General features: G+C 46.7%; 2 protein-coding genes and 1 pseudogene across 2 annotated transcripts in view; all 3 read left to right on the top strand.

Moving 5' to 3' along the window:
- The first annotated feature begins 16,623 nt into the window (after positions 1-16,623).
- On the top strand, positions 16,624-78,790 carry MYH16 (myosin heavy chain 16). Its single transcript, XM_077758575.1, has 43 exons — positions 16,624-16,833; positions 19,257-19,400; positions 20,897-21,053; positions 21,682-21,709; positions 22,020-22,116; positions 23,199-23,291; positions 24,305-24,368; positions 25,166-25,264; positions 26,896-26,999; positions 27,798-27,936; positions 28,287-28,555; positions 30,856-31,026; positions 31,548-31,727; positions 33,370-33,496; positions 34,528-34,586; positions 35,737-35,824; positions 36,631-36,748; positions 37,965-38,085; positions 41,787-41,923; positions 43,272-43,353; positions 45,619-45,792; positions 46,689-46,916; positions 47,892-47,996; positions 50,667-50,753; positions 50,996-51,141; positions 52,512-52,602; positions 53,077-53,133; positions 53,814-53,900; positions 55,690-55,935; positions 56,588-56,705; positions 57,911-58,038; positions 59,039-59,235; positions 60,719-60,851; positions 62,188-62,404; positions 64,580-64,716; positions 64,810-64,913; positions 69,520-69,712; positions 70,630-70,833; positions 72,078-72,203; positions 73,202-73,372; positions 73,994-74,194; positions 75,169-75,400; positions 78,663-78,790. Exons 1-42 carry the CDS (start codon positions 16,624-16,626, stop codon positions 75,367-75,369), a joined length of 5,838 nt encoding a protein of 1,945 aa, XP_077614701.1. The 3' UTR covers positions 75,370-75,400; positions 78,663-78,790.
- Positions 25,940-26,083, top strand: LOC144227257 (small nucleolar RNA SNORA62/SNORA6 family; annotated as a pseudogene).
- A 13,842-nt stretch (positions 78,791-92,632) lies between the features above and the next one.
- Positions 92,633-112,110, top strand: part of ARPC1A (actin related protein 2/3 complex subunit 1A) — a 30,312-nt gene continuing 10,834 nt past the window's right edge. The window contains exons 1-5 of the mRNA XM_077758713.1: positions 92,633-92,764; positions 98,283-98,375; positions 103,198-103,302; positions 109,277-109,499; positions 111,966-112,073. Coding sequence (XP_077614839.1) covers positions 98,312-98,375; positions 103,198-103,302; positions 109,277-109,499; positions 111,966-112,073 — 500 coding nt within the window. The 5' untranslated portion in view covers positions 92,633-92,764; positions 98,283-98,311. The remainder of the gene's footprint in view (positions 92,765-98,282; positions 98,376-103,197; positions 103,303-109,276; positions 109,500-111,965; positions 112,074-112,110) is intronic.

The raw sequence follows: 112,110 nt of genomic DNA, 5'->3' as shown, positions 1-112,110 counted from the left end.
TGGCTGGTGTGGGTGGAGGTGGGAGCGTCTGACTCCAAGACTTTCTGGTTCCTGGAGGGGAGGTACCAGGAGAAGCCAGGCTCTGAGTGAGTGAAGCCTGGAGCTTCAGGGTTGGACCCTCACACCCAGGTGCCTGGAGGACATCAAGGTAGGGGGATGCAGCAAAGGCCAATTAATCCAGGGCTGGGGCAGGACTTGGTGACCCACTGGAAGTGGTGGTGGGTGACAATGACAGAGACACATAAATTGATGTAGTTTCAAACCCAGGTGGCTGGTGAGTAGTGGTGTCAGGAAAGAGGGCATTCAGGATGATTTATGGGAGGCCCAAACTTGTGGGATCCAAGGCGATCAGAGGGACTGTCCCAGGCCCCCTGGCTTTGCTCAAGACATTTGAGATAACCCACCACTTCCCTGCTCCTGAGTCCCCCTCACATCATCATCCCTGCTTTGGCCATGCCCCTTCCCTTTGGGCTTTTCCACACACGCAGTTGGAGGGATCCCTTGAACATTTAGCTCACATTATACCAGAGCTCCCCAACATGCCTATAATGCCTATGAGGCTCTTCGTGTGCTGCCTTTCTCCCCATCCGATTCCTACTGGCCTCACTCCCACTATTGTCCCCCTTCGGCCACCCCAGCCTCCTCACTGCTCCCACAAATGCATCAGGCCCACACTGACCTCAGGGCCTTTGCACCTGCTATTCCCTGTGCCTCGCTCACTTTCTTCAGGTCTTAGTTTTTAGAGACCATTCCTGGTCACCCTGTCTAAAATCAATCTTCACCCCAACACTGCATTCCCTTCAGACTCCCTAGCAGCACTTGTTAACATTTCAGTGCAGAACATTTACTTGCTTATTTTCCATCTCCTGCTCGGCCACCAGTCCCCAGAGCACAGTGTAAGCTCTATGAGGGTGGAGGTGTCATCTGTTTTACTCGCTGCTTTATCCCCACTGCCAGGAAGAGTCACTGTTCATTGTATTTGTGGAATGCATACGTGGGCACATGGGTCCTGGAGCCAGGCTCTCCTCCAGCCCCCACTGTGTCACAGGCTCCCTCCTCCACCACTCAGAATGTACCCAGGACTTACAGTGGGCATGCTCAGTAACCTTCCCAAGCCAGGCATCGAGCTGGTGTCCTTTGAATAAATCGAATCAGCGTGCACAGCGGTGCCCACAGTTGCTATGCAAAGGACTCAGAGAAGCAGAAGTTTGGATGGAAAATGGGTCCTCAAATGGAAATCCCTTCATCCTCCCCTGCGCCTAAGCCCCAGTCGTGAGTAACGGCCACACCATCCACCAGGCTGGGAGCCTGACATCAGCTGTCCATTCCTCATCTCCTTTCTCCATCAGCCCTGCCCTCCACTGAGCTCAGCCCCTCAGCCCTCCTGACCTCTGCCTCTGCTCGCCACCATGGGCCACTTGTCCACTGGTCTGATGACACTTTCCTATAACACCTGTCCGACAAACTCTTACATTAAGTATTTAAGAACGAATTACCCAGTTTGGTTTAATTTGCTTGTTTTTTTAAAAGAAATTTAGTGTTTATTTATTTTTTCAGAGAAAGAGACAGAGTGCAAGTGGCAGAAGGGCAGAAAGAGAGTGAGACACAGAATCCGAAGCAGGCTCCAAGCTGTCAGCACAGCGCCTGACATGGGGCAGGAACTCACAAAACGTGAGATCATGACCTGAGCCAAAGTCAGATGCTTAACCAACTGAGCCACCCAGGCAACCCCACCTGGTTTGTTTAACCTGCCTTGACTCCTCTGATAGAGTAGGAATTACCAATCCTGTTTCACAGAGCGGGAAACTGAGGCTGCTGACATTGACATGACTTGCCCGAGGTTACATGATGGGAGAAGGCCAGGTCCGTGTGGCACCATCTTTGCCTTGGTGCTCCGGCCTGTGTTGGGATGATGCCTGACTTCCTTCCTTCCTTCCTTCCTCCCTTCCTTCCTTCCTTCATCCTTCTTCTTTTTTTTTTTTTAATATTTTATTTACTTTGGAGAGAGAGAGACAGCATGAGCAGGGGAGGGTCAGAGAGAGAGAGGGAGACACAGAATCTGGAACAGCCTCCAGGCTCTGAGCTGTCAGCACAGAGCCTGATGTGGGGCTCGAACCCACGAACCGTGAGGTCATGACCTGAGCTGAAGTCGGACGCTTAACCAACTGAGCCACCCAGGAGCCCCCCCTTCCTTCATCCTTCTATCCCTTTCTTCCTTCTGTCTTTTGTGATGGTAAGATACACATAACACAATATCAACCATTTTGGGGGGCCTGGGTGGCTCAGTCAGTTAAGCATCTGACTTCAACTCAGGTCATCATCATGCAGTTCATGAGATCAAGCCCTGTGTCAGGCTCTCTGCCGACAGCTCAGAGACTGGAGTCTGCTTCGGTTTCTAGGTCTCCTTCTCTCTCTGCCCCTCCCCCATTTGCTCTCTGTCTCTCTCTCAAAAATAAATTTAAAACATTAAAGTTTTTTTAAAATCGACCATTTGGGGGCGCCTGGGTGGCTCAGTCAGTTGAGTGTCCAGCTCTTGATTTCAGCTCAAGTCATGACCTCACAGTTCGCAGGGTCAAGCCCTGTATCAGGCTCTGCACTAAGCATGGAGCCTGCTTGGGATTCTCTCTCTCTGCCTCTCTCTCTCTCTTCCTTTCAGTCTAATAAATAAATAAATAAACATAAAAAAAAGAAATACCTGGCATATCTTTCCTAATTTCTTAAAAAAATATCAACCACTTTAACCACTTTTGAGTATGCAGTACAGTGTATGAAGTACATTCACACTGCTGTATAACCATCACTACCCTCCATCTCCAGCACCTTTCCATCATCCCAAACTGAAAGTGTGTCTCCATCAAACATGGATTCCACAGCCCTCTCCCCCAGCGCTGGGCACCCGACCTTCTACTTTCTGTCTCTATGAGTTTGATTCCTCCAGGGACTTCATGTGAGTGGAATCACACGATATTTGTCTTTTGGCTTAATTACACTTAGCATAATGTCCTCGAGGTCTGTCCATGTGGTAGCATGTGTCAGAATTTCCTTCCTTCTGACTTCTTTCTTTGAAACAGGAACATATTTTTGGGGGGTTGTGTTTTTTGTCTTTAGGAACGTGCTTTTTATGTTATTGTAGTATCATTAATGTCACTACAATAGCACCCCAGGGGTGGGTGGTGTAGGACAGACGTCCTCCCAGACAGGAACGAGTATTTATCATTGACGTCACTTAGAATGGCCAGCGCAGGGTGGTAATAAAAGCAGACTGATTTCTGTTAGTGCTCATTATTGTTTTGAATCCTCCACAGTCAATGCATCGCCTTGTTGCCCGTATTCCTGGCCAACTGCTCCCACCGCCCTCCCAGCATGGTCATTCACTGGTTATTTATAAATTCCTATTCATCAGATGATAATATAAAAGGAGTTTCAGAAAAAGAACTCCGGAATTGGAGACTTGTTGTGACAATTCCTCAGGGGGTTTAGGAAAAGTTCTGTGGTGGAAGTCAGTCTTCGGGAATCCGCTGGCTCCTGACAAACGCAGCTGTCAACATCATTGGTCTCTGCATGTGAGAGCATGTGTCTGTGTGTGTGTGTGCGTGTGCGTGCACACACACATGTGTCAGAAAGTCCCCCAGGGTCTAGGGAGACTTTAACTTCCCAGGATGATGACCCTCAAGGAGATAAGTTTAGATTTGCGGTAGATGCTATTTGGCCTAGAAGCAGGTGATGAGAAAAGGAGATATTAAGAAAAGTAAAAGGCAGGATGGGAACACAGGAAAAGAAAACTAAAGGGTTATTCTTCGTCAGGTCTGTGAGCTCTCCAGTAAAATCAGAACCTGAATCCCTCAATATAGTAGCTATTTCCTAAAAGTGTGTTCTGTTTAATGGCCTGGTCCGGCAATCACTGCTCCCAAGTTTCCTCATCCACCTGATTACCCTAAGCATTTTCTTTTCTGGGGGCGTGAGGGCAGTCTACAGGAATTTCTTCTCTCAGCGTGCCAGGATGACTCAGTCAGTTAGGCCTCTGACTCTTGGTTTCAGGTTGATGAGTTTGGGTCCCGGGCTGGGCTCTGTGCTGACGATGTGGAGTCTGCTTGGAATTTTTCACTCCTTCTCTCTCTGCCCCTCCCTGGCTTGCTCTCTCTCTCTCTCCCTCAAAAAATAAATAAATTCATATTAAAAAAAAAAAAGTAGAAGTTTCTTCTCTCTGGGACCTCTGATCAGCAGAGGCACAGATCGCACCCAGAGTCCAGGGTCATGTGTGGCTTTCATCAGACACCATGTGACCCAGGAGCTGGGCTGTGGACAAGGCTCCATTAGAGACCAGCTATCGGACACCCACCGTGTGCTGGCTCTGTAAGGTGCAGGAGTGAATCAGAGTCCCTGCTGCCAAGGAACTTAGAACTCACCTGCCATCACTTGAGCCCCTGGGCTCTAATAATCACACCAGGCTTTTCTCTCTGTCATTAGCACCTCACCTGTGTAACAACTTGGTAAGATCATTATTATTATCATCCCAGATAATGAAGTGGGGTAGGTATTCAATGACAGCACTGTATGTCCAGCATAATGTTCCCACTCCCTGTGATGGCTCTGTGGAGGACATGCTGTCTTCACAGAGTGTGGGAAAATAAGGCCAAGGTTCACTCCAACACAGTCCCTGGCTCCAGAGGGAGGGCCTGCTGAATGGACAGATGGGTGATTGAATGGATAGATGGATGCATGGATGATGGATGGATGGATGGATGATGGAGGGATGGTTGATGGATGAATGAGTGATGGATGGATTGATGATGGATGAAAAAATGATGGATTAATGGATGAAGGATTATGGAGGAATGATGGATAAATAATAGATGAATAGATGGATGAATGGATGATGGAGGAATGATGGATGAAAAGACGATGCATGATGGACAAGCAGCTGATGGATGGATGGATGAGTGGATAATGGATGACAGATGAGTGATAAATGAAAAGATGATGGATGGATGGATGATGCATGAATGGATAATGATGGATTGATGGATGATGGTAAATGGCTGATGGATAGCCAGATGATAAATGATGGAAGGATGGATGGATGGATGAATGCATGATGGAGGAATGATGGATGGATGAATAGATGATGGATGGATGGATGGATGGATGGTTGGATGGATGGGTAATGGATGAGAGATGAATGGATGAGAGATTGCCTAGCTGAAGTGGGGTATGAGTTCATCTGGGCTTTCCAGAAACCCGACCTTAATCAACCTTGGGAGATTCACAGAAAGTAGAGAGACTCTCTCCTTTGGAAAAATAAGAATAAATACTTTTTGACAAAGAGGAATGATTCCCTGGGGGCTGAAAAGTTGGAAAGATTTTTAGATATTTTTGAAATAATGATATGAAAATGGCACTGCAGTGCCAAATAAAATCAAATTGAGATATAAGCCTCAGTGTGGTCTGAGAAAAAAAAAAAAGTGCAGCGGGAGAAATTGATCTTCAGCAGCCTTGACCACCATATTTCTGGGATAGCATAAAATTCACCATAAATCAGGAAATCTCCAGTTGGCTTGGAATCAGAGACTTTTCAGGCTGGGCTGACTTTGGAGAACTTCTTGTCCAGATTCCAGCTTGTCTCTGCCCCAACTGCAGAGAGCTGTGTTCAGAAAAGCCAGTCTTAGGAGGCCCTCTCTTCCGTTTCAGAGCCTGCAAGGAAGATTCCAGCAGTGGCCTGCTGGGGCTCACCCTTCCCTGATGTGACCCTGCAGGATTCCAAGGGTCTCTGGGGTGAGGGGCTATTTCTGGCCCCAGGCTCTGTGTCCATGTTTGGTCTTCAAGGAGTACACCGTGAACTTTCCCCCACCTGCCAAGACTTCTCCCCACAGCCCTCCTGGGAGGACACTGAGCCCCTTTCCTCCAAGGCGGCAAACAACAGCTGAGAATGCAGCTTCTGGACCTTACCAGGAAGAACCCTCCAACCACTGCCCTGGGGCAGAAAAATGGAGGTAGCTTTTTGAGCTACATTTACTGACTTTTGTTTCCCTTTTTTTTTTCCTAAAAAATAATTCAAGAGCCTAAAAATAGTCCTTCTCATTGAAAAATCTTCAGGCAACACTGATACATTTAAAGACGGTTTAACAACAACAACAAAATCACCTGAAATTCCACCGCCCAGAGCTAACCTGCATGATCATCTGGCTGAACATCCTTTCAGATAAGCTCTTGGCACATCTGTTCACACAGGTGCCATTTTGCAAAAATGGCTTCAAGCTCTTCTATATAATCTTTCTTTTTTAAAAAAAGCCCAACAGTATGCAGTGGGCTGTGTTGAATGCCAATGAATATGAATTGACATTGTCAGCTTAAAAAATATTTAACGCAGGGTGCCTGGGTGGCTCAGTCATACTCTGGATCTCAGCTCAGGTCTTGATCTCAGGGTTGTGAGCTCAAGCCCCATATTGGACTCCATGCTGGACATGGAGCCTACTTAAAAAAAAAAAAATCATTGTACCTTTATTTAACTTTACTTATATGTACATAATTTATATGATTACTTATATTCTCTTTGTTAACTAATCCCCTATGGATGGACATTTAAGTTGTTTCCAACGTTTTGTGGAAAGCCAGCTCAGAGCTGCCTGAGGAAGGTGGGAGGGAGAGAAGGAAAGGGGAAGAGGGGAGAGAGGGAAGAAGGAAGAATGACCCTTCAGCTTCTAAAGAGGTCATCCAAGGGGCTGAGGCGGGAGCCTGGGGCTGGGTGGTGCCTGGGGAGAGGCAGCTCTGGGCCTGAGGCTGGAGGTAGATGCTGGAAGCCTCAGGCTTGTATCAATGGCTTTTCCAGATCAGAGGGTTCTGAGCCTGAATTACCCTAGAGCTGTGGGTCCAGCCCCATCAGCCTAACAATAACCACACACTCAAACTATGTGGAATGTGGAGCTGGAATGGAGAAGTGGCAATGAGATATCCCCTCACTCCCACCCCAGAGGCAGGGATCAGGTTGCTAAGGACACAACCCTGCAGATACCTGGATAAGCAGGCTGAGGAACACGGAGGCATTATAAATATATTCCAATTCCGTTCCATCCCCTGCCAACTCCAGCCCCAAGCCAGTAAATCAGAACTCCCAGCTCCAACCCTTGACCTTGCTCAGAGGAGCCCAACACACTCCTCTCATCATCGCAAGAGATAGGCAGAAGTAGAGGCGGGTGGAATTTCTTGGCGTCTCCATTTTGTGTCCTTTGGGGAGACCCTTAACAGGTGGGCAGAGGCATTCCCACTTGAAAGCATTTTTAAGGCAAACCAGAGGCTAAGAGAAAATATTTACAGAATACATATCCAACAATGCTTTTGGATCTAGAATATACAAAGAATTCTTTTTTTAAAATGTTATTTATTTTCAAGAGAGAGAGAGAGATACAGACAGACAAGAGCGCCAGCAGGGGAGGGGCTGAGAGAGAGGGAGATACAGGTTCTGAGCTGTCAGCACAGGGCCCGATGTGGGGCTCAAATCCACGAACCGTGAGATCATGACCTGAGCAGAAGTCGAATGCTCAACTGATTGAGCCACCCAGGCACTTCAATATATAAAGAATTCTTAAAATTCAATATAAAACAAACAAACAAACAAAATATGGGCAAAGATCTGAATGGATACCTCACCAAAGAAGATATATGGGTAGGAAATAAGCATGTGAAAATATGCTCATCAGGGGCTCCTAGGTGGCTCAGGTGGTTAAGTGACCGACTTCAGCTCAGGTCATGATCTCACAGTTCATGAGTGCGAGCCCCACAAGTCTGCTTCAGATTTTCTGTCTCCCTCTCTCTCTCTGCCCCTCTCCCCATTCTCTCTCAAAAATAAACATTAAAAAAATATACATGCTCAACACCATTCATTGGTGATGATTAGTTAAAAGTTTAAGAAAGCATTTTCAAGTCCATAATCCTACTTGATCATTTCATCAGTTCTGTGAGATTAGTAGTCATTATTATTATTATTATTATTCTCATTTCATAGTGAAGACATAATGGCTCATGGGGCTTAAGTGACTTGCCCAAGGACAGAACTGAGACTCAAAGCCATGGGACTCTCTCCATGTGGGAGCTTTCTGCGATCTAAGGATGTTCTAGAAGCAAGCACTTAGAATCTGATTGGACAAGGCCACACTTCTTATTTCAAGCAGGGAGAGAAGACCACACCCCAACCATGTACCCCCCACCTTCATGGGTGGACAGGCTGACATTGTCAGCCTAAGGAGGACTTAGAACAGGGCCTTCCCCTCTGGGTGCCCAGAAACATACGGAGCAAGTGACTGTTGATCGTCCAATAGCAGGGCCTCTCGGAGGCTGGAAAACCCACCCTGTGGACTTGCCACAGCTGGCCCTTTGCTTCATAGAAAGGGGACCTGTTCCAGAAGCAACTGGTTCCTGGCCCCGGGCCTGGCACACACTCCAGGAAATCTGTAGCTTTGACTTCCTGGCCCTGGGTCTGGACAGGGGTCTGATTTTCTTCAACACACCCTGACTGAGAACTTGGTTGTACCTGAGTTTCTGGGTCTTGGTTCAGGCACTGGGAGGCCCTCATAGGGCACTGAGTGTGGGGGTCCTCAGGCAGAAGGAACAGAGGGCACAGGATTGGTCAGGTGCCATTCTTCCACCTTTATCTGCTGTATCTCCTCTGGCCTCCCCAGTCTGTCTCCCAATATAGCACTTAGCATGGTGTTTTCCCACCAGAGGCTAAGGGGCAACAGTGCAAAGCCCTGAAAGGCAGAGAAAGTATCTAGTTAATTGTCTATCATTGCTAGGGTGTAGCAAAGAACTTACCCCAGAGCTCACAGAACTGGCAGAAGGAAGGCAGGCGGGGGAGAGGTTGACGCATAAGGGCCAGCAGCCCTATTTCCTAAGCCGGCCGTTTGGGGGCAGGGCCCAGATCTCTGTGTGTCTAAGTCCAGGGGTTTCTGGATGTAGATGCCAAGAATAATTCCTATCTCAACTACCACCTGAACACAGTAATGTACTCAGAGTCATTGTTCCCACCATATAGTTGCAGCTTTCATTCATACAACAAATATTTGTTGATCATCTCATAGATGCCAGGCATTTTACATACATGAACTCACTTAATTCTTAGAACAAACCTCTTTGGTAAGTACCACTACCACCCCTATTTTACAAATAAGAAAATAGAGGCTTGGAGAGGTCACAGAGCTAGTAAGGGGCAAAATCAGAAAATCTTGGTTTCAGAGTTCTGTTTTTTTAATATTAAAAAATGTATTTAAACATTTTTATTAATTTTTTGAGAGATAGAGAAACAGAGCGCAAGCAGGGGAGGGCCAGAGACAGAGGGAGACACAGAATCCGAAGCAGGCTCCAGGCTCTGAGCTGTCAGCACAGAGCCTGATGTGGGACTCAAACTCACAAACTCATGACCAGAGCCAAAGTCAGCCGCTTAACTAACTGAGCCACCCAGGCACCCCCAGAGTCCAGTGTTTGACCAACATACCCTACTGCCTCCCAGGCTAAGCCCCTGCCCTCGCCACGCTTACATACTATGATGGAAAGAGCCCAGAAATCTAATGGATCCATAACGCCCTGTTGAGAGTGATAAGTGCTAGAAAGAAAACTAGGACCATGTCTCAGACACTGACTCACTGTGTGTCTTTGGGCAAATAGCCTCACCTCTCTGCACCTCTGTCTTCTCATCTGCTGAAAGCAGGTCATTACTCATCTGCCCCACCCACCTGCCCAGGTCTTTGGAAAGATCCGAATGAGCTAATGGACACGGAAGCCCTTTGTTTTAATTGTATCAACAACAACCCATGACTCCAGGGAAATTTTTTTCCTCTAGGGGATTTAAGTCAGCCTGCTTTCTATAGAAAGACATAACGAAGCTTCCCCCAGATATCTTTATGAGCCAGATAATTCCAAGTCCAGTGCTATTCTTACTGTATTTCTAAAGGCAGAGAGCATTGCGTGTCCCCACCTACTCCTGGGAGGAAGTAGTCACCTGACAGTTACTTCGAGGGCCTCCCCCAACCAAGCACTTTTACTGAAACAGAACTTTCTGGAACACTGACCACTAAAAAATCCTGGGTGAGAAGCTCAAACTATGAGAGGCCAAGGGGCAGATGCTAGATATCCTTTGGTTGCTCCAGATCTGTTTGCCAACTTGTCTTGTGTCCCAGGAGGCTGATCCCCCACTGGCTGCCTCCCCAGGTCCCTGCTCTCTGGCTTTGGGTTGGGTGGGTCTGGCTGAGCAGTAGCCGGGCCGTTCCTCTGAGGATCTCACTTTTCCCACAACCATATCCGGGGTGAGGTGGCTTTCTCAATGCCTCTCCAGCCCATCGGTTCCCCTTAACCTTGCCCCACCTTAGCCAACAGTCTATCTATTCAACTCCAGGCTGGGTGTGGAGTGTGCTCTCTCCTGCTGGGGCCTGGACTAAACATCTTCCATCAGGGAACGTTCCTTCTCAGAATCACTGTGAGCGGGGTCCCACTTCTTCTCACTGATCCCCGCTCTCATCAGCCAGAGGAGGAAGGGCCTGTGGGAATAAGCTGGAAGCATCCTGCATCGGTCGGGGCATTCCAAGGATGCACTCCAGGCCTTGGCTCCACCACACCCCCGCTGCCCCCGCAGCCTCTCCTGGATAACTGTCTTCAAAGGCCCCCAAGTGAAGAGTGGGATATGGGGAGCCCTCATCCCCTGCTCTACCCAGAGACAGGCTGCTTATATCTGTTGACAAACCAGACTCTGTGCAGAGATCTGCCTATTCAAAGTTCTGCCACTGGGTGCCTGGGTGGCTCAGTCAGCTGAGTATCAGACTCCTGGTGTGGGCTCAGGTCATGATCTCGCATCTTCGTGGGTTCGAGCCCTACGTCGGGCTCTGCACTGGCAGTGCAGAGCTTGCTTGAGATTCTCTCCCTAGCCCCTCTCTGCCCCTCTCCCACTCATGCTGTCTCAGTCTCTCTCAAATAAATAAACTTAAAAAAAGTTTGCAAAACATGAGTATATATTAAATTAAAAGTTCTTTGGTTACCTCAGTAAAGTAGCTTCTCCCCAGCCCCAAAGCCAGAAAGAGCTCTGTGCTCAAGTGGGTTCCTTTTTCCTTCAAGAGTGAATTAAGGCATCCAGAACCTAAATATAAAGTCTAAAACCATACAGCTCTGAGAAGGAAATGCAGGGGCAAATCTTCATAATCTTGAATTTGGCAGTGGTTTCTTAAATACCAGGCCAAAAGCACAGGCAACAAAAGAAAAAGAAATAAATTGGACTTTGTTAAAATTAATTTTTGTGCATCAAAGGGCATTATCAAGACACTGAAACAGCCTACAGGATGGGAGAAAATATTTGCAAATCATACATTTGATAAAGATCTACTATCTAAAAGTATATAAACAGCTCTTAAGATGCAACAACAGGTAAGACAAACAACCCGGTTAAAAAAACGGCCCGAGGATTTGGATAGACCTTATTCCAAAGACATGCAAATGGCCAAAAAGACGCTCATTAGGGAAATATAGATAAAAATCACACTGAGATACCACTTCACACCCACTAGGATGACCATAATTAAAAACAAAACAAAAACAAAAAGGAAAACAACAAGTGTTGGTGAGGATACAGAGAAGGTAAAATGTTTCAGTCACTGTGGAAACAGGTGGTTCCTCAAAAAACTGAACACAGAATTACCAAATGATCTAGCAATTCTATTCCTAGGTAAATGTGTATTTAAAATGTATGTATTTATTTCTTTATTTTTGAGAGAGAGAGAGGCAGAGAGAGAGGGAGAGAATCCGAAGCAGGCTCCGCACTATCAGCATAGAGTCTGACAAGGGGCTCGATCACGAACCACAAGATCATCACCCGAGCAGAAATCAAGACTCAGATGCTTAACTGACTGAGCCACTGGGGGACCCCCCTATGTAAATATATTTTTTAATCGAAAACAGACACTCAGACAAATATATGTAACTGTAGGTTCATAGCAGCACAACTCACAATAGTCAAAAGGTGGGAACAACCCAAATGTCCGTCAATGGGTGAATGGATAAACTGTGGCAGATCCCTACAATGGAATACTGTTCGGCCATAGAAGGGAATCAAGTACTGAACAGGAAGCTAAATGAAAGAAGCTAAGCCCAAGAGGTCACATGCCCCACGATTCCGTGCATATGAAATACGGAGAATAGATGAAATCACAAAGACAGAAAACAGCCTGGTGGTTCCCAGGGTTCGCAGGAGAGGCTGTTTAAAGGCTCCCAGGATTCCTCTGGGGCTGATGAACATATTTTGAAACTAGTTAGAGGTGGAGGTTGCACAACATGGTGAATCCACTCAATGTCATTGAGTACACTCGCTTAAAATTGTTACTTTTATGTTCTATGAATTTTTCTCAATTCAGAAAATAGTGACTGAGGGTGGAGAGAAGGGTGATGTCAGATGCCAGGAAGAAAGACCCCCAGGCACATACTCCTTCCAGACTCAGAGACCATCTCTGACCTGGAGAAGGGTGCAAAAGACACTTAGAGTCCATCCTTCCCATTTTACAGGTGGGAAAGGCAAGCTCAGCGAGGGCAATGGCCTGTTCAAGGTCACTAAGTGCATGGGAAGCCGTGGAGGAATTGGAGACCGGGCATTAGGACTCAAAGCTGGTACCACATCATGATGCCTCAGCCGGCCATGGTGGGCTGGAGGGGGCCTGTGGCTGTGATCCAATGAGCGAAGTCCAAGCTCACACTGGCCTTCCAGACTAAGTCATCAACCAGTTGGGTTCATCCATGCCAAAGGCTTCAGAGGACTCAACCCAGGTCTTCCTCCTTGAGAGTCGGCTCCCTCCATGAGCAGATTCCCAGCTTGAAGTGGAAAACACATTAGCCAGCTGTTCTATTTCTGCCCACCGCCTGCACCCCTGCGCTGAGGTCATCAGTTTCCCCACAAGGGTAATGGGAGGAAGGAGGATGTCCTAAAATTACAGCATTCACTGATCCCCCCTGAGGGACCCGGGAGCATTCAGTCAAGTTCTGGAAGGTGAAGCCAGCTGAGCCACCAGAGCCCTGAGGGGGTTCTTTTCTTTTTTAAGGTTTTGCTGGCTCAGACCTGTTGGACAGGTATAAAAAGGAATGGCCAGCCTCTGCTGGGCACCCAGTCTCTTCCAGTGCAGTGTCTCAGGTGGGTACCACGGGGGATGCGGGGCGAGATGGGAGATGGGGAGGTGGGGGCTGCAGAGGGGCCACCTGAAGAAAGCGGGTGTAACGATGAGAGATTAGCAAAGGGGGACCAGGAGGTGAGCATTTTTTGAGCACTGGCCTCCCCCAGGGGCTGCAGAGTAAGCACCTCATTCAGTGCTCCAGGGGACACGGGCCTGAGGGTGAGGAGGCATGAGGCATTCCGCAGCATGACAGTAGCAGGTGGGCTATGAACCCGGATCAGCCCCATCCACTGCACCACCTGCCTTCCCTTCTCGAGGGTGGGGGAGGAAGAAGGTGCTGGGTTCACATCAGGCTCAACCCCAGTCCCCACCCTCTATAATGCATCTCTGCTCCCCCTTCCCCTCCAGGACCCTCGCAGCCTCTGCATTCCTTGAGCTAAGGGTTTGTCTTAGGGGCATCTGACTGGCTCAGTCAGAAGAGCACACAACTCTTGATCTCAGGGTTGTGAGTTCGAGCCCCACTTTGGGTATACAAATTACTTAAAAACCAAATAATCTTTTAAAACATGTTTAATTAAAAAAAAAAGAAAGAAAAAATGGGCTAGTTATCAAGGATGCCTGGAAAGAGCTGTTGTCTGGAGGGACAGGAGTAGCTTGAATGTGCAGGGAGTGGCTGGAAGGTGGGCTCAAAACTGAGCAAGAGTCTGGTGGCCACTGACAGGATGAGTGGTGTCAGAGGCCTACACAGGCCTCCGGGCAGTGCCTGGTCCCAGGGGTCTGTGCCCTGGGCCACCAGGCCAGGACAATAGCAATGACATCTTAGCTTGTAGCTCATGGCAAAACCAGGAACTGTAAACATGTGCATGCGCGCGCGCGTGCGCGCGCGCACACACACACACACACACACACACACACACACCAGCCTCATTGGAATAAACAAAGGAGAATTTCTGGCTCTTCCTCCCACATTAGAGCAATTTAAAAAGGCACCCCAGTCCTAGTCCTAAAGTGGTTTTGTTTTAAGGACATGTCTAATGCATTTTAATCTGACTTTGCTGATACTTGCATTTTCTTCTCATGTGGATTTTGGTCTCATTTCCCTAGTGACTTCCATCTATGTTAAACAGAAACAGGAAAATAAGGCAGCAAAAAGACAATGCAATTGAGCCATCAGGGACAACAAATGACAAATGGCAGTCTATGTTGAGCAATCCTCTCTTTCAGAAAGAGGGTTGGGGAGGCCCAAGGCGGCCACTGAACTGCCCAACGGTGACTTGTGGCAGAGACAAGGGGTGTCCTGGGTGCTGGACAGACTACTGGAAGCTCTCGGGGACACAGAGAACTCTCAGCCAGCGCTCCCTGGGGATGGGACTCAGGTCAGGTTAGGCAGGGCTCTCGCGCTAGGCTCGGGGATCCTCAGTGGGAAAATAATTCCATCCTGATTTTCACTTCTTTTGACTGAAATGTATCATTCCCTCCCCTTTATAACACAGGCGACAAATCACAGTCACCCACACCTGTGACTTTGTCAGCAATGGAAATCACCGCTATTTCTATATCGTGGTACAATTGTTGCAGAGAGCTCGAAACTGTCAATTCCCATTGTTGCTTCAGAAACGCAGGGGTTTGACAGAGCCGCGGTTAGATCATGTATTCTGACGCATTATTACTCGGATTGCAGTATCACGCGTGTTTACTATCATACCATTTGTTTCCATGGTGACCCTATGCATTTTACTACCTGAGTTTAAAACAATTTGTCCAATGGGAACACAGACATCACCGACTGGTACAGGACACCCGTCCTACTCGTCTCCTTCTTATTTCCTGTGAAAGTGACCTGCTTTGGGCTGGGAGAACCCAGGCTGCAAGCCGAACTCTCTAAGCTGGACCCCACAGAGAGGTGAGACTAGGAGGAAGTGTCTGGCTTCACCGCCACCTCTTGCCTATCCTGGGTCAGCCTCTTTGGGGAGCACCAGGGCCCAGACACGAAAAGGCAGAGCTGCCTGGAGGCTAGCAGTGCAGCAGGAGGCTCAGTCCTGAGACCCTCCAGCTCCAGCTGCCTTATTTAGAGCTAGAGGCTATACTCAGCCTGGACAACAGCACTGCCTGCCGGCAAAGGGGCTCAGAACCACGCCCTTCCCAAACTTTCAAGAAGGTCCTTCCTCAAGACAAACTGGGACTTCTGTCTTTGCTACCATGAGTCCCCAGTGTTCCTCTGTCCTGATGGTTTGGTGAAATTGCCTGGATTTGGAGACTAAGAGACCCAGACTTAACCCCAGGCTGACCTCGTCTTAGGAGAGGTAATCACTGAATCTGGGCAATTATTGTGAACCGAGTACTTGCTTAGCATCTGGTGAGGCCTGTAGACCTCAGCTCACATTAGTGTTTTTAAATACATTAAAAAAAGAAAGAAAGAAAGAAAGAAAACTACATAGGGTTACAAAGGAAACCCAACTATATTAAAATAGTTTTCAAAATATTTAAGTCAATTTGTGACATAGTAATTAAAAGTATAATCTGCATAAGTAGATATAAATAACATCTAACCGAGGGTCTAACAAAACCATAATTTCAAAGTTGAGATGAGGGTAAATAGTATTTTGAGATGACTGCAACGATGCAAAAATGAAAGGAGGCGACCTGTGATTTCTGTCGGGGACAAACGGAACAGAAACTGTGTGACTGTGGTACTAATGTGGTTTGTGGCCTCTCTGTTCATACCTTAAGGGAAAGCAGAAACCAAGTAGTCATTGTTTTCCTATTCCAATTTCATGGTTGAAATCCTTGCTTTAAGGATTTTAAGGCTCTCATCTTCTCCTCCATAAAATGAGCTTCCTGATCCCTACCCCACAGCCTTAGTGTGAGGGGCAGATACAGAAGTGTTTCATGGTTGGTGGGGGGCACACAGCTCTGCAGGGTTCTTACCTCACTTCTTACTCTCAATTATTAAGACCTAATGGCACCAGGGCCCCTGGATGGCTCAATTGGTTAAGCATCTGACTCTTGATTTTGGCTCATGTCATGATCTCACATTTTGTGAGATCAAGTAAGTGAGATCAAGACCGCACTCACTTTCTCTCAAAAATAAATAAATGCTTTTTAAATTTAAAAGTAATTTTAATGTTTATTTATTTTTGAGACAGAACACACGCAAGGGAGGGTCAGAGAGAACAGGAGACAGAATCCGAAGCAGCACAGAGACTGATGTGGGGCTTGAATTCATGAGCCATGAGATCATGACCTGAGCTGAAGTTGGACACTTAACTGACTGAGCTACCCAAGTGCCCTATCTAAATAAAAATAAAAATAAAACCTAATGACAGCAAGTCACCCAAAGTGACATGAGAGAAGCAACCCCATCTCTCTCAGGGCATTCGTTCCAGCCTACACATGAGTCGTGGCAAAGTGTCCTTGCTTTTCCCTACAGAACCCTGGGAAGTCCTGGTTCCCTCCCTCCATACCTTCCCACTCCTCCCTCAGCCAAGCCGCGATGCCTGGTGGATACAAAGGTGAATGCGGGGACGATGTGGACCCGATGCCCTTCCTGGCACCTCCCGAAAAGGAGAGGATAGAAGCCATGAACAAGCCCTATGACATCAAGAAGTCCTGCTGGGTCAAAGACGAGAAGGAGGGCTTCATTGCTGGGGAGATCCAGTCTGAACAGGGTGACCAGGTCACCGTGAAGACTATCAACAACCAGGTAAGTGAGGAATAATCTCCAGGAGGAAACAGCTTTGAGAGTGGCAGACACCTAGGTGCCGCTGTCCATACTTCTGCTCAAAAGGCAGAACAACAAGAAGAGCAGATGTTTCTGAGTCCTGTGTACTGGGTTCAAGTTCAGACTCAGCTACACTTAAACTGTGGCCCTGTGGACACTTCCCCTCTCTGAGCTTTGACTCTCTCTCATTTGAGATTCCAACATGGTAGGACACATGGAAATACTCTGTATGCTGCAATAGTCCATATGTGCACGAGATCGTCATAGCAGTTACTTACCTTTAACGTCCCAAGCAGCTTTCACATAGAGGAGTGAAGGTGAGCACCCCAGCCATTAGCAGGGGCACTATGTGCCCATGATGGCTCGAGGAGTGTGGGACAGGCCCAGAACACCCTGGCTGACCTGGGAAGGCTCCCCAGCTGCATGAGCACAGATGGTGGCTTCAGATTCCCTTGCTGCATGGCAGCAGTGTGCTGGAATTGGCTTGTCCTGGCTTGGGAGGACCCAACACTAAAACTCCAGGGGCTTTGCAGCTGAGTATTAAACGTTTGGCAGCTTAATGTTAACCGTGGTGGATGTATTTACACCATGGCAATTGGCAAATGGTATAAATCAGGGATTTCTACCCCCCACCCCCTGCATAGCTGGTTTACCAATACACCACTCTCTCTGCTGGTCTACACTGTGTCTGACTGTGTCTGACTTGAGAGAATGGCTAGAAAATTTGGTTAACTAAACCCCTACCCTGCAGCAGACTCCTGGTGAAGCGCCAGACATTTCATTTAACACTTTCAATAATCTTATGTAGTAGGATTTTAGGAGTTCCTATTTTGCAAAGGATCAAGGAAACCCTAGGTAACTTGCCCATAGTCACAGAGACAGCAAATGATGAACTCTGATTCAAACCTAGCGGTATCTGGCTTGAACACCCATATATCCCCACATCGCCACACCTCCTCTTCATGGTGGGCTATGCAGCAGAAGCATGAGGCAGTCCTTGGTCACTGTCGGAAATACAAGAGACCAGAGACCTTCTGTGATCAGAACTTGTGGCATCTGAGCCTGTGCTTTGTTTTGCTTCCAGGGGAGTGCAGGAGGGAGATAAGGCTATCGCTGGGTTCAAGCGAGTTGGAACATGAAGTCCAGCTTACTTCTCCGGAGAACCTACGTTTTAGCAGGGAAAAAACACTGCAGTGCTGTAAGGAGTAACATAGGAGAGTGTGGAGCCCCCAGTGGCCCCAGTCTAGATACATGTTAAGGGCAGCACGTGACTTCTGTGTGAATCCGCAGGTTTGGGACAGAAAGACTGAGTCACCTGGGTTCTGAGATCAAGGCAAATGCCCCTGTCCTTTGCTGGACCTGAGACAGAAATGTTTGCCTGAGGGCAAGGCCCAGAGATCTGGGAACTCCAGGGAAATGGACTCTGAATAGAATCCAGTTTGATTTACTAGGGCGTGTGGTGACCATTAGTGGGTAGATTTTCCAGAACTGTCAAGGTTTCAAATTATCTGCCTATTGGACTCATAAATTATTAAAAGTCCCAGAAAGCCCAGTATGTGTTCAAGCCTCCCATGTCAGGCTACCGCTCAAAGATGTTTGTTTCCTGGATCACATATCTTGAGCTTCAGTCCCAGATGCTGGAACTTAAGAGCTGCTCCTAGTTTTCATTTACAGATGAAGAAATTGGGGCACGGAGGGGGAATGGGATTTCCCTGCTGTACACAGGCGCTCCAGACTCTGAACTCTGTGCTATTCTCACCCTGACACATTTACTGCTCAACACTCATTGTTCTCTTTCTTTCTTTCATTTATTTGTTTGTTTGTTTTTGTCTTGTCCTGTTCTCTTGCTTGCTTTCAATTTCATCTCTCAAGGTGGCTTGGTGGGTTGGTGGGAGCAGGGAGATGTCTTTTTTTATTTATTTTTTTTAATGAGAAAGTCCACTGCTACTTAGAAACCACCACCGATTCTCAAGGCAGAGATCCAAGAGTCCCATCTCTGCAAAGTGTCCCTGGATTCAAAGAGCAAGTTCTGATCAACTACCAGAATGGATTTGGTGGGAAGAGAAGCAGGGCCCAGAGGTGCTCTCAATTTAGGGATGGAACTTTATAGCTAATAAGGTATTTGAGATGCTCCCACTTAAGTTAATATAATTCTCCCAGCAACCAGCCGAGAAAGCTACTGTCATCGCTATTTCAGAGCGGAGGCAGTTAGGGCTCATAAGGCCTTGGAGGTCCCTCCTCAGCCCGAGGTGCACAGTGGTGGCTGGACCAGGAGTTGGGCACACTGGTCACCTGACTCTAGCTTCTTCCAGGATACCAGAGAGTATGGGGCACCTTGTGCCAGAGGTACTGTTGACAGTACGATTTCCTAATTCCTGCTGTGTCTTGACACTCTCCTCACCCAGACTGTCACTGTGAAGAAGGATGATATCCAGCAGATGAACCCACCCAAATTCTACCAAGCCAACGACATGGCGGACATGACTTTCTTGAATGAGGCCAGCGTCCTGAACAATCTGCGCCAACGCTACACCAACATGAGGATCTATGTGAGCGTGAGGGGCTAGGGGTGGGGGTGAGGGGTGGCTGTGGATCTTCTGCCCATCTCCTGGTGAGAAGGGCACAGCTGCTCCTCTGCCTTCCTAGCAACCAACACAGTATGGCTCGAACAGGGCACAGGGACCATGCTTTTGACACATTAGAACTTCCACTCCAAGCCTTCGATGTCTCCGTAATGGAGCTGTCTATGCGCAGCTTAAATACCTTTTGCTGAGGTTGTTATTCAGAAGCCTTCCTCCCCACCGCACCCCTGCAAACTCTCCAGTCAAAACATTTTCCCCCTTAAGACTTCACACAGCCTTGTTAGATGTCACCCCTCGCCCTTCCTCCCATCCATCCATCCATCCACCCATCCATCCATCTATCCATCCATCCATCTGCTGTCTGCCTTACCCCCACCCTGAGACAGGGCTGGCGGGAACAAGTGACTCAGCAGTAGGCCTTCCAGGGTGACACACTGTGCGTCATACTCTCGACTCCTTAAGTGGGTTCTCTCTATCTCATCTTTGTTCCTCTTTCTCTGGATCACTTTCTATTTAATAAGATACCTTTTAAATACTCAATATGTATATTACAACTATGCTAAGAAGAAGCTGGGGCGGGGTGGGTATTTATTCCCATCTAGGCCAAAGTGGAAGGTTTTAAAGTTGGACTGAAAAGAGGCACAGGGCAAGGGGCAGATGTATTAGGTTGATGAGAATGTTCAGCAAGGAGAAGGACAGTTTGGGATTCATGGATGGGGACCCACAAGTTTGGCCATTTTCTGCCCTCACTTATTCTCCCCTCAGACAATTTCTTCTACTACCTCCTTGGTTTTTCTGATTATTTTTCTTTTCAATGCATTGATTTCTTTACAAAATTGCCTTGTAATGAAAAGAGAAGCTGGCATCTCTTCTTAAGAGTTGATCAAACCCTGCTGCCCACTAGGAGGGGTCGCGCCCACACAAGGAGCACCTCGCCACTGTTAAAACACCCCAGAGGTCTCCCTCTGAACGCTTGTGCAAAATATATTGAACACTCCCAGATATATTACATGGAAAATCAAAATATAGAACAGTCTTACAGAGAGCTATCCTTTGTTCTAAAAACAAGAAGGGGGCAATAAGAATGTACCCCTGGGTTTGTATGTATGCATATACATACCACGGAAGGCAGGTATTAGAAATTAACACCGCATTTACCTGTGGGAGGAGGAGGCAGGCACTGAGCAGTTGGGGGAAGGGGCACTTTCTCTGCCTATTTGTCCACGCAGTGACTATGTTATCTATCCAAATAATTAAACCAAAAGAAAATGAGACACGTATATATGAAAGAGAAGGATGGCTTTGCTTACTGAATAGACCCTCAGGCATAGATTTTGCGACCAGAGGGTATACCAAGGCTGGCAGTGACCTCCAGCCAGGCTGCTCTAGAGCAGGCTAGGGCCTGGAGGGAAGAGGGCACCAGGCGGAAAGGCCAGCTAACTGTCTCCCTTCCCTCCCGCCAGACCTACTCAGGCTTGTTTTGTGTGACAGTCAACCCCTACAAGTGGCTGCCCATCTATGGGGCCCGCGTGGCCAACATGTACAAAGGCAAAAAGCGCACAGAGATGCCACCCCACCTCTTCTCCATCTCTGACAACGCCTACCATGACATGCTCATGAGTAAGTGGGCTGGGAGGCTGCCAGGGCTCTTGGGGTGGGTGACAAAACTTCTTTTGCCACTGTCTCCAAATGCACTAGAACCATGGGCTACCCAATGCCAACCCAGACCACATGCCACCCGCTGAAATTCTTTGCTAAAGTGTTGAGCACCAGCAGGAAGTGGTATTAACACTGGGTACCAGTGCTCAGTGAGGGTACCAGTGCTGAGTACCAGACCTACCTCACACTCCATCTCATTTAAGCTTTACAAAAAAACCACGGGATGTCAGATTAAGCAACTTGTCCAGAGTTCAAGCCAACACATTACCTTTCCCTGTACGATCTCTGCCGTGTGGCATAGTGGCTCCTGAAATGATTTCTTGATGTTGCTTATGACCTGGTAGCTATCTATACTGGATAGCTGGTGGAAAGAATGGCTGGTAAATCCCTGGCCCTTCTGCAAACACGCACACTAGAGAAGGGGACTCCACAGGATCCTGGGGGTTTTGGCCTCTGCTGGTCGCTGCAGCCCACCTCCAAGCTGGGTAGGAAGCAGGGAGATCCAGACTGTTCGGCCAGGGCAATGTCAAATGTCTATTCCTAAGTGATTCCTAATTACATCTTCTTGTTGCTGTTTTCTTCCCTGCAGATCGTGAAAATCAGTCTATGCTAATCACGTAAGTGTCCCTTCTGTCTCTCAGTCTATATACATATAATTAGGTTTGTGTCTTACACGTGTAATTAAGCCTTCTTAGAATTAATTGGTGGGACTTGCTATGGAAATCTGCAGGCTGTCAGTGCACTTTGCAGGACATTAAGGCTGCACCTATGAAACGGAGGTGTGGGGGGGGTTGTGCCCCCCCCCACCTGTCTGTCTTGGCTGAGGGATGAATCATAGCAACACGCAGCCTGTACCATTTATTGCTTTGCTTCTCTGTGGCCAATCCCCTCCTTGAACTTCACTCTGCTCCTGTTTTCCACTTGCAGTGGAGAATCTGGTGCCGGCAAGACTGAGAACACGAAGAAGGTCATCCAGTACTTTGCCAATGTTGGAGGAACTGGCAAACAGTCGTCGGATAGAAAGGTAGGGCTGATGGGCAGACTCAGAGTCTGTCACCCCAGCCCACCCTGTCTTCAGGCACACACACAGGAGGGCACACTCGGGAGGACACACACAGATGGGCACACAAGGGCACACATGGAAGGGCACACACTGGGGGCACACACAGGAGGGCACACAGAGGGTCACACAGGGTGGCACACTCAGGAGGGCACACACAGCGGGGCACACACAGGGGGGCACACGCAAGGGGAACACACAGGGGCACACGTGGAAGGGCACAGACGGGGGACACACGGGAGGGCACACACAGGAGGGCACACACGGGGGGCACATGGAAGGGCACACACTGGGGGCACACACAGGAGGGCACACACGGGGGGCACACACAGGGGAGCACACGGGAGGGCACACACACGGGGGCCACACATGGGAGGGCACACACGGAAGGGCACACAGGGGGGCACACACCCAGAGCCCATGTGACCCTCATAGGTGTCCTGTGGGTTTGGGCCAGTTTACAGAGGAGGAGACGTCTTAGAGAGAAGGGCGGGAATGACCACATCAAGAGCAGGAGGCCGCAGACCTGGGCCTCGTCCTATAGGATGTATTTTGCTGCCCCCGGTCATGTCTGTCCCCAGAGTGGCAAGTAGCAGAGCCGTCTGTGCCTAGCAGGGGAGAATGGGGGACACCAGCTCCTCGTCAGCTGTTTCCATAGCCCTGGTGGCCCTGGGGCACAAGGAGCAAGAGCTGGGCCAGGGGCAGCTATAAAAGCGGAAAAAGGAAAGGACGGCTCATGACGAAGCCCAGCGATGCCCCGGAAGGGTTTTCAGACTCACGCAGGAGTCTCTCCAGCACCAGCTAAGAATCAAGGCCTGTCATCTGCCAGGTGGCCGTCCGATGACAGGGCCGTAGAGGGACAGTCATCAGGTGGTGACTCTCTTTCTAGGTTCCTTCCTGCCTTGATATCCAGGCTTCCCCGAGGCCATTCCCCTCCTGGCTCCCGACTCACAAGCCATAGTCATTTGAAAGCCCTGAGTTCCCAGGCAACACCCAACCTTGTCTGTCTGTCTGTCTGTCTGTCTGTCTCTCTCTCTCTCTTCCAGGGGTCCCTGGAGGATCAAATCATCCAGGCAAACCCTGTCCTGGAGGCTTTTGGGAATGCCAAGACCATCAGAAATAACAATTCTTCTCGCTTTGTAAGTGTGACCAGTGACAACAGTGGCCCCTGGGGGGGGGGGGGGGACAGGTGCCATCATCCCATTCCACATAAGGAAAGTGGGGCTGATTTAAACATGCACATGGAAAAAGGCAAGTCAGAGCATCTCCTTCCCGGAGAGTTTTAAGGTCTTAGCTGTCAGTGTCTATATCAAACAGAGCTCACATCAGTATTTAAATCAAAGAGCTTGAATGCAGAGACTTGGTAACAGAGTGATGGAAGGGCTGAGATGGGGGAGCCAGAGGGTCACAGTGGCTGGAAGCTGAGGACAGCTCTCCCTCTCCCCTCAGCTGGAGGGATGCAGGAATTCACCTGTCCTTCCCCAGGGCCCTGGTGAAATCGAGTTCAGCCCTCTTCTGGGATCTCTACCTGGGCCCTATGTGAGGTGCTGTCCAGGAAGGAGAAATGCCCTGGGCTTCCTTCCTGATTCCCAGTCTCCTGCGGGCGGGGGGCTCATTGCCTGAGCCAGGGGGCTGTTGGGGAGCCTCGGTGAACAGGGCTAGGCAGGGAGCAGGTGAGGGCACATGAGGAAGAGAGGTGAGCGGATGGGCCAGGAGCAGCAGAGCTGGAGACACAGAGATGCCTCTTCCCAGGAGAATCTATCAACGGTTCTGCCAAAGGGAGAGGAATGCAATGTCTCAATGAAGAGACTCAGTAGCGTGCCCCCTATGCCCGCTGGCCAAGTCCCCACCATGCCTGCCTCTAAGCAGACTTCCCAGCAATCCCAGCCCCTCCTGCTGGTGCTCCTCTCCCCACAAATACCCTGCAGAGTGACCCCACAGACCCTAAATTGAGCTCCAAGTCCCACCCAACTCCTTCTCTGCACAGGAAATCCCCGGCTCCACGTACAGTCACATCTGGCCCAGTTACGTTCCAAACAGCACCCTTGGAACTCGGGGGGCAGTCAGTGGGGGACTGTGGCCAAACCCGGCCCACGTGTTGGCCTAGCACCACAGGCGTCCTCCCTCACGACCCTCTCTCCTCCCTGCCCAGGGCAAGTTCATCCGAATCCACTTCGGGACTACAGGCAAACTGGCCGGAGCAGACATCGAGAGCTGTGAGTCAGGCCCCTTTGGAGGGTCCTTCAGGGCAGGACCAGCTACATAACATGTGGGGCCCAGTGTAAAATGAAAATGAGGGGCTCCTTTTTAAAAAAAAAAACAGTATTTAAGAATTTAGGGGCGCCTGGGTGGCTTAGTCGGTTAAGCGTCCGACTTTCGCTTGGGTCACGATCTCGCGGTTCGTGGGTTCGAGCCCCGCGTCGGGCTCTGTGCTGACTGCCAGCTCAGAGCCTGGAGCCTGTTTCAGAGTCTGTGTCTCCCTCTCTCTCTGACCCTCCCCTGCTCACGCTGTCTCTCTCTCTCCTAGAAATAAAAAAAAATTTTTAAAAAAACATTAAAAAAAAAAAGGCTTTGGGGCCCCTGGGTGGCTCAGTCGATTAAGCATCAGACTTCATGAGTTCGAGCCCTGCGTCGGTCTCACTGCTGTCAACATAGAGCCCACTTGGGATCCTCTGTCCCCCTTTCTCTCTGCCCCTCCCTCATTAGTTCTCTCTCTCTCTCTCTCTCTCAAAATAAATAAACTTTTTAAAAAGTACTTAAGAATTTCAAAACAGCAACAGAGGAACGTGAAAGCAGGGCAGGGCCCTTCTGAATGCAGCCTGCTGTCTCATGCCCAGAGGGCTGGCCCTTTCCCCCCTGGGGGTCCCCTCTGTGGGCAGTCAGGTCCCCAGAGGCTGTGTCTGGGGTGGAGACAATGGCCCTTGGGCCTGCCATTGCACAGGACTGTACAGAGATGGGAGCCCACCTGCCTGCACCCCAGACAGGACGGGTCTGTGTGCTTCTTCTCCTTCAGATCTCTTAGAGAAATCGCGTGTCATCTCCCAGCAGGCAGCTGAGAGGAGCTACCACATTTTCTACCAGATTCTCTCTAACAAGAAGCCTGAACTTATCGGTAAAGATGGTTACGTTGGTCTGCCTGCCCCGTTCACTTGCTTTTCCTCTTGTTTCAGTAACAAAAAGACTCCCCAACACAGAAGGTCCAGCATCATCCCGTGTGGTTCTGCATGAATGTTTCACAGTTAGGTGCATAGGCTACAGGGAACTTGCCCAGAGCTCTCCTTACATCTCCCCTTCACAAGAGCCTCATGAGACTTAGCACCACTGTTAGCCCATACTCCACACGGGGCTTCGGCATGCCTGCAGCTCAGGGCTGAGACAGAGACCTGAGATACGAGGCTTGGACCTGCTGCCTCTGGGCCCGGGGCTCAGACGGGAGCGGAGACATCAGCCCAGGTCTGCTGCACGTGCAGTGACAAGAAGCTCCCCTCTGAGTGGACAGAGCCCACACCGAGTGCACAGTCTTATGAGCAGCGTATACTCACTCACTCATCTAGCTGCTCTTGGGCAGGCACCAACCTGCCCAACTGTTCATGGCAGACCTGCTCAGGGTATAACGTCAGAGGAGAGATGAAGGCTCACTCTTCCACATACACACTTCCTAACCCACCAGAAACTAAGTACCACTCCCCACTCACAAGTGGGCTTTATTGGTGTTGGACACACTGTCTTTTTAAATTAATGGATGGCATTTTGAAATTGGAAGACTCACATGAAACAAAACAAAACAAATCACCCTTGGAGTTGAGGCCACTGACTTGTTGATAAACTCACAAGGGTGGGTAGTGTCCTACGTGAGGGGCAAGTCTTTCACTACCACCACCAGGGTCTCTGAACCAATGGATGGGATTTGATAGTAATTCCTGCTATAAGTAAAACAAGACAAAACAAAAAACACCACCAACTTCTTGGTTTCTCTGAAGTAGCAAAAGATCCAGTAGCCATGGCCCGGCCCTCCCACATGGCTCTAATCAAGGCAGTTGAGTGGTGGTGACCCCCTCAGATGGGGCTCAAGCTCTCCTGTTTGCCACACTCCCCACCAAGCCCTATTGCATCCTTGACCCCAGAGCACCCACTAGGGTGACCGCCCACACTTGTCTTCCTTCTTGGCTCTAGTTTTTCTCAACAGTAGAGATGAAGGAAAATGAAAGTGTTTCTTGCACCCGTGTCTTCTCCAAAAGTGGAAAAACAAAGATAGACCAAAATGGGCACATATTTGAGGAAAAATAGAAGCGTGCATCTTTCTTTGCAAAAGCACAATCTTCACGCATCTTATACATGAGTGATCATTATTGCCCACTGCAATCATTGTATTGCCTTCTGCCGTAGAGTCTAAATGGCTCTTTCTAGGAGAGAGGAAAGAAAATAAATAGCAATTCATTTATTCCCAAAATATCTACAGGGTGCCCAGCAGGTGCCAGGTACTGGGCCAAGTGATGGAGGACACAACCGAGTTCCCAAGACCCGCTTGCTGCCCTAAAGCTCCTCATGGGCCCTGTCCCAGTCTCTCCATGACTCTGGGTGATCCCTGAGGGTAGGGACCATATCTTATTCAGCTCCGGAACCCTCGATGCCCCCCACATCATGCCGGGCACATGAGAGGCGTTTAGGGATACGGCTTAAAAAAGGAAAGCGAAGAAAACGGCAGGTCATTCAGCTGCTAATCTGCTCTCCTGCTCTTGGCAGAGACCTTGCTGCTGGTCCCCAACCCTAAGGAGTATCACTGGGTGAGCCAGGGCGTCACCGTGGTGGAGAACATGGACGACGGGGAGGAGCTGCAGATCACAGACGTGAGTGGTGGGCGTGGCTGACCCATGACAGGGAGAGCCGGGACAGAACCGTGGGGCCCTGTATGTACTGTCACCGGAACTGGGGGGCGGGGCCTCTCCCAGCAGCCAGCCTGCAGCCCGGATTCTCCCCCCGGAGGTCTCCGGGGCTGCAGCTGGCACGTCTCTCTGGCCTGTCACAGCAAGCAGAATTGAACTGGGATTCCACGGAACCCAGGGGACCATCTGCTCCACATCCTGGCTAGAAGTGACCCTCCAGTCTCCTCAGTTCCCACCGCACTCCGTCTCTCTCCTCTTATCACTCTGAGCACCTGTAACTTCTGCTAGGGTATTTGTGTCCACTCTCCTCTGTGAAAATAGAATCAATTCCTGATGCATCCTGATTCCTTTCCCTCTCCCAGGACCTAGCATGAAGCCTGAACAGTAATAATGATGGTAATAATAATGCCACTTCCAGTTTGTTATTACATATCTAATACTCAATGTGTGTGAAGCACTGGACTAAACATTTACATGTCATTCCAGTTTATCCTTATGACCACTTACTATCCCCATTTTGCAGATGAGTAGACAGAGGCCAGGGAAGTTAAATAAATACACATGACTGTAGTGCAGAGCATCTGGTCTGGGCTCCTGGGAGGAAAAGAGACCTGCCTCGGGTCAGGGTGTGTCTGACCCCCAGAGCCCACACCATATCACAGTGGCCCATCGGTGCCAGGCCACGACTGCAGTGCTGTGGCCTCTCTTCTGTGGAACAGAAGCCAGGAGTTTCTTGCCTTTCTCTTCCCCGTGGACTTACAGGTTGCCTTTGACGTGCTGGGCTTCAGCGCCGATGAAAAGATTGGCGTTTATAAGCTGACCGGGGGCATCATGCATTTCGGCAACATGAAGTTCAAGCAGAAGCCCAGAGAGGAGCAGGCTGAAGTGGACACCACAGAGGGTAGGTGTTTGGCTGGGGCTGTTCAGGGAGGAGGCAGCGCCAGCGGTGGGGGCTCACAGCTCTCCGAGGCTTCATGAACATTTCAGAGACATGTTAAAAACCAAGAATATTCCTTGGACATCCCGACATTGATAATCTCAGAGAGACAGGATGGCTTCTTTACTCTGCTTTGCCACTTGACCTTGAGCCAATGTGGAAACCATCTCAGATCTCTGTTTTCTCATTGGCAACATGGGGTCCCTGCCACTTTGCCCTTACCCCCTTCCCTAAACACAACAGGTGGTGTTGGGTTTCTCTGGGACAGGGCATCATCTTTCTTTCACTCGCCTGCTTTTCCTGTCCCTACGCAGTGGCTGACAAAGTCTCCCATCTCATGGGTCTCAATTCTGGGGAGCTCCAGAAAGGTATCACCAGGCCCCGGGTCAAAGTAGGCAATGAGTTTGTGCAAAAGGGCCAGAATATGGAACAGTGCAACAACTCCATCGGGGCTCTGGGCAAGGCCATCTATGACAAGATGTTCAAGTGGCTGGTGGTCAGGATCAACAAGACCTTGGACACCAAGATGCAGAGGCAATTCTTCATTGGCGTGCTGGACATCGCTGGCTTCGAGATCTTTGAGGTGTGTCTGCCCTGGCATTCTGTTTCTGCTTTGGGGTGCCATTTTTCTTTCAGATGCTACTTTCCACTGTGGTTCTCTTGTTTCTCATCTTGGACCTGGGGCAGGCCAATCTCAGTTGTTTGCTCTTGGGTCTCTGACTTCTGGCATCCAGAAAGTTCCATCTTCATTTGTATGGTGTCAAGTCATAAAGAGTGGTGTGAACATAAAATGGGTGATGTGCTGGTTTCATGAATTTTGTGAGCGGCTGACATCATGTTGAACATGGCCATGGTGTATTTACACCATGGAAATTGGCCAACACTACAAATCAGGCCTTTTATTTAGTATTATTATTATTGTTGTTGCTATTATTATTATTATTTCGAGAGAGAGAGAGCAAGCTTATGTACCAGCACAACACTGGTGGCCTCTCACTTTTTCCTACACAAGAGAGACTCAGGTCTCATCCCAGGCTAGTGCTGTGGGTCAGGAATATTTTAGCTTTCTAATTGAAGGCCATGTGATTAGGATTAGTAGTTCTGGTTCTGGGCTCAGATTGGCCATCAACTAGCTGTGTGGCTTTAGGAAAGTAGCTATCTCTCTCCGAGCCTCAGTTTTCTCAACTCTAAAATGAATCAATTGGAAGAGATGATCTATAAAGTCCATTTCACTCCCTATCCTATTATTCTAAGATTTCTACTGGCACAGATGGATTTTTTTTTTAATTTTTATTTATTTCTGAGAGAGAGAGAGAGCATGAGCAGGGGAGGGGCAGAAATACAGAATCTGAAACGGAGTCCAGGCTCTGAGCTGGCTATTAACACAGAGCCCGACACGGGGCTCGAACCCACGAACCGTGAGATCATGACCTGAGCCAAAGTCGGACACTTAACTGACTGAGCCACCCAGGTGCCCCCACAGATGGATTTTTAAAAAAGAAATCAAGAAAGCTTAGCTCAATTTCTTTCAGGCTCTAAAAGGCTAATTTGGCTGCCGTCTACAAGAGAATCATTTAATTTCATAAGTAGAAGGAGGCTTAGAGTTTCTAAACTATGCTCCCTGGCATCTTGGGGAGCACACTGACAGCCAGAAGGGGAGGGACAAGGGGAAGGGAGGATGCTGTGTGCCAACAGTAAAGTGTGTGCAATAGACAAACAGGATTCAAATCCCAGGTCGGGCCACTTCCAAGCCATGTGCCTCTGTTTCTCCACGTATTAATGGGGACACAAATCATTCTTGCCTTGTAAGATTTTGAGCAGAGGCAGCTCAGCACAGGGTCTGGCACATGTGTGTGTTCTGTGACTACAATGGTACCTCTGCTTTAACCAATTTTTTGTGAGGCTTTAGCATGGGATTTCATTAAGAGAAAGCACTCTCTGGTTTTTTGTTAAAGGCTTGTAAACCCATCAAGCCCTTTCATCCTACAGATGAAGATAATAAGAAACTACACAGAGAGAGAACTGTCCAAAGGCACAAAGGGGTCAGAATGCATAAAGCCTTTCAAATGATTTCTATTCTGAAAAGAAAATTTTCCTTTCCACAATGATTTTTTTTTAAGTTTATTTATTTTGAGAGAGAGAGAGTGCGCACAAGCAGGGGCGGAGTAGAGAGAGGGAACCTCAGGCAGGCTTTGCGCTGTCAGCACACAGTCTGACGCAGGGCTCAAACTCACAAACTGTGAGATCATGACCTGAGCTCAGGTCAAGAGTCAGACGCTTAGGGGCACCTGGGTGGTTCAGTCAGTTAAGCATCCGGCTTCGGCTCAGGTCATGATCTCGCAGTTTGTGGGTTCGAGCCCCACATTGGGCTCTGCGCTGACAGCTCAGAGCCTGGGGCCTGTTTCAGATTCTGTGTCCTTCTCTCTTTCTGTCCCTCTTCTGCTCACGATGTCTCTCTCTCTCAAAAATAGATAAAACATAAAAAACAAAAACAAAAAAAGTCAGATGCTTAACCGATTATGCCACCCAGGCACCCTTCCACAGTGTGATTTTTATTAACCACATGAGGCAGCATCTGAGGTTTGGGGCCCCATGATCCTACCCTTCCCTCCTATGCCCCTCCATCCCCCTCTGCCCCCAGCCTCCTCTGCAGGTACTAAGCTGCTCTGTGCCTTTGCAGGGGAGGATCACTGAAAAGGGATTCTTGCAGGGCTGATGCAGCACCTTCCGGGGGTCAGCATTCAGGCATCTAGAGCAGTGCCTGACGCCGGTTGGCCCTCAACAAATTTGAACTCTGCTTGTGGCTCGTCCCTCAGTCCTAGTCTCCGGGAGGCTCTGTCTGGGTCCCAGCTGACGTCCTCCTCTCTGCCCTCCCCCCTTCAGTTCAACAGCTTCGAGCAGCTGTGCATCAACTTCACTAACGAAAAGCTGCAACAGTTCTTCAACCACCACATGTTCGTGCTGGAGCAGGAGGAGTACAAGAGGGAGGGCATTGAATGGGTCTTCATCGACTTTGGCCTTGACCTGCAGGCCTGCATTGACCTCCTGGAAAAGGTAACCCACTGCTCAGAGGAGGGGCTTCTAGAGAGAGGCCAGGACCTTGACCAAGTCACTGACAGTTTTATGAACTCCCATGTGAGCTCTCATCTTCTGTGAGAAGAACCATATGTAGCCCCTGGTAGCCAGGAACATCACTGAGGGCAGGAGCAGATAACAGAGAATTAAATGCAGAGAAGAGGAGTGTCATTGATTTCCCTAAGGGCCAAGTCTGCCTGGCACCACTGTTTGGAGGGATTAGCATCTGGGGAGCTAAGCAGCCTCCTCAGACTTCCATCTCCCATTCTGTTAGACTCAGTGAATTCTAGCCTCTTTCAAGTGTAAATGGCCTTGGCATTCGCAGACCAGAACTTGGAGCAGTTTCACCACTCCTGGGGGTTGATGCCCAGAGTTCTGCTTCCTGGCCGGCCATGTGGGTATCTGGGGCACCCCTTCCACCACCCCCAGGCCAACACCTGAGTGGCCCCGCTGGGGTCCTGCGGCCCCCTCTAACACCACCCACTGCTCTTCCCTTCTAGCCCATGGGCATCTTCTCCATCTTGGAGGAACAGTGCGTCTTCCCCAAGGCCACTGACGCCACCTTCAAGGCGGCCCTGTATGACAACCACCTGGGCAAGTCCAACAACTTCCTCAAGCCCAAGGGGGGCAAAGGCAAGGGGCCTGAGGCCCACTTCGAGCTCGTCCACTATGCAGGAACCGTGAGTACCCCATTGGCGCTCCCTGTGGCCATCTTCTTGCTTCAGTCGGCTCTGGCTATTATAGGTCCTTCCTGCCATGACCTTGCTGACACTTTCTCCCTCCAGCTAGCACAGCCACCGTAGAACGGGGTGATCAGCTCAGTGAAATGACCCCTGACTCATACTTCCTCATCGCTTCTCCCTCTGAGAAATCCAAAGCAATCCAGCCAAGGATGCATGCCAGGGAGTGGCCAGCAGTTCACGCCCTCAGACCTGCCAGGGCCACACCATTGTTTATGGCCCTTGGCTTGACAGCTGCACTTAGATCTTGGACAGAATTTACAATACTTGCAAAGAAGGAAAAAGAAAGTCCATGAGCCTATCAATTATCCCCCAATAGATTAACTTATCCCTCTGATGGCTTATGGCCACCAAACCAACAAAATGACATCTCTGGAGTGGTTTTTTCACTCATGACAAACTTAGTCCTTGGGGAAGAGGGAATTAGCTTCTTATTTGAATAATTGATAGGGGAGACCAGGTTCGTCAGCCTGCTCTTGAGAATGTGTTTTGTTTCCTTGGGATTGCCATAAATGCCCACGTTCCTGTTAACCTCTGGAGTTTGTTGAGCCTCTGTGGGTTTAACTGCAGGGAAACAGCAGCCTTAGCACAGAGCTGTCAGGAAGGCTGCTGTTGGATCAGGCATTGGGGCCAGGATTTTATGATCTCATCAACCATAACAATGCCAATTACTGGCAAAATGAATTATGCCCAATAAGTAAAGCAAACAGCAGCTTTGGAGGCCAATTGCAGTGCTCTTCCTGACCTCCCACGATGAAATGAGAAGGGCTTTGTATTTATAGCAATGGAATATTCAGAGTCTAATGGGACCTATGCACCTCCAAGAAGGCTCTAAAGTAAGGCCCGCAGGTGATGAATGTCTCTATGCTCTAGAGGAGAAGGAAAGCCCAAAGGTTTAGGCTTCTGATCTGCTTCCCTCGGTTCCGTACGCTCAGTGGAAGACTTTGAAAAGTGCCTTCCTCTTTGCCTCCCCAGCTAGGGCCACGTGGTAAAAGGGGAAATAGAAATTAATGGATGTCCAATTAACCGAACACATGGATCCCAGTTGTGGCTGGATGGAGCCCCCCTTCCACCAGGCAATGATGGCCAAGGGACGTGTGCCCTTGAACAAGGGGAGACCAGACATCCTTGTAGGGAGCTTGTCATGTAGCTCAGAATTTCCCTGGTCAAGGCCAGTCACTCATAGCAAGAAGAAGAAGTTCAACCTACCTGGGTAGAAAAAGAGCCAGGGGTCAGAGAGGCTCAGAGTAACCAGCCGAGCAAGACACACAAGAGGAGGTCAGGGCCCAACAGAAAGTAGCTGGGGAGTCCTGTTTTGTGAGGAAAGCTCGGAGACAGAGTGACCTAAACAGGCAAACTGCAAATGCCCGATAACGGCACCTCTGCCTCAAACTGTGGCTCAGGGACATCCCAGGACTCCAGAAAAGTCATGAGGTCAAGAGCTGAAGCCTCAGGAGATGGGGTTGGAGGTTGCTCCTGGGGACCCAGAGCAGGCAGACCATGTAGGTAGAGGTCCTGGCTGTAGGGCCTGAAAGGTGGAGGCTAGACCTAGAACATAACTGCTGGCACTTGTCCCCTCCAGGTGGGTTACAACATCACAGGATGGCTAGAGAAGAACAAAGACCCCCTGAATGAAACAGTGGTGGGCTTGTTCCAGAAATCATCCATGGCGCTCCTGGCCCTTCTCTTCAAAGAAGAGGAGGCTCCAAGTATGGCTGACCCCTTGTTGTGTCCAGTTCCCCTGTGTTGATGCCCTTCAGTGGCCAAAATGGAAACAAGGAAACAAAACTCTTATTCAACTCTTGCAAAGTGGGTGAATGGATAGGCAAGTTGCTTGAGGTAGGCCGTGGACGGCAGTGCAATGGAGAGACGGGGATGCATCCTGGGAGATTCCGTCAACTGAACTGATGGCTGGGCCTGTATCACCTCTGGGTGGAGTGACACCACTTTGGAAGAGTGGATGCCCAAATGCTGTGTGTTTACTTTCTGTTCCCTGCTCTCCTCTGACTGACGCTTGGGTCAAGCCCAGCCCTGTCTCCTACCCAATCAAGGATGGCATGGCCCACAGGGAAATGCTCTGGGTGGGAGCTGCCCAAGGTGGCTGCCACTCAGTGGGGCAAGAGATGAAAATTTCCTTGAATTCAGAGGCATTTTCACCACCAACATGCAATTCCTCTGGATGGTCTGTGAGCCCTTCTTCCTCCCCAGGCAACAGGAACAGTTTGTCCCTGTGTGTAGCCCTAAGTCACAAAGGGCTACATCCTCTCCAGGGAGCATAGCACTCCCTTTGACCAATAGATGATGGTCATCCCATTCACGTCTTCCCTGGTAGATGTCCTTTTCCTGGTGTGAGGGCTCCCACCTCACCTAGTCCCAAGAAAAGCCTTTTTATTTTTATTTTTATTTTTTTTTAAATTTTTTGATTTTTTTTAATGCTTTTTATTTATTTCTAGGAGAGAGAGAGCGCGTGAGTAGGGGAGGGTCAGAGAGAGAGGGAGTTACAGACTGAAACAGGCTCCAGGCTCTGAGCTGGCAGTCAGCACAGAGCCCGACGCGGGGCTCGAACCCACGAACTGCGAGATCATGACCTAAGCGAAAGTCGGACGCTTAACCGACTAAGCCACCCAGGCGCCCCCCAAGAAAAGCCTTTTTAAACCAGAGAATGTGTTTTCCTCACTGAATGGGGCTGCCTGTCTCCATGCTGCATTCTGACATGAAACATGCTTGTCTTTCTTCCCAGCTGGAAGCAAGAAGCAGAAGAGGGGGTCTTCCTTCATGACAGTCTCCAACTTCTACAGGGTGAGTGGGGCTGCCCCATAGGCCACTGTTCATACAGTGAACCCTTCCTTCCACCCTACCCTTTAATGGTGTGGTGGTGTGGCTGCCACCTTCCAGCCCAGGACAGGATGAGTTTATTTCTATAAATAAATAGAAATATTTATGAGTTTATTTCTATAAATAAATAGAAATGCCTATGGTTGCCTCTTCCATTTGAGGAGTCTGTTTCCTTCCAAAGGGATCACAGAACCACAGCAACCTCAGAGCAGAAAAGACCCTTAGAGATGGTTAAATCCAACCATGTCATTTCAGAGTGAAACCCAGAAGGTGGTATCATTGGACATATCAGTGCCTAAGACCTTGAGCCCCAGACTTGGCTGGCAGATCTTCTGGGCTGGTCACAACTTCCACAGATTTGGGGCATTACTGGGGGTATATTCCAAAGTGCAGAAGGGCAGCCAATAGGGAGACATGGCCCAAAGAAATATTTCTATATTTTCCAAGGATCTGGCTGCCCGGAGGCAGTGTGGGCTTCCTCATTGGAGGTATCCAAGATCATCTTGTAGGGAGGTTAACGACTGACAAGAGTTTGTCTTCATAGGCACTATAGTTCCTTCTAGTATCAAGACTCTGTGATGAGCCAGCACTGAATCAAGAAGAGGCCTGCTTATTGAAAACCATGTCACCCTGGCCGAATCCCTCTGAGATGGCAGCCACTGCCCAATATACCATCCATTATGATAGCCACTAGCCACATATGGCTAGTGAATGCTTGAAAAGAGGCTGGTATGGCAGAAGAACTCAATTTGAATTTACATTTTAAGTTAATTAATTGAACTCTAAGGATGCCTGTGTGGCTCAATCAGTCAAGCATCCGACTTTGGCTCAGGTCATGATCTCACAGTTTGTGGATTCGAGCCCCATGTCAGGCTCTGTGCTGACAGCTCAGAACCTGGAGTCTGCTTTGGATTCTGTGTCTCCCTCTCTCCCTGCACCTCCTCTGCTTGCACTCTGTCCCTGTCTCTCTCTCAAAAGTAAATAAACATTTAAAAAGTTTTTTAAAAAGATGTTAATTGAACTCTAAATAAATATCTCTCCTGAGCATCGGTATCCTGCAACACCAACACTGAGCTTAACTCAGTCTTTCTTCTCCTTTTCCTTCCACCCCCAGGAGCAGTTGAATAAGCTGATGACCACCCTCCACAGCACGGCTCCCCATTTTGTCCGCTGCATTGTCCCCAACGAGTTCAAGCAATCAGGTACATCATGGGGACATGTCTCCCTGCTGGAAGTCTTCAGGCTCCGTGAACTTAGTGTTTGTTCAAACTAAGTCCCCCTTCTTGTTTATAGTATAGTGAACACATATAGAGCAGTTTAATATTTTTGAAACTTGAAGTATTGTTTCTCTTCTTTGCCTTCTTCCACTCCCACCAATTTTTCAAACTTGGACACTTTTGACCCAACGAAACAATAACGATAAATTAATAAAAATAGCTAACATTTGTTGAGAACAACAAATGCACAACCTGTGAGCCAGGTATGAGTGAAATTCAGTTTAAAAAAATAAGGTTTTTTTTTTTTTTTTTGAGAGAGAGAGAGAGTGAGAGGGAGAGAGAGAGAGATAGATGGCGGGGGTAGGGGGAAACAAAGGATCCAGAGCAGACTCTGCACTGTCAACGCAGAGCCCGATGCAGGGTTCAAACTCACTAACCATGAGATCACGACCTGAGCTGAAGTCAGACACTTAACAGACTGAGTCACCCAGGCGTCCTGAATTAAGTCCACTTTTAATTATGAGGGATGACTGGGGTGGCAAAGTGGGGCACTGAAAGGATCCCCCATAGCGGATTCCCCCAAAATCATGTTCTAGCTGCTTTGTTAAGCAAAAATCGTGTTCTGGCTGGATGGGGACCCGCTAGAAGTCACACCCAGAAGGGCTGAATTGTGGGGCCCCGCGGACAGGGACGGGAGGAGACTGGGGTTGACGACACAGATGTTCAGTTAGTTTTCTGCAGTGACAAGGAGTAGCCTATGCCGCCCTAGAGCACACCCTTTCTCATGGCAGGTGTGGTGGACGCCCACCTGATCATGCACCAGCTGGCTTGCAACGGAGTCCTGGAAGGCATCCGTATTTGCAGGAAGGGCTTCCCAAACAGGATGCTGTACCCAGAGTTCAAACAGAGGTGAGTGATGTCTTCCTGATAGCCTGAGTACAGTCCCCAGTTTCCAGATATTGACTAATTAATAAATATAGTCCTGCTGTAGCAAATGCTATGGGTACGGTGACAGATACCAGCTCACTGTCACCACCTGAGGACACCTTGGCCTGACTTTCAACTGCCAGAACCTGCCTTTCTGTGCCTGAGGGCTTTCTCTGGCTCCTGAGCCAGCTTTGCTAAGTGGTAGGCTGGAAGTCTCAGGAATTAATGCCTTCCCCAGGAGTGGCCCGTAACCAGTGACTACAGAAAACTGGCATATCAATGCTTCAACTCCCTCACCCTTCTGGTGGGCTAACTATGAGGCGAGTCCTATGCTGGCTCCCGGATAAATGTCTAACAACAATAGGAACTCCAGGCTACATTTGTAAAGAAATACTAAAAATTAAGAAATTAAAAAGCCTTGTTTTGTAGCATCTTTGGATTTCCATGATATAAACACTCCCATGGCTGATTTCGAGCCCATATGTGACACCAGTGAATGTGGGGTTGGGAAGAGAATCACATGATTGGCTCTTGTAGGCCAAGTGGGGGCTGGTCCCAGCACACCACTGTTCCCAGTACCCCCTAGCAGCATTAAGCCCCAGCTGCCCATTCTGGTAACTGGCCAGATAATATGCCTCTTATTGACTGCCCTGTCCCCCTCCCCAAATCCGCCATACCCTAAATAAACTACTTGCACTGGGATACCTTGTCCCAGGGTCTGCTACTGGGGGAACCCTAAGTAACACCTCTACCTTAGGGATTATTTCCCTTCTACCCACCCCGTACCTGCTCGAACATTGGACCACTGGTTGGAGCAGGATGAGTCACTAAAGGTCACCTTGTTCAAGCCCTCTGAAGGCTCTAAACAGGGAAGGGCTTGTCTAAATCACAAAGGGGGTTGCTTGCAGGCCAGGAAAAGAAGTGCTTCTCCTGTGCCCGGAAGAAATGATCAGGAAGGAAAGATTCTAGTGTCTTCATTTCTAGGAGCACCTGCCCCTTGAACTCCTGACCCACACAGACGTTCATGCCCCAAGGTCTCCTGCCAGTCCCACCCCAGTGCCTGCCACGGGCATCTGTAAACCAGGTCTAGTCCATGATTCCAAGGCCATTGCAGAGATCAATGGGGAACTGTGTGGATGTGCTACCTGAGCTTACGGTTTGGGCATGATGGTGACTGTCACCATCTCTCTCCCAACAGGTACCAAGTGCTGAACCCCAATGTGATTCCTCAGGGGTTCGTAGACAACAAGAAGGCATCAGAGCTGCTGCTCGGGTCCATTGACCTGGATGTGAATGAATACAAAATTGGGCACACCAAGGTAGGGGCTTCTGGTGACACCTCCTCCTCCTACCGCTCAGCCTCGTCCCAGGAAGGTGGGCTTCAGGGTGTGAATTTCAGTTTGGCCACTGACCAGTTGCCTGCCTTGGGCTGCAGAGAGCTTCAGCTTCCTCCTTTGCAAAAGTAGGGCTGATACAGCTGATCTCATGGGATTCGGGGGTGATTAGCCATAATGTGGGTTGAGAACCCAGCTCGGATAGGTATGTGATAAATGGTAGGTTATTTCCTAGGACTGTATGAGCCCCAATCAGAATCAATCAGACTTTGACTGGGGCATGGAGGTATGTGTGTGGGGGTGAAGTCTGAGAGCAAATCACCATAATCCCAGCCCACCCACACCGAAAGCTCCAGCCCTGAGCTGGCAGGTGAGTTGGCGGTGACTCAGAGAGGCTGCCTGATCCTGACTCACCGGGCCTGGGCTGCCGTGTGTCTGTCCTGCTTCCTGGCCCTGCAGAGTCTCATCGGGACTGGAAGGGCCAGCCAGGCTAATGGTGCAAGCTGTCTATCTATAGCTGCCCAACCAGACTGAACCCCTACCTGACGGCAGGGTGACCCAGTAGGAGTACTAGCTTTGCATTCAGGAGCGTCAGGCTCAAAGCCTACCTCTGTGTAGCCCAGGGCAGATCAACTGCCTCTCTAAGTCTCATGGATGGCACAGCCAACATGGCTTCCCCACAGGCCTGGTGGAGCATGTGGACGCTTCGCAAATGCTCACAAAGCACCTCCTGTGTGCCAAGCACAGTTCAAGTCGCTAGGAATACACCATAAACCAGTGAAAAGAACAGAAAGAGTCCCTAAGCTCCCTGGAGCTTGCTTCATGGTAATGAGCATTAGCAGAATCGGAACACTGCTCTGGAATCTTCCAGAACTGTGAGTTCTGGCCTCCCACACAATTCAGACATGCTGTGTAAATAGTTAAATCGACTTATAGGAACACTGCAGGTTTTGTCACAGAATCGCTGAATACTTGAGCAGGAGAGAACCTTGGAGACCGGTTCCCTTCCCCTGGCCCCTCCTTTGAAGGATGGGAACTTTGAGGAAGCCTGGAGAGGGGCATGGAGCTGATATGCCCAACTCCACAGAACTAGACAGGACAGAGCAGGCCTCAGGCCCCATGACACTGGTCATGGGAAAGGGGGTGGAGCTGCTGTTGCCAGCATTTGACGCAGCTACTGGCTGGGCAAATGGACTACATTTTGCTGTCATTCAGGGGTTGCGTCGGGCATCTTGGGCCCAGGTAAAAGCCTGGGGATTCTGGGGATAGCTTTCCAAGCTTCACCCAAGTTTCCAAGATTCAACTGTATTGATTGGTACATGACATTGATTCATTGTCTCTGCCATATCATGCTTGGGGACAAGGACCAGGTGAGCGCTGGTGGCAGAGGCAGAACAGAGAACAGGATGATTCTGCCTGTGAACTGTGTCCCCATCCCCAGCCCCATGCTCACCTCACTGCTCTTAAAAGGACACATCTCAATGACAATTCTTTTTGAAATATCAAGAAACATTTTATGAGATCAAGCCCAGTGTCTCTACCCTATAATGGCTAGCTAGCTCTTGGGGGTTTTGTGGGGAAGGAAGGCAGGTGGAGGGAGCATTCTTTTCCATTCTTTTTCTGTCGGTATCCATAGCATCCACATAAAGGATTCAGTTGGGGGCTCTGCTCCCTGCCCCAGGGTGTGGAATTACAGACTCTTAGAGCCGGGAGGACTCAGGGTCCTGCACTCCCATTGAACAGGAGGGGAGTTTGAGGCCTCCCAAGAAAGAGTGGCTTGGCTAAGGTCACATAGCACATCCAAGGGAGGCTGAGGCCTAGTACAGGTCTCCTGGCTCCTTCTATCCCTCTAGAAGTTTCTATCATGTCCTATTAGAAGCCTATAAAGAGATGTTACATTATGAAACATACTGATAATAAAATAAACACCCATAAGCCCATTTAAAAATCCAGAATCCCTTCACATCTCTTTCCTCCCCTTTCTCCCCACCCCCAGGAATAACAAGGAATAACCCCTTGTCCTGAATGCTAACCATCCCCCTGCCTTCTAAAAAATAGTTTTGTCACATATGCATATGGCCCCAGGTTTTGCCTGGTTTTGAGCTTCATGAAAGGACCATACTTGATATAATCTTCTAACAGTCATGTTTCCAAGTGTAACATGCTTCTAACACTCAGTCATGTTTCCAAGATTCATCCTTGTTGGTCAGTATAAGACATTCCCTCATTGTCGCTGTCATATCATGCTGCCTCAGACAGCCACACCACAATTATCCTTTCTCCTGCCCTTGGAAATTGATTTTTTTCCCCTGCCATTATCAACAATGCTGCTTTGAGTATCTGTGCACATGATCCTATGTAGGGTTTCTCCAGAATGAAATTCCCAACCTTGGCTGTACATTAGAATCACTTCGGGGAGGGGTAAAAATACCAATGCCTGAGCCTCACTCCAGAAATTGAAATCACTGTGTGCAGGCATCAGTATGTTTCCAACCAGTACCTTTCAGTATCTTTCCAGGTAGGAGCAATGGGCAGCCAAGGTTAAGATCCACTAACGCTGTGGAAGACAGTTGTCTGTTTCAGGGTTTGGAAACATCTAACTTGATGAGGGAATGCCGACCCATTTTCCAAAACTGTTGTACCAACCTAGCTTCCCCTTGATCCACAACTTTGCCAACACGTGTGTTCTTGAAAATCTTAAAAGTTCCAGGTGGAGGAAGCAGTGAATGTTATCTTGTGACCTTAATTTGTATTTTCCAGAAATTGGGTGTTTCCTGATTTTTCTAACACATTGCAAAGTTGGGTGTTTCCTGATCTCTCTAAGCCCCTACAAAGCTTTCTAACACACACCAGAGCTGGGTGCCTGAAATTGTGCAGCATTGGTAAAACTCTGTATCCTTTCTACAAAGTCAACCTCTCTCCCGCCCATCACCATCTGGGCTCTCCATCCCTGGGAGACCGTGACTGTCCAAAGGCGTGACTATTGTGTGGCGGTAAAGAAGGAGGCCCCTTGCCACCTGGCTGCTGGACAATCAACAGCAGTGAGGATTATGATTATCTAACACATTTTTTAATGCTTATTTATTTTGAGAGACAGAGAGAGAGATAGAGTATGAGCAGGGGAGGGGCAGAGAGAGAGGGAGAGAGAGACTAAACAGGCTCTGAGCTATCAGCGCAGAGCCCGATGTGGGGCTCGATCCCACGAACGCATGAGATCAAGAGGCGTATGCTTAACCAACTGAGCCCCCCTGACACCCCAATCTATCATATTTTATTTACCGCTTCACAGTTTACAAGAGACTTTTCCACCCAGTTATCTCTATTTAATCCTCATAGCAGCCCTATTAGGGAGAGAGCAACATCCCCATTTCACAGATGGGGAACTGAGGCCCTGAGATGTGAGGAGACGTGTCCAAGGTGACCCAGCTAATAAGTGCAAGGCCAGGACTGGATTCCATAAGAGGATCTGAGGGTGAGAGGAAACAGACCCGGAGGCTGGCAGTGGCCTTGCTATTGGGGGCGTCCAGGCCAGGAACCTCAAGCACCTGAAGGGCCTCAAGCACCAGCACCAGACTGGGTCTCTTAACTTTCAAGGCCCTTTCCTGAACCTCTGGGGCTTGCCCCCTGTAAGCAGCTGCCATTGGTGACAGCTGGGCCACATGCAGAGGAGTATGCCTTCCCCACAGGTATTCTTCCGAGCAGGCATCCTGGCTAAGCTTGAGGACATGCGGGACGAGCGTCTGGCCAAGATCATGACCATGCTACAGTGTCGCCTGCGGGGCTTCCTCATGAGAATTGAGTTCAAGAAGATGCTGGAGCGAAGGTAACACTCACAAACACGGGTGGGGCAGGACCACCGAAGCCACGCGCATCCACGCAGAATGACCAGGGACCCGGCCACACACATGCACACGCACAGGGGTCATCGGCTCCAGTAGTGACTCAGGGTGGTGAGGGGGGGGAGGGCGCCATCTCCCCTGGCCCAGAGAACCCTGTGTGGGGCCTGGATTCGCTTCCTAAGTCTGCCAGAACAGAGCACCACAACCTGGGCGCCTTAAAACAATGGCAATTCTCACAGTTCTGGAGGCCAAAGGTCTGCAAGGATTATTGCAGGCTGCACTCGCCCTGAAGGCTCTAAAGGAGGATCCTTTCTTGCTTCTTGTTGTCTTGGTGGCCCCAGGCGTCCTTTGGCTTGTGGCCACATCAGTCCAATTTCTGCCTGTTTTCACAAGACCTTCCCTCTGACTGTGTCTCCACACCGTCTTCCTTCTTTTTATATGAACACCCGCCATCTTGGGGCAGGGGCCCACCTTTCTCCATATGACCTCATCTTAACCTAAGTGATGATACCTGCAAAGACCCTATTTCCAAATAAGGTCACATTCACAGGCACTGGGGGTTAGGACTTCAGCAGATCTTTTGGAAGGGGACACAACTCTACCCATAAGAGGGACCACCTAATACAAACCCTTCTCTTAAAGCCTACAAGTCACTTTTCCCAGACTTCCCCTTACTGGTCCGTGTGGTGATACTGTCAGAGGGACGCGGTAGGGCCGGCACCCCTGTTTCGCAGATGCGGAGACTGAGGTCAGAAGGGTGAAGAAGCCGGCCCAGGATCATGCAGAAAGAGTCAAGACTGGAATCCAGAAGTCCTCAGCCCAAATCCTTGCCCTCCAAATTGTGTTTGTCAGCCATCTTTCTAAAACAATCATCAGAAAATACCTCAGGCTACCCTGGCTGACCTGTGGTTGACTCTGCTTCCTTGTGGGCATAGGATTAGTAATAATAACAGTAACGAGCAAATTAACAACAACAATGAGGAGGTCCTGATCTCCACCAGCCTCCCCCCCAACCCCCGACTGTGGCTGAAGGCACCAGTTAGGGGCTGAGCGTAGGACAGCAGGGCCTTGGGGCACAGGAGGTCCTCTGTAAATGACAGTCCAGTGAAGCTGGAGGGGAGAAGGTTGGGGGGGGGGGTCCAGCGACTGCAGACTGGATAGGGTTCAGTGAGTAATGGGTGATTCCCTGTGATGGAGTGGAAGGAAGGAAACTAAGAAGAAATGAGTGGTCTGTCTCAGCCTTGTGCTGTCTGGGTGGAACCGTCCCATCAGGGAGGCCAGGCCCTGACAGCTGCACTTTCATTCATGGAACCCCGGCCTCCTCTTTTGCAGAATCGGCCTCAAGGTCATCCAGCGGAACACACGCAAATTCCTGGAGCTGCGTTTCTGGGGCTGGTGGAAGCTCTACAACAAGGTAGGCCTGAGGGGCCAGGCCCACGGGGGCTGATGTTGTGGGGGTGGGCTCCGTCCTGGGGGGAGGTGCCTCCTTGGGGGGGAGGTGCAAGATGCAGCAGGGACAAGTCCACAAATGAGGGTGCCTGGTTGACAAATGAGGAATCCAGTCCCCTCCAGTCAGGGGCTAATTCCTCCCTGAGAAAAATCAGAGGGTCTTCTCGCCTCATCTCATCCCTCAAAATAACATCCTCTTAGGACGGAAATCCCCCTTAGTACAGAAAGGGGGCTTGGTCATCAGCCCCTCCCCCTGGTCATGTTGAGCCAGCGGCAGCTCCCTCAGTGAGGTCCTCAGCCTCAGAGCTGGAGCGAGCTCAGGAAATCATGGGATCCGACCTCCTATTCCCCAGGTTCTTCTGAGACAGCCTAGGGGGCAGTGAGCCAGACAGATGGTGGGACCACCCTTAGCCAATGCAGGCGGCCAGTGCAGGTGGAACCATACTGGGTGATGGGGTCCCCGCCTCTGTCCCCCATTCAAAGGGAACAGGCTGCTGGACACCAGCGTGGGATGCAGGGCTGCGGCATTCAGGATTCAGGAGGATGGTGCTGTCTCAAGGGGCAGCCGTGCGGAGGGGTGGGACAGGCTCCAGGTCATCTCTGGTGGCCCTGAGGCCCCCACGGCTCATGTGGAAGCTTCCTTCCTCTCCCTATGGGAAAGTGCTTTCTAACATTCAGTGCTGACCACAGATTCAAAGGAGGGATAGTAAGTTCTGCACCCCCAAAGGCACCCCCACGCAGGCCAGCCCCCTCGAGGGCCTGAGACCCCAGAGCGGTCCAGATGAGCGTTTCTCAAAGTTCAGTCATTAGCAGCATGTTCCCCACCTGTTCTGTGACTGAGCTTTCCTGATGCCAACTCATTTTATTTTGAAATTTTTATTTTATGTTTTATTTGTTTATATATTTTTTAAGTTTAGTTTTGAGAGAGACAGAGCGCAATTGAAGGAGGGGGCAGAGAGAGAGGGAGATAGAGAATCCCAAGCAGGCTCCATGCTGTCAGTGCAGAGTCTGCCGTGAGGCTCGAACCCATGAACTGTGAAATCGTGACTTGAGCTGAAATCAAGAGTCAATCGCTTAACTGACTGAGCCACCCAGGCACCCCTAAATTTCTTATTTTTAAAAGTTATTTTTAGGGGCGCCGGGGTGGCTCAGTCGTTAAAGCGACCAACTCTTGATTTCGGCTTAGGTCACAATCTCACGGTTCATAGAGGGAGCCCCATGTGGGGCTCTGTGCTGACAGTGTGGAGCCTGCGTGGGATTCTCTCTTCCCCCTCTCTCTCTCTGCCATTCCCCTGTTTGCACTGGAGCTCTCTCTCAAAATATATAAGTAAAAATGAAAACTTTTTAAATTAAAAAAGTTATTTTTAAAAGTAACTATGTAATAATGAAAATCAAACATTTCTGTGCAGTACTTAAATCTATCTCACCTGCCCCCTCGGTATTTGTGTTGCCCTCCGGGAGGCCCCAGGCCAACAGCCTTTAAGACCCCTTCCAAGCAGGACACCAGTGGTCAGAGAAGAGGAGGAGGCAAAAAGCCTAGTTCTTTACTAGAAAGCAAAGCTTCACTAATTGAATGTGGTAGAGCAAGGTCCTGTTCCAATGAGTAAAAAAGTAAAATAAAATAAAAATCCTTTACTCTTGGTTTTTAACTAAGCTCTAGTCTTATTTAAGCCAGATAGGGTGAGTGGATGGGGAAAAAACCAACACGTTTGGTAGACTTTCACTGAATGAAAAGTGTCATGTAGTTGTGTGTTTATGCGACTTGCCTCTGCAGTATCCCAGGTCCCCACAGACAGACAGACAGAGACACAGAAACAGGGAGAGAGACAGAGACAGAGAGACAGAAACATAGAGAGACAGCAAGGGGGAGGAACCCATAAGGGACAAAGGCAAGGAAACCAGAGCTTGAACTCAGCCAGGGCTCCCAAGCACACACAACTTAGAGAACGGTGTAAGCCCTGAATGGGGCCAAATGTCGAGAGACACCTAACTGTGTCTCAGGATCGCAGAGATCCCTGAGGACTGGTCCTAGGCAAGGACGGGGCTTCTTTGTGCAGGCGAGAAACACTTCATGGCATCTGTGGAGAGGGGCTCCCTCACGCCTGTGGCAAGCACTGTTTCTACCCTGATGGGGGTGTGAGGTCTGGTCTGAAGGAGAGCCCACAGCCCACCACCACTGAGCCCCCACAGCCCATCCCCCAAACACCATACGGTGTTGCTTACCACTCAGGTCAAGCCACTCCTGAATGTGGCTCGGCAAGAGGAAGAGATGAAGGCCAAGGAGGAGGAGCTGAGGAACGCCATGTCCAAGACACAGGAGCTGATAAACAAGGTAAAGGAGCTGGAGGAGAAGATGGCCACGCTCAGCCAGGAGAAGAATGACCTCACCATCCAGCTACAGGCCGTAAGTGGGGCCCAGAGGGAGGGCGGGAGCTGGAGGCCCTGGCAACGACCAGGATCTCCGGGGTCACTAGGAGTCAGGGAGGGAGGTGGGGGGTGAGCCTTCTGAGAATCAGTCTATGAGAGAGACTACAGTAATAAAAGAATCACCTATTTAAAAAAGTATCACCCATTTATAGGAGTACCTTTATGGGCTCCACCCCTTAATGCCTCACAATGATTATTTTCCTTATTTTGCAGACAAAGAACTGAATTCCAGTAATGTTATGTCACAAACTGAAAGTCCACAACTGGTCTGGTTTGCCTTTGTGGCCAGTTGTTGTTTATATCACTGACCCCATCTCGGGAAGACCCCAGGGGACAACCCAGGGTGTCCCTCTTCTGCCACTTACTGTCTGTTTGACTTTTGATGACCTCCTCCAAATATCAGGTCCCTCATCTCTAAACCATAGCCTACAGTGACATCTGTCTGGCTTGCTTCTCAGGGTTGTTATAAAGGGGAACTGTGGGTGGGAAGTGGTTCCTTAGCACAAAAGTGCTAAATCAATCTGAGAGTTATTTGGGCAGATAACCTGAGCCCCATTGGCAGACTAAAGCATAGGCACTCCCGGGCTCAGCCTGAACTACCAGCCGTGTGCAGCCTGCGGGTCCTCAACTTGTCCTGGACCACCGGTGCCAAATCCTTCAGGAGGATCCCTGACTACCTGGGGTCTTNCACGCGGGCTGGGGGGGGGGGGGGAGCCTGAGATCTTGCGTCCTAACCAGCTTGCAGGTGATGCAGCTGGTGGTCTGGGGACAGCACTGCTAGACTGTGTTCTGTCACATGCATCACAAGGAGCTCAGAGCTAGAGCCTGGACCTCTGTGGGACCCCCTTTGACCAGTGCTCTCTCTTCCACCAGGAGCAAGAGAACCTGATAGATGCCGAGGAGCGCCTGACCCAGATGATGAAGACGAAAATGGAGCTGGAGAGCCAGATCTCAGACATGCGGGAGCGGCTGGAGGAGGAGGAGGGCACAGCCGCCTCCCTGAGTGCCACCAAGCGCAAGCTGGAAGGCGAGATGAGTGACCTGAAGCGGGACCTGGAGGGCCTTGAGACCACTCTGGCCAAGACGGAGAAGGAGAAACAGGTGAGGAGGCCCTGGGGCCTGACTAGACTCCTCCCAAGAACAGGGAACCCTGCGGGGGTCACTCCTGGAGTCCCCGCAGCAGCACTGCCCGGGACCCCAGCCACCAGCCACAGGGACTATATTAATTCAATGCAACAGAAAATGTGGCTTCTCTGTCAAAAGACCTAGCGGCACTTTGAGTGCTCAATAGCCACACCAGGCCAGTGCTACCACATTAAACTGAGAACGTGGCCGTTGCAGACAGTTCTGTCGGGACGAAGTAGCTAAGAGGTTGAGGGCTGTTCCTATCATAGTGACATCCAGGATCAGGCCTAACTGGTTCCTCTCGTGCCCATGACTCCCAGGCGTCTGCGCTAACCTGAGGCCCATTCAGCTTCAGCATCCCTGGGCCCCACACAGAATGTTCTGCAGCAGCACATCTGGCTTCCCCCTTCTTCCCAGAAGAGACAACCCTGTCTCTAGCATGGGGCCACCTCTAGCTGTTGGATCTCTGCCCAAACAAGCAGTTGCTGCCCTACCAGTTGGCTCCAAGGGGAGCCCCTGGCTCCTGATACCAGTGGGCCTTTGGCCTGAGGGCCCCTTCTTACCCCCACAGGTTGGGGGGAATCCAGAGCAGGGGAAGGTTATGCTGCCTAAGCCCGTGCCTCTTCAGCTCTGATGTGCACCCAAAGCACTGGCATCTTGATAACACGCTGGTTCTGCATCGGCCAGTCTGCTGGGGCCTCAGGGCACTGATGGCCCGGCTTTGAAGAGCCAAGGCCTGAACTGGTGGTTCTCACTGCTGCCCTCACCCTCAGATTCTGACCTGGTTGCCTAGGGTGTGCCCTGGGTGCTAGCATTTCTCAGGCTCCCAAGTGACTCTGGACTGCAGCCAAGCTGAAGAGACCCTCTGGGAGCAAGCGCCTCCCGCTTTATTCCCCCTCCAAGGTTGTTCCCAGGCTTAAAGGCCTGTCCCTCTCCTGCCTCCATTTCCAGGCCTTGGATCACAAGGTCCGCACCCTGACCGGGGACCTCTCACTCCGTGAAGACTCCATTGCCAAGCTCCAGAAGGAGAAGAGGGCCCTGGAGGAGCTGCACCAGGTAGGCACCACCAGCTTCCGCTTCACAGCAGGCGGAGCTCAGAGACCCTGGGACAAATCTTGGCTTTGCTGCCCCTCAGCTGGAGCAGTAGGGAAGTCCGTCTTCCTAATTCTCAGTTTCCTCATCATCAAAAGCAGGCACAGTCCCGTCTTGTGGCCATCCTCCTGGGTTTGTCGTAAGTGGGGTGACCGTATAATTTATCACCCAGACTAGGACAGTCTGAGAGTGAAAGAGGGGCAGTGGGCATGAGCAGATGGCCCCAGGTGCACTGGAAGCTAGGGTCCCCAGACTCATCAGGATGAAGGACCCTGTGGGTGCTAAAGCACCAGTGAACCCCAATACATCTTGGCGACAAAGGGCATGAGCTCTTGTTGTGAGGAGTCCCGCTTGACCATTATGGGTTCAGGGTCCTGGAGGCAGAGCCAGCTCTGACCAGCCACCAGTGCTGACCTTGGCACAGACCACCTCCTAGCTCTGGAGGCAGGTGCAGAGAGCAAGTTGAAGCCCAGAACCAGACAGTGGACCCCCGTCGCCATGTTTGCTGACACCATGAACACACAACATGTCCCCTGAGTGCCTCTCTCTGCTGCCTCTGGAAATACTTCCCCTTAGACTGTAACTCTCAACCATTTCAAACTCAGAGCCCCCTTTTATAACAAATACAGTCGATTCTCATTATTCCAGGTAGTTATGTCTATAAAGTCACCACAAACATTGAATTCGCAAATACTGGACCTCCATTTTGGTTTTGTTTTTTAAAAAATTTTTTAACACTTATTCAATTTTGAGAGACAGAGAGCATGTAGGGGAGGGGCAGAGAGAGAGGGAGACACAGAGTGTGAAGCAGGCTCAACAGAGCCCAATGCAGGGTTCGACCCCATGAACCGTGAGATCATGACCTGAGCCAAAGTCAGATGCCCAACCAACTGAGCCACCCAGACATCCCAATACGGAACCTCAATTTTAAGGGGAAATAGAAGGTTATGTTTCTTTTTTTTTTTATATTTTTATTTATTTCTAGGAGAGAGAGAGAGACAGCGTGAGCAGGGGAGGGTCAGAGAGAGAGGGAGATACAGACTCTGAAATAGGCTCCAGGCTCCGAGCTGGCAGTCAGCACAGAGCCCGACGCGGGGCTCGAACCCACGAACGCAAGATCATGACCTAAGCGAAAGTCGGATGCCCAACCGACTAAGCCACCCAGGCGCCCCAAGAAGGTTATGTTTCTGCAAGCCTCTGGTCACATTTTCGTCAATCAATACCTTACTTTGTTTTATGTGTGTTTCTGTGTAAACAAACTACTTGGTACATATTGTCGATTCCCGAACAATGAACTCACAGTCAACAACCCTGTATCTCATGCCTGAACAAAGCTTATCTAACACACAAATTTCATCTGTGAGGCACCGCACAGCTTGCTTGTGCTTGGGAACACTGGACAGAACTGTACCACTGTGCCTGGTGCGCCATTTTATAAACCAAACTCACCAAAACAAAAGGACAAAATAAACCCATAAAAGACATGGCACTAAATAGACTGAAAAGGACACCTGTTTGCAGTATGAGCTGAAACAAGAAGGCAGGACATCATCTTATTTGATGTCAGCTAGGAAGGTGCATTCCAGGGATGCAAATTTTTCTCTGCTCTGCACATGTCTGCAAATGACCATGAACACACCACAAGTATTGATTTGGGATTATACATAAATTTTAGCTCGTAGGTAAATTGGCAAATAGATAATCTGCAAATAATGAGGACAGACTGCATTTTGGAAGCCTCTTTTTACCATTGTAAAATAAAAGTTATTATAGCTAATACATACTTTAAAAAAATCAGTAGAGTGCCCTTCTTTTTTTTTTTTTAAATGTTTTTATTTATTTCTAGGAGAGAGAGAGAGAGACAGCATGAGCAGGGGAGGGTCAGAGAGAGAGGGAGTCACAGACCGAAACAGGCTCCAGGCTCTGAGCTGGCAGTCAGCACAGAGCCCGACATGGGGCTCGAACCCACGAACCATGAGATCATGACCTAAGCGAAAGTCGGACGCTTAACCGACTAAGCCACCCAGGCGTCCCTAGAGTGCCCTTCTTTTTAAGGGGGAAATGAATGGAAAGTAATTTATAATAAATAGCGAGGCTGTCCATGTGTAAGAATCCAGGCAGATCCGCTAGAAGACATCATGAGCAGTAGGCTGTCCACCAGAGCCTGTCCAGGTGGCTGCAGATGGGCACGGAGGGTGTGTTGGTGATGCTGACAGCAAAGTGTGGCTGCCGTCAGTGATGCAAGTTTACAAAATGGTGAAGGACTCTCAGGGAGATTTTGACAATAACAAATCTTCTCTCAGTTTTCATGGTAGATCATCCTTTAAAAATATAGTATATACTAAATGGAAAAAAAAGTTGAGTTATGTATACAGTAGTGCTGGGTTCAGANAGCCCCCGAAGAGATTTTCTATATGCCTCATGGGGTACTAGAGCCCCACTAACTGTTGAGGGCCCACCTGCAGCTAATGGTGCTCAGGTTTGGCCCCCCCTCCACCTGGCACCAGGGCTGGGGGCTCAGCAGCTGTTCCCTGAAATCAACTGGACCCAGCTCAGAGGTGATGGCAGAGAACTTGGTCTGTTCAGCTGCTTCTGGATGCCTTGTGGGACACACGTGTGGATCTTTCCTTCCAGAAAACCCTGGACGATCTGCAAGCTGAGGAGGACAAGGTGAACCATCTGACCAAGACCAACAGCAAGCTCAGCACCCAGATCCATGAGGTAACACCCTGTTGCTGGGGCCGATTCTATAGCTCAAGGGCCAGGTCTGTGCTGGGGCCCAGGGTCCTCAGATACTTTTGGGGAGCTGGACTGACACGTCCTCCTGAGGAAATGAGGGCCTTTCTGATGCTGCAGCTAAGGAGCCAGGCCAGCATGGTTCGTCGTTGCATTCTGGCCTGACTCACCTCCCCCCCCCCCATCTCCCCAACACTCATTTTCTCTTGCTTTTCTTGTTTCTGCAGCTGGAGGATAACTGGGAACAAGAAAAGAAAATCCGGGCAGAGGTGGAGAAGGCCCGTCGGAAAGCTGAGAGCGACCTGAAGATGACTATTGACAACCTCAATGAGATGGAGCGGTCCAAGCTAGATCTCGAGGAGGTGGTGAAAAAGTATGCCTGTGCAGTCATTCATTTCATCCATAACAACGTTAGCACTTGCTGCGTGGTGCCGGGTGCCGGGCACCGTGCTGAGGGCTTCAAGTGCATTAACGCACATCCCCAGCACCGACTGTGTGCCGGGCACGGTGCCCAGTACAGAGGATATAGGGAGGGGAGAGTAGATGCTGCCCATCCACAGGGAGCTCCCAGCTTCACACAGGGCCAGCTGGGTGCCAGAGAGGAGGCCGGTACTAAGCAATGCTCCCTCCCCAGTAGGCAGGGAGTCTTGGCAGAAACCTGTAGGCTGGACTTTCAAAGATCACAAGGAGTCAAAGGGGTATTTTATATCACTGCAGCAGTAACTATGGGAGACAAGTGGAGCGGAAAAAAACTGGAAGCAGAAAGGCAACTGGCAGGCTACTGCCATGGCCCAGGTGTAAACCTGAACTAAAGCAAAAGGCTGATGGGATGGAGCTAAGGAGTGGAACAAGGAAAGCTTTCAGGGGGTTGAATTTGGATGACGCGTCTTTGTTTATTTATTTATTTTTTAAATATTTTTATTTATTTCTAGGAGAGAGAGAGAGAGACAGCGTGAGGAGGGGAGGGTCAGAGAGAGAGGGAGATACAGACTCTGAAATAGGCTCCAGGCTCTGAGCTGGCAGTCAGCACAGAGCCCGACACGGGGCTCGAACCCACGAACCGCGAGATCATGACCTAAGCGAAAGTAGGACGCTTAACCGACTAAGCCACCCAGGTGCCCCTGGATGACACGTCTTTGAAGTACATTCTGCCGAGGCAGTTTGACAGCACCAGGAGCTGCTGTGACGCGTGTGCGGCTAACGCGGCATCGCGGCCGTTTCTTCTGTGGCACACCCAGAAAAGGCATGCGGCCTCGACCGTCCTGCTCATCTACTTGGTCTCTGGCATCTTAGCTCTCACACATGGCTTCTTGACACATGGAACCCATGTATCAGAGGGAGACAGCCTTTTGTGGAAAGTTTTTAGAGCAAAATTTTCCCTAAAAAGGCAAAGCGTCCATGTGATTCTGGAGTCCCTAGAATGTAAGCTCACCAGGGCAGCAATTTCTGTCTGGTTTGTTGATGGATGTGTCCCTGGAGCCCCAAACGATGTCTGGCACATAGTAGTCAATGAATGTGCGCCAAATTAATGATGCAGGAGTGAATGGGAAGCTTGTGCAGCAGATTCTGGGGGCTTTTGCAGGGCGAGACCTCTTGGGTGTCACCCCAGAGGGCCAGGGGTTTAGGGGATGAATGGGTTTCAGCAATTCAAGGCCTCCTCCGGTAGCCCGGGTTCTGTTCCTTCGCCAGCCAGCTGGTCTCCCCTCAGAGTCCCTCTTCAGGAGATCACACCTTCTCTTGCAGGAGGGATATGGAAATCAATTCTGTCAACTCCAAGTACGAGGATGAGCAGTCTCTGAATTCCACACTCCAGCGGAAACTGAAGGAGCATCAGGTGTGTCCAGGACTGAGAAGACGGAGCTCTCCTTTCAAAATGCCCTTCCAGGCACCTTGGCTCCCATCAGCTGCTTGGCCGCCTAGGTTTCCTGAGGAGCAGGGCTGCCCCAGAGTCCTTGACACTGATCCATCTTCACCTCACGCAGGCTTAGAGTCAAAGCCCCACAATGAGGACAAGGCCCTCCACAATCTGCCCCTGCCCCCTCCCTGACCTTATCACCCAGCATTTCCCACCCCCACCCCCTAGCCATGCTGGCTCCTCATGGGGTCTCACATACCCCAGCCTCCCCTTCTCCCCACCTCAGGACCATTGCACATAGTCTCTGTGCACTGTTTCCCTATGCTTTTGACAGTGGCCATCACATGCTCAGCCCCTTTCCATTACTTCCCTACTAAAAGGTCAAGTGGATAAGTTTGTAATTTCACACAGAAGAGATAAATCCCACCTCCCTCCCCCATTTTGTCTGCTTAGGCCCGAATTGAGGAGCTGGAGGAAGAACTGGAAGCTGAGAGGGCAATGAGAGCCAAGGTAAATGAAATACTTCTACATTTACTTGAGTCTAAGGACCCAGTGCCAGCCACAATCCAACCATAAGTAGACACTCCACTCAGGAAAGCACAGAGAAGAGGACAGGTCTGAAAAGGCCCTTGCTGTTTCTTGAGCACCTACTAAGTGCCAGGCACTATGCTACAGGTGCAGTATTAATTATGATATAAGATGTAAAGATATGATTTGTGATGCAGGCCCACCTCGGGCAAGTAGAGGAGACAACGTGAACCTGGGGACCCAGAGAACTGAATTCAACAGGTTGACATGGGGAAGAATTTTTAGATGGAGAGAATGAGACAGGACCTCCCCGCACAGGTATAAAGATGTTAAAGGACCAGAAAAGAATGGAAGCAGTCTTTTGGGTAGGGGTCCTGCAGAGGATGAGGCCAGAGAGCTGGTGGGAGAGGAACCATCACACACCTAAACTCCAGATTCAGCCAAACCGGGGATGGGAGTAAGATGGGCAGGAAGACCCACCCAGTACAGGGAGGAGGACAGAGACGTCCTTCTCTGAGCGTGTGCGGCGTGGCAGGCAGAGTGCAGAGCTCCCGAAGCGTGGGCCCCCAGCCTCACAGACACCATGCAGTCACTGCAATCTTTACCAGAGAAGGAGGGGCTCCCCCATGGCTCCCATCACGGTCATTCAATACCCCCTCCAGGTGGAGAAACAACGCAGCGACCTGTCCCGAGACCTCGAAGACCTCAGTGACAGGCTGGAAGAGGCTGGGGGAGCCACATCTGCTCAGGTACCATCCTTGGGTGGGGGTGGGGGTGGCCAGGGACTCCATTCCTGCCTACCTTCAGAGAGAAAAAAAATGCTAGATGATGAGCAGTGGGAATAGGACCAGTTAATTCTTGCTGAATTCCTGGGGTTAACGTGAGGAGAGAACAATTAATAATAAAGAGGAGGCCAGAGAGTGACTGGTTTGGTCCTCTTCTTCCCTGTGGTGTGGACAGACGCGTGGCACGGGACTGAATGCAGAGGGCAGGCATTGTAAGATATAGCGTGTCTTATAGAAAACGTGAGCTGCAGTAATGCCAGCTGACCAGGGAAGGATTGCCGCTGCGCACAGTCTGTTACAGTTCCTCAGACGGGGCGTGCCGTGCAGGGCCACACGGGGAAGCAGCAGTGTCAGTAGTGGCAGGGACACGGGGGGATTGCAGACAAAGAGCCTTTATTGTGGTTTCTGAGGAAGGAACGGGTAAGGCAGAGTAAGCAGGCTTAGGGTTGGTTAGTTTGGGTGATTTCAGTGGGCTCTGAAGCACCTGGGCTGAGCCTCGTTGCCTGGTACCTGACCACGGGGGTAATGAGGGCAGGGGAAAGTAGCTGAGAGGGTGAGCACCCCATGGAGGAGGGGGTGGAGGTGTGGGCTCTAGACTGGTTGCTTTGCACTGGAAATCCGGGTGTTTGCTATCTCTAGGAGTTAGCTTACCCCTGGGAGGGGCTGTCGTTCAGGGTCAGCAAAGCCCCAGATGACAAGGCATAAGAATACAGAAAATAAAGATGTGGTTAATACAGTGGGGTGACCCCACACTCCCAGGGCTGGAATCCAAGCTGAGCCTCTGGTGTGGAATGGCTCTTCCTCCAATTCACATAAAGGCATTGTGGACACAAAGAAGCTTGAAACTCTTCTTCTAATTCTGGATAGTCAAATCTCTTACAAATGTGGATCATGGGTGAGAGCTGAGAGCAGAAAGGTGGATGGGGTCCCTTAGCACTGGAAGGCTAAGCATCCTTTCCTGCGTCTCCCTGCACCGCATGCCCCACTCCCTCACAATCCTGGCCTCAGTCTGCTTGTTGTAAGGGAGCGTGCTGATAACTGAAGCTGGTATCCAGCTGTGGTCGGCATCCTGGGAGGAAACAAAATCATCCCAGGTGGTTTGAGTGCGAGGCATCAAGAAGGGACTACGTCCAGCAATGCAGGGAAAGTGTAGACAATAACAGGACATAGGGCACCAGAGGGATGGGAAGAAGCAGGGTCATGGGGCTGTGACATTGGGGGCCTTGGAGCAGGGCTGTCTGGAAGGTCCTTCTGGAGGCTCAGGGGGAATCTGTCCCAGGCCTCTCTCCTGCCTTCTGGTGGCTTGCTGGCAATCATTGGTGTTGCTTGTTTGTAGCTGAATCACTCTAACCCTCTGCCTCCATGGTCACATGGCCTTCTTACGTGTCTCCCTGGATCCAAATCTCTCCTCTTATAAGGACAACCAGCCATTGGGTTAAGGGCCTCCCTAGTCCAGTATGACATTTTAACTTGTTTACATCTGCAAAGACCCTGTTTCCGCATAAGGTCACATCCACAGGTATCTGGGGTTAAGAACTGAGCATATCTTCTCAGGGGGCACAATTAGACACACAGCACCTGCTAAACGAATCCTATGGGCAACCCACCCAGAGGCTCGGGAGTGACATTTCAATCAAGACATCCCATTAGTGGGGTGCAGAAATATCGGCGGACCACTGGGCAGGTGGACACCATCTGTCCTATGGAGACCAGTGTTGGTCAGTTCCGCTAAAGGCCTGCTTCTCTCCCCCAGATCGAGCAGAACCGCAAGCGGGAGGCGGAGCTGTTAAAGCTGAGGCGGGAGCTGGAGGAGGCGGCCCTGCAGAGCGAGGCAGCAGCCTCCACGCTGCGCAAGAAGCACACGGACTCCATGGCCGAGCTGACGGAGCATGTGGAGAACCTGCAGAGGGTCAAGGCCAAGTTGGAGAAGGACAAGCAGGTCATGAAGGCTGAGATTGATGACCTCAACGCCAGCATGGAGACGGTGCAGAAGTCCAAGGTGAGGGGGGACCCCCGCAGAGCCACAGGGAGGTGCCCCAGCATCTGGCTGCTTCACACATATTCCCCGAGCCCCCAGCAAGCCTGGGGCATGTTCTAGATGTTGTGAAGGGACTCTAGATGAGCCCGTCACAGACCCCACAGGATGCTGTATAACCTTGGCCAAGTTCATAACCTAACTGTGCTTCAGTTTTCTCATCTGTAAAATGGGGATAATGACAATCCCTGCTTCATAATGCTGTTGTGAGGGCTTCAACAGTCCCTGGCATGTAAGAAAAGATCAATAAATGTGACAGACTGGTATGAGTGACAAGAGAAATCCATACATCACCACAATGAAAGTGATACACGGCAAGAAGGGAAAGCAAGTAAGCCGTTCAACATGCATTTATCAAGCGGCTGTCCCAAAAGAGCCTTCTTGTGTCATGAGGGAAAGGGGGACTCCAAGGGTGAGTAGGAATGATGCTTTGGGGTCCCAGGATCAGCCAATCAGGATCTTCAAACCTCAGACACTCACGAAGTGTCTTCACAGATCCCATTTTATCTGCACACCCCAGAACTAATGCCAGTATGTTTTCTTAAATTGGCCCACTGCATTTTCTTACTGGGTGAGGTGTCTCCGTTTCCCCACTGGGTACATCTTCCCTGAGCAGATGAATGCCGAGGCCCACGTCCGAAAGCTGGAAGATAGCTTAGCAGAAGCAAATGCCAAGGTGGCGGAGCTGGAGCGAAACCAGGCAGAAATCAACGCCATCAGGACCCGCCTGCAAGGTATGCTCGCCCCTCCCTGCAGCTTCCCGAGGAACAGTGTATGGAACGGAACAGGGATCCTCAAGGAAACTGAAGGAGTACCTGGGTCCTCTTCCCAGAGCTTTCTCAGCCTTGGACACTTCATACCCACTGTGGCAAGACAGGAGACCTGATTCCACCCATTGAGTGTCCCAAGTAGCATCTTTGCAGCATAAAACAAGCAATTTCCCTATCAGTTGTCTTAACCACCCTGTGAGATCAATAGGAAAGGCCGTAGACAAAATTCAGTTTTTAAATATTTTAAAACGTGGCCCACATAGTAGCAACAAACATGTGTCACTAATAAGAGAGCCATAAAATGGTGAATTTGCCTTCAAGGACCATTTGAGGGGCAGAGATTTACACAGTCAGTTGGGGGAAGGGAGGCTTCAATAACTTTGTTAAGTTAGAGGCAGAACTGGTTAATGTCCTACAACACAATAATACTGCAACCTCTTGGTTTTGTTTTTCTTTTTACTAAAAGAAATCCTTTGCAGCTCCAGGACAAAAATAATTAGTGACTTATCACTACTCACTTAACACCTAACCTTGCAGAGGCTGGGCTCTCACAAAAGCATACTCCCCGAGAGAAGTAAACACTCCTCAGGCAGGCCAGTTAGACTACCTTCCAGTGTGACCCCAGAGAATCTGCTGGCATCCTTTGGCCATATTTCCCACATCTTGAATACTTTCTGAAATCAATATTCCCCATTTGATGGATAAGAAAAGTGAAGCTCAGTGAGACGAGGCAACTCTCCACACAACCAGAATGACTTACGGGGCAGAACTCGAGCTTGCTTGTGCTCTTCGGCTCACGCACGTCTTCCTGGCCTCTGGCCCCGACAATCAGTTCACCGATGACAAGAGCGTAGGTTCTGGGACCATGACAATTACATTTTAAACACTCTCTGCCCCTGTTTTCCTCAAACTTCTTTGTGGGATCTCATGCTGGGAGCTGGGACTTCGTTATCTGGAGCTTCGTACCTCATGCAGGACACCTGGATGTTGGCAAGGCTTAGACAATTGCTCCCCTCCTGGGCTCGCTTATTTTGGGTTTATTTGCAGCCCACTTGGCCAAGTCATCATATTTACTGGGTACTTCAAGAATGATGCACTGGGGGAGCTTTGGATCTGGCCCAGGAGCCAGTTTTTCATCCAGTATTTCCCCCATTCCCCTTCATGCCCAGCTGAAAATGGTGAACTGAGCCGGGAATATGAAGAATCGCAGAGCCGGCTCAATCAAATCCTGCGGGTAAAGACATCACTGACGTCGCAGGTGGACGATTACAAGAGGCAGCTGGATGAAGAATCCAAGGTGTGTTTGGGGGTGGGGTGGGGGCGACAGAGATTCTTCCTGAAGAAAGTTACAGGTTATGAAGAGGTAGAAGGAACATGAAAGGTGGTGTCTAGGGGTACCTGGGTGGCTCAGTCAGTTAAGCTTCCTAGTTCAGCTCAGGTCATGATCTCACAGCTCATGAGTTTCGAGCCCCATGTCAAGCTCTGGGCTGACAGCTCAGAGCTTTGAGCCTGCTTCGGATTCTGTATCTCCCGTTCTCTCTCTCTGCCCCTCCCCCACTAGTGCTCTGTCTCCGTCTCTCTCAAAAATAAATAAACATTAAAAACATTTTTTTAAAAAAGAAAAGGGGTGCCTAGGTGGCTCAGTCGGTTGAGCATCTGACTTCAGCTCAGGCTATGATCTCACGGTTTGTGAGTTTGAGCCCTGCATTAGGCTCACTGCTATCGGTGCAGAGACTGCTTCAGATCCTCTGTCCCCCTTTCTCTGCCCCTCCCCTCCACTCACTTGCTCTCTCTCTCTCTCAAAAATGAATAAAAACATTTAAGAATTTTTTAAAATTTTTTTAATGTTTATTTACTTTTGAGAGAGAGAGACAGAGTGTGAGCAGGGGTGGGCAGAGAAAGAGGGAGACAAAATCTGAAGCAGGCTCCAGGCTCTGAGCTGTCAGCACAGACCCCGACATGAGGCTCAAACTCACAAACTGTGAGATCATGATCTGAGCCAAAGTCAGACACTTAACTGACTGAGACACCCAGGCACCTCCTAAAAAATTTTTAAGTCAACTACAAAACTATAGTATGCTACGTGTATGACTAAATGAAAGTGATGAAATCCCATATCCTTGTGAACAATAATTGGAACAAAACATGGAAAATAAACCCTGACGGTCTGGGCTGTAGAATCTAGTGTCCTTTGCCCCCTTCACTTGAGGCACTGTCGATCCAACACTGCGGATGTCTAAGCGATGTCCTGCGTAGAGACCAGCAGGGCCCCTGACGGCCTCCGCTGGTCCCTGCAGTCTCGCAGCACGGCCATGGTGAGTCTCGCCAACACCAAGCACGACCTAGACCTGCTGAAGGAGCAGCTGGAGGAGGAGCAGGGAGGCAAGTCGGAGCTGCAGCGTCTTGTGTCCAAGCTCAACACTGAGGTGACCACCTGGAGGACCAAGTATGAGACGGACGCCATCCAGAGGACCGAGGAGCTGGAGGAGACCAAGTGAGCATCACCCTGTGCCAGGGAGCCGGGAGGCTGGGGTGTGGGTAGCGTTGGGGGTCTGACCACGTCAGCCACTTGCTGAGGCCAGAGCCATGACCCGGAGAAGGCAGTTCACAAGCTCCTCTTTAAAAAAAAAAATATTTTTTAATGTTTATTTACTTTTGAGAGAGAGAGAAACAGAGTATGAGCAGGGGAGGGGGCAGAGAGAGAGGGAGACACAGAACTCAAAGCAGGCTCCAAGCTCCTTGCTGTCTGCACAGAGCCCACTGTGGGGCTCAAACTCATAAACTGTGACATCATGACCTGAGCACAGGCTCTTCGTGAAGTGGGGGTGGGGGGATGCGTGTCTGACAGGAGAGCCCACTTAGTGCCCTAAACAATGTACCCACTGCCAGCCTCAGGTTCCGCCCTCAGGATCTCTACATCCTCAGTGTGAAAGCGCTCGGGCTCCTGCAGGAAGTCAGGAGCGGGGCCCCCACCTCCAGGCAGGGCTTCTCTGCCCCTAAAGTGCTTGGGAAGCTTCCACAGGCCTGCTGGGTCTGGGGCGGGGCCTCTGGGCAATGCTGGGAGGACTCGGATCACACTCACAAAGGCCCTCACTCCTCTGGTAAATGCCCTCAAATCCTGCGAGCCTTCTTCCTCATTTGCAAACTAGAGAAGTGGACACTCTGCCTGACGGGCCTGAGGAACTAAGAGTGGACACGTGAACGTGGCTCGGGGCCACCTTCTTGTGGAAGAACAGGCTGGCTTGCTTGCCCATGGGAAGCCCTGCATGTGAGCCACCCGGCACCAGGCAGGGAGAGGACCCCGGCCTGCTTGCTGGTGCCTTCAGCCCCCTGGACATTTATGGCAACATGACAGCGATAAGCACAGAGCCCTCCAGCTGACATAAATCTCTTATGAAAGGCTTTTCATACATTGAGCCTAAATCTGCCTTCCTGTAGCTTCCACCTCCTGAGCTCTAGCCTTTTTCTATTTTCTGCTGAGAGCAGCCAGCAGCTGCCTGCTCCCACCCCAAAACTCATGCTAGATCTCAATCCCTCACCTCTCTCTGCTTGGACCCTCTTCCCCAAACACCCACAGGGTCCTTGGCCTTCTCTCCCTCCAACCTCTGCTCATGTATCCCCCTCCCTGCTTTACTTTCTCCATGGTGCTTCTGTCTCTAGGTCTATCCCCCATCTAGAACAGAAGTTTCATGAGGGCAGTGGTTATTCACTGCTCTTTCTTGAATGCCTGGAATGTTACCTGACAGAGTAGAAACAATACACAGCTGTTGGATGGATGGATGATGGATGGATGGATGGGTAGATGGATGGATCGAATGGGTGGACAGATGGATGGACAGTGATTGCCTTCCTCTAAACACTCTCCATTTTGTCTGCATCTTCTTCACTGTAATACCAGAGCTCAGGACCACAAACACAGCCCCCCAGCCCGTGGGCTCCTATGTTTCTTTGATGGCCTCTCTTGCCCTTGCCCACAGGAGGAAACTAGCCGCCAGGCTCCAGGAAGCAGAAGAGACAGCCGAAACTGCCCAGGCCAGGGCTGCCTCCCTCGAGAAAAATAAACAGCGACTCCAAGCAGAAATTGAGGACCTCACCATCGACTTGGAGAAGGTTAGGGGGTCAAATGTTCGAAGGCTGCCTATTTGCTGGGTCCAAGGGACCCCAGGGAGCTGTTGGAAACTGTCACATGTCTGGGCTTAGCAAGAAAAAACAGGTGGCCCAACAGGACAGAGCACAGGGTCTGTATTCAGGCCCACTGGACACAGGCTCTCACCTGAAATTGTGTTTGTATACTCATAATTCTGTGATCTTAACACCCAACAGGCTGCTATTCAAATAGGTCTATGGCGAGGACAAAACTTAGTCCCAGAAAGTCATGGAGCCTATTGTCTCTGTTCCCCTTTTCCTCACACAAACCACATACCACACACTTTGTGTGACTAAATATTCCTGTTTGCATCCCTGGTTCAGACTGATTTGCCAATCTTCAGCCAAATTAAGTAAAAATTCCACGAGCACACAGCAACCTGGTCTTGGTATATCAGGCCAATTGCTTCATGCTAATGGTCAGGGGCACGTAGGCAGAGGGTCATATCTATGAGAGAGGCTTCAGGAAAGTAGTCCCAAAACCTAAAAAGGTTTTTCTCCTCCAAAATTAAGAAACTAAGCAGAAATTTACAAAATCCAGTGTCGCACAGCAATAAAGACATAGTTCCTGAGGCGCCTGGGTGGCTCAGTTGGTTAAGCATCTGACTTCGGCTCAGGTTATGATCGCACAGTTTGTGAGTTCGAGCCCCACACCAGGTTCTGTGCTGACAGCTCAGAGCCTGGAGCCTGCTTCAGATTCTGTGTCTCCCTCTCTCTCTCTCTCTCTGCCCCTCCTCAGCTTATGCTCTCTCGCGCGCGCGCTCTCTCTCTCTCTCTCGCTCTCTCTCTCTCAAAAATAAATAAACATTAAAAAAATAAATACATAGTTGCTGGACAGTTATGAAAAGGAGGAAAGGTCTTTGAAAAATAAGGCCTGAAAATAATCAGCTTTGATTCACAAGAAAAATAACACCAAACCCATCTCTGAGTTGGACGATGATGTAACAACTATTAGTAAACCCTAGAGAAATATGGGGGTTTGGGTGAACGTTATAAATCTGGGAAGGCCGCTGTGGCCCAGATCCCTCATTGTATACCTAAGGAAATGCCCGGGAAGATAAGATGGACCGCCCAAGGTCACACATCTAGTGGTAGGAGTTTTAGAACTGGAAAGTAACTCTTTCTAGGCTCCTTGTCCTGTGCTTGTGCTATAAATGTTGAATTATATCCCAATCTCCAAGAAATCTGTGGTCACCAGAGTTACTGGGGAGGGCTGGGGAAGGCAGGGAGGAGGGCAGAAGCAGGGGAAGGGGCTGGAGAGTCAGAACGCCCGGAGACCATCATTCCCACCTCTCCCCAGGCCAACGCAGCAGCTGCCGCCCTGGACAAGAAGCAGCGAGTCTTCGACAAGATGCTGGCCGAGTGGCAGCAGAAGTGTGAAGAGCTGCAGGTGGAGGTGGACAGCGCGCAGAAGGAGTGCCGCATGTACATGACTGAGAGCTTCAAGATCAAGACCGCCTATGAGGAGTCCCTGGAGCATCTTGAGTCAGTGAAGAAGGAGAACAAGACTCTACAGGGTGAGTCTGAGGGCAGGGTCAAAAACATAGACAGGGCCTCCCTCCTCCTGAGCGCATCATAGGTTTGAGTACCTGGCACATAGTAAGTACACACAATAAATGTCGACTGCCTGGTGAGCAATTTGTAGAAGCACTTGGGCACTCAGCAACATGACTTCAAGCAGATGAGTTACTTAACCTTTCTGGGCCTCAGTTTCCTCATCTGTAAATTGGGGAAATAATAATGCCTTCCTTGTAAGTTTGAGACAGTTGGTATAAGATAAAATGTGTAAAATCCTCACTGACTAGAGTAGCTGGCAGAAGTGAGGACTCCACAGATTTTATGTATTGAGCCCTTACATCGATCATCTATACATAATATACATACACATGTAAGATTTCTTGTATAGGAGTCTCGTGCTGGAATTACATTCTGTTGAATGTTGTTTGAAAAATGGTGCCTATCTGTTGGAGAATGTTTTGCTGCATTAATAAGTCTTTATGGCAGGTACACATTTCTAACTGCAAAATCAGTTGTGTAAGAGAGGTCAGTTGTTTTTTTTTCCCCAAGAACTGTTTTGGGGTCTCTGTTCTGCTGAGCAACAAAAATCTCAGTCAATGCAGGGTTTCCTCAGTTCAGGTTAGGTGCCTGATGTAGGGTCATTGCAATGGAGGGTAGAAGCAGATGGTCCCTGATTGTCCCCCAAACCTGCCCAAGGTCCTATGAGTCCCTGGTGAGTTGTTGGCTTACAGGGGATAATCGCAAGAGCCCAGCATGTGAGATATGAAGGCTCTGCTTCTGTAATCTCAAAAGTGTGAATACTAAAGGACTTCAATATAAATACATGAGTTAAGATAGGGGAGTAACAACCAAAACACCCAGATCAAGGTTGCCTGGACTAGGAGAGGACAGAAATAGGAGCCCAGGGTGGTAGGGAGGGAAGACGTGATGATAGGCTCTGCTAAAAGTCCCAGGGCCTTGCCTCCTCTCCTAACCCTCATCTCACCCCCAGCTCCTGGTGCAGATGAGGAAGCTCCCTGGTAATCTGGGGGTTAAGAGCAAAGAAATATGCACCTCATCTGGCTGGTAAAGCATAGGTGGGAACAAACCTTGTAAAGTAGTCCCAGCCAGGGGTGCCTGGATGGCTCAGTCACTTAAATGTCTGACTTCAGCTCAGATCATGATCTCATGGTTCATAGTTCCAGCCCTGCATTGAGCTCTGTGCTGACAGCTCAGAGCCTGGAGCCTGCCTCGGATTCTCTGTCTCCCTCTCTCTCCATGCCCCTACCCTGCTCACACTCTGTCTCTCTCTCAAAAATAGATAAACATTCTTTAAAATTTAAAAAATAACCCAACCTGATGGGAGCCACAGAGAAGAATAGCCAAGCAGCCTACTTGGGCTGAGAGGGTGTGAGGCAGCATCACAGTGTTCCTCGTAGTCCCAGAGCAGTGCAGTGGAGGATGTTCCGGAAACACCATGTCCAGGACAGGTGACAGGAAGCCATGTGGGCTACGAGTGTGTCTGTGATGTCAGCACAGGTGGACCCCAACAGCTAAGACTTAGATCATGCCCGCCAGTGCTCTCTACTCTACCTAAAACTTAGAAACCCAGACAGAGAGATCCTGGATTAAGTGAGATTTCCCTGAATTCAGGGAGGCTTGATGTAGGAACGGAGTTTGGTTATGGATTAATCAAGGTAGTCTCATTTCTTGGGCTGAGATTTATGGCTGCTCCAAGGTGCTGGGTGGGTCCCTGGGAGCTTCTCTGGGTGGGAAACAGAGAGGTCTCCCAACTGAGGAAGGAGATCAGAAAGGCTCTACTCCTCCCACCTTTCCTTGGTTTTCAGGCAGAGGGGGAGAGAGGGCCTCTCTGAGAAAGGAAGGCCTGGAGTTTAGGCCTAACAGGCCTGGGGAGTCTTGGGCACTGGCCCCCAAGCTGTTCAGTGCTTGCCCACACTTCTCTGGGCCTCAGCCTCTCATCTGTAAAATGAGGAGCTTGAACTCACTGTTCTCCAATGCCCACGCCCTGATGCTCCAGGAGTCTATGACTTGGGAGTATATTGCTCCTCTTTGGATACAGTGAAGCTAGGAGTGCCTGCTTCTGCCCTGATGTAGAAATGTCTGTGCCACATGCCATGGCCCTGGGAAGCTGGGGGTCCTCATGTGCCTTATTAATGAGAATATTCCTTTCTCAGAGGAGATAAAGGAACTGATTGATCAGCTGGGTGAGGGAGGACGGAGTGTTCATGAGCTGCAGAAGTTGAAGAAAAAATTGGAGATTGAGAAAGAAGAACTCCAGGTGGCCCTGGAGGAAGCAGAGTCTTCCCTGGAGGTAACCATGTGGCCATCACCTTGGAGGCTGGACCCTTGCCCAGGGCCCGTGCACCTCCTTGGCTAGAAAGACTGATGTTTATATTCCTGGCAGGTTGAAGAGAGTAAGGTGATTCGAATTCAGCTGGAACTGGCTCAGGTTAAAGCTGACATTGACCGGAGAATCCACGAGAAAGAAGAAGAATTTGAAGCTACGAGGTACGGGGCTGAGGTGATGGGAGGCTGATTTTAGGTAGCATTGATTGGGCCTCTGCCACCTACGAGTCATGCGACCTTGGGTGATTTAAGTGAATACTCTGAAATATAGTACTTTGGTGATCATAAAACCCCATGGGATAATTAACAATAATAATAATCCAAAAATGGGCAAAGGACTTTAATAGACATTTTTCCAAGGAAGATATACAAACGGCCAATAAGCACCTGGAAAGCTACTCACTGCAGCTTCCCAATGAGGGAAATTTAAATCAAAACTACAATGAGATACTACCTCATACCCATTCGGATGGCTACTATCCAAAACACAAGAAATAACAAGTGTTGGTGAGGATGTAGAGAAACTGGAACATTTGTGCACTGTTGGTGGGAATGTAAAATGATATCGCCGATGTGAAAACCAGGATAAAGGCTCCTCCAAAAAATTTAAAATAGGATTACCATATGACCCAGCAATTCTACCTCTGAGTATTCACCCAAAAGAATTGAAAGCAGGGTCTCGGGGAGATATTTTATACAAGTTCACAGCATCATTCAGAAGAGCTGCAGCATGAAAGCAACCCAAGTACGCTGATGAAAGAATGGATAACCAAAATGTGGTCTCTACACACAGAAGAATTTTATTCAGCCTTCACAAGGAAGGAACTTCAGACACCTGCTACAACATGGGTGACCCTTGAGGACGTTTTAACTAAGTGAAAAAAGCCAGCCACAAAAAGACAGATACTGCATGCTTCTACCTACAGGAGGAAGTACTTAGAGCAGTCACAATCACAGAAACAGGAAGCAGAATAATAGTTGCCAGGGGCCGGGGGAAAGAGGGATATCGGGGAGTTAGTGTTTCATGGGCACATGGTTTCAGTTTTATCAGATGAAAAGAGTTCTGGAGACAAGTGGTGCCAGTGGAAAGATAGCATGATGTATGTATTTAATACCACAGGACTGTGCACTTAAAAATGGTTAACATAGGACGTTTTATGTAATATGTATTTTCCCACAGTAAAAAAATTAGAAAGCCCCCCTGTGAGATGGATGCAGTTGCCCCATCTAACAGATGTGAATGATGATAGCTTCTCGTCACCCCTCTCGGGGGTGGTGAAGATTAACTGAGATGGTAAATACGAAAGTACCCTGTAACCCACAAAGCCATACAGCTATGAACATTCACAAACCCTCAGAAAACATCCACCGCGTCATGGAAAAGACTCGATTTGCTGGGGTGCCAGAGCATGCTGGATTTGGAGATTTCTTTTTAACTCAGTGTCCACTGTTGCTGCTTGAGGCTCCAAGAAAGTTTTGGACTCAGCACTAAGTTTTCATTTACAGAAATATGATTTGTTGTGATTCTGAGAAGATCAACACATTTGCAACTGTCCACATTGGCATCCTGCCTAAACTGCCTGCCTGAAATCTTCCGGCACTGTCGCTCCCTGAGTTTACAACATCCCCCACAATCCCTCCTAACAAAGCTGCACGCAGAGTCACTGGAGGGAGAAGCCCCATGATTCCACAGCCATTGGGCTAAACCCTAAATATCTAGCTATATGCCACTATGTGGCATGTGTGGGGGTGGGGGGGAGAAAGAGTTTGCAACAGATTTGAGATATAATTTACATACAGTTCACCCATGGCGAGGGAAAAATTCAATGGTTTTCAGTTGTGCAACTATAAACTGCAATTTTAGAACATTTTCATCCAAAGAAACCCCATATCCTTTTGCAGTCTTGCCCCATTTCTCCCCACCACCCCCACTCCCAGCCCTAGGCAACAAGTAATCTAGTCAACAACTTTCTCTGGATTTGCCTATCTTGGACATTCCATACAAATGGAATCCTACAATATGTGGTCCTTTGTGACTGGCTTCTTTCACTTGGCATCATGTTTTCAAGGTTCATCCATGTTGGAGCAGGTGTATTTCATTTTTATTCCTGAATACTATGACATAGTTTGGACAGATCCCATTTTATTTATCTATTCATCAGTTGATGGACATTTGGGTTATTTTCGCCTTTTGGCTACTATGAACATCCATATACAAGTTTTTGTGTAGATAGGGGTTTACATTTCTCTTGGGTATATACCTAGAAATAGAAGTTCTGGTAATATGTTCACTCTGTGTTTAACTTTTTGCAGAATGGTCAGATTCTTTTCCAAAGCAGTTATACTATTTTACATTCTCAGTGTTAGAAGGTCTGCAGTGTCTCCAGACCTTCTCCAACATTTATCATTACCTTTTTTTATCCTAGCCAACCTAGTAAATGGGAGGTAGTATTTCACTGTGGTTTAGAACTGTATTTCCCAGGGCTCCTGGGTGGCTCAGTCACTTAAGCATCCGACTTCAGCTCAGGTCATGATCTCATGGTTCATGGGTTCGAGCCCTGCATCAGGCTCTGTGCTGACAGCCAGCTCAGAGCCTGGAGCCTGTCTTCAGATTCTGTGTCTCCCTCTCTCTCTGACCCTCCCCTGCCCACGCTGTCTCTCTTTCTCTCAAAAACTAAATAAAACGTTAAATTTTTTTTAAAAAGAACTGTATTTCCATTATAGCTAATGATGCTGAGCACCTTTGTTTTGTTTTGTTTTTTAAGTTTATTTGAGAGAGAGAAAGCGCCCGTGTCCATGTGGCGCCTGATCCAGGGCTTAAACCTATGAACTGTGAGATCATGAGCTGAGCCGAAATCAAGAGTCTGATGCTTAACCAATTGAGTCACTCAGGCACCCCTGCTGAGCATCTTTGATGTGCTTATTGGCCACTTCTATGTCTTGTTTGGAGAAATGTCTATTCTAGTCCTTGGCCCATTTTAAAAACTAGGTTGTCTGTTTATGGTTGAGTTGTTAAGAGTTCTTTATATATTCTGAATACTAGACCTGTCCTTTATCAAATATGTAATTTGCAAATATTTTCACCCATTCTGTGAGTTGCATTTTCACTTTCTCAGTAATAACCTCTGAAGCACAAATTTTTTTTTATTTTTTTTTATTTTTTATTTATTTCTGAGAGAGGGAGAGAGAGAGAGACAGCATGAGCAGGGGAGGGTCAGACAGAGAGGGAGATACAGAATCTGAAGCAGTCTCCAGGCTCTGAGCTAGCTGTCAGCACAGAGCCCGACGCGGGGCTCGAGCCCATGAACCGCGAGATCATGACCTGAGCCGAAGTCAGACGCTTAACCGACGGAGCCACCCAGGTGCCCCAACAAATGTTTTTAAATTTGATGAAATCCAATGTATCTGGGTTTTTTCTTTGGTAGCTTGTATTTTAGGTGTCATATCTAAAAAGTCTTTGCCTAATTTAGTCACAACAATTCCTGTCTGTTTTTCCTAGATGAGGTAAGAGTTTTATAGTTGTAGCTCTTACATTTAGGTCTTCAATCCATTTTGAGTTAATTTTTGTATAAGGCATGAGGTATGGGTCCAACTTCATTCTTTTGCATGTGGCTATCCAGTTGTCCCAGAACTACTTTCTGAAAAGACTACTCTCTCCCTATTGAATGGTCTTAGCATCCTTGTTGAAAATGAATTGGCTTGGGTTTATTTCTGGATTCCCAATTCTATTCCATCACTCTATAGGTCTATTCTTATGCCAGGACCACAGTGTCTTGATTACTGTGGCTTTGTAGTAAGCTTTGAAACTGGGAAATGTGAGTCCTCCACCTTGTTCTTCTTTTTCAAGATTTTTTTGGTTATTCTGGGTCCCTTGCATTTCCATATCAATTTTAGGATCAGCCTGTCAATTTCTGCAAAGAAGTCAGCTGGTGTTTTGATAATGATTGTACCAAATTCCACATTAACAACATTAAGTCTTCCAATCCATGAATATGAATGTCCTTCCATTTATTTAGCCCTCCTTTATTTTTTAAACATGTTTTATAGTTTTTGTTCTTGTATTTATTTTTTAAGTCAAAATGAATAAAGATTGTTCACTTTTGAGAATGTCATGACACATTCTCCCATGTCTAGAAATATAATACATTTCAAAGTGCTGTAAATCTACCAATGTGCCTATACAAGAGAAGCTGTTCAGGGGTGGAGCAGAGGTGAACACCGCAAACAAGGGCCAGGTGACAGAATCTTTACATGCTAGCCATTTATTTCCCTCAATGAGACAAATATTTTTTGAACATCTACATTACCTTCTTTAGTCTCCTTCTATGGAGGGTTTTACAAAAACGTTCATATTATACTGATTGTATTTAATATATTTAGTTATACTACAATCAACTGATAACTGCTGTTTTAAAGAGAGACACGAATCTGACTTGTATAGCCAAAGCTCACATTTTGTAATTTAAAATACCAGCTAGCATTTAGGTTTGAATCCCGTCTCCATAATGGGATGTTTTTCATCATCTTGGAGCCTCAGTTTCCTTGCAGGGCTGTTTTGCATGTTAAACGAACTAAGATCACAAAAGACATGAGATTAACATTGACCCTTCTGTGTCCTTTCCCAAAGCACAACACTCCCTGACTTAAATGCTTTTCAAATATGGTGGCTGTATGCATGTTGATGCTCACAGACCTCTTAACTAGCAGGTTTAGCGCAGCCTGACCAGCTGGCCCAGTATGCCAGGGCCTTTTCTGCTTGAACTTGCAGGAAGAATCACCAGCGGGCAATCGAGTCCTTGCAGGCCAGCTTGGAGGCAGAGGCCAAGGGTCGCGCAGAGGCACTTCGGCTCAAGAAGAAGATGGAGACGGACCTGAATGAGATGGAAATCCAGCTGGACCATGCCAATAAGAACAACAGTGAACTTGTAAAGACCCTGAAAAGGCTGCAACAGCAAATCAAGGTAGCAATCTGGGACCTAATCACAAAGTAAGCCACCCCCAAGCTTGCAGACTTCCAGGAAGCTAACCTCATGCATGTCTGCAGCTAGGAGAAAAGCATGAAAGTGATAGTGTGGGGTGGCTGGCAGTCTAGGAAGGACACGTGGGGATGGTTTATATGAGAGGCCCCAACCACCAAAGTCCATATCCTGGACCACTGAAAAGAGGGAATGAAGAAGGAAAACAGAAAGTTGGGCCTGTCTTGGTTTTTAAAATCATTTTTGACTTATTACAAGTGAATTCGGGCACAGAAAAATAAAGAACATAGTAAAAAATCATATGCCCACCACTCATCTTAAGAAATAAACACAACAGAGTTGAAGTCTTCCTTTATTGCTGTCATCGGTCTTTAAAGCATCTGTAGCTGGATCCATGCATTCAATACACATATTATTGGAGACCAGCCCGGCATAGGAACCTTATTAGGTGCTAGGAGTACAGGAGTGAACATAAAACAAACATCCCTGCAGATAGACAATAAACAACAAATAAATAAAATTGTAGTATCAAAAGTGGTGGTAAGTGCTATAGAGAAATAACCAGACAGGGGAAGAGAGATGTGGATTAGCCAGTGGGGGTGTAATGGTCAAGATCATTGAGGAAGTTCTCTGTGAGAAGACCCTGCTGGAAACACCAGGTGTTCTGTCATCAGAAAAGCCTTGACCTTATGGTAACCTCCCGCTGGACAAATCCTGGGGACACTTGGGCCCTGGCCAGCTAGGCCTCAACCAGACCGGACACTCCCCCAGGGCAGATCGATACCTTCCACTCTCTTCCACTGTGGCCACCAACTCCCCAGTCCACCCCAGCTCCCTGCTGAGCCCAGACTGTGCCAGGGCCCCGGGAGACGGGCTCAGGCCGGGTCCCCTTGCCCCCCCAGGACTTGCAGATGCAGATGGACGAGGATGCCCGGCAGCACGAGGAGCTGCGGGAGCAGTACAACCTGCAGGAGCGGCGCCTGAGCCTGCTGCAGACAGAGCTGGAGGAGGTGCGCTCGGGCCTGGAGGGCAGCGAGCGCTCCCGCAAGCTGCTGGAGCAGGAGGTGGTAGAGATCACCGAGCGGCACAACGAGGTCAACATCCAGGTAGGATGGCAGCTTCCTGGGGAGCGGGGGTGTCTCACCCAAGACTCACACTTGGGGTGCGGGGGCAGGGCCAGGATGGTGCCCAAACCCTGTGGGCTCCCCTCAAAACTCAAAGACAGATGGTGTCCCCACTTGGGAAATCCTCAGAACTCCCCTGCAGAGACTTTTTTTTTGTTATGGCAAAAACCCAGTAACATAAAATGTACCACCTTAACTTTGTTTAGCGCGCACACAGTGTGTGAACTGCATGCACATTGCTGTGCAGAGCTTTCAAAGACGGGCTCCCAGACTCTCTTCTCCCTTGGAGATTCTGATCCAGAATCTGGAAGCGCCAGGTGCTCTGTCCCATCAGTGATGGGACTCCAGAAATCTAAACTTTTGAATCTAAATTCCTCAGAAGATTCTGTTGATTTAGCCAATTTTAAGGATCACTATTACCTTCAGTGTAGCTGAGGACAGAACTTCAGAACTAGAAGGGATCTAGAATATTCCAAAGTCTAGGGGCACCTGGCTGCCTCAGTTAGTTAAGTGCCTGACTCAATCTCAGCTCAGGTCTTGATCTCAGGTCGTGAGTTCAAGCCCTGCATTGGGCTCCCTGATGGGTGTGGAGCCTACTTAAAATAAATAAATAAATAGATAAATAGATATATATAGATAAATTAATTAGTTAATTAAATAAATAAAACAAAGTCTGACATTCATTTTACAAATGAAAAACCGTGGCCCAGAGAGTTGAGTGGCTTTTCCGTGGTCAACGATGGGGACCCCCATCTACTACCAGTGGTAACACCAATACTGCTTACTGTGTAATCCTTTGCCAGCACAGCTTAATTCCTACTTAGCATCTCATGTAAATTCACCAAAAGAAAAAATGTGCATGGGACATATAAGGATCACAACCCCATTTTACAAATAAGACCCAAGCCTAGAGGTAAAGAATTAATCCACCTAGGTACCAGGGGTGGAACCTGGGTTTTCCCAGCTGTGAGTTCAGGAATGTTCTAGAGCTGCCACCTACCCCAGGTCAGGATGACGTTATTCATGGACTCCTTGTGATACACGCTCTGCTCTAAAACACAGAGAAAAATGCGGGCAGAGACCCTTACCTCAAGCAGGGGGCCCAGGGCCATTTCCCATTGTGGGGTTTAGTGAGTATGTCTGTGGAGAGTTGTTTTTCTTTCCTGGACACAGGAAGGGCTGTGCAGATTTCTGGCTCATGGCAATGTCTTCATTTTCTCCTCCAGAACCAAAGTCTCCTGGTGGTCAAGCGCAAGTTGGAGTCAGATGTCCAGCGCATCTCCAATGAGCATGAGGAACTCATCAGTGAGTTCCGCTCCGCCGACGAGAGGGCCAAGAAAGCCATGACTGACGTAAGTGTGAATGCTGCCTGATGCTGGTGGGAGGGGGCCTGGCCTGGGCTACCTACGGAGGACCAGGCCACCCTCAGTAGAGAAGGCCATATTCTCCCCTCAAGGGTCACTGTGCAGTGCCAGTAGGGTCGTGGTCTTTGTTCTGAGGAATCTGGAGGCCTTTCTGAAAAGCCAAACACATACAAGTAAGGAATAACTGCAAGCTATACACGACCATGTGAGAAATCAGAGCTTGAGGCCTGAGAACATGGGTCAAAGGAACCATTGAAAGTAGGTTTTCCTGGGCAGGTCTTTTGGCAAAGAGGAGCATTAAAGCAGCCTGAGGAGAAGCATGAGTGAAAGGAAGATGGGAGCCATGTCCTGGTGCTCAGGGGCAGATACAGCAAAACGTGCTGCCAGTGGTCTTGCCCCACTTTCCCTTTGAGGACTTGCACGACCTTGAGTGGCAGATACCATACACCCCACTTTAAAGATGAGGGCATACAGATGCTATTGCCGGGCTCATTGCACTTGGTTGAAATGCCAGGAGCTCAGGACCATTGCAGGTCTTATTTGGTGCTGGGTCTCGAGAGAACAGACCCATATCCTGCATGTAGATCTTCTATGAATGCTTGTGAAATGAATGCAGGAATGAGAGGGCAAAATGACTTGCTGAAGGCCACACAGGGGCTGCACGCAGACCTTCATCTTCCTTTGCGCTATGCTCACCCTCTGTGCTGTGCCCCTCATGGAGGAGGCAGCAAAGAGTGGCTGGAGAGCCCCAGGCTGGTGGGACTCTGTGGGACTGGGGAGCCTGTGATGAGTGCACCAGCCTGCCTCTTCCCTGTCGCTCGGAGAGACACAGGAGCATGCAGCACCCCCTCCACCAAAACCCAGCAGCACATCATTGAGGTTCTCCTTGTCACCACTTGGTCCTCTGGAGACCGGAGGACAAGGTCCCTCATCTCTCAAAGGCATGGGAACCCAGCTCCAGTCCCCGCTCTGCTCCCCTCCCGCAGGCCGCCCGCATGGCGGAGGAGCTCCGGCAAGAGCAGGACCACTGCATGCACCTGGAGAAAATCAAGAAGAACTACGAGATCACCATCAAAGACCTGCAGGCCAAGATGGAGGAGGCTGAGCAGCTGGCTCTGAAAGGAGGGAAGCGCACGATCATGAAACTGGAAGCCAGGGTGAGGGCGACCCTGAGCTGGGCCAGGAGGGAGAGAAGGGAGACATGGCTGGGCCAGGGCCTTTTCCCAAAAACACCATGCCCAGCACTTGATGAGGAACTGGATGATGCAGATGCTAGGAAGGGAAAGGAAAATGAGATGAGAACAGCAATTTATTTGTACGTAGGTCTCCTCTCCTCTTCCTTCTTCATCTGTCACCTTTGCCCCCGAATGTGCCCCCAAGTAAGGCAGTTCCCAGGATCCTTCCTCTGTCTCTGTTCCCAGTCTCCGTTTCCAACACTGTTCCTCCCTTACAACTCACTTAAAACCAGCCTAGGTCTTCCCCCATGGGGCATCAGAGCTAGAGGGGCCCAGAAGGTTCAGTGACCCTGTCGGGCCCCCGCCTACCCCACTTCCCGGAGAAGGAAACACGAAGCTCCTGTCAGAAGGGACCCATCTGACCACCACAGCAGGCCCGGGAGGGGCAGAACCCATCTGACCCTCCTGTCCAGGGCCTGCCTGCTCTCCTCTGGGGAAGAGGTGGATGGACATTGTCGCCATGATGCCCCCACCCCAGGCCACTGAGCTCTCAAGTTCAAAACCCTGCGTTCTCACAGCCATGTCCCTCTCTTCCTCCCTCAGATCAAGGAACTAGAGACCGAGCTGGACGGTGAGCAGAAACGGCACGTGGAGACAGTGAAGACGCTGCGGAAGAACGAGCGCCGCCTCAAAGAGCTGGTCTTTCAGACGGAGGAGGACCACAAGACCAACCAGCGCATGCAGGAGCTGGTGGAGAAGCTGCAGAACAAGCTGAAGATCTACAAGCGGCAGATCGAAGAGGCGGTGGGTGCTCGCCGCGTGTCCCTAACATGCCCTCCCTTCCCAGCCCAGGTCTCAGCACTTGGTTAGCATTAACCACAGAGAAAGAACGGAGCCCTGGCCAAAAGACGGCCCCTGTGAGCTTCGTGTCCGTGGCACTTCATAAGTGGACTGGACACCACATAGTGGAGATAAGAACACGTAGGAAACGAACACCCGTGTTACCTAAAGTACCCACTGTAAGGTGTGATCTAAAAACAGGGAAAGTCTTTGCTGCCCTTGTCCTGCTTCCATGCCCCTGGTGGCCTCCGCCAAGATAACTTCTCTCTCCTGCTCAGACTATGAAACACAAGACCCTTCCCTTCTTTGATCCCCCAACACAAGGCAGGAACACTGATCTTCTTAGTCTGTTTCACAGGTGAGGATATAGCCCAGGGTGGGATATTTATGCCATGTTAGTAAATGTTAAAATCAAAGTCAAATGGTTAGCAAAAGATGGCTTCAAGCCTCAACCCTATATCACACGTCCACCTACCGGCACAGGCACGCCCCCACCCCAACCCGATGTATATCCTTGACTCCACCATTGTTTGCTGCCAGTTCTGGGACTGTTGTGCAGAGTCCATCAGCCACCCACACAACCAGGGCCTTTCCCAAAAGGCTCGATAAAGACCAGACTTATGGCTCATATGGTTCTAACCGAAATAGCACTGTGACTCTATTGGGAAGACAAGGGGATGAGAGATGTGTGGTGGGGGCTGGGGAAAAATATTAAATCCACACCTTTCATAGTGGGGCACCAGTAGCTAATGCCTAAAACGACAAATTATAGAAGCAGCAACATAGCACACTTTATTTGGAAACATGGATGTCAAGGCCGAAAAAGAATCAGCTAAAAGTAGTGAAAAGACTGGACTCTCATGTGTCCGTGTAGAACCGGTAACGATGCACATTAACCGGGAAAATACACCCTATTTTCCACCACGCCTTTGCCACAGGAGGAGCAGGCCAACCAGACCTTGGCGCGCTACAGAAAGACGGTGCATGAGCTGGATGATGCGGAGGAGCGGGCCGGCATGGCCGAGACCGCCCTGAACAAGCTGCGCACCAGGCACCGCGTGGCGGGCAAGGGCATCACCTCCGTGGAGATCATCCAGGTGTCCAAGACAGGCTCCTCCAAAACCCTTTCTGAGGAGTGAGGCTGTCCACGTTCCAGCCCACAGCCAGTAGGTATGGACTCCACTCTCGATGCCCACACTCCAAGCTTACCCTCCCTGTTCCTGCTTTGCTCCTTCTGACTCCTCTGCTTTCCTGTCTGCCAGGCCCTGGTCTCACGCAGGGGCAACTGCGGGCCACCCTTGTCCCTTCAGCTGCAACACTTCCCTCTCCCTCTCTGGACCCTCAAAGCCTTTGGGCATGTGAGCTCCACCTGTGACGCTGGTGCCAGTGGTCATGATGCTCCTCTGTCTGGGTGGAAGCTCCTTCAAGACAGGTTCCATGTCTGATGCCACTTGACACTAGGCCTGACAGACAGGTGCCATGCTTGTTCCACTGGAGAACCATAATAGGGACATTTGCAAGCTCTGGGCAGTGTGTGCTCATCTTTCACATCCTCACAATATCATTATTCCTGAGGATTTCCTCAGTACTGGTTGAATTTAGGTTCTAACATTAAGGAAATAATAGTAATTATTATTGTCCCCCAGGGGGACAATGTAAAATAGTCCTTTCTGATTTTCTCTAATTCAGAATCAACTGAGAAAAAAAGTAGAGGAGGTAAATATATAAAAGTCAAAATGCTACTTTTATTATGTTACAATTCTAGATTGAGAATTTAATGAGCGTCCAACCTGAGCATCCTTGGGTTTTACCCCAGAATTAAAGGTCCCTGCAGAACTGATCAACCACAGCCCTGCTCCATAAAGACCAACCCTCACTCCAAGGGCACAGATGACCAGAATTCATCAACCCTACAGGCAGATCCAAAAGCAGAGGCCAGATGGGGTTCATCTTGGCTCTTTCTTCCAAACACAGAATAAATCATTCCTCTTCCCATGAAAGGAGCAAGGGAAAGATGAGGAAAGAGGCCAAGAACATTATTCTAGAGCTGTGGTTCCCCCGAATGCGGTCCTTTTGACCAGCAGCGATACCAGCATCACCTGGGAAGTTGTTAGAAAAGCAAATTCTTACGCTTCACTTCAGCTTACTGAATCAGAAGCTACGGAGGTGGGCCCGGCATCTGTGGTTTAATCACCTCTACAGTAATCACATGTAGGATCACGTGTACTAAAATCAACGCTGTAGCAGAAATCTCCCCCTACAGAAACACAGAGCTAGGGAACAGACGTTTCTCCTCCTTCTATCTGAGCCAGGCACGTGATAGTGGTTTTCGCTATCTTATTTACCCTATGATAAGGGGATGTATAAATGTCTCCATTTGTCAGGTGAGGAAAATGACCTCAGAGAAGTTCAGTGACTTGCTCATGGTCATACAAGCCCTGTGCTATGGAAAGGCAAACTGTCTTTTATTTTAATTACTCCAGGGATTGATAAGGCTGCCCTCTGTTTAGGATTAACCAGGACAACTCAAGATCAAGGACGTGGTTTAGGTTGGGAGGGAAGGGGACTGACGTTTCAGTGTAGCAATGGTTCAACTTCCATGGATTATGGAAATTTTCTTTTGGCCTTGTGTTCAAACATCCCGGTGAATCAGCCACCCAGTGAGGGTAAGGTTCTCCACTCACTTACAGCCCTCTGTCAGTTTGAGTCAGTGTGAGTTATAGCCAAAAGGGATAACCCCATTGGCCTTTGAATTCAAGCTGAGTCTTTTCTTACCATTTGCATAGGGAGGGAACAAAAGATAGTAAACAATCTTTTTCTTAATTCTCTAATTCTTAAATAATGGTTAGCTCAGGAAGTTAAGGAAACCAGAGGCTTGCCTCTGGACAAGTCCTGCAATTAATGTATAGCCATGTCCTTTCAGGGCAAACACCTGAAAGGGGTCCCTTCTGTTGAACTCTCACTTGGCGGGGGTTGCTATTCACCAACCAGACTCAGGAGGTATTTCAGTCCTTCCACCTTCGAAGTCTTAGTCTCCGGTATTAGCCATCTTGTAGAACAGATCCTCTGCACTGGCTTGGTGACTGTTAATTGCTGGGGTTTGCTGGTGCGGGTCCAACTGTTCTGTCTCCACATCACAAGGCCATAGTCCTGCCAATGAGCACCCAGAGGTGATGAGGCTCTTTGATCCCATCTCCTCTAGCTGGTCACAGGGCTAGATATGCCCTCAGTAGCCATGAGATGTCGTAAGCAAACCAGTACATGAGTCAACACTGAGCCAAGACCCCACAAGAGTTTAGTTTTCCAAAGTGGCTTTATATTCAGTCCTACAAATACTGACCAAGCTCCAAACAGGGGCTAGGTCTTGATCCTGAGACACAGAGATGAATAATGAGTAAGAAAGAACATCCTCTCTAGCAGAGCCTGGAACCTGGTGGAGAAGTAGAAGCATCCATCACCACAGGGCTGTGAGCAAATGTTCTGTGATGCCGTGGTTGCACCTCACTGGGGAGGCTCTCAGGGGAGGAGTGGCTGGTTTAACCTGAGGTGGCTGGGTGGAGCAGCTTCATGGAGGATGTGACCCGTAGAAAGGCCTAAGGCAGTGCCACTCCAGGAGTGGTCCCTGTTTGTCACCTGTCTGAGACAACAAAAGTACAGAAACTGAGAGGAAGTTTTTAGAAAGTTTTATAACAACTGATACGGCCATGACATCTAAATGCATGCTCAATGTATTTTATAAAAGTATTAGTTTCTGATATTAAACAAATGAGAAAGAACAAAAAGTTTAAAGGAAATTAAAAAGAATAGGTAAAATTGATTACTCACCAGATAGAGAGGGAAAGAAGGGAATTCCAGATGGAATTCACATGCCAACAGTGCAGAGGCTGGATTCATATAAGGGAACAGCATGGCTAGAGAAGAGGAGCTTGGGAAGAGGGGAGAGAAATGGGGTGGGAGATGGAGCTAGAAGCACTGGCATGCGTGAGGCTGTGAAGGGCCCCGCTGGGCATGAGTGTCCCCTAATTTCCATAAGGAAATGTTGCTAATTTTTGAAATCCACTTGTGGGATGTGATGAGCAGTAGCTTTTCTTTCTTGAGAAGACATTTCACAATGGCAAAACAAGCCTGCCAGCCCCTCAGGAGACACCATAGGTGGGCTCATGGTGAGCACTCTATCCCAGGGGATGAACTCCAGCCCTCTCGATGGCCTGTGTAGAGACCAGGCCCAGCTGGGCACCCCAAGCCCAACGATGTCTCCAAAGCTTCACGACCTGAGGCAGAATGAACCAGCTATGACCCAATAATGTCCAGGAAGGAAGGCATTTTGGGGACACTGTCTTTCTATTAAGAAGGAGGCTTTCTATTAAGAACTCCTGGCTCTGGTCCTCAAGGATTTTAGGACTTCTCAACCTCTCTCTCTTTTTACTTCCAGGGTAATAGAGATCTCAACAGCAGACCATTGAGAGGGAAATATATGAAAACAGAAAACTGGGTATCCTGAGAATGTTTACTATGCAAAGGAAAGTACAAGCCAGAAAGAGGTGCTACAGAATAAAGAGAGTTGTGGGGGAAAAGGTTTGGGGATGTAAATACCCAGGCATCAGAGGAAGTAAAATTAGTGTGGCTTCTCTGAGACTGTATCAAGATGTGTAAGCACTTGGATAACAGAAACATGGGTCTATTTTAGTTGAGATCCTACATGTTCATGTCAAGGACGGAATATGTAATGTCTGTGTGAGCTGGCTGTCTTCTTGAAATAATTCCTCATGTGGACAATTGTAATGCCCTGTCCCAATGCAGTTTAAATAAAAGAAACATAAAAAATAGACTGGAGATTGATTGTAAGTGAAGAAAATTTATTTTTTATAGGCTTCCAAACCCAAAGGTAATTTTTGTAGTATGTCAGAATTCTCTTTTATCCCTATATCCTAACTCACAGGCTTATTTCTGTTGGAAACCGTGAAAACTATGCAGTCTTGGTGAAAGAGCGTTCAGAGATAAGAAGACTAACTAGGTATCGTAAAGCTGAGAAAGCTACAGAATCCCTGAAGGGATGTTAAGATCCATCCAGGCTAACGATCCTTGAGGCCCCCACATGCCTACCTCAGCATCTCCCAGGATGTTCAGACAGGGGCAAGTTCCTCCTTAAATCAAGCTGAGACCTGCCCTCTAGTGGTATCTTTTTTTTTTTTTTTAATTCTGGTTTTGATATCTAAGTGGAAGACAGTTCTCACTTTCTCATGGTCCTTCCAAGATTTCTCGTCTCCAGGCTGAATATGCCTGGGTCCTTCAACCTTCCCAAGTGTGAGAGGGTTTCCTTTGTCACCTTCTAACATTCTCAACCCTGTTCCTCCCTTTGCTTCCCTAGCGTTCGGAGTGCAGGATTGGAGGGGACCACCGGGAGGGCTCCCTGCCAGTGCACAGCTCAGCACGCCTCCCCCCAACTCCCTGGAAATGGTGTCTTCCCTTTGACTTTCAGCACTCTGAAAAGTGCTGGCAGACAGAAATCGTTATTCAGCTGGTAAAGGAAGGGATATTAACATTCTGTTGGTACTCCCTCTCTCTCTTCACACTGGCCCATTTCAGTGTTGGCTCTCTCTAGAGAGCTCTCTCTAGACAGCTCGAGGGGACCACTTGGTTCCTTCTGTGCAAAGGGATCAAACAGGGAGACACTGCCCTCTGGCGGTGGGGTCTCCAATGGCTATGGGGGAGTTTCCTGGGAGACAAATCATTATGCTTTACAGCAATACATTACACACTGTAAATCCAATAGAATTACACTTATCGGAATTTTAGGGCTCAAAGGGATATTCAGAGGGTGTCTAGTCCAACTCTCAGCCAATTGGAGATAACCTTCTATAGCATTCCTGAAAAAAATGGTAACCCAACTTGTACCTGAACCCTCCCAGTGAGAAAAAAAAAGGCAGCCCATTGCTGTTTTGACTGATATTCATGGTTCAAAATAATATTAAACAAAAATAAGTCTCCCTGTATTCTGCCCTCATTTTGATCTACTCTTCACCTCTGTAATTACATAAAGTAGGTCTAATTGTTATACTTTAAAGTCAGATAAATATGGGTTCCACTTTCTTAGCAGTGAGACCATGGGCAACTTAACCTATCTCACCTCCTGTTTTCTCAACTATTAAATGAGGAATAATAACAGTATCTGCCTCTTAGGAATGTGAAGTTTAAACAAGATAACTGGCACAGAGCCTATTATGCATAACACTTAACACTTGCCAAGTTACTTCTAGCATTCTTTAGGACTTAACACTCAATCTCCCGAGACAGGCTAGGCCTGGCCTATCAGTCCAACAGCTTACAGCAACAAGCCTCTTGCTGGAGAAATGAAAGGGGATTTCCACAAAGTTTTAAGACCTCATCATTGTTTCCTGGTGGATAGTCTACTCATGTTCTCCCCACACTTGGAGAATTCCAGAGCAGCTCCTCACTTTGCTGGGGGAAGGGCAGGGGAGACAGAGGAAATAGATGTAGACAGGCTCAGTGACTTGCCCAAGACCAAGTGGCAGAGCTAAACATTCTTTGCTGAGTGGGATGAGGGAAGGTTTTTGACCCAGTATTTATGAGAAAATGGACTTCGCTTAGCCACACATGCTGTTTTTGCCTAAGGACACGTAATTCCAGAATGGCGTGAAGGCATAAAAGGATATAATCTATGGCTTTCCAGAATAATAACATTAATTAGAATCCATGGTGACAAAAGTAAGGGCACTGGCACCAGGTATTGCAAAGTAAATGGAGAAACGACTATTCAAATGGTTTTGCTAAATGTTTTAGGCTAGCTTTCAAGGCTGTTAAATTTTGTTATCACTGATTATATGAACTGTATTTTCTTATTTTCTGTATTTGTGTTTTGAGAGAGAGCATGAGTGGGGGAGAGGGGCATAAGGAGGGGGGGAGGGAGGGAGAGAGAAAGAGAGAGAGAGAATCTTAAGCAGGCTCCAAGCTCAGCACAGAGCCTGACATGAGGCTCAATCCCACTACCCTGGGATCATGACCTGAGCTGAAATCAAGTGGTGGCCGCTCAACTGACTGAACCACCCAGGAGACCCTCTTATTTTCTGCATTTTTGATACTCTGACATCTGGGGCCTCTCTGACCAAGAAGATACTGCCTCTCCCAGGGTTAGCCAATTCTTATAGATAGCAAACGGCTTTCATACAGACTAACCAATTTAGAGCCCATACTCCAAACTGCCTCCTCTGTCTAGCTCTCATATTCTGGGAGGCCCTAATCATCCCAGAGCCAGATACGAGACAACTAGGAACAGCTCCTACATTCCAGAACGTAATGAAATTATTCAAACTAGCCAATTCTAAACCTGCTCACTTCCTCTCACCCATTCCTTCCCATTAAACACAAAAAAGACTCGTGTGCACGCATTCCCTCCTGGCCTACCCTGGGGCTTCCTCACATGGCCCTGAGTGGCATGACATGCCATGCTCCTGGCTTCTAGGGACGGGTCTGTGAGTACAGAAACTTCCCTTATGACAATAGTTTCCATATCTGTATGTCTTACCATATCCCATTAAAACAAATCCCAGGGACACTTAGAAACACTAATTATCTTCCCCCTCCTCTCACACGTGAACCAATCCTGGGTCCCTGTAGGGAAGCCAGCAGGTCTGAGTCTTCCCAAGGAACACACCTTTGGGTGCTTCCAGAAATCACAAAATCATCACAAAGGCCCCTTGACCCTTCCACTCATAAGCTACCAGGAACTGGGCCTGGAGATGTGTGGTGAAAAGGGCAATCTTGAGTTCCAGTAGAATCGCAAGACTGGAAGGAAACCTGTTGGCTATTAGAAGGGACTATTCTTCCCTCTACTTCCTGAACCCTGGCTTAAACTACTGAAAACTGTACCCTGAAGCTTTGGAGCACTGATTCCATAAGACTTTTTTCTACATGCATTAAAAAAAAAGTTTAAATATAGGCAGCAAAATAGTAACTAGGCATTTAGGCCAAGGAGGAAAGTGTACTATGGGAGTTTAGCAATTAGGAAGGCAACTATGGGGTTAGGTACAGGAGATGCACTCAGCCCAGTCTTGGAAGATAAAGGAAGGCATTCTAGAGGAAATCATGTCTTTGCCAAAGCATAAGGATGAGCAGGAATTAAACACAAAGGGAAGGGAGAGCATCTGGGAATGGAAGGTGGGTGTGGGAAGGACCAGCTAAGAGCGTGTGTGGTGGCAGGTAGCAGCACATGAGCAACAGTGGCACAAGCAGTAGAGACATTTAGTGAACTTACACAACAGCCCCTGCAGCCCCAGACGGTTTGGAATTAGGTCTCCACCTTTCCACACTACTTTACTCTCAGGTCTATTAAGACAGTTGCCACAGCTCTAATGAACCTATCTTCACACAATCATGTTTAAGACAGAAAAAAAGAAAGCCTTCCTCACCATCCTTTTTATCAGCGACCTTACGTGTTCCCAGAAGGTCCCTAGGAGACTTGAGTCCATTGGCAGAAATGGCTCACACGACCATCCCTAAGCCAATTAGCAGCAAGTGGCAATGGGGCTGCCACGTAAGGCATGGACCAACTGTGGCTCATTCCCAGGACTAGGGAAGGGCTTGGCTTCCCTGAGAACTACCTGAACAAAAGTAGGGATGCCAAGAGGGTAAAGGTGATGTGTGGAGAGCCACAGTGTCCGCCACACAGAGGACATGCTGAGAGACGAAGATGACAGCGTATGGGAGACCCTGACAACTTGTTACAGAGTATGGACTTTATTGGGAGGGCAAGAGAGGTTTGGCATAATTCAGTTCAGATTTTGCATTTTGGGCAAGGGCTACTAACAAGCAAAGTTGTGTCCCACCCACTGCATCACACCAGAAGATACATGATGTCAATTTGTGTCACTGTTTGTGATGTTAAGTTTGATCACCTGATTAAGGTGGTGTCCACCCCAACTGAAGAACATTCTATAAAATAATTGCTGTGGACTCTTCAAGATTGTCAATGTTGTGAAAGGCAAAAATAATAATAATAATAATAATAAATAAAGGCTAAGGAGATATTTAATATTAGACTACAGAAATATGACAATTAAATGCAAGAAATGATCTTGGATTGGCTCTGGCATCAATGAAAAGAAATTGAGGGGTGCCTGGGTGGTTCAGTGGAGAATGTGACTCTTGATCTCGGGGTTGTGGGTTTGAGACCCACATATGGTACAGAGATTACTTAATTTAAAAAAAAAAAGAAATTGCTAGAAAGGACATTATTGGTGAAATTTGAATATGAACTTATAACAAACTTAAAATTATATTATATAATTTAAGTTTTAGAATTAACATGCTAATTATTTTGATAGTAAATAATAATATTAAATTAATGTTAAATATCCTGAATGCGATTGTTGTGCTACGGTTACGTAAGACAAGGTCCTTGTTCTTCAAGATAAATACTGAAGTGTTTAGGGCTCTTGAAAAGTCATGATGCCTGTGACTTACAAATGATTCAACAAATAATAATAACCAGTTATTTTTTTATTTTTTAATGTTTTTTATTTATTTCTGAGAGAGACAGCATGAGCAGGGGAGGGTCAGAGAGAGAGGGAGATACAGAATCTGAAATAGGATCCAGGCTCTGAGCTGGCTGTCAGCAAAGAGCCCAACGTGGGGCTCGAACCCACGAACCATGAGACCATGACCTGAGCCGAAGTCAGATGCTTACCCAACTGAGCCACCCAGGCGCCCCTAATAACCGCTGTTATTATAACTTACATATATATGTGAGAGAGAAAGCAGAAAATGTAACAAAATGCTAACGCTTGGTGAATCTAAGTGAACAGGTATATTGATGTTAATTATACTATTCTTCCAATCTTTCTGTAGGTTTGAAAATGTTTCCCAGGGGGAAAAAAGAGAAATACAGATGTGGTTGATGTGACATGACTTGGTAACTAACTGGGAACCAGTAAGCAATCTGTGGTAGATGATGACACCTTGAAGGGAGAGGTAGAGAGGAGAATAGAAACCGAGGTGAGGAGGGGAGGAGAAATAACAGGTTTTATGTATTTTGCACTGGAATGGGAGATGATGGATATCAGATAGAGAAACTCAGTGGCCCTCAGAACTATTACAAGTCAGCAACCTCTGTTTGGTGGTTGAATCTGTGAGCCTGTGAGAGATCACTTAGGGAGTGCGTGCAGAGGGAGGCAGAAACTTGAATTCATCAGTAGGTGAAGTTCATGCCCAGAGGTGGGAACCAAACAAGAACAGTTATACTTGTAAGCAAACCAGCATATTTCATTCAGTGCTCTTACAAAAATATTTATCAGACTTGCAACTCTCCACCACTTTAAATTTGTTCCTGGAGAGAAAAATTTAAATGAGTTGGTTAGCTTCCCTCCAGGTGTGGAATAACTCAACTTTTCACCAATATCTTCATTTGGGAGTTTGACAAAACAGGACACCCAGAAATATACAACTCACATGTGGGATATAAGCACAGAAAACCAAAGGTATGCTATATACTATAATTAGAACTACAGTCATCCCAGGTTAATGCATATCTGAAAATGATTCTAAGATCAAAGGAGACTATATTAGATTATTTCAAGTGAGAAAATAATTCATGCATTGCTTGCCCAAAAACTCCAACCAGTTTCTCTAAATATCACTAAAACTCTCTTAAACATCCATAAAACATTCTCCAAACATTTTCACATAATATAAACATTTTATATGTTTATATGTATCATTACCTAATTATTTAACACTTAATGAACTCCATAGTGATTACACTTGCCAGCAGTATGCAATGATATTATATTAAGACATATATTAGGTGAAAATTAAATATTCCCTTTAACCTGCAACAAACATGTACTGCAAAGCAAATAACAATGTGATAACATGTTAAAGATATATAATGAGGAGTGCCTGGGTGGCTCAGTCGGTTAAGCATCCAACTTCGGCTCAGGTCATGATCTCACAGTTTGTGGGTTCAAGCACCAAGTTGGGCTATCTGCTGTCAACGCAGAACCTGCTTCGGATCCTCTGCCTCCCTCTCTCTCTTTGCCCTTCCCCCACTTGTGCTCTGTCTCTCTCTCAAAAATAAATAAACAATAAAAAAAAGTTTTTAAAGACATATAATTAATGCAATAGAATTTAGCAAAACAAAATAGGGAAATTTTTAAAAAATTTTTAATTTTTAAATTAAAAAGAGAGAGAGCAGAAACATAAGTGGGGGAGGGGCAGCAAGAGGGGGTGGACAGAGGATCCAAAGCAGACTCTGAGCTGACAGGCTGACAGCAGTGAGCCCCATGCAGGGCTCGAACTCATTAACTGCGAGATCATGACCTGAGCTGATGTTGGACGTTCAACCAACTGAGCCACCCAGGCGCCCCCAAAATAGAGCAATTTTTAAAAATACTTACCAAATGATTCTGGTAATGGAAGACTAGGGTGACAGACAACTCTCCCACTAATGAGCACAGAAAGGTGGACAAAATACAAAACATCTACTCAGAGATAAGAGAGAGCTAATCAGGTAGTAAATACCAGGTCAATATCCAAGAGAAGAGAGCACATCAGAGTGAGCTTAGTATTTTAGGACTGCTTCACTCCAAGCACTATTTGTTGATTCCAAACCAGGTGGCTGAGGGCCTGAGCAGTACTTATACTACAGAGACAAAAGATGGAGTCCAGGACCCTCCAAGGACAAAGGTCCTGGTAAACATCTATTATATTGGGGAGGGTTCTCCAGAGAAACAAAACCAATAGGAGAAAGACAGAAAGACAGGGACACCTGGAAGGCTCAGTTGGTTAAGTGTGTGACTTGATTTTGGCTCAGGTTATGATCTCGCGGTTCATGAGTTACAGCCCCGCGTCGGGGCTGCACTAGCAGCACAGAGCCTGCTTGGGATCCTCTTTCTCTCCTCTCTTTCAAAATAAATAAGTAAATTTTAAAATGAAAGAAAGACAGGAAAAAAGAAAGGAGAAAGAAAAAGACATACAAGCAGATACATATAGAAATACAGTTATATAGGTAGGTAGACATAAAAGGACTTAATAAAAAGGAATTGGCCTATAGGACTATGGAGACTAGCAAGCAAAAAATCCGCAGAGCTGATATTACTGTTCAAGTTTGAAGGGCAAAAGCTGCTGCACAACCAGAAAGAGCCAATGTTCCAGTTCAAAGGCTGTCGGGGGGCAGGAATTCTCTCTTACTTGGGGGAGGTCAGCTTTTTTTGTTCTACTGAGCAGTAAACAGATGCTATTATTGGATGATACCCACATTATGGAAGGCAAACTGCTTTAGTCAGTGTACCAGTCTAAAGGTCAATCACATCCAAAAGCATCCTCACAGAAACACCCACAATAATATTTGATCAAATATCTGGGCATCCTATGGCTCAGTCAAGTTGGCAAATAAAATTAGCCATCATATCTGTGCTTTGGGATGGGATTCTAGGAGTAAGGGTGAATTAGGAGATGAACTTTCTTCCCGAGGACTGAAGTCCAGCTTTGAGTCATCTGGATGATCCAGAAAAATCTCAAATCCTAAAATTAGATTAAGGTCATCCCAGAAAGGGGTGCCTGGGTGGCTCATTTGGTTAAGCGTCCAGCGTCCAACTCTTGATTTTGGCTCAGGTCACTTGGGGTCTGTGTTTACAGCACGGCGCCTACTTGGGATTCTCTCTCCTTCTCTCTCTGCCCCTCCCTCACTTGTTCGTGTTCTCTCTCTCTTTATCTCTCTCAAAATAAAGAAATAAACTTTAAAAAAAAAAAGTGATCCCAGACTGTCGACAACCTCAGGCACTTGGCAAAATTAAAATGAAAACCTTATTGGGGCAAAGATAAAATCATTTTAGGTATCAAATTATTCCTACATAATTTAAACTTGGTTATACTTGATAACCAAATACATAGGAGGACAAGAACACAAATGAGAACCAGTCAAAACAATATGTTGATAACAGAAATAATTCCACAGGAACTTCAGAAAATGGCAAATACATGATACCATAGAATTAAAAATGTATGACAAGAATAGCATATAACTATGGAAAAGAATAAACATGGAGTTAAGATCATCTAAGATCTTTGCATTATCCAGGAAGAGCAAGTACTAATCATTGGTATGCTCCATAGGACAAAAGCTCTGATCTGCAGTCTTTGCTACTTCCTAAGGTGTAAATGTTCCCACTGTGGCCAACCTCAAGGTACCAACAAGAGGTGACTGAATACGAATTTGGGAAAAGAGAGGCACAAGATACTCTCCTGAGCCAGTGTGAGTCTGCTCCAGTACACCTCTAACTGAATTCTTGAAAATGGATTAATAAATGGGCACATGGGTGGCTCAGGTGGTTAAGCGTCTGACTTCAGCTCAGGTCATGATTTCAGGGTTTGTGAGTTTGAGCCCCATGTCGGGCTCTGTACTGACAGCTCGAGCCTGGAGCCTGCTTCAGATTCTGTGTCTCCTTCTCTCTCTGCCTCTCCCTGGCTCACATTCTGTTTCTTTCTCTCAAGAATAAATAAAACATTAAAAAAGAAAAAGAAAAGTAAATGGACAAATAAAAAGCAATCAATCCAAAAGAAGGCAAGAAAGGAGAGAGGAAAAAAACCAGAATAGGCAGGACAAAAACAAAGCATATAACAAGATGGTTGAGTTAAACTCAAATATATCAGCAATTACTTTAAATGTAAATGGGTGGAAATTTCAGTTGAAAGATAAATACAATATAATAATAAATTACAACTATATGTTTATGAGCAACACATCTAAAAACATAAGGTAAGAGAAAACTTGAAAGTAAAAAGAGAAAAAAAGATCTACTAGGCAAACGCTAACCCCCCAAAAAACTGGTATGGCTATATTAATATCAGAAAAGTAAATACTAAGAGCAAAAGCATTATTAGAAAAGAATATTTCAGGGCACTTCGCTGGCTCAGTTGGTAGCCCATGGGACTCTTGATTTCAGGTTGTAAGTTCAAGCCCCATGTTGGGTGTAGAGCTTACTTTAAAAAATGGAATATTTCATAATGATAAAATGTCCAATTCATAAGACATAACAATTCTATAACATGGAGGCACCTATGATATAGCTTCAAAATACACAACGAAAAAAACGAACAGGCAGTAGAAACAGATAACTACATGATCACTTGGGAGATATTAACCCACCTTTCTTAGTAATCAAAAGAATAAGCAAGCAACAACAAATTAGCAATTAAGCTGGAAATTATGCAATTAAGGCAGAAATCAATGACAAAAATATAAAACTTCCAAGTTTAGAAATTCAGAATTGCCAACTGTACACAAACTCTTTCTGAAAATTCAAGACAAAGAATACTTCCGAACCCATTTTATGAAGCCAGAATTACTCTAATAACTAGAAAAAAAATTACAAGTAAACTGCAAAACAATATCCTTCATAAGCTATGATTTTAACTGCTAATTTTTTTAAGTAATTGCTTTGACTTTGTTATTACTTTTTAAAATTTTTATTTCATTTTAGTGAGAGAATCCCAAGAAGGCTCACACTCATTAATGGAGCCCCAAGTGGGGCTTGATCCCACAACCTTGGGTTCATGACCCGAGCTGAAATCAAGAGTTGGATGCTCAATCAACTGAGCCATCCAGGCACCCCATACTTTGTTATTACTTTTAATAGTATAACTTTGAGCAAATTGCTTCCTGCCTCTAAAGATTTACTTTTCCACTTTTTATTTTTTTAAGTAATTTCTACCCCCAACATGGGGCTTGAACTCAAGATCCCAAGAGCAAGAATCACAAGCTCTACCAACTGAGCCAGCCAGGCACCCCAATTTCTTAAGAAAATTTTAGCAACTGAGTGCAATAACGTATAAAAATAATAATACACCAAGACTAAATAGGACTGGGATGTCTGGGTGGCCCAGTCATTTAAGCTTCCAACTTCAGCCCAGGTCATGGTCTCATGGTTCATGTGTTTGAGCCTCACATCTGGCTCTGTGCTGACGGTGGGGAGCCTGCTTGGGATTCTCGCTCTGTCCCTCCCCCACTTGCACATACATGTACACGCTCTCTCTTAAGATAAAAAAAAGAAGTAGGACTTTTCCCAACAATGTGTGTTTAGTTTAACATTCTAAAAATCAATGTATAAAGCTTCTATTAAAAACACTGGAGAAAATCTATATAACCTTCGATTAGGCAAAGGTTTCTTAGACATGACACCAGATGAATGGACTTTCTCAAAATTAAGAACTTCTGCTCTTTGAAAGATATTAATTAAGATAATAAATGAAGAGAAGCCACAGACTGAAAGAAAACAATTGGGAAAGAATAACTTGTGACAACCAACTTGGTACAATATGTTCAAATAATAACTGCCACAATTTATTGAGTGCTTTTAATAAGCCAAGAACTGATAAGCATTTTTTAAATGTTTATTTTTGAGAGAGAGAGAGAGAGAGCATGAGCAGGGGAGGGGCAGAGAGAGAGGGGGACAGAGGATCTGAAGCAGACTCTGTGCTGACAGCAGAGAGCTGTACACAGGACTCAAACTCACAAAACTGTGAGATCATAACCAGAGCAGAAACCAAGAGTCAGACGCTTAACCAACTGAGCCACCCAGGCACCCTGAACTGATAATCATTTTGTATGCATTCTTTATTTTAATCCTAAGGACAACCCTAAGTAATGGAAACTATTAGTTTCATTTGACCAATTAGCTTAAAGAAGTTGACTTGCCCAAAGTCATATGGGTGATAAGCTGCAGAGTTTGAACCCAATCCTATTTATTTCCAAAGTCAATGAACTCTCTTAACTCCACCATATTATCTTTCTATTAAAATAATCTGTTTGCACAACAACATGGAAAAAAAGTGTTAGAAGCAAAATGTATAAGGAGTGGTGTTGGCCTCCAGATTTATAGGCTAGTGAATTACAAACTTATCAAATTAGGAAAACTATACCTGGTATTCATAAGTTTGCTTGTGTGTTTGTCTTACAAGTATGATATTTGTTAAAGTATTGTACTTATATACTATCTGAGACTATCTTATGCCTCTAGACATCCCACAAACTAACTGGTCCCGTCCCTGCACTATATGAATGAACAGGATAAGCAGCCTAGAATGCCAAAACTTGCATGCATTTTTCAGTCCTCTGTACTGAATTGTACAAGATCCTTTCCATACAAAACTTTCCCTCCTTGGAACCATTTAGGACATGTATAAAAGAGTGGGCAATTAGGGCAATATCTAAAGCATAAGCATTATCAAGCACTAACACAATGAATGCATTTATGTTTTTGTCCTTTTGTTTACTTATAGCTTTTATAGGCATTGATTCAATATACATTTCCAACAGCCTTTATGGTAAGTAGACAGTAGGCATTAACCATGTAAGATTCAAAATGGGAGGCAGAGGCGTGCCTGGCTGGCTCAGTTGGAAGAGCATGCAACTCGTGATCTTGGGGTGAGTTCGAGCTTCATGTTGGCTGAAGAGATTACTTACAAAAATAAAAATTAAAAACAGCAACAAAATAGAGGCAGATTGGCAGTAAGTGTTCACTGCTGTTCAGCTGGAGTTCAAGCAAGAACCAATCTTCTTACTCTCCAAACCACATTCTAGAGACTAAATCAGATCTCTCCTAAGCAGAAGGAAAGCCTTAGGCCTTTGCAAACATGTAATCTTTTTGACCTATAATTGGGTACTTTCCTGATGTGTCCATACAACCCCTCCTCCCACTCACAACTGGTGGTAACCTCTGTGTTCTTTGAAATCCCACACTGTACATTACATTCATTTACAGTTACAGTCAACAAATATTAAGTACGACCTCCCTTGTTTGAGGTACTGGGTAGTTCCTTGTATTTAAAATTATGTGTAAACAGGTCTTATCCTAGCTTCTAAGCTGCTTGAGGACAGAAAGATCTTACCCAACTCTTCTGTAATTTATTGAAATGCCTAACACAATACTGGACACTTGGTGAGTACTCATTAAATACTTGATGACTTGAAGTCTGACCGAATTCCAGTTCAATACTGTTCTAATTCCAACTGAATCAATAAAGCAAACAAAATCATTCCATGGCAGTATCCAACCCTTCATTTCCTCTCATCTCTTAAGTACCACCTTCTCTGGTACTAATTTTTAAAAAGAGAATCCTCACTTGGAATACTTGATCAGTATCTTTGTGCAAGTAAAAAACAAAACAGTGATAATAACTCACCCTTCTTGGAACCCCAATTGCTCTTATAACCAGGGCATGACCAGATAATGGGAAATGCTCTGGACCAGGCATCAGGTCATTCCTGGCACCAACTTGTATCAAACCCTTCATCAAGGTTTATTGATTTGCACGTTATTCTCATCTATCCAGATTATAAACTCCTTCAAAGAAGGAACTATCCTTTGTAAAGATCTAAGTAAAGCAGTTGGTATTTTGACTCCCTATACCAGTTCTAGGTACTTCTGGTTTGGTTCGTGTAACTTGCAGACACACAAGGAACCCTTGCTTCCATGTATGCCTTTCTCCCCATGCCAAGATGGTGTCATTGGAAGGCAAGTAATCAATTTAGAATGATCTTTTGCTCTCTCAATCTGTCCTTCATCTCCCCAGGACCAAAGACTGTACCCATGGGGTAAAATAAAATCAATTGCTCCCAATACATTAGTGCTCCTTGAACAACTGAATAACCCTAGGTAACAGAATGTAGCTCTGAAGTCAGGAATGGGACGATTTCACTTTTGTGAACACCATCTTCTAGGCAAGCATTGGGGTCAAACTCGTCAACTACCAGAGGCACTCTGTTGGTGACTAGCAGTGGCCACGAAGACAGAGGAGTGCTGCTCCAGAATTCCTATTGGGTTCAAGGGCGCCAAGTCTAGCTGGAAGTGGGGGTCAGGCCATTTCATAGAAGCCACGTCTCTACAGCAAGTGCTGCCTCCACATGTTGGGGGCCCCCCAACTCCTCTGTCCCGCGGAGCCATTTTGGGAGCAGGGAACAAGGGATTCCGACCGAGGAAAGGTTGAGAAGGTTCCTCGGGGAGGTCCTCAGAGGTTTCCACAGTGGGAAACTGGCTCTGAAGAAGGAAACTTCCCTCTGAAGGGCAAAGACGTAGTCGTTCATCGCGTCCATGTGGCTGGAAAAGGCCTCAGTTCTCACTAATTGATTTCCTGACAAAACCACTTGTGAAAGCGCCAACGCTCCACACATCGGTCCGCGAGTCTGAGGAAACTTTCTGAGGGAAGAAAGAAGACATCCAAGCTGCTTCACCACCACCTTGGGGGCCGGTGTGTGACGCCGCTAGCAGAGGGCCTAGCTCTGGCGCCAGACCCTCCCCCGTCGCACCCGCTCAGGACCCCGGCCGCGCGCGCCCAAGCTGCGCGCGTGCGCAGACTGCCTGGCGGACGTGCAGCGCAGGCGCCGTGGCCATTTCCGGGATCTGTCAGCCGCTCCCTCTCGGCCCCGGTCCTCCGCCCGCGCCCGCCGGAGCCTGTTCGCGTCGACTGACCAGAGTCCGCGAATTCTCCGCTCCGAGCCGGTCCGGACTGCCCCGATCCCAGGTAAGGGACAGCAGGGCGAGCTTCTGACCCTGTCGGCCTCCACTGGCCCAGCCTCGCACCGGACGTTCTTGAGCCCGCGGGGGCGGTGAGGCGGAGGCTTAGGCCGCGGGGGCCACAGGCTGAGGGGCGGGCCGGGTCTCCTGGCCCGGCCTCCGGAGGGGGCGGGGGATCCGGGTTTTCTGGAGCCGGCCGAGCCCATGGGGTCCCCACACCTCGCATCCCTAGATTCTCCAGTTCCAGACCTCTTCCAGGGCCAGAATTAGCGGCTCCTTCTCCTGCGCTTCCGTAACGCTACTTACACCCCTATTATGGGCATTTATCACAATCTGTAAAATTGTAGTAAATGAGATCATCTCCCCCTAGTCGGACCGTTCCTTTCTTTAGCGTCCAGAATAGGTACTGCACCACGCGGTGGGCCACCCTGGAATGTTCGGCTCTGTTCTAGGGCAGCCGTCAATCTTTCAGTTCTTGGGGGCCCCTCCTGAACTCGAGAAAAAGACCTTCCCTCGAGTTCTTTTAAGATTCCCCTGCCCGAGTGCCGCCTTCTCTTATATCAGTAGTGAGACTCCCTCCTCCTGCTCGCTCGGTGGAACCTTTTCTGTAGCACCTTTCACGTTCCTGCCCCTCCAGTAGGGCGGCCAAAATTCCGATCTCGGCACCACCCCTTTTCGTTGGGTGGGGGGGACCCTGGGAAGATTGCTGCTCTGAGTCCGCATTTCCTCGCCTACCGAAGGAAGGTTCTTAGAGTTTTCTTTCTTTGAAGATCAAGTGAGTTTATTTGCGTCAATTGCCTAGAATAGTTCCTGGCCCAGAGTGTAGGTGCTCGGTAAATACTAGCTGGTGCGATTGTCCTGGGTATTCTGTGCATACCTATCTTCCCTTCCTTTGCTACCCGCCTCTCCCCGCAGACTTGACCAGAAAAGTGTCAGATTTATTTATGTTTCCGTCCGTGTACTTACTACACTGCTGGGAACATGGTAGGCATGGTAATAAATTGTGGCTTAGAATTCTTGATTATAAAGCCATCTGTTCTCATACGGCAGCTTTGGAACGTAAAGGAAATGCTAACCTACTTTTATCTACTTCAGCGCATTGTCTAAATTACCCTAGTTCTCCGCCTTCCCCCCCACCCCCTTTTTAAAACAGTTTTTTTCCTCACCTTTTGATTTCTAGTAGGTCCTGGGTTTTTCAGGTATCTAAGAAAGGAGAGGCTATCTGGAGGGTGCTTTTGTGGTGCTAGGCGGAGTAACTGGCTGCTTCCTACCACAGTATTCAGAGAGCTTCCAAGATTAATTCACCTACTTGCCATAATGAAAGGAGGGGAGTATCTTGGAAAAATAAAGGGGAAGAGTGGCAGTGTTTTAATCTAGTTAACCAGTCCTGTGCCGAGACATTCTCCAAGAAGTTTAAAATGATCTGCCGGTGAGGCTGGTGCCTGGCATTGAAACCTCATCTTTGAACCTTGTGGAGGGTGTGGTGACCTTGCTGGAGTGCCTGGTATCGCTGGGTTGGGTAATGAGAACAATTAGAAACTGGGTGAATCACAGTGTTAAAAACTTGAACCTAAACAGGGAACTGAAATTTTCAGTGTATACATACTTTCAGGCTTCAGGGCCAAGAATTCAAAATGTATGTAGACATTTCCAAGTACAGAGGATACTAACCAGTGTGTACTTATAGAGATGGAGGGAACTAACTTAGCATCTATTTTGGGCTAAGCTTTTTACTACATGTTTTCACACGACATCTCATTTAATTCTCATACCAATAGCCTTGGGATGTCAGTGATAACGTTAATTTTACATATGAAGAAAAAATTAGACTTAGGGATGTGAAAGTGATCTGCCCAGGGCCATAGCTCGTATGTGCCCAAGCTCAGATTCAAACCCAGGTCCCCTTGACTCCAGAGTCCATGGCAACCAAACATTAGGATGACTTTGTACTCAAAGTGATAGGTGAAGAAAAGAAGTGTGTTGTAGGAGGAGTGCCTGGAATTGTTCTGTAAATCATCATAAATGGTTTTTCTCTCAGTGCTGTACAATAAAAGATTATCAATAGAAGCTTGTTAAATTTAATGTCACCACCTTTTTTTTGGTCTCTTTTTCTCCTCTCTACTCTCTTTAAGACAAAGGCTTTCAGATTTCACTTAAATATTAATCACAGTTTAGAATTAGAATGATCAGCCTGTGATGGAAGGTATCTTTTTCTTGATACAAAATTCAAGCAATTATTCTCCTGCATTCACAGAGTATGATGAATACAGGCTGTTTACTGGGTGTCTTTTGAATGTAACAAGAGTATTGTCTTACCCTGCAGACTTAAACTACCCACGTGATTGAACTGAAGTGCAGGTCTGAGTGTATGTCCAAATATGGAACTTGAATGATATATAACAAATTTAGAAATGCAATTTTAGAAGTAATTATACTGTTATGTAAATGTTTACCTCTTTTTGGTACTTTGCTTAAAAAACTGAGTTGAGGGACACCTGGCTGGCTCAGTCAGAGTCAAGCGGCATGCAACGCTTGATCTCAAGGTTGTAAGTTCGAGCCCCACGTTGGGTGGGTTGAAGAATGGGATAGTCTTTGCAGCTGCTCTTTTTTAACTATACGTGAAAAATATGCTTTTAATGTATGTAGATATTCATATTGAATTATTATTTGTAAGGCAATTCTGTTTAATTAACAAATAAGCCTATAAAATAGGGCTTTTGAATTAAATTGGTTTTAATTAAGGAGGTATTTGTGACATGGTATGTTATTTTGAGTAACTATGAGTAAAACCTGTGGTGATGGGTAAGCATCTGATACCAGACTAGAGAGAGAATCATGTGGTAAGCATCTGGAAGTTTATGTTTTAAAAAAACACATTAAACAGCCTCATTTGAATTCATCTAAAACTTTTTTTTTTTTTTTAAATTTCCAGTTAGAGGCTTTTTCTTTACTTGTGATTTGCAGTTTGCTTTCTAGGACATATAAGAGTAAAGTCCGCGACCTGAATATCTTCACTTTAAAATAGAATGTGAAACACTGACACTTCTGCTGGTTCAAGATATCAAGATGGGTGCACTTAATCTCCTTTTGACCTTTGGATTCCTTTACAACAATTAACAGACATTTTTTCTGCTTTCCACTGAGATTGATTTCTGCTTTGTCTGCCGAACTTTCATTGTTCACTTCCTAACCTTCTGCTGTCCTTTCCATTCATTTCTATTTGCATCAGAATTCTTACCTAACTGGGGTGTGTGAGTGGCTCAGTCAGTTGAGCTTCCGACTTTGACTCAGGTCACAATCTCACAGTTCTTGGGTTCGAGTCCCCACATCAGGCTCTGTGCTGAATGCTTGCCTAGAGCCTGGAGCCTGTTTCGGATTCTGTGTTTCCTTCTCTCTCTGCCCCTCCCCTGCTCACATTCTGTCTCACTCTGTCTCTCAAAAATAAATAACTGTAGGGGCGCCAGGGTGGCTCAGTCGGTTGAGCGCCTGACTTTGGCTCCGGTCATGATCTCACGGTTCGTGGGTTCGAGCCCCGCGTCGGGCTCTGTGCTGACAGCTAGCTCAGAGCCTGGAGCCTGTTTCAGATTCTGTGTCTCCCTCTCTCTCCAACCCTCCCCTGCTCACACTGTCTCTCTCTCTCAGAAATAAATAAAACATTAAAATTTAAAAATAAATAAATGTAAAAAAAAAAAAAGAGAATTTTTACCTTACATTTCAGCCTCCACCCTGGGTGAACAGACTTGTACTGAAGTGTTGAAACTTCAGAGTGTTGTGTGAGTGTCTCTTAGAAATGATAAAGAGAAGGAGGATCTGGCTGCTTTAAAAAAAAAAAAAAATCTGTCTATTTCAGATAATGGTTGCCTCTTGGGTAAATCTAGATTTGGGTATTTATGAAGTAGAGAATTTTATTTGATTTTTAACTTAATGATGTGTCACACAGATTTCTGCTTTTCATTTTCAGTAAAAAAACAATGTAACAAACACCTGTATAATATACCCATTGTGTAGATTCACCAGTTGTTAACATTTTGCCACATTTGCTCTTTAAACAACTACTTGTTGTCCTGAGCCATTGAAAATAAATTACAGAAGACACTGTGATACTTCATCCCCAAATACTTCCTTCTTTAACTCCTAAGAGTTGGAACATGCTTCTATCTAATGGCAGTTATCATATTTAAGAAATTAGAAATAACTCCATATTGTTATGTAATATAGAATAAAATTTGTATTTTCATTGTTAGACAAAATATGCCTGTTATGGCTGTTTTAAAAATATAGATTACAGGGGCGCCTGGGTGGCTTAGTCGGTTAAGCGTCCGACTTTCACTTAGGTCATGATCTCGCGTGGGTTCGAGCCCCGCGTCGGGCTCTGTGCTGACTGCCAGCTCAGAGCCTGGAACCTGTTTCAGTCTGTGACTCCCTCTCTCTCTGACCCTCCCCTGTTCACGCTGTCTCTCTCTCTCTCCTAGAAATAAATAAAAATATAGATTACAGTAAGGGCGCCTGGGTGGCTCAGTTGGTTAAGTGACTGACTCTTAATTTTGGCTCAGGTCGTCATCTCACGGTTCATGAGTTCGAGCACTGCATCCGGCTCTTGCTGACAGTGCAGAACAAGCTGCTTGGATTCACTGTCTCCCTCTCTCTCTGCCCCTCCCTACACATGCTGTCTCTATCTCTCTCAAAATAAATAAGTAAACTTAAAAATATATCTGTAGATTACAGTCAAGTTTCATCTGTCGAATTTGATTTTCATAGCTCTTTTAGTTCAGAACAGTCTGCTTCACACCCATTGCCTTTTATGAATAGTCCAGGCCAGTTGTTTTCTAGGATGGCACATATTCTGGTCTGAACTCTTTGTTCCCCCTTTGTGCTACTTAACTAATTCCACTCCCTTTTATTTCTTGTAAACTGGAAAGTAGGTCTGGATCTTGATTTGATTTAGAGTTAATTTAATTGGCATAAATACTTGATAGGTAGGCTGGCCATATTTTCAGGTTTCTCTAGGATAGTCCTGTGACCTATTGTCACAGCATTAATAATACCACTTTTTGCTTTTGCTTTCTTAAAAGTGTTCTGATCTGGATGATAAATTAAGGGATCACTATGTGTAAGTGGTGACGTGCATTTCATGTTGCCTCCCATCAGGAGGTTCTACTATTTATGATACTAAGTTTGATCCCTTGGTTAAGATGGTGATTGCCAGATTTTTTTTATTGTTAAGGCATGTTTCTCTTCAAAATTAGTAAGTACTCTGTGGGATGATAATTTGAGACTGTGTGAATATCCTGTCCCCCAACCATCTTTAACCCATGGTTTTAGAGTCCCTTGATGGCCCTTGACAAAATATACATTGGTGGTTACAGTGCTTGTTATTTTGAAATGATTAAGTTTTGACATTGAGATTGAGTCTTTTCTAATGGGACAATAATGTTTTATTTATCCCCAGACATTTTGGGATCCCCCGACAAATGAAATACGTGTTGCTTGCCATTTTAAATGCTTTTTTCTGTTACTTATTACAGCTTCCTATCCTTTGAAAACACTAAGAATAATGTCCCTGCATCAGTTTTTACTAGAGCCAATCACCTGCCATGCCTGGAACAGGGATCGTACCCGTAAGTATGCTATTAACTTTACTCCTTTATTTTACTGCCTTTGATATTTTTATAGCTAGGCACTTTTTTAGGGATCACATATTTCAGTGTCACATGTGAAAAGGGCATGACCATAGATTCAGAAGGAAACTAGGTCAGTTATTTGGTTTATAGAGAGAGAAACTGAGGCCCAGAGTGTTGGAAGGGCTTTCTGGTGGTTAATGTCAGAGCCATTGCTAGCATCCAAGCCTTCTGGCTCTTTATCCAGCACTAGCTGGAGATAGTTTATATCTGAGGCCCTAAGAAACCAATGTCTGGAATGGTTGTGGAATAATACCATGCTCATCCAATATTTAGTCAGAATACTAGGATCGAATACTAGGACCTAGATATAAGCTATTACAGAGACATATAGTTTACTCCTGATGTACTAAGAGTAGTAGTAGTATTTACCATATTTTTTGTAATAAGCTTGAGTTTCTGGTTTTCTAGCTGCAACCAACCAGAAAGGGATGGAGAAGACTCTTAGAAGTAGGCATAGTACAGCAAGCAAAGTGACAGATAGTATGTAAGAAGGGGGAAAAAAAAAAAAAACCCTGAAAACAGAGTCAGAAGTGTAGTAGTGTGTCCATGAATTTTTTTTTAAGTTTATTTATTTATTTTGAGAGAGTGCGCGGGCACGCGCACAAGCGGGGGCGGGGCAGAGAAAGAGGGAGACAGAATCCCAAGCAGGCCCTGCACCATCAGCGCAGAGCCCTGTGTGGGGTTTGAACCCACGAACTGTGAGATCATGACCTGAGCCGAGCTCAAGAGTTAGATGCTTAACTAACTGTGCAACCCAGGCACCCCTTCATGAGTTATTTTTAAATTAAGTTATATTCTATAGCTGTCTTCTTTAAAATAAAGCTTTACTGCAATATAATTCACATAACATAAAACTCACCCTTTTTAAAGGATCAGGTCAGCAGGTTTTAGTACTGTATTCATAGTTATGCAGTAATACCACTAGTTTCAGAATGTTTTCTGTCACTCCAAAAAGAAACCTGTATATCTATTAGAAGTTACTCCCAGTTTTCCTCAAAACTTCTGGTTTTAACAACTACTAATCTACTGTCTCCATTGATTTGCATATTCTGGACATTTTTGCATAAGTGGAATCCTATAATGTGTGGTTTTTTGCATCTAGTTTCTTTCACTAACCATAATGTTTTCAAGGTTTATCCATGTTGTACCAAATAGTACTTCATCCTTTTTTTGGCTGAATAATATTGTTTAGACCTACCATATTTTCATCAGCTTATTCATCAGTTTGTGGGCATTGTAGCTGTTTCCACTTTTTGGCTATTATGAGTAATGCTGCTATGAACATTCACTTACCAATTTTTATGTGGACATAGGTTTTCTTTAAAAAATTTTTTAGTGTTTTTATTTATTTTTGAGAGAGAAAGAGCAAATGGGGGAGGATCAGAGAGAGAGGGAGACAATATGAAGCAGGCTTCAGGCTCTGAGTTGACAGCACAGAGCCCGATGTGGAGCTCAAACCACAAACTGTGAGATCGTGACCTGAGCCAAAGTTAGACACTCAACTGACTGAGCCACCCAGGTGCCCCTGTGGACATATGTTTTCAGTTCCCTTGAGGGTATACCTAGGAGTTGAATTTCTGGGTTATATATGGTAACTATGTTGAGCATTTTGGGAAGTTGCCAGACTGTTTTCCAAAGTGGCCACACCATTTTACATTCTCACTAGTAGTAATGAAGGTTCCAGTTCCTCTGCATCCTTGTCAATACTTGTTATTGTCTCTCTTTTTCATTATAGCCCTGTACTCACTATATCCGAGTAGGTATAAAGTAGTATCTTATTGTAGTTTAGATTTGTATTTCCCTGATGACTAATGATATTGAGCATCTTTTCACATGCTAATTGGCTATTTATATATCTTCTTTGGAAAATGTCTGTTCAGATCCTTTGTCTGTTTTTCATATTGGGTTATTGGTCTTTTTATTATTGAGTTATAAGTGTTCCTTGTATACTCTTGATATAAGTCCCTTATGAGATATTTTACAAATATCTCCCATTCTGTGGGTTGTCTATTCTCTTTCTTGATTCCTTTGAAGCACCAAAGTTTTTCTTTTGTTGTGTATGCATTTGCTGTTGTATCAAAGAAACCATTTAATTCAAGGTCACAAAGATGTGACTCTTCTTAGAGTCTTATAGCTTTAGTTCTTACAGTTACATCTTGCATCCAGTTCTAGTTAATTTTTGTATAAGGCACGAAGTAGGGGCCCAACTTTATCCTTTTGCCGGTATGTATCCGGTTGTCGCAACACCATTTGTTGAAGACAGTTCTCTCCCTGCTGAATTGTCTTGGTACCTTTGTCGATAATCAGTTGACTATAAATATGAAGGTTTATTGGATTCTCAATTCTGTTTTATTCATCTTTATGTTTATCCTAATGCCAAGGACACTGCCTTGATTACTATAGCTTTATAGTAAGTTTTGGAACTGGTAAGTGTGAGTTCCAATTTTGTACTTCTTTCTCAAGATTGTTTTGGCTCTTCTGGGTCCCTTGCATTTCCATATGAATTTAAGGATCAACCTAATAATTTCTGCAAAGAAGGCAGCTGAGATTTTGATAGGGATTGTTTTCAATCACTCAAATAAACATTAAAAACATTTTTTTAATTCAGTATGTAATATGACAGGATGGTGAATCTAGAGCTCCTGTTTTGTGATCATCTCACGGATTTTATTGCTGAGTTTCCTGTGTCTTCTGTCCCCACTTTCCCATGTAAAAATGGGTTTTTGGAGTATTGCCAGTTATTTTTATTTTTATATTTTTTAAATAACTTTTTAAAGTTTATTTTTGAGAGAGAGAGAAAGCACAAGTTGGGGAGGGGCAGAGAGAAAGGAAAGAGTGAGAATCCCAAGCAGGCTCTGCACTGCCAGGGCAGAGCCCGATGAGGGGCTTGAACTCATAAACTCTGAGATCATGACCTGACCTGAAGTCAAGACATTTAACCAACTGAGCCACCCAGGTGCCCCTCCAGTTATTTTTTTTTAATGTTTATTTATTTTTGATAGAGACAGAGCACGAGCAGGGGGTGGGCAGAGAGAGAAGGAAACACAGAATCTGAAGCAGGCTCCAGGATCTGAGCCGTCAGCACAGACCCTAATGTGGGGCTTGAACTCACGAACCACAAGATCATGACCTGAGTAGAAGTTGGTCGCTTAACCGACTGAGCCACCCAGGTGCCCTCCCTCCAGGTATTTTTAATAGAAAGTTATGATTGTCCTCAAGGCACCTGGGTGGCTCAGTTGGTTAGGCATCTAACTCTTGATTTTAGCCCAGGTAGAGTTCGAGCCTCACACCGGACTCTGTGCTGACGGTGCAGAGCCTGCTTGTGATTCTCTCTCCTCTGCCTCTCTCTGTCTGTGCCTCCCCTACTCATTCTCTCTCTCTCCCTCCCTCTCTCTTTCAAAATAAACACTTAAAAAAAAAAAAAGAAAGTTATGATTGTCCTTATGTAAACTATTTAAAACCTCATGATAAACAATATATTAAGTCAAAGTTTTCTTACTATAATTTGAAATTTGTAGCATTTTTCAGATTTCGATTTGGCTTTTGAAATCCCTGTGAGCATCTTAGAAATTTAGAGAAATATATATAATTGGTTTCTAGAAAGTACTTAAAGCCTTAGGATTTTAGAGCTAGGTATTTATTTGGTTCTATAGTTTCATCTGTAAAACAGATACAACTTTCCTAAGGAGGGAAGGAAAGGTAATATGATAGAAGGGGGAACTAGTAAATAATTGATCTAAAGTTTGAGTCATAGATCCTAATTTTACTTTTAAGAAATTAGTGTTTTGGGTTTTTTATTTAAATGAATGAACTAGAAAGGGCAAAAATCAGTATAAGTTCAAAAGAATCTGTCATAAATATGTATGTTCTTAATTATTTCAGATTGGCCCAACAGATTTCTCTTGAAAACAGAATTTTATTTTGTGATTCATATTGGCTTTATTGTAAAGGAAAGCTTTGATGTATTTTATGAGCATAGTCAAGTGTTTTTGATAAACTGATGGTTCCAACCTGGGTTCATGATACCAGTGAGAACCTAAGAACTGTTTTCAGTGTTTTGGAAATTCCAGCAGAAAGTAAATACTATTGCTAATAACGGTGGACAGGTGAACTAAAATGTCATATATCTTTACTCTGAGCTAAAATTGTATCAGCTAAGTATGATAACATTGTTTAATTCTTATTGGTTAGTCTTTATTTAATACTTGTAGATGTCTCTGATAAAATGAATTTTTAAATTTAATTTTTCTACAAAACATTTTTTAATGTTTATTTATTTTTGAGAGAGAGCACAAGCAGAGGAGGGGCAGAGAGAGAGAGGGAGACACAGACTCTGAAGCAGGCTCCAGGCTCTGAGCTGTCAGCACAGCACAGAGCCTAATGCAGGGCTCAAACTCACAAACCCTGAGATCATAACCTGAGTTGAAGTCAGATGCTTAACTGACTGAGCCACCCAGGCACCCATCTGCAAAACATTTTAAAATATGGAGTCCAAGTAGAGGTAAANTGCAAGTGAGTAAGGGGCAGGGGGGGGGAGAGAGAGAAGCAAGGCTCACCCAAAGCAGGGCTTGAGCTCACCTGAAGCGGAACTGGCTTAGTTGGTGGGTCATGTGACTTTTGATCTTGGGGTTGTGAGTTCGAGCCCAATGTTGGGTGTAGAGACTACTTACAAAAATAAAGATCTTAAAAAAAAATGCCAACTATAACATATCTCTTTTTTGGTGACAATTTCAAGTTAACTCGTGACTTTTTTCTCCAGAGATTGCTCTTAGCCCTAACAATCACGAAGTCCACATCTATAAGAAAAATGGGAGCCAGTGGGTGAAGGCTCATGAACTCAAGGAGCACAACGGACACATCACAGGTAAGGGAGACATCTGTGAGCTTAGCATGAGACTTGCAAATTGAGTGCTTTTCCATTAAAAAAAAATGTTTTAATGTTTATTAATTTTTGAGTGAGAGCAAGAGACAGAGTGTAAGTTGGGGAGGGGCAGAGAGAGAGGGAGACACAGAATCTGAAGCAGGTGCCAGGCTCTGAGCTGTCAGCACAGAGCCCAATGTGGGGCTTGAACTCACGAACCTGTGAGATCATGACCTGAGCCAAAGTTGGCCACTCAACTGACTGAGCCACCAGGAGTCCCTAGCGCTTTTCCATTTAAATGAAGAGGCTGATAAAGTAAGTGTGCCAAAATATTTAAAGCTGTGCAACATTTACAGAGTTTTCTTTAGAAATTTGAGAAAATATCATAATTGTGATATCAGTTTTTAAGTGCTTCTTTTAGTGTGGCTGGTACACAGCACTGTACTGGTGTTATGGAAAACACTGATCCTTCTCTGAGGACTGAAGAGCTTAGATTAGGTGATGAGATGTGAAAGGAAAACTAGATGGCCCGTCAGCTGAGAAAACGTAAGCCACACTGTGTCCCCAAGTGCTGAGGGGCCATAGTATCTTCCACAAGCTTTCTGTATGTTGTTTGTGGTGGGGAGGAAGACATTCCAAAATACTGAAAAGGACAAAGAACAATATAACAAACACCCACATTACCACCTCCTAGAATTAACAACTCTTGTCTTTTTTCCTGCTCCAGAAAACTGAGGAGACAAAAGTTTAATAATCAGGGGTGGTTTTCAAGATAATGGTACAGTCCCATCTCATCTGCCAGTCCTATCCTATTCCCATTCCCCAAAATCAGTCTGTAATTTTGGTATGACATTGTCCCAATTCATTTTTAATATTTCTACATACATATATACATATTTGTAAGCAATACAAATTTAGTACTATAGGCTAGTATTTTCAATGCTAAATGAATGGCATCATGTTGCATATCTCCTGCAGCTTGCTTTTGCGTCCCACATTGTTCCTGAGCTCTATGTTGATAGAGTTTTTTCCTTTTAACCGCTGTTTAACATTTCATACCTCATTTATTTACTCTTCTCTCCATTGAAGGACATTTAGGTTGTTTCCAGTTTTCCTTACTATGTTAGAGAGCTAAATCAAGCATCCCTGTGCAGATCTCTTTGTACACACGTGAATGTTTATGGAAGACTTGTATGTAGGAGTGTGCACATCCTCACCTTTGCTAGGCCTGGCCACATTGCCTTCACCCCGCAGCCCTGTATGGGAGTGCTTACTCTCCTGCATCCCACACATGCTGGATACGGTCAGGCTGTCTGATGAGTGATGAGTGTCTCTAGAAGTTGTATTTTCCTGATTGATAGAAAGGTTGAACATATTTTCAGAAGTTTGTTAGCCATCTGGGTTTCTCACACTTTACCATCCATTACTTCTGAGTAATGAACATCCGTGGAGTTTTTATCTTTTTCTTGTTGGTTTGTAGAATGAATCTTAACGCATTGGCTCTGAGGCAGATTCCTGGATGTACATGAGCTTTTATCTTTGACAAAAACTATTGATGAATAGATGGGTAACAGTGGTAGGCAGGGCAGTGTTGAGTTTCATTAAGCAACTGTCAAATAATGAAGGAGGAAGAGTAAGAGGTAAAAATGGAGAATTTCTGTAATGGTTTTCAGAATTTAGTGAACCAAAACCTGATACCATATTTCAAGAGAACGAATTGCTTTGTTGTTAAGTGATATCTAGCTATTTTATTTATTTATTTATTTATTTAAATTGTTTAATGTTTATTATTATTGAGACAGAGAGAAACACAGCATGAGTGGAGGAGGGGCAGAGAGAGAGGGAGATACAGAATCTGAAACAGCCTCCAGGCTCTGAGCTAGCTGTCAGCACAGAGCCTTATACGGGGCTCGAACTCCTGAACTGTGAGATCATGACCTGAGCTGAAGTCGAACGTGCAACGGACTGAGCCACCCAGGCATCCCTTTATTTATTTATTTTTTTAATGTTTTAATGTTTTTATTTATTTTTGAGAGAGAGAGCATGAGTGGGGGAGGAGCAGAGAGAGAGAGGGAGACATAGAATCCAAAACCGATTCCAGGCTCTAAGCTGTCAGCACAGAGCCTAACGCTTGAGCCCACGAGCTGTGAGATCATGACCTGAGCCAAAGTCTGACACTTAACCGACTGAGCCACCCAGGTGCTCCCATATCTGGCTGTTTTTAAAAGAACCATATTCACTTACTGTTGTGTTCAGAAACAACCCTTGTTCCTTGATCCTTACTCCTATAATTTTTTCTTTATCCATTTTCTAGCTGAGTTGATTCAACCTCTTAATTTGAACACTTTAGTCAAGCACACCAAAACTTATTCTCCATAACTTTTCAATTACAGATTTCTCACTGAAGTCTTAGCTTTTCCCTCTCCTTTCAATGACATTTCCTCTTAAGTGGGCAGCAGAGCAACTGATGGTGATTTTTTTTTTCTAATCGTGACCCTGGAATTTTGCCTCTAATTTTCCAACATACTGATTAGCTTAACGATACCCTCCCCCCAATCAGAGAGAAACAGCATGTTTTGACCTTCTTCACCCTTTACATTGGTTTCCCAGCAAAAACTTGTGACCATTCCTTCTTGCCTTTAAGTGATTTGTATATGGTGCTAGTGAGCAGGAGGGGCCAACTGACTGGACTACTGAACCAGCACAAAATACAGAATGTGTACTTTCTATTTCTGTTGCTATTGCTTTCCCATGACCTTACTTCTGTTAGGTTTGGCCTACTTTCTTTCTTTAAGTTCCTTTGCCAGTGGCCTCATGGCCTAAAAATAAGAACACTCATTGGAATTTTAGCATTGGGAAGTACTTTTAAGTGAGAAAGGGCTAAGGTGAAAGACCAAAGAAATGGCCCCTCAAAAATGAAATATTATGTTCTTTTTCTCCCCTGTTTCTCTTTTGGAATCCTTTGAACTTGGGCCTGTTTTCATCCAAAATGCTCGAATGACCCTTTTTTTAGATCTGAAAAAAACTGTTGTTGGGAAAATCTAAATGGAACTCTGTGGCAGGAGACCAGGGATCAAACATATTTCTCAGAAAGATAGTAACTACAGAAAAAAAAAATCTCCTGAAGCTTTCTAGAAGAAAGAAGACCAGTGAAAAAGAGTATGGTTAACATCAAAGAGATCACAGTGTTCTGGAATTTGTTTCTGTGAATTTTGGGGTTTTCTTTTTAATTTTAATGTTTTATTTATTTATGAGAGAGAGAGAGAGAGACAGCGTGAGCTGGGGAGGGTCAGAGAGGGAGGGAGACACAGAATCCGAAACAGGCTCCAGGCGCTGAGCTAGCTATCAGCACAGAGCCTGACACGGCTCGAACCCATGAACTGTGAGATCATGACCTGAGCCGAAGTCAGACGCTTAACCAACTGAGCCACCCAGGCGCCCCATTTTGGGGTTTTCTCAATGTTTATTTTTGAGAGAGAGTGCACATGCATGCGAGCTGGGGAGGAGCAGAGAGAAAGAGGGAGAGAGAGAATCACAAGCAGCCTCTGCCCTGTCAGTACAGAGCCTGATGTGGGGCTTTAACTCCAAACATATGAGATCATGACCTGAGCTGAAATCAAGAGTTGGACGCTTAACCAGTGGAGCCATCCAGGCTCCCCTGTTGATTCTTTTTATTTTTTTCTTAAAGCACCTCATGCTTAAGCACCTCAAGAGTTCCTATAAAACATGTGTGTTTAATTAGAGTGGTGATCCTATGGAATAAGGAGTGAAAATTTTAGATTGTCAAATCATCACAAAATCACTGAACTTTCTCATTACAAGGCAGTATTCTGGATGTTAGAAGATGTATTTGTTTTCTGTTTCTGTGTAACAAATACTTAGCAGCTTAACCTAAACACATACATTATCTCACAGTTTTTGTGGGTCAAGAGCCTGGGCGTGGCTCATCTGGGATCCCTGCTTAGGGTCTCACAAGTTGTAATCAAGGTGTCAGCCAGGGATGAGTTCTCATCAGAGGCTTGACCAGGGAAGGATCCACTTCCTAGCTCCTTCTGGTTGTTGGTGGTAGAATTCATGTCCTTGCAGCTGTAAGATTCATGAGAGGGATGCCACACCCTTATGTAATCTTGTTCACTAATGTATATCTTATGACCTTTCCAACATTCCATTGGTTAGAAGCAAGTCATGGGTCCTGCCCATACCTCCAGGGTAGGGAATTTCTCTAGGGTCTGCCTACCACAGTAGTTTCAGAGACTTGATTCCTGTTGTCAGGAACTTGTAATCAAGTTAGGAACACAAGATGTTCAGGGGCTCAGGGGCGCCTGGGTGGCTCAGTCAGTTAACCTTCCAACTTTGGCTCAGATCGTGATCTTGTGGTTTATGAGTTCGAACCCATGTGTTGGACTCTGTGCTGTCAGCTCAGATTCTGTCTCCCTCTCTCTCTACCCCTCCCGCCACTTTCCCTCTCTCAAAAATAAGTAAACAAAAAAGGAAACAAATCATTCATAAAATAACAATATTTCGCATTATACTTTGGGGAGTTTATCATAGGTCACTTTAACTAGAACAAAAAGGTATGTTCCTAAATATTTTTTCCAGTGTTAATCTGTTTTAATAAATGATTGGAAACTAACAAAACATTCAACATTGAGATGTTTGGGAAATTATGATGATAAGATCAATGTTCTGAAATAATCCCTAACCAGTGCCAGTTTATAAAAAGCAGAAAAATTATTTGCCATAATATTAATATCATTTTGGGGGAGAAATGTGTATGGATGTAAGAATGGGCTTTATTGACTTCCTGCATGTCCCTTTATGGTGGTTGTTTTATAACAACGTGTGGGTATTGTCTTCATAATTAAAAATAAAATTTTAAATCTAATCAAGATGGTTGCAAAACTGTCCTATAATGAATAGATTTACAATCCAATGCACATCATTTAGAATATACTCCCCCACATCTTTTTCCCCCTCAGTGGTATAAATAATTGAGCAGACAGTTCCTGTAGGTGAATAGGTGCATAAATGAATGAACTCTTCCTTCGTACAACTGAAATCACTGTGAGTTATGACCAGTGGAGACTTTGATTTATAGTCATCTTACTTTTTCCATATACGTGTTAAGAATGTTAATGATTAGTTTTTAAGGAGTTACTTATAATAATTTATTAGTAATACTTTCTTCATTTCCAATGATACCTTCAGTGTGGAATATTTATAGGAAATACCTCATCAAGTAACTACAGAGTGATTGAGTCATAGCAGATTTTACTCTTGGTATATAACAAACTGATCTTGACTTTGGGATCCTTCACAGAGCCGCCAATTAAGTAAAGGTCTGATCAAGTATGAAAACTAAACTTTACATTCAGGTACCTATTTAGACCTCTTTGTAATTTAGATGCAGAGACACTCAAGGACTCTCCAGAACCTGTATAGTTTAGGCTAGTTTAAATGACAGTGACCCTCAGAAGAACATATATAATGAATCACAGTTTATATTTTTTCTGTTTACTGCAGATTATTTTAAATTGCCCTGATGTTGTTTTATTTAGATATCACATAACAGACTTGCAGTTAATATGATGGAGTGAGGTCTGTTCATGAATCAATAAAGGTACTTTAAAACCCCCCCAGTATCTAATCAAGTGGGAAGGGAAAAGGTCTTCAGACCAAATAACTTGAGAACTGTGAACAGGTGGAAGACTGCCCTGGCTTAGTTTTTTACCCTCCACAGTTGTGAAGTAGCTCTGCTCTGCCCGGCCTCGTGGAGGATCCTGAGATGCAAAACTGTGCAGAGAAACCTTGCCCTTGTGTGTGAAGTGATGATCAGGACCATAGATGGGGGAAGGATGGGGCTGGGGAGGAAAATACCAAGCCCCCGCATAGCCCTGCCATGGCACTGCCTGCCTGGCTGTCTCATGGCTCTTGTCATGGGCCAGACAGTGCAGATGACACCACACCTCACTTGCAGGTATCGACTGGGCTCCCAAGAGCGACCGCATCGTCACTTGTGGGGCAGACCGCAATGCCTATGTCTGGAGTCAGAAAGATGGTGTCTGGAAGCCAACCCTGGTGATCCTGAGAATTAATCGTGCAGCGACTTTTGTCAAGTGGTCCCCGCTAGAGAACAAATTTGCTGTGGGAAGTGGAGCACGACTCATTTCTGTTTGTTACTTTGAGTCTGAAAATGACTGGTGAGCAACAGCTGAGTATTTTTTATTTCTGTCTGTGACATTATATCTTTGGACCACTGTGACTTCATGAGGCCCTGGGTGAAGGCTTACCTATAACTTCAGTGTTTCATCATCAGGAGATTTTTTTTTCCTTTGAAAATCTCCATTCCCTCTGAGCATTTTCCTTCTCACATGCATGTTGAGTCAAATCTCACATCTTTCTCATATTGATGTAGACCTGTGGCCCTATGTTCTGATCTCGTAACTGGTATGTCCTGTAAGGTGCTGCTCTCCTCATTCTGTGCTGTTCAGATTGTTCTCTTACTCTAACAGGAAAATCACAAAATTTCAAAAAATTAAGATCTCAATTCGCATGACCTGAGGAATAATTTTTTCGTCACTGTCCTGTCTACTTAAGGTATCTGAAGATTCCTACAGATGACAGTGTCCTCCTTTTTTTTTTTTTTTTAACTTACTTTCTAACCAGAGCGCCTGGGTGGCTCAGTCGGTTAGGCATCCGACTTCAGCCTCGTTCATGATCTCCTGGTTTGTGGGTTCAATTCCTGGAGCCTGCTTCTGATTCTGTGTCTCCCACTCTCTCTGCCCCTCCCCCACTTGTGCTGTGTCTCTCTCTCTCTCTCTCTGTCTCTCAAAAATAAACATCAAGAAAAATTTTTTAAATTTATTTGCTAACCAGATCTTTGTCTTGGTATAATATTTTACTCCTTTAAGTTGTTGAAGTAAAATTTGACCAGAATCTTGGAACTATGATTAGCCCGTTATACGTTTTGTACAAATCACTTATAGCTGAGCCACTCAAAATACAGAGATTGATTTTATGGCTAAGTAACTTATTTTAACTGTTCCTTCCCACTTTGATAAGAAAACAGCTGTGCTCTATCTGGCATGCATTCAGAAAGGGAGGTAACTAGCCTTCAACATGGAATTGTCATTTAGTACGAATCTGGCAGTGTTTCTATTTGCACTAAAAATAGCAGAGTACCCATTTCTCTCTGTGTTAGTGTTACTGTTTGCTTTCTGCTGAAACAGTGAAAGGAACGGATTATATTATGTTTTGTAATATAGTGAAACCTCAGAAATTTTGATTCTGTGAAAAGAAAGTCTGTGAATGTGCAACGATTCAGTTATGAATTTAAGACCTACATTTTTCTTTAAAGCACATGTAAAAATAAGTCTAACAAAATGCTGCCTGCCAGAAATCACTTAGAAGACTCACTGTAAGGAACAGATAAGAAAAATTTTCCTCCCTAGGTAACCTTCAACCTCAGTGATTGCTCACATTTTTATTCACTGAAAAATAGTTTCAAATATAGGTAAATTGGGCTGTACCGTATTGCAAGGTATTGTCATTTGAACAAGCTGTATGTTGAGAGGTTTTTCTTGGCTATAGAACATTTCATTGGAATGATGTGAATATTTTTAAATAATCTTTAAAAGCTTTTAAAGTAACTGCATTATAAGCACACCAAAATGTCTATTTTTCAGAATGAAATTTTTTATATAGGTTCCTAAGAAAGAGTCTGTTCAAAAGTAATTTGGCCTTCAGAGATGAGTGTTTGTCTTGATATTCAATCTATCAACTCTTATTTTTTTTTCTTAAGTTTATTTTGAGAGAAAGATAGCATGAGTGGGTGAAAGGCAGAGAGAAAGAGGAGAGAGAGAAGCTCAAGCAGCCTCTGTGCTGAAAGCGCAGAGCCCAACATAGGGCCAGATCTCACAAACCATGATACCATGACCTGAGCCAAAATCAAGAGTCAGATGCTTTAAAAAAAACATTTTTTTTAATGTTTATTTTTAAAGAGTTGGATGCTTAACGGAGTAAGCCACCCACGCGCCCCCAGTCTTTGAACTCTTAAACAGTAGAACATGATTGATTTTTAAGCAACAATTTAGGGCCAGAAATTGAATTAGCTAAGCCAGAATAATGACTGATCTCAGACATAAATATCCTTGGAGTAGAGCTAGAGAATTAATTAGAACTTCCAATGAGAGACTGTGATTTTCTTGGTTGTGATTTCTCTGTGGGGGGGAATAAAAGAATTTGCAGCTTCACAGAGGCTTAGAAAAGAAATTAAGTTATTTTACAACCCAAACTTAACCCAAAATGAAATAACAAGTTGCTAAATATTTATCATAAAAATTTAAATAATTCAAACCACAATTTTTATTTGAAAGGTTAAGGTCACATGTAATCTAAAACTCCATGGGGCCATATCCAGAGTTAATCCATAAATATAGTTACTAATGGGGATCCCCTAATAGCCAGGAAGGCTCAGAAGGGGCTGCTGTGATGAAGAATGTCCTGAAAGAACTGAAAGCATCATTTATGGCTCTTCTCCCTTTCTCCTTTCCAGTCTCTGGTGGAAGACCTGGTAGCCATCAGTGTTTCACCTGACACACACTCGTAGGACCTCTGGGAGCTGTTGCTTGATGTGTGGATAAACTAAAATGGATTTTCTTTTGTAGGTGGGTCAGCAAGCACATTAAAAAGCCCATTCGCTCCACGGTCCTCAGCTTGGATTGGCATCCCAACAATGTTTTGCTGGCAGCAGGATCGTGTGATTTCAAATGCAGGTGGGAACAAATGAGAATTGGTAGGCATAATTCATCC

The sequence above is a fragment of the Crocuta crocuta genome, unplaced genomic scaffold (assembly GCF_008692635.1).
Source record: "Crocuta crocuta isolate KB4526 unplaced genomic scaffold, BGI_CrCroc_1.0 scaffold273, whole genome shotgun sequence".
NCBI lineage: Eukaryota > Metazoa > Chordata > Mammalia > Carnivora > Hyaenidae > Crocuta > Crocuta crocuta.
Note: the sequence above shows the minus strand (reverse complement) of the source record. Positions and strands in the feature narration are given on the sequence as shown.

Bases quoted from the DNA above. Each gene is read 5' to 3' on its own strand.
- MYH16 (XM_077758575.1), top strand. From the start codon at position 16,624: ATGCCTGGTGGATACAAAGGTGAATGCGGGGACGATGTGGACCCGATG. The intron at 21,054-21,681 runs GTAAGTGGGCTG...TCTTCCCTGCAG, and splicing joins CTACCATGACATGCTCATGA to ATCGTGAAAATCAGTCTATG. The intron at 21,710-22,019 runs GTAAGTGTCCCT...TTCCACTTGCAG, and splicing joins AATCAGTCTATGCTAATCAC to TGGAGAATCTGGTGCCGGCA.